Consider the following 102,434-nt stretch of genomic DNA (forward strand, 5'->3'; position numbering starts at 1 on the left):
AAATATTATGTGTTAGAGATAAGCTGATAAACAATAATTGTAACCACAAGTAAATTTATCTTTGCAGAAGAAACCATTTGTCATCTAAGAGGAAAATATGCCATTTGTTTTGCTGTCAATATTTTCCTCTGTCTTTTCTTCTTTAGAAGTTTAGAAAAATCACTACAATTTTTTTTTGCTTAACTATTTTTGGCTTTGAGTTAAACACAGATCTCTTTTCGCAAGGTTACATCACTCAAGTTGTCAAAATAAGAAAAAAAAATCAGAAACGACAATGTCTGATTTTTGACAGGACATAATAAAAATTACGGTGTGAAAACAATAAATTTTTTACACATTTTTACTTTAAAATTTAGTGTGAATGGTCTTACTATATTACATTAGTGATTTAAACAGTATCGGTAAGTTTTAGATCCCTTACGTTTCATCAGTAGCGTAAATAAAATTGTTTTAATCCGGTCCAATACCAAAACATAATAAACAATAATATCTCTACGATGGATGATTTATATCACATACAAAATCGTGTCACCGCTATGGATACAAAAAGTACTTACATTATGGTTCATAGAGTAACTCGTTCCAGTAAATTCTGAGTACAATGAATACCGTACCGATAGTATTAAACAAGGCAGCTATGAGGAAGTATGACGACCTGACGATACCGTGTGAGGCCGTGCTCGCCGGGTACGTGTGGATCGACGGCACTGGCATCAACCTGCGATCCAAGGATCGAACCTTGGACTTCTTCCCTGAATCATACAAAGGTTAGTCTATAGTAATAAGACATGCGAAGTTTATAATACTTCGCATGTCTTCGTGCGCCTGGCTACGCTCCGCTTACTGCTAACCCGGCTCCATCTTTAAATGGGTTAAAAGCCAAAGTTAACACTGTCCCATACCATTACTGCCGAGCAATCCTAATTAAGTGTGTGGCGTATATTAAATGTTGTTATTTGCGGGTTAAAACTATTCTATGACCTTTTCTGAAAGTCAAATTAAAATTGATTCATCAACAATGTGTAAACAAATGACACAGAGATTATCCACGTTGGTCAATATAAATTATAAGCAATAACGAATACCCATTTGGTTGCCCCATAATCGCCGTCGTATACACCTTCGCAATCATATCTCCAAGATGATCTTTAGATATATCAAACTTCCAGACCTCCCGATCTGGTACTTCGACGGCAGCAACACTCAGCAGGCGGAGCGCGACAACTCTGACACCTTCATCTTCCCCCAAGTGATCTACCACGACCCCTTCCGACGGGGTAACCATATCCTGGTGCTGGCTGATACCTACAAACATAATTACCAACCTACAGGTAAAGCTGGTACTATAAGGCTGGCCGTATACACACGTTTTCCCTATTCGATTTCCTGATGGAATTACGATTTGGAATTCCGTGAGACCAGCGATTCGTTCGTTTATTTCACGCGCGAACGCTCCGGTTTGCACTTGAAACGTACGTGCGGACTTGATTCCGCTGGGAAAATAAGTAACGTGTGCGACAGTTAATGTATTTTCTACTGATTCTATTTGGACTTTCGAATACGTAAAATGAATTCGGAAATCGAGTATGGAAAAGGTGTATATGCGGCCAGCCTTAGTAGAAGTTGATTCATAGGCTGATGGTGGACCTACTTAAATTGTTCGCGTTATGTCAAATCCAGCCAACAGTTCACGGCTGACATTGACTTAAGATAACGCGATCGAATTAAGTAGGCCTTCTATCTGCTTATCAATAAATTTATTTGATGGTACTTCTTGTAGAGCTCGTCCAACTTAAAATGATGTGCCCTACTCTCATATTTACGAGATATGGTAGGATGAGCTATACAAAATAGAATGTACTACATTCTATTTTGTATAGCTCATCCTACCATATCTCGTTCATAGTACATTCAATGTACTATATACCTACGTACAGTTTGTATAAACTTCAAACCGCATCGCGATCGGATATTTCAGCGTAGAGATTAGCGAAAAGCTCGATAGAGACTTTAAAAGCTTCTCGATATTCTACTATGTAGGACCAAACATTAAAAACTTTCGTTAAAGACTAAAAATATCTCTCGTGATCTATAATAATTAAGGAATAGTAAAACTTCGTACTCAAATACTAGTTAGTAGTAGTCATAGTAATAGTATTGAACATATTTATAAATTCATCATCAAACAAGGCGACCACTAATTTCTAGTCCATCGTTTTGATCTGTATTTGCTGTCTAATGCTAAGTACTCACATACGGTTTTACTCGATCGAGCAATCACGTAGAGTAAAAACCACGACACGGGCTTTCGTCCACACATTCCGTATTGCTCGATAGTTTTACTCTAAATCGATATATTTAATTCCATCGAGCCGGCTCAATGCGAGCCTTCGAGCTGGGTCGATGCGAGCCTTCGACCTGTGAGTTTTGCGGTCCGGACAGTAATTAATAATTATTACTCGATTTTGAGTAAAACTATCGAGCAAGTATGTGAGTACTTAGCATAAGAAACCGATTTACATCACTTAATTAACGATGCATCGAGCGCCTTTAGCCTTATAGACTTACTAGACGACGCCCGCAACTCCGTTGCGCCAAAAATCGTTTATCGCGCGGAAAGCGTGCATTTTTCGGGATAAAAAGTATCCTATAACCTCGAGGGACTCAAAGTATTTCCATACCAAACAGCAAAATCGGTTCAGTGGTCTGGACGTGAAGAGATAACAGACAGATTTATAATATTAAGTATGGATAGTAAGGATTATGGATTTTCAGCGACAAACTATAGAAAGGACTGTCTCCTGTTGAGTGAGAAAGCCGAAGTAGAGGAGCCGTGGTTCGGATTCAATCAGGAGTTCTTCCTGATGTCGACGGATGGTAGACCTGTGGGCTGGCCCCCCGGGGGGTTCCCCTCACCCCCCGGGCCGTACTACTGTGCGGTGGGAGCGAATAGGATCGTCGCGAGAGACCTCATGGAAGCGTTTTATAGGTAACCTTTAACTTTTGTATTTTATCGTATTACTACGATCTAGATACGTGAGACTTTCACAGAACTTTCAGTGCCAATGTGTAGTGTTGAAGTATTAGGTATTACTGATATAATTATAATATAAATGCTATGTTAAATCAAGCGCACCTATTTAAATCTCAATTAAAGGTAAACTACTGTCTTGATACGCTGATTAGACGATGTCGTATATTGTGTAAAATTATAATATTTCATGTTTAATATGATATACAAAACTGTCTTAATTTACATAAAAAATATTATAATAACTGTAATTAATGCACTAATATTATAGACATTGAATTGGAACCACTTTAGCCTCAGATACCAGTCCCTGCCTCAAATTTGTCGATAGCCAAAGTCGAAGCCTGTGATAAGTCTGTCCTTACTCAAAGTCAGACTTATTCAAGACAGACTTATCACAGGCTATTGTTATACAAAACACATGAATGGGACGACACACGAAACAAATATTTTGTATTGCAACAGTCTTTCTGAAGACTGGCGTGTCTCAAGTAAGTATTCACCCTTTACCTACATAACTGAATGTCTTTATTTAGATTAAAACCTAAAAAACCTTTCTTTTATTTTTATACAACATAATATAGCTTATTATATTCATAACGATAGCAGTTTCTGTTAATTTTCCGGAACATTGCTGTTGGTTACCCCTTTTGTTAATCAATGCCGATTAAACGGCTCTATAAAATTTTAGATAGGGTCTGGACTCTGGGGCAAAATTGCTTCGAATTCAATTTCTACAATGTGACTGCATTTACAGTTTTCATAATAAATGGTGTGATCCAATAATGTACCAATTTGTTACTATCAACTAAACTTATTTATTAAAACCTCACACGAAATCTTTGACAACACCACATGTACCATCAAATAAATTGATTCCTACTTCCTAGGCAGTTGACGAACCTACGTGTCGTCGGCTCGTGTCGTCATGTGGTCGGCTTATGTCAACTCAATATTAGATCACGGATGGGTTTGACTTTAACGCGACCATATTTACTTTCTTCCGCCATATTCTGCCTAGGAATCAACTTCACTGATAGTACATTTTTAAGTGTAGGTCACGTCACTGTTGAAATTTAAGTAGCATCTACAACTACGTTAAAACTTTTAAATCGACGTACTAAAACACACCAAAACTTTTCGTAGGACTTGCTACGCTACATCACATGTTTAGTGTTTACGTAGGAGCTGCTACGAAAAGCTACAATTTCGTAGAACGTGCTACACCATGTCATAATATTGAGTAGGTCGCTCTTTTAATATTTTTATAGCATCAACTATGATTAGCATGTATTAAAATGGGATATAATATGCTAGACTAAACTGTAGGAGTTGCTACGCCATGTCAAAGCATTTCGTAGACCTGCCCCCTTAGACAAAGAATCTTTCGTTAACCCTCGGTTGGTCGCGCTTTTAAAATAACGCCGTTGGTCACCTGGGGTCTTTGGAAGCCCGAAAATTAAATGACATAAAAATGGCATAAATTTATATATTTCTTAAATATTTTCTGTAAATTATTGTTATTTAATTCAATGTTAATCAGATTTTATCAAAAGATTAATTATATTTTTAATACTTATAACCAAAACTTACAAATTAAAACTAGAAGTCAAAAAATTTCAAGTGGAAACCGTGAGTTGGGAATATTTAAAAAAAATCAACATTATTTTTAAATTGTGGTAAAAAGCGTAAGTAACTAAAATAACAGTTAAATTTCCTATAACTTAGATCGAAATTTAAAAATCTAAGTCCAAATAACATATAAACTATTGAATGTTAAACATTCACAAATTTTCAGCAACAAAACCTTATACATTTTATACATTTTCCTGTTCTAATACTTAAAACGTATGGTAAATATACCAACAATTAGTTTCTAATCATCACCAAAAAATAATCATCATCATTTTGGTCTACATAGCAAAATATGCATTTCTGGAAAAGTGCGTCTACAACTTCTTGTATGCAATATAAAACAATAAGAATTAACACACGAACATTTTAATTGGTTTATTATTAAAATACAAGGAAAATCACAAAAGAAACCCATTTCGGTGTGAAAACTGTATGAAAATATCAAATCGAATTTAGTTACGCGGTTGCTCACCTGGGGTCTTTAAAGACCCCAGCGTGAATAAACACATCTGTAACACATAATACATGCACGCTAGCTCAGATTAATGGCAATTATATCGAAATATAATTCCTTTTAGGAAGCTACCTAAAGAGCGGAGTTGCTACGATCAATTTAAATATAGTTTTTTCTCGATTTCGCAAACTCCGGGCTTTTAAAGACCCCACGCGACCAACCGAGGGTTAAAAACGATGACGAAATTCGTTATCAAAATGTATGCGGTTTGACATAAGACATCGCTAAATGACATTTCGCTTGCGAAGACTAATGTCGAATCCCATACATTTTGATAACGAATTTCGTCATCGTTTTTTTACGAAAGAGACTTTGGCTACGGCCTCTGCCACGCCATGTCAAGTTATTTAAAATATTATGCTTAGCGCCTGTTTCACCACCTCCTGGTAAGTGTCGGATATCCCAACTTATCTGGTAGATACTCCATATTCTATTTGTCAGATAGCATATCCGGAACTTATCAGGAAGTGGTGAAACAAGCCCTTAGTCTATATCACTTTAAATTACAATATTACGCAACGACTAAGATTTCATAAGTACAAACTACAAAATATATAGCCGATAATATTGTAGTTAAATTATTAAATTTTATTTTATTTTTTAAATATCTTTCGAAAAATTAGGACGATTTCAAAGATGTAATATTCTTCATACTTAATTATTTATGTTTGTTTTATAAAATTACTGTGTTTTGCTTTATTTATTTGATGGGGTAAGTTAAGAACTTAAGACTAATAAAAATAAATCTTAATAATTATTTTCTTATGAAAATTTACAGAGCTGTAACAATCTATGTTTTCAAGCGTTATTGCCAGTAAATTATAAAAGTTTATTTTATTTATTTATTTATTTTAAAAGGTTTGTCAACAATTGCTAACACTTATAATAAAGTACAGGATACACTTAATTAATTACCATTCAGTGTTACAACTTTTTACAGACAAACACTACATGCACCAATAAAAATTAACAACAAAATTCTATAATAGAGTAATAATTATGACTTTAAAAATAACATTACATTGGAAGAATCAAACAATACAATACAACAAAATAGAATAGTTAGAATTTCAAGGTAAATAGACATAGCAGAAAAATATTTTAGATTTTAAATTTTAAATACACTATTTATCTGTTTTTTATACTGAACTAATTTTAGACCAATATCCAAGTTTTCACTTTTGGAGAGACAGTTGTAAGCCTTACAGATCCTTGGCAGAACAGCTGAGAGTCCAAGGTTTGAATTTGAGGCTGGTATATTAAATAAATTGAAAGCATTGATTCTAGGTAGTCTCGAGGGGGCGTTTATTTCCAGCATGTGTAATAACTCAGGGCAATCTATTTCAGAGTTAATTATTTTATGCAAAAAGATTAGATCCATCTTTTTCCTACGACTATTCAGAGTCATCATCTTGAAGTGATTCAACCGGTTATCGTACCCGTGAAGTGTTCTTGTCGATAGATTGTAGAGGAAACGTTTTTGGACGCTTTCTAGGCACTTAACGTATATTTCGTAGTAAGGATTCCAAATAATGCTGTTAAATTCTAAGATGCTTCTAACAAGTGCGTTGAACAATTTAATTTTAGAAGAAGATTGCTTTAGTTCTTTTGAGTTCCTAATTACAAAACCTAGCATTTGGAAACTCCTCTTGACGATGTTATTAATGTTTATCGAATTTGAGTTGGCTATCATTAATGACTCCTAGATCGCGGACTTCATCTACTGACTTTAGTTCCTGCTTATTTATGTTATATTCATACGAGAGAAGGTTTTTTCGATTGCGCGAAAAACATATTTGATAACATTTGCTTATATTTAAAAACATTTTATTTCGTACACACCAATCGTATAATCTGTCTATGTCCTCTTGAAGTAATTTTGAGTCTATATATGTTTTTATAGGTTTCATAACCTTTAAATCATCAGCAAATAAGTAAAAATCAGAATGAACAAAACAATTCCAAATGTCATTTATAAATATATTGAAGAGAATTGGCCCCAAGTGTGATCCTTGTGGAACTCCACTGGTAGCAGAAAAGATGTCAGACTTGAAACCGTTTGCCACTACCATGTATAATCGTTCTAACAAATAAGACCAGAACCAGTGAAGCAAACTACCACCGATACCAGCATTAGAAAGTTTTTGCAGAAGTATTTCATGGTCTACTTTATCAAACGCTTTACTGAAGTCCGTATAAATTGCATCAACGGGAACTCTTTTATCTACGTATTTATAAATTTTAGAAGTAAATGACGCTAAGTTGGTTGCAGTAGATCTTTTGCTGACAAAACCATTTTGGTTTGGAATTATTACTTGTCTAATATGCCAGACTTTGTTACTAATTTTTCTAAAACTTTTCCGAAAATATTGAGGATAGATGTAGGTCTATAATGAGAAATCAGGTGACGGGATCCAGACTTATGTAGTGGAACTATTAGTGCCTCCTTCCACCGTTTAGGAAATATTGCGTCGGCTAGTAATTTATTGTATATTATTTTTAATGGATAAGATAATGTTTTAATAAATACTGGGGGAATACCGTAAGTTGTCAGTTTCCACATTCATTACAAACTGCTCCGTATAAAAAATGTAAATTATTAGTAATTTTTATAAAATTAAATGTTTCATTTCATTTATACTCCACTCGGGCTAACTTGTCGCCAGCGGTCAAAAACCTGCCACTTTCCATATAAACCGCGATTGATAATAAAATGTCAGATATTGTCAATCGTGGTTTTATATGGAAAATGACAAGTTTTTGACAGGGAGTCAATGACCGCTAGCGACAAGTTAGCCCGAGTGGAGTATAATTTCATAGAAAATCATAACATTTTATACAAAATATTTTATTAAAAATAACATCATACGTAATTAAAATTTACCAAAATATAATTAATATTGTAGTCGGTGTGATGGTGAAAAATATTAACGTTTTTTAGTAATTAATTAATTACAAAAAAAACGTTAATATTTTTCATTTAATTAGAGCCTTGGAAAATTCGTAAAACCTAAAATTACAATATTTTGTAATTTTAGGTTTTACGAATTTTCCATGAACAATCAACAAATTATTGTATGTTGATTGTTCAAATTTGTAAAAGAAACAAAATTAGAACAGATAGAAACTATATAATACAAAATTATTGCTTTTATAAACACTTTATAAAGTTCTACATTTTACATTTCTTATTATACTGGTTCAGCTAAAAAATTGACAGACATAATTTTTAACTTGCAACATTTTAGTGTTTAAAATATTATCTTATACCGTAGAGACTGCCTCAAGCGCACGATTTAAAAAACGTTTGAGTGGCATTCGGTGTTGTGACATCTTTTTTCCGCTAGACAGTCCTGTTGGGAGCTTGGGGAGTAGAAAATGTAGAGAAAAATAGATTAACTGCAATAGTTCCTGCAAATAGTTTTTTTTAAATAATACAATAGTTTTAGTAACTGGAAAACATTTTGTAATCATGTGATAATTACATAATGTTTTCCATATCATAGTGGCGTAACGTCACATTGAGACAAAATAGATAATTTTGTTGGAAGAAGAAAAAGTAATTGTGACGACTGACGAGATAAAAAGTGGTGTACCTTAAACCAGTTCGGTTAAAATTGCAAATATTTTTCCTTTATTATTAGCATAAGGGGTTTCACACACAGAGCAGGTAATGTAACTGTGTATTAATATAAATTACATCCCGGGATGTATAATAAAATTATTTAAATTATCTTAATGTATCACATGCTTTAAATTATCTTAATGCTTTAAATTATCTTAATGTATCACACACACAACGGGTAATGTAATGTATCTTTCCCTACATTTCAATGGTATATGCCCCGCTTGACGCACATTTCAGCTGCTAAGGTGTTATACAGGCTGTTCTTATTTTTAATGTCGTAATACTATGGACCCTTCGAGTAACTTGCTTTAGATTTACTGGATAGTTCATCAGAAAATGATTCGGATTGTGATTTTGATGATCGCAATTGTTACAATAATAATATGTGCTTAAAACAGAACGATGTGGATTGAAGATATTTTATTGAAAATTTAGGCTCTGGGGAACTGACTACCTGCTGTGAAGTGCCGTGTGAGGTGGTAGCACTGTTTGTCTCTGTCTATTATACATAATATAATCACAGACATTTTAGAACATCCTATGAAGAGAAGAGATGTATATTTTACACTTAAATATATTGAGATGTATTTAGATGTATCAAAATATAAATGTATATTTTCATATAGCTCTGTATCTAAAGATACGAAGATGTAAAAATATACATTATAGCTGTTGTGTGTGGCCTCCTGACGATTTCTATAGAAAGATGTATCGAGATGTATCGTACTGTTACGGTACATGGTATACGGACACGTGGTGCCATCTAGCGACAAACCAGCGAAACTTACCGAGGGAGCACAGGCAACATAAGTCCCCTACTCAATACTAGATGGCATGAGGTGTGCAAGTACATACTCGAACCTTCTAGAAAGGTCCAATGTTTGTTTACGTGTTTACCTTTTTACCTTATGACTGAGTTCATAAGGTCTAAATTAAATTTGCCAAAAACTTCAACTTACTGCACTTATCGTAAGGACGGCAGTTTTATTGTGGTACATGCTCGAGCCTCCTAGAAAGTTCCCACGGTTGTTTAATTGTTTACGTGAATCGGGAACTTTCTGGAATTCGTCTCGCCATATAAAAAGCCGCAGGCAGGCCCGGCGAGTTCAGTTCGGTTCGAGCGATCATCAAGGCGATTTCGGAGTGAACACAAGTGGTCAATAGTGAGTGAACCAGTGAAACCTACGACTTGGCTACGACCTAGGACAGTGATAGTGCTTAGTGATTGGACCTAGTGATTAGTGTTTGGACTTAGTGCTAAGTGTTGTGACCTAGTGTGTGCTTGTGTGACTTGGACTTTGTGAATAAAGTCTTTAAGAGAGTCAGCAGGTCTTTCTCTCCAAATCCTTCGAACCCTAGAACGTAACAGTACTATAATATACATCTTTACATTACCTGCTCTGCGTGTGACACCCTTAAGATAATAGACAGATTTTTTGTTTAATAATAAAGATACATGGATTCACGTGGACAACATTTATCTGTGTAGTCAACTTTACACCTGAGTCAAATGTCTGCTTTTTAACCAAAACAAAGACTTAAATTTTCTTTGTATATTGTAATTGTTTTACTAGGTGTTCCCCACAACTTTGTGCGCTCAGAAATTAGTTTATTCCAAATACTTACTTTTTTGCGTGATAAAAAGTGTCCCAAAGTGTTCCTGGTACTTAAAGTATTAAGAAACCTGCAAATCTTATTTTGATCGGTTAAGCAGTTTAAGGGTGAAGACGATACAACCAGACACTTTTCTATTTAGAATATTCAGTATACAAGCAGGAATAGGTATAGATAGTTGTTTCTTATTAATGAAACTTTTGCAGATGTTGTCTGTTCGCCGGAGTTCAAATAAACGGAATAAATCCAGGCACGACGCCGTCGCAGTGGAACTTCCAGGGAAGTTGTATTCGATATTGCCTAGTAGTTTTATTGAAGCGATTGCATATTAATTAGTAACTGTTTAATCGGTGCAGTTGCGTGTGCGTGTGGTTAGAGTTTGTGCGTTACGAAAATAGAATGAGTACATCACACGCACAACTGTCCTTTCGTGAATATTTTTTTGCTCAATTGACTAAAAACATAATATTTTATTGGGTTAATATAGCTAAGTGTTTATTACCATATTCTTCCAAGTATTATGTAATCCATACTTTATACTTAATAATATTATAAATGCGAAGATGTGTCTGTCTGTCTGTCTGTTACCTCTTCACGCTTAAATCGCTGATCCGATTTTCCTAAAATTTGGCACCTTGAGTCCTGGGAAAGGACATAGGATAGTTTTTGTAAAATGTAGGGTTCTGTGGTTCTGGCGCGATAAACAAATTTTGGCGCAACGGAGTTGCGGGCGTCATCTAGTATATTATAATTATTTTATGTTTAACTTTTCTTAGGCAAAATAGAATTCAGTGGCCCTTTGCACAACAATCAGAAACATGTTCAGGGTAATAGCCAGAAGATTAATTGCTTGTTACATGTTTTCCTGTTCTAGGAAAATTCACAGACAAAAGAACCGGACGTTGTCAACAAAGTTTGTCCTCGACGCAATACACAGAGAAAATGTGCGCCTTATTTAGAACAAAAGTTATTTATAGAAATATGTAAAGCAAGCTAATATTTTTAGAATTCAGTAACAAGCGATCTTTGTTGACTCTAGTAGTAGGGGAGGTAGTGCTAGCGTTTGCTAAGTCATTTCATACCGACCAAATTTCTGTCCAGCGGTAGCTTAATATTTATCAATCAATATAATCAGCGTCAGTCGCCGCACCCGTGGTGGGATGTTAACTGAGAGTATTTCAAAGTTGTAAAAAAAAAAAAAATAGTTGCGAAAAGTGATTTTATACCGAATGAAACTTTGATGGGTGATTATTGAAGTCATGATTAACCAAAAAATTACCGTCAGCCGTATTGCAGACGGGGGATTCAACGTCAGTCGCGTTACTGAAAATGTAAAAAATTTTTGAATATAAAGTCATTTTAAACCGTACAAAATTTATACAGGTGAATGTTTCTACTTTGTAAATAATAAAGAAAACCGTCAGTCGCTAATACGATGGTGGAAAACCCGTCAGCCACCGATAAAAGTTATGACCAATATAGCCCTACTTCGCGCTCAATGTATCCTAGGGCGTCGCGTAGACGACATTTCCACCTGCAAACATTCAGCGGATAGCGATTTTAGTTTGAATTAACCATAAAATTATCTCACATAGCAATTTTAAGTAATTAATTCAGTAGTCAATATTTGTGAAGAAGACTATATAGAAAGATTATATACATATTACTTTAAAAGCGCCATCTGTTGTTATATACTAAAACTAAGATAACACCTACCGAAACTAAACGTATATAATCTAGATATGAACCTTTATTGGGTGCGAATTGCGATTTTTTTAATGTCAATTCAATACGATTCCCAACAACAACTTTGAGATGCTCTCAATTTTTATTCCACCCATTATGTAGTGGCTGACGATCATAGCTGTTATGTATTAGTGGATTACTATTTTTGTAACGATTTTCGCTCGGTATGAAATGACTTTTTAAACTGAGCGCGACCTCCCCTACTATAGGCTAAGGGAGCGAACTCACGGCGCGGTTTTTTTCCGCGCCCGCTGCGTTTGCGGGCCCGCGCAAATGAGCGGTTTTATTTCAGAACTCACGAGACCGCTGATTTGTGCGGGCCCGCAGCCGCGGCGGGCGCGGGAAAAAACCGCGCCGTGAGTTCGCTCCCTAACTCCGTGTCAGATTGTTGAAAATTCATCGCGTAGAGTGTAGAGTGATATTTTAAAAGAAAAATATTCAAATTTTAAATTTCGAACGCGCAATGGAATTTCAATCTTTAAGTTTGTTCTTCTGATAGCTTATGTTAGGACAATAAGAAAATGTTGGCCAAAAAATAATTCGGATTATTTTGGGGATACTTTTAGGGTCGGGTACCCTACGGCACAGAATATATATTAGTAGTACCAAGTTACGGTTAACAAGAAATTTACGATACATCTGTCGTTTTATTCTGCCTGCCACCAGGCATATCTCTCCTTATCTCGTAAACTATGACAGACTGTTAAAAATCACACATCATGACGGAATTTAGTAGGACTCCCAAAACAAAAGTTTTTTTTTTAAATTGTCAGTTCTTATTATGCAGTTCACAAAGTATATGGAACCCAATTCTTACCATGTCATGTGCTTGATCTCTTTTTCATTTTAGATCGGTCCAAGCCCCGGGATCAAAGCGGCTGACGACCTGTGGATCTCGCGCTATATCCTCTGTCGTCTGGCAGAGGAATACGGTGCGGTCGCCTCCTTCGAGCCCCAGCCCGTAGAGTACTGGCCAGGAAATGGATGCTTCGCCTACTTCTCTACGAAGGAGATGAGAGAGGAGGATGGTATTATGTGAGTAATAGTCATTGGCGTTCATCTACTTACGGCCGTTCCCAATATTTGATCTATCTCTGGTTTTGCCCTACTAGAGATAGGAATAGCTCACATTAGACATTAGAGACATATATTTTATGTCAATTCAATGTTAGCTGCGATCGGTTGTATGTCAAACCAGAGATAGATTGAATATTGGGAACGGCCGATAGTCGTATGGTCTATACACATTGTAGGTAGATAGTTATTTTGTTATACTTCACTAACATAATAATATTACTAGCTATTTGACCGACGAGGTATTCGATAAAACACGGATTAAATTACATTTTCTAAAAATGATTCCTAGATATATCGATTCATCGCCCCCGAAACCCCCTATATACTAAATTTTATGAAAATCGTTGGAGCCGATTCCGAGATTCCAATTATATAATATACTTATATATATACAAGAATTGCTCGTTTAAAGATATAAGGTTATCTTCATTTGAATGTTTATTTAGGTAGCACAGCGCGACGTTTTTGGGTGTCATCGTATTTATTTGATAAGATGATTACATGTAAGAGAAAGTATACTGAGCATCATCACTACCATATTATAAAACAAAGTCGCTTTTTTTTCCTCATGTCCCTTTGTTCCCTTTAATCTTTAAAACAACGCAACGGATTTTGATGCAGTTTTCTTAGAGTGATTAAAGAGGAAGGTTTATAAGTATAATAACATTCATTAAATAGTGGAGAAATACTGTTATTGGTTTCTAATGTGATGTCGTAAATAATTACATTTTTTCCGCTTACATTCGCAAACGCAGGCTGAACCCTACAAGATTTATCAAAATAATGCACTAAGTATTGTACACAATGAAAAGGTCAACAGAAAACTCCGCGATGGTATAATTATGTCTATCTCTTATGGATATCCCACAATAACTGTTTTTTGTCATTTAATTTTAACGACAAATAGTTTGTAAAAAAGAGTGGCAACTTCTTCACATAAATTCTCAAGAAACTCGATTGATCTCACGCATATCAATTTATACTTGCTTATTCAAAATATTCTCTTGAACATATTGAAACCTTGCGTACGTCATAGCAATATTGCAGACGAATTGTATTGATATCGTGGAAACCCCGCAGGCTAATAGAGAAGGCGATAGATAAACTGGCGCGTCGGCACGGGGCGCACATGACTGAGTACGATGCTAGCAGCGGTGCCGACAACGCTAGGAGACTTACAGGGAAGACTAGTATGCCAAACTTCAAGGACTTCACTGCAGGTGACTATTGATGGCTCCCTTGTTATAGTATTTTGCAAATAGGTTTCAAGGACTTTACTGCAGGTAATGTATTGAATATTGATGGGTTATTTGTTAATTGTTATAGTGCTTTGCAAACATGTATTAACAGTTGCGATGACATAGGGCTTGTTATTATTATATAGTTGCGATGATATAGATCGTCAGAGGCGCATATAATAGGTATGCGGACATCACGTTGTATTGACTTTTATTTTCCTTGTCTGAGCTTCGACTCTAAAGAAGCTTAAATAAATGAGGTGAATGACAAAAAATACATTTTCTGGTCTTAGTTTTGATTTTTAGGGTTCCGTACCCAAAGGGTAAAAACGGAACCCTTCGTGCGCGAGTCCGACATGCACTTGGCCGATTTTTTATTTTCTATCACCCACTTCATTTGCTTACGCTTCTTTTGAATGAACAAACGTTGATAGCAAGTTTGTAGTCGTCAAACTAAACGTTTGGAGTTTTCAAATTGTAATTTAAGATAAGCTGACTAAACTGAGATTTACAATTTAGCCGAAGCGAAAAACCCAATAAATAAGTCACATCACTTATCTAATACTGTCACTCACAGAACACTGCAAGTATAGAATTCAAATGTGATTCTCAACGAGTCGATATAGCTCTAACGTTTGTATTATGCATGCCGTATGCGAGAAGTGATATTGGCCTTTCGGAATCTACCTAGATATTGTGCAATAGCGGGATCGGCGGTAATAAATAGAGGGAGATATATTCGAAGCTCGCTGGATATAGACGCTAATACTACATAAACAATGTCGGTGTATCTTACACGGGATGTACATTTGGCGAATTAATGCCGAATGCCAAGACATCCAGGCTTGTTAGCGGTGCAATGCTCGAATACTCAGGTTTACTGTTTACATTTGTTTGTTATATAAATATAATAGCTCCCGCACCGGTTTCGGTGGCGGTGGCCGGTTACATTGAAACCAGGCCAGCTACGCAGGAGTAATTTTATAGTGCCCAAGTGTGTGCGCAGTACACAAGAGCACTCTCTATTCCTTCACTCTCATAACCCAGTGGGATGGAAGACCGACACGACCGGCGAGAGATCAGGCTCAGGACCGACTTTTTACATGCCCATCCGACGCATGGATCATCTTACTTGTCAGACAATAAGGTGATCAACCTGAATTGTCCTAACCAAACTTGGAATTTACACGTTTCCAACGCGGGAATCGAACCCACGACCTCCGAGTCAAGAGCCACACTCTATACCACTAGAAATATAAATAAACTCCTTTGGTAATAATAGATTCTCACTTTGTATACAAACGTTATAGTTACACAATGTTTCGTCCTAGCCTTGAGGGCACTTTCTAAGATTTCTCTGATAAAACCAACACATAGTATAACTATAACTAGATTAGATTTACTGCTTAAATTTATAACTTATACCATCGAAGGTACCGAAGGGGTTTTCTAGACAATAAATTATGTCGAAAGTATCATATATTAAATTGTGTTACGGGATGTCATTTTGAGTGAAACACAAAATTCCTCGTCACGAAGTTAATTCGTGCGCTACCGGAACAATATTCCAGATGGAAAATAACATAAAATTCATTTTTAGAAAGTTAATTACGGTTGATTATATGTTTTAGCCTGTTGACTCGAGGATTTATAATCTGAGCGCGAATTTAAATTAATGCAAACATTACAAAATATGTTGATTAAATTTCAAATTCTAATGTTACGCGAAGTAATTTGTTACTGTGGCTGCGGTACAAAATTTTGTGATTGCTGTTTCGCTAAGTTTGTGAAACCGCACTAGCTGTTTTCTTCAACTACAGAATATTTTAGGCAAAATATATTTACAAAACTACTATACAAACTTGTATATATTATATAGTTTAAGGGCCTGTTTCACCACTTTTTGGTACCAACTAACTTGACAGATCAAGTATGGAAGATCTGTCAAAAAAGTTGTGAATATGCCTATTCGACACTTTATCAGATAGTGGTGAAACAGGCCCTAAGTCTACCTATTATTTTAATAATTGGTGGTATTATAATAATGGAGGCGCCGGTGTCGCGTAGTGTCCATTAATTGTGGTGTTTTTTAGGAAAACTTTCGGAAGCTATTTCTCAACATTTTAGTACTGAGTGATTATAAAAGAAAAAATACGTGTATTTTTATTTTTAACACGGATTAATATATTATCGAAAGGACTATGCCCAAAAAAAAACCCACAGTCGATTAAAATAATTTATGTACAGCAAAGTAGAGCATGAATAGTAGATTGAAAATATGCAATAAATTTTTTTCTAAACCATAACCGAAACCGATAATTTGAAAAAATAAATCTGAGATACACAGTGTGGTATCTACTTCGAAGTTCGAGTTAACTAGTTATTTCGTTTGTTTTTGTGATCTTTCTCGTGAAAGCGATGTTGATAGACAATAATGTGCAATTAAATAAATAAAAAATCGGCCAAGTGCGAGTTGGATTCGCGCACGAAGGGTTCCGTACCGTTTTAGAGCGAAAGTAGGGAAAAAATTGTTTTTTGTATGGGAGCTCCCCTTAATTATTTATTTTATTTTAATTTTGCGATTAAATATTAAAGTACACACATAATTGAGAATTTCGTAAAAAATCATGTGTCTACATAATAGATTAGGAGCCAAAAAGGGCAAAAAAATCTCGTTTGTTGTATGGGAGCCTCCCTTGAATCTTAATTTTATTTAGTTTTTAGTATCTGTTGTTATAGCGGCATCAGGTATACACAATCTGTGAAGATTTCAGAAGTCTAGCTATAGCGGTTCTTGATTAAGAGCCTGGAGACAGACAGACGGACATAGACGTCTCAGTAATAGTGTCCCGTTTTTACCCTTTGGGTACGGAACCCTAAAAAAATATGAAATTTAATATACTTTAAGAATAAACCACCCTTGGCTTCATTCTACATTCTCTATCGGTTGTATCACGGGGAGTGCTCTAAGAAATTGTTCACAATCATACTCCTGCAACTTTTCGCCATCACTCCACGCAAAAAATCCGTACCGTCATTTTGATGAGTGGCAGTCTTCCACCATGCGTTTTTTGCGTAACTTTCTGCTGCGCACTGTAAAACTCTGAAATAAACTGTCACTATATTTTCAATAAGACCTGCAAACCTTCAAAGGCCGGCAATGTACTTGCAGCTCTTCTAATGTTGCGAGTGTCCATGGGCGACAGTATAGTTGCTTTCCATCAGGTGACCCGTTTGCTCGTTTGCCCCCTTATTTTATAAAAAAAAACCGATATCGTGTTCTTAATAATCCTAAAAAAAAGTACATATTGTATACATATTATTTTCTATACCAAACTAACATTCATACTGTCAGATATAAAAGTGATAAATATTTAAACATTTAATTCATAAATACATAATTAAAACACTGTCCATCTGTATTAAAAATGTTTTTACTACGTACTTATCGCCACACTATCGTTTGTAGCATCGCGTCGTCCTGAATATCATAGATTCCTATAAGAAAAGTCAATTAGTTGCGATCGTTTTTAAAGTACTCGGTGATTGTTTAATCCAAAAAGGACATTGTATTTGGGATACCGTATATGTAGTCTACTATGCCACATGTAAATGGTTTCAATCGATTACGGGTTTTTGGTCAATACATTTTTGGGCATTCGCCTTTGGCCGGAATGTTTAATTGCATCCTGTACTTAATCCTTTCTACCTGTGCCTCGTTAAGGCATCAGAGATATAATAAGGATTCATTGGCAGACGGTAGATTTTCATTATTTGGTTACAATGAGTCAAACTGATAGACAACGATTAACATTGTCTTGACATAGTCCGTCAATAAAACGAACATCCGCCATTTGCTTTTAAAATATTTAGCTGATGGTACTTGCCTCTACTTGTCCATACTATCAGAGAAGTTGATTCATAAATCATAGGCAGACGGCAGTCTTATGTAATTTAGCCGGGCCACTTCAAACTGACAGATAACGAATTACTTTGGCTCGAGAAACAAATAACGTGCCATCTGCCTATGTATCAATTTCTCTGTTGGTACATATCTGTCACTATTTCAGTGTTAAATGCACTTTGTTTCTTTAATTGTATATTAATTGTATACTATTACCACTCGTTCCTTTCGCCAGGGGTCGCAAACCGCGGATGCTGATTGTATAACTGTATATCTTTATATACTCTGATCAGTTGTTCCTTCTCGCCAGGGGTGACAAACCGCGGATGCTGATTGTATAACTGTATATCTGTATACTTACTCTGACCACCGTGTTCCTTGTCGTCAGGTGTTGCGAACCGCGGGTGCTCTGTGCGGATCCCGCGGCAGGTGTCTGAGGACAAGCGCGGCTATCTGGAGGACCGCCGGCCCGCCGCCAACGCGGACCCCTACCGCGTCATCTCCGTCATGCTCAAGACCTGTGTGTTCGACGAATAGACATAGCACTGCAGGCTTAGCATGATCAACATAGACACGGAAGAATAGACAAAGTGTCAAATTTAAAAGGAAATCCGCTATTTTGTCACTACAATGTGTCAGAATGTCTATTCTTTCCCGTTTCTAATGTTGTTATGCTTAGCCTGCTGGGGGAGGAATTCCCGTTCCTCGAAACTCGACTTTCACCACATTAAAGAAATGTATTCACGAAATGACTATAAAAGGTCTTCTTTTCGTTGTATATGCACATACGATAGGTTAAAGACAGACAGAGAGGGCAAGCTTTAAATAGTTTTGTGTAAGCTGAATTAAGATTTCTTAATCTTCCATCCCCGTTCACCATAATTACGAAACTTTGTGGACCTATCAGTTGTGGCGTAGCGAGTAGTTTTAAATCTGTATGTCATTTTAAGTACCTACCTATGTTCAAATATGCGTGCTTGACAAATTATATTTTTGTAAAATTTATAAAATCTTTTATTCATTTATTTACTTATTATTATTGTGAGATACTTACTAAAGTTTACCTGGATTAATATAGTGTTATTGCATTTAGAAATGAACACTAAACCACATAATATGTACTACTAAATACTACGTAACTAAACTCTTATTATCATGAAAAACACGTTTCTATATATAAATATTAAACGGAAAACATGTTGTTTAAACAATTAGAGCATTGACCTATTTTAAATTGTTTCAACTTTTTAATTTAAAACTTTTAGGAGAATTTCGACAACGATTATAATATGAGCCTTATTTTTACCACAACCTTATAATGAATTCCAAACACCAAAACTTTTACCTTCATATTTTTAATAAAATTTGGAGTGTTATTAAAGAAATAAAACTTTTTTCGGAAGTCGATTATTATCAGAACAGTTGTGTAATTAAATGCAGAATAGTTGTAACAGGTGGAAAAGAGTTAAGATTCTACACAGACGTAACATAACTTGAGATGATTGCTCGCATATCGAATGTCATTGGATAATCAGGAACATGAAATCAGGGTACCTAGCAAATTGTACTCAATGATTTGCATAGCGAAATTAGACGAGATAAAGAGATTATTATAATATGTAATATTAAGTGTATGAGTTTTGACTGGACATAGGTAAATAATCACTTAGCCATACATTATGGCAAGTCCATTAATTTTTGCCTACCTTCGCCATTTTTAATTACATACCGAATGCAAATGATCCAAGTATCTACCCTTTTATTATTTGACGATAGGTCTGATGATAATGATGGCGGGTGGATCAGAGTATCCACAATTAATCAGGGCTGGCTAATGTGGTCGAGGGACGTAAAAGCCCGCCCTTTGATTGAATCAGGGAGACAAGTGGGTCAAATTACACCTTTTAAGGACGCACGATGTTTCTTTTTAAGACCTACACAGATCTACTCATGGATCTTTAATTGTATTCCCTTCGTCAATCTTAATGTTATAGGCTTCATTTATTTTAAAATATAAAATTTTAAAGCTTATTTTAATATTCGTATAGTCTGTCATGCTTCGGTCTAAATGGAACAAAGCTTTTGTGTGTCTCTGGACGTGTAAAATATCCAGAGGTCAAAGGGATTACGATTAAAAATCAAGAAGAGCAATTCGCAAATCTAGGAATATAACAAAGCTGGTGCACTAGTATTGTCAGCAAAAATAATAGGTTACTACCCTGAAAATATTTTAGTACGTAATGAAACTGTTCGACGAATCCCTAAGCAAATTTTAGGAGACATTGGTAAAATAAAAATAATAAATAATATAATAATAGAACCTATACAGGGTGTAATAAACAAATAAGTGATAATACTTTAGGGCGTGTACGTGTTCCTTGTAGAGAGGTCACTGTGAAAGTAGCAGCGCTGAAAGACCAAAATTTTTTTTCACTTTTGTATGGGGAAACTCGTGACGCTCGGTCCCGTGCCCATACAAAAGTGAAAAAAAAAATCGTCTTTCAGAGCTGCTACTTTCACAGTGAACTCTCTACAGGGAACACGTACACACCCTAAAGTATTATCACTTAATTTTGTTACACCCTGTAGAACCAAAAGAAAGCTATAGAACCAAATTGCTACTCTCAATATTGCTTTATTTTAAGCAATTTTATATTAAGCAAATTAATAAGAATCGCAGTGCTTGCAAAATATTGAATCCTGTATCGCTTTAACCTCCACCTTGAAAACTTGCCAACGTCCGTGAAAACTACGCATAATTTTTCGCTTGTTCAGTTAACAGCGGGTTATCAAAATGGCAAAGTTAGCGACTACTTAACAATTCATCTAACTATATCAAGTCATACAAATAATTGTTTATTTGGTATCTACATATTTTGAAATATAAAACATAAATCCTTATAATATTTTACGCCGTTATTATTATTCTAAATTGTATTTTATATTATAACCATAACTACAAATGAAAAAAATTAATTTTCCGAAAAATCACATAATAATATAAATTATGTCCTATGGTTCAATCAATACATCTTTTTACTAAAATTAATATAATATAGCAAATAAGTATTAAATTATTCTTCGTACGTGTTGAATATATTTCTCAGAAAACGTGTGCCACCGTAACAAATACCAATTAAGAGCAAATTTTCCCTTACAGGCCGGCTTGCAAGTTTTACAAGCATCCAATTTGTATAAATTTGTATCCGAGGCATTCTCCTAATATATTCAATGGAATCAATTTAAATTCGTGTCACTATATTTTCTCATTTTTTATATTTAACAGTCGGCGAGGACGTGACTTAATAAAAAAATGGCAATTAAAATGCTGTAGAGTTGCTGTAGAGACGCTGATGAGGCTTTAATAAATTCTGTCTAGATAAAATATTGTACTCTAGACGCAAGAATCTTGTAAAAAATGAATATTTTAGGTCCCTGGAGTGAGCGTATTCAGCATTGTTCAAATAATTTATGTTTTTTCCTTTCGTCGGCTATATTTATGACGTAGCTTCTTTTTGCCTTCTAATACGCAAGAAATCTTAGTAATACTCAAAAATACTTAGTGAACAGAGGACATTCTGCATTTTGATTTGTTTTGTGGGGACCTATCAGACAGAGAGTGATGCGGTCAATAAGCAAAAAGAGTAGGTTACTACTAAAAATTTATATATAAATATAATGTTTTGTCCTTGTCTGCTGCATTGGAAATGACGATAGACAAGGATCTATAGCTGTCACAGTTATTCTGACCAGTTTTATCTGACTCCCAGTTACGACCAGGTGTTGGCTGTTAAAATGAACTTACTTTTATGAGGGCAAAGTTAATATAAAATAATATGTAATAAAGTTGGATTATATTATGTTTGTTTGAAAATTTGATACTACTTGTATCAAATGTACTCACCTTTATTCATTACTTAACATATAAGTACCATTAAAAGAACTTTGACTGTAAAAAGCTGTACTTGAGTTTAGATATTTATGAAACAATCTTGTACAAAAATTTTAAGGAGTAAATGTTGCTACGCTTTTAATAAGATATCAATTAAATAAGATCTCAGGCATAGTTCCCGAACTGGTGGTAGGCGTCATTATTTAGTTCCGACGTTCAGAAAAAATTTAAAAAACCGGCCAAGTGCGAGTTGGACTCGCCCATGAAGGGTCCTGCAGCAGCAATAAGGTTTATTTTTATGAATTTAAAAGGCTTTGGATTTACTTTTGTATATATTTAGGTTGATTAAATGAACGTTAAATTAAGGTTTACCATTTATGACGTATAAAAAGCTACTTGCTAGATCTCAAATCAATCGTTCAAACCAATTTTCGTTAGTAGTTTTCATGGTTGTGCATCATATATTTTTTAGACCTATCATGCCCGTACTTTAGAAGTTAGAGGGGGGGGGGACACATTTTACCACTTTGGAAGAGTCTAAACTATTCAGGTTAGAAAAAAAATATATTAGAAACCTTAATATGATTTTTAAATACCTATCCATAAATACCCCACACGCATAGGTTAGATGAAAAAATTTTTTTTCGTTTCAGTTGTACCTATGGGAACCCCTTACATTTTAAATAATTTTTCCATTTTTGTATCAAAATCTTAATGCGGTTCACAGACTACATCTACTCGTACTTACCAAACATAAGGACATCTCTTATAGTTTCGGAGAAAAGTGTCTGTGACATACGGACGGACAGACAGACAGACAGACAGACAGACAGACAGACAGACAGAAAGACAGACAGACAGACATACATGACGACAGACAGACAGACAGACAGACAGACAGACAGACAGACAGACAGACAGACAGACAGACAGACAGACAGACAGACAGACAGACAGACATACAGACAGACAGACAGACAGACAGACAGACAGACAGACAGACAGACAGACAGACAGACAGACAGACAGACAGACAGACAGACAGACAGACAGACAGACAGACAGACAGACAGACAGACAGACAGACAGACAGACAGACAGACAGACAGACAGACAGACAGACAGACAGACAGACAGACAGACAGACAGACAGACAGACAGACAGACAGACAGACAGACAGACAGACAGACAGACAGACAGACAGACAGACAGACAGACAGACAGACAGACAGACAGACAGACAGACAGACAGACAGACAGACAGACAGACAGACAGACAGACAGACAGACAGACAGACAGACAGACAGACAGACAGACAGACAGACAGACAGACAGACAGACAGACAGACATCTATAAGGATTCCGTTTTTTGCCATTTGGCTACGGAACTTTAAAAATGAACTTTGAATAAAAAAAAATATGATTTGATTTGATAAATACAAAGTGGGGAAGTTAACGATATAATATACTGGTATAACTACTATAAAAGGAGTTGATTCATACGCATAACATAATACAGGGTTTCTCAAACTTTCGGCTCCACGAACCACTATTAAATTTCCAGGTGACAGCGAACCGTCCCCTTACTTATATTGAAATCCCCCCTCCCCTTTAGGAAGGGGAATTCACCGCTTTGCGTGAGAGTTCGAAATACTCTGCCTGTCTAGCTGCCCAAAAATTTATCATACATCCTTTTGAATTCAGCTTGAAGACATTTTTGGACATAATATCTAAAAATGACACCTGTTGCCACCATTACGTAAATCTTGCCGCGAACCTCCTGCCTTCGAATGGCGAACCCCACTTTGAGAACCCCTGATATAATAATATAATGCTACAAATGTCCCAGCCTCATAATTGTTGAAAATCTTTGTTCTGTTTGAAATGACTCTACGATATTTTCTTTGTATAATCGTATGACGATTCCGGAAAAATGACTAAAAACCACAAATGACGATTCCCGAAAACCATCAACATTTTTTGTGTATCAATATGGTAGCGTGACAGCAGCGGTTAATAAAAACCACATGAGTTGCTCATTTGTTTACGGGCTCACATCCTGCGTCGACGTAGGTGCGGCTCGATGTTTATTGTTTACTCAATCTTTTCTACGATTGCACATAAAATCTTTACGACTGTTATCATTTTTACGGACTGTTTATTTCTCTAGTTTTCATGCACCACAATACTTTATAGTAAGTAGAAACGTATTGGCGCGGACCCAAACTTTTTAAGAATTAAACAATTTTCCTTTGTTAATTGTTATAGTGTGAAATGGTTTGTCATTTCAATTATTCTTTTAGCTGGAATTGCAAAAGCAAACTGTTTTACTGATATTTTTAACTTGCATACGATAAGCATTGTTTATCTATGTAGATTGTAGGTGTATTGCATGTTTACAGAGCTGTTTATTATAGAATTGAGTCAAAACAAAAAATCCCTGATAATGTTATAAAATAATATAATACTCCCCACACCGATTTCGGTGAGGGTGGCCAGTTTCATTGAAACTAGGCCAGGTACACAGGAGTAATTTTATAGTGCTCAAGTGTGTGCGCACAAGAGCATTCTCTATTCCTTCACTCTCATAACCCATTGGGACGGAAGACCGACACGACTGGCGAGAGATCAGGCGCAGGACCTACTTTTTACATGTCCATCCGACCCATGGATCATCTTACTTGTCAGAAAATCAGGTGAACAGCCTGCATTGTCCTAACCAAACTTGGAAATAACATGTTTCCAACGCGGTAATCGAACCCACGACCTCCAAGTCGAGAGACACTTAAGAGGATACACCAGGGGCTAGTGAAAAAAAAGTACGTGTAATATCTATAGCTGTCTCCCTTACCTCAAGCCTATACCGAAGAACGCGATAGAGACAAATGCAGAAAATCCAGAAAATCAACGATTCGTTGTCCCCTGATTCCTTCTCCAAAACTTAACCGATTTAAGTACTTTTTTCATTAAAGATTAAAAAAGGGCTTGAGCTGTGTTCCTATGTTTTGCTTTTTTTTTGTATAATCTATCTAAATCTGTTTTCTGGACGTTTGAACACAGCGGAAAATCTGGCCATTTTTTTGGGTTTTTGAATGTTCATATCTTATTTAATAATTAAATTATGAAAAAAAAGAAAACATAGGGACATTGTAATAGTGGTCGTAGATATTCAGGAAAAAAATTATAACTCTACTAGTATTATCCAGGGAGGAAACAGGGGACAACGTTTGTATGGAAAAAAGGGCGGTGTGGAATCCTCTTAACCACTAGACCACGGAGGCGTTATATAATCAAATGTGGAAACACTATAAAATGTAGATGATATCGCTTGTCTGTGTCCGCATTGTAACTTGGCTGGCTTCGTATAGATAAAGCCCAACAGACAGGCGTAATAAACAAAGCTTAACTGCTGATTTAATTTTCAGTAACCGTGTATTGGGGTTATGGATGTAATATGCCCATGACGTTCCTCGGATTTTCTTCAGAATTAAGTCTAAGGCGGTCGTTAAAACTCATGTCATGTATTCGAGTTGGTTATGAACTAGGCTGTCTTATTCCTCAAGGTTTATTTGGGTATACTAACCATTACAGTAAGTCAGATTGTCTCTATGACGTAGTACCTATTATTACGTTTTATATCTTTGGTTTATTAGTATCAGTAAAATATATTAGGTAAATAACTTAAATCTTGCGGTAAAGAAGTAGGTACTTGTTGGTTTTAGTTGTTAGCTAATTGATAACTAATTAATTATTTTGAATATTGGCTTGTCTGACTCATGGCGAAAATACCACGTGTTTATGAAACGTTTCGAAATGTAATTATTAAATAATTTATGTTCGTATTAAACGGAACGTCGACGCCAATCGTAAATTTATAATTGTATCAGATCGACCTATTTTGGTATTCACAAACAGAGTATGATGTTTGAAAATCTTGATCGAAACATTTTTTTTTAAATTCGTAAGTTCCATACTGCCAATAGTGCCAATTGAATGCACTATATTATTTTAAGCAGGCTTATTCTTACGAAGCAGATTATTCACTCAGATCTACATTGTTTTTTAATAGCCTATGGTATCCCAGTGCTGGGCAAATGCCTCCTCTAGCTTGCCTTCCACATGCATCTGTTGTTGTAGATTGTGTTAATGAAAAAAACAGATCACCACTAAAATAATTTATTATCTTACAATTTGATATTCATACTCTATTATCACATAGAATGTCTGTAAATTCAACAACCTCACTATTAGGAAATATGTACAGTTCTCCGACTCTCTCGTCGCCTATCGGCATCTCGTTCTCGCAGAGTCCTTCTAGGAATTTCTTTCTTTTGGTCGCTCTGTCATCGTTGATTTCGTCGCTTTTGTAGGAGCCGTATTCGTAGGTCTTGTATCTACATAAGTTCTCGTTTAACGAACTCCTCGTGTTGCCGTTTCTTGTGAATTGACACGAACTCCGGGAAACCCGCAAGGAGTCGATAGGAGTCATGTTCATTGATTTCCTAGTCGTGTAAGTGTTTCGGTCGTGCGTCGACCGTATTGATAAAATCCTTGTTCTATACGACTGCCCATCCTGAAAAAGGTTTACATTTGAGAATACGTAATAAAATAATAAAATAGTTCCCGAACCGGTGGTAGGCACCTTAGTAACGACGTTCGGAATTTTTTTGTAAAAAAATTACTCTGAATAAAAAATATTTTGATTTGATTTGATACGGACAAGGAAATGTTTTTATTAGGCTGGATTTATATGCGCCTGAGGTCGCGCTGTTACATACATTTGCTTGTCATCTAGCGTAGTAGCCGCCCAGTCGCGCGTTTGCGCCGCCGCATATAAATCCATTATCCAGCCAAAGAGGCAATGTAAGTCCTTAAAATCAAAAATGTATGTCCTTATATTATATTTAAAAGTTTAGAAAAAAATACATTTATAGCATGGGTTTTTTTGCGATTTTACTGAACACATAAACACAAAGGGAAGCAAAAGAACGACGTGTAAAGTACAATTTATAATAGACCGTATTATAACAAAGTTTTTGTCCCTTCCTTGGATTAAGGTTTCGCGAAAATAATGAGGGTAGGGCAAAAATGGGCAAAGGCCGCCTTATGAATTACAGATGTGATGTCATTATGTTGATTTTAATGAAATCATAAAATTTATTCAATCTTTTGTGAATCAATTTGCCAATAATGACATTATTTGCTTTAATAAGAAGTTGCTAGTGTTAAAGGTGGCCCAAAACTTTGAGATAATTTAGCAAAACTGAAACATACAACTGACGCATATATTATGCAAACAATATCTACCAACAACTGGCAGCCAAAAACTACTAATATTACGTCTTCTTATCCTTTTAAAAATACCTAAAAATTAAAATTAAGCACTGCACATTTTTCTCCCATTTTTGCTAAGCAATCCTAAAGTTTTGCGTGCCCTAGAGCTACTTTAGTAACATGGTTGAATTATTTAACTTTTTCTCGAAAGATATCTTTACAATATTAGAAGTGAATAGAAATTCTTAAATTCTCGCTTTAATTAAATTAAAAAACAGTCAACGGCAGAGCTCTGGTTGAATGTAAGAAACAACATATTTGCTGACAGTAATGTGTATTGTAAACTCTAGTTTATACCTAATTGGCTAAGAAAAACACCTGAAACCTCTAGGTGTTTTTCTTAACCAGTTCGGTAAATACTTATATAATTGTAATATTAAATGAAAGGTGTATTTTAATAAAAATATGGGTAAATAGTTATAATATGATTTTGACCCAAGCTTAAGATAAATGAAGACGTAAGTAGATGAAGTGGATAACTTAACATTTAATGACATAAATGCGGTTATTATTTCCCATATAATTTGGACAAATCTTGTAACTTACTTCACTGTCAAGCTAATTTTAAGTCCTACTGCCTCCAATTATACAAAAAAGGAAAATTTTCAAACTGTTAGTTTCCCGCTTTATTTACGTGATACGTCTTGTCTTCAAAAGAATTTTCAGTTTTTCTGAACAAGGTACTCAACGCTAAATTTCGTCAGCAAGAGTTAAAAAAAATTCGAAGATGAGATTTGAAATAACCTATCGTTACAATATGAAATAGCGCTTGCGATATGATAGCTTGCTATGCGATCCCATGTCAGATCTCATACATTTAGGGCCAACCCACACGTACCACAACCACACGACAATCACAACCACATCACGTGGTCGGGCGTACTTATATTTCGTATTGTAAATGAACTGGACCATTCACACGTACCACATTTTGCAGTCGTTGTCGACCACTTGTGACTTGTGTGATACACCACCACATCGCAACCACATCTTTGCGTCGATGTAATGACAGTGCGTGCACACTGCCCGCGCTCTTCCCCCCCTCCGTTTCATTGACTTTCGTACGTAACCATATCGCAACCACTGGCGATAACGCAACCACGTCGGCATTTTGTCGGTACTACAACGCAAGTACAAAAAGCTGCAGCGACAGCGTTCACATTTAACCACTGCTCGACGACATTTTGTCGTTGCGATGTGGTGTGGTTGTGGTACGTGTGGGTTGGCCCATAGGGCCGGGCCACAACAATGCGTTGCGGCGCCGCATCGTAAAAATCTACGACGTCGCAGAACGCATCGTGGAAATTTGCCATGCGTCAGCGACATTTCCGATGAAGTTTTTGCGTTGTAACTACGCATCGTATTTCTGTGCGATGTTGTTTTTGCGATACGACACCGCAACGCAGTGTTGTGACCTGGCCCTTAGTACGGCGCGCGCCGGCCGATATGATATACTACGTCAAACGTATTTAACATATTATTTTCGAGATCTCGTCTGATTGGGCCTACTCGTTAGTTCTATTTACTCTGCTTATATTAAATTTGCTGTCGAAATTATCGAGTGGAAGTTGACTAAGAACCTTGCTCTTCTAATATGATAGCAAACAATGAACACTTACCTCGTAGCTGTCGTTTAGAAATCTGTTTCGTTTCTGCCGAAACGTAAAACGTTGCTTAAATTCTTTTTTAAACTTTTCCTGAAAAAAAAAGTTTTAGTAGGTATTATATTATTGACGTAATCTATTTCACATAATATACAGTACAACAACTGTTGGATGGCCTACGTTCACCTTTTCTAAAGGAGTGCCGAATCAACAAGGTATATTCAAGGAATTACACAAAAAATGTGATTCTAAAAATAAAACATGATCATGAAATTATTGTGCCAAATAAGATTTCATTAAAGTACCAATAGACCTCTGTGTTGAATGCGCTGACATTTGAAATTTCCAAGGACTGAGTCAGCTAATTGAAAGCGCACTGGTTACGTTAATTGAAAGCCTTCGAAAATATTGACAGTATTGAAACCTTTTCAATACTGTCAATATTTTCGAAGGCTTTCAATTTTGGGTGACATTATTAAAAATGCCTTTAAAATATTCAAGTTGCCAAGGGAACCGTAGGTTTTTAGTGATAAAGCAGGCTTTGCCGTCCTTCGTGAGTTCAATATTTATTTGGTTTTTTTGGAGCATATTTGATATCAACAATCGACTTTTTTCAGTACTTATAACCGTTCAAATTGATTTTTTATGTTTTTTCTATAATAAGTTAATTGTTATCCACTCATAATTAATAACCACAGCTTAAGGTCAGTACTCTTACTGCCGCATCCAGAGATGAATATTATTTACCTACTGACCTTTTGATGACATAAATCAAAATTAAGACATGTTGTTAAATTCTTCGTTTAATTAATATTGTAAGTAATTAATGTTCGTCTCAGTCAAACAGTTTGTCACAAAGCCTGCAGTGTTTTTTCAAGGAATATAAAGTTTGGCCCAAATACTTCATGTAAATATAAGAATTATGAAGGCTCTGAATATGTAAATGGGCATGTTAATAAACGACAAGTTTCATTACTACACTTCATAACATATTTTCTGAAGGGGAATAATGATGTATTTCGGAGTAACACAATAATATCCAAGGGACTGATGTGGGTCGGAAGTGGGACCTTCATGTGAACCAATATCATTTTTATTAAAATGTAAGACGTAATAATAGTTTCGTATACGTTTAATGTGTATAACAAAAACAATGTTAAGTTGTTCAGTATAAAACCACATATTATTATTATTGAGCGCGGGAAGACCAAAAAGAAAAAAAACTTTCTCGCGACTACCCCAAAAGGAGAATAACTAGTCTAAGAAAATTAGTTTCAAAATCGACGATCAGACCGAATAATTCGTGTAGCTTTGAAAGTTGGTACAGTTGTTCCTAAAAGTGCCCAGATGAATATTTACTAAAAAGTCGCCGAGGGTGGAAGTGGTGGGACACGAGCCGGCGCGGTGGTGGGGGAGGAAGGGAAAGGTCTCTTTTTCAAGGTTTTTGCTTGTGACTCGAAAAGTATTTATTATATCTCTTTAGTGACTTCTACATTAATTATTTACATTTAATTTTCTAAAAATTACGTCTACACATTTTTACTGTACGATCATTAATTTAGGAAATACAGAGTATTATTGGGGTACGCTAGCACTATTTTGCCATAAAAACGTATTCCCCAATTTACTCCCTGGACAATGCGTCTAGACAAATAATTTTTTCATACAATATTGAGATCTGTTAAAGCATGCCTCTACATTAGATTTTGTTCTAAAATTAAAAATTTGACCCTAAAAAAATTGCAAAAAATGAATGCCCCGTACTCCTGCCAATCGACCGACCATAAAACAAATTTGAAAGATCTTTAAGATAAAATAATCATTATTTTTAACAAAAAATTAAAACCGACTTCCAAGGTAAAAACAATAATAATATGATCTAAAAAGTATTAAATAACTATTACTCTATAATAGTGCCTTTTTCAGAATTCGTCTAAATCTCAACTATTTCTGTACATACATACCGTCTTCATTATTTGAAGTCCGTACCAGCTAATTTTATCGTGAGTTTGGTCAATGTCAGAATATCTGAAGCTTTTGGGACTGGTACCGACTAATGTTAACTATTCACATTACACTGTAAGCAAAATTGTGGTAAATGCTTGCAGTTATCTAAGCGATGCTGCAATTAAAAAACTTTTATCTTTAAAGGTTCAGGAGTTCTGTTTAGTGCCTTTGGACCAAGAGACACCTTCGTATGAACTTTCTCTTATTCGTAACATATGTTTAAGTTACTAGAAACAACATTTTAAACCACTATGAGTCTTTTGATAAATTTCAAGGATTTCCCTCGATTGCTCATAGATCCCATCATCATCTTACCATTTTCGTAATTATTATACAAAATCAAGATTATACCCTATACAACAACACAACAACAATAGAAGCATTTACCTCGAATGATTCAGAAAAAGTTGAAACCACTATATGTTTCCATACAAATTTCGATTCCTCCAAGATTCCATCATCAGATCACCACTTTTGTAAACATGGTACCAAATTCGAGTTAAACCCTATACAATACAAAAATAATTTTGAAAATCGGATTACAAACGGCTGAGTTGTCGTTGAACATACAAAAAAAAAAAAGATACATACAGCCGAACGTATAACCTCCTCCTTTTTGGAAGTCGGTAAAAACATAGAGACTTACTCTTCCTGAAGATATTTAAAAATAAATAAAATTAGATGGACTCTATTTTGAAGGAGGAATCAGGGGACTGCGTTACGCCGATTTACTGTAACTGTCTCTAAATATCTACGTACGACAGTAAATCGAGGTAACGTATTCCCATGATTCCTCCTTCAAAGTTGATCGTATCTTAATTTATTCTTTTTAAATATCTTCAGGAAGAGTAAGTCTATTGCCTCTACCTACGAAGCATTCATTTTTTGCAATTTTTTTGGGTCATATTTTTAATTTTAGAACAAAATCTAATGTAATAATAAAAAAATAATTAATACTCTGTGTTTTCTAAAGTAATGATTGTACAGTAAAAATGTGTAGACGTAATTTATAGGGAATTTAATGTAGAAGTCACTAAAGAGATATCCATACTAATATTATAAATGCGAAAGTGTGCCTGTCTGTCTGTTACCTCTTCACGCCCAAACCGCTCAACCGATTTTGCTGAAATTTGGCATGGAGATACCTTGAGTCCCGGGAAAGGACATAGGATACTTTTTGTCCCGAAAAAATGTACGGTTCCCGCGCGATAAATGAGTTTTGGCGCAAAGGAGTTGCGAGCGTCATCTAGTAATAAATACTTTTCGAGTCAAAAGCAAAAACCTTGAAAAAGAGACCTTTCCCTTCCTTTCCTTTCCCCCACCGCCGGCTCTTGTCCCACCCTCGGGGACTTTTAGTATATTCATCTGGACACCTTTAGGAATAACTATACCAACTTTCAAAACTACATGAATTATTTGGTCTGAATTCCTTAATTTTCTCAGGCTAAACATTATTCGAACGCATTTCGTCTAAAAGTTTATATTTTGTACTTAGTACCATCTTGGTCTTGATACACGTCTATATGTTGTAGTCGTGATTGGTACATGTTTTGTTTTTTCATAAAATGATTTCGTTACAGCAAATATTATCATTTTAATCCATATAGAAAGAGACTCTACATCCATGAGACGGTACTGAGAACCTAAGGTTTGTTCTATTTAAAAATAAGTTAAGTCCACCACCATAAGTTATGGGACCACAAAAACAATAGAAGTGGTTTTGCTATACTTACATTATAAATAGCGTAGATAAAAGGGTTGTAGCAGGAGTTGCTCATAGCTAACCAGTCGAAACAGAAGAATAGCACGTTGATATACCTGTACCTGGAATAGAATCAGCTGTTACTAAAATGTACCTTTACATAGCATTTGTATTATACAATTGCATACATTTCCTGATTGGCTGAACCGCCGAAATTTGATTACACCAAAGCTTATTACGGTAGATAGTCAATTTGGCTTTAATAATACAAGGATGAATTACATAATAGCTTGCAATTAAACTGCCTGTGCTTCCAAATGAGAAAATAACAACGAGAGAATTTATATAAAACGAGAGCAATAGCATTTTTGTAAAGTATGAGATTACCACAAAAAATAGCTACTGTATGAGTTTGTTAGGCTCGATTCATATGCATCCACTCGAACGCACCGCACGCACAAGCTTGGCAGCTACACCACCAGATCACAAGCATATTTTGTATGCAAATAACAGCGCGACCGCGCCGGTATTTAAGGGGACGACTAACCCTAAATTGTCGATTTTATAATTCATTTTTATACTTGAAAATAAGCCCCAATTCTTTTCATTTTATAAACATAGATACTATATAATATTTCCAAGAATTTGATTCAAGCGAAAACACGATATCTTAAAATTTTCTCGATAGAAAAAAATCAGAGAGATGCATTACGAATTTTTCATATATTGCCATACCCGGGCATTAAACTAAGTTAATATTTTAACACATTATATAAAATTCTATCATTGAGACATTGACCTGGCGGATTTTCAAATGTTTTATATTTATCGAGTTAAGAAAAATCAAAAAACTAACTTGGCGATGATTCCGCGGCCTCCTTTTTCACCTAGCGGGGGTGAGTGTGAAGAGAGAAGGACGACGTTTGATTTTTTGGGTTAGTCACCCCCTTAAACAAATTGTTGCATACTATTGTGACCTCGCGGTGTAGCGGCATAATCGCTCGTTCGCCCGGACGCAGCCTAACGTCCACTAACATAAACCATAACATTATACTCACTCATTGATTGAAGGAAAAAATGATTGTAGCAACATGTAACTTTGTAAAGGAAGCCAACATAATGCGAATAACGCCACAACCAACACCAACATTTTTATTACCTGAAAAGAAAGTTCAAGTCAAAATTTTATATACACAACACATTTTTTAATCATTAACACGATCATTAATTAATTATTATAAAAACAAATATTTTTTAATAATTTTTTACTGTAATTTTATACTCCGTTTCGACCTGAATCCTACTAATATTATAAAGGAGAAAGTTTGTTTGGATGTATGGATGTATGGATGTGTGGATGTGTGGATGTATGGATGTTTGTTACTCTTTCACGCAAAAACTACTGAACGGATTTTAATGAAACTTTACAATAATATAGCTTATACATCAGAATAACACATAGGCTACAATTTTAACCGACTTTCAAAATGGGGGAGGTGTTATGTTTGTTTTCTTATATTCAACGATTACTCCGCCGTTTGTTAACCGATTTTCAAAATTTTTCTTTTGGTATATAGGGTATCATCCCAATTTGGTCTTATATTCACAAAAGTGTTGATCTGATGTATAAGTAATCGAGGGAACTCCTCAAAACTTATAGGGAAACATGTGGTGACTTAGGTTTCGTGAGAAGTATTCTAAGCATATGCTACCAACAAGTAAGATTTTGCACCGAGATATACCTGGTATACCGTAGTTCGGAAGGTGCTGAGAGAACTCCTGATTCTTTATAGATACAAGTTTGGGAGTTTCGGCGTTGTTTTAAGAACAGAAAGTATATGCTACTATGCAAATTACATTCATCATCATCATCATCATCATCACCACCATATTATACCATTTCATAGTCTTTTAGATCGAGACTCGAGTTTGTCAAGCAATAATTTTAAAAATCTATACCTACCTAATATTATAAACCTGAAGAGTATGTTTGCTTGAACGCGTCAATCTCAGGAACTACAGGTCCGATTTAAAAACTTATCTCTAGATAGATCGAGTAAGGCTATAGGCTATATTATATTATCACGCTAAGACTAAGGCTGCGTCCCCATCAGACACGGCACGGCGCCGCCACCGTGTTACGGCACGACGCCGCCACCGTGTTACGGCACGACGCCGCCACCGTGATACGGTACGGCGCCGCACCGTGACACGGTGCCGTGTACGGTGCACCGCGCGGGGCGCGCGGTGCACCGTACAATACCGTACGGCGTATTCTGGTGAAACTTACGAACAAAATTTGTGTCCAAACTTAAACGAGGCATAATATGAAAATACATATCAAAGTCGCGCAATGCAAATATTGTCATGTATACCGAGGAAATTTTATGTATAATAAATAATAGATAAAATTTCCTCGGTTTCTTTTTAACCGACTTCAAAAAATATTTAATGATTCTTTTTAAATCTTCGTCTTAGTAACAACAAGAGAATAATTTTTTCGCGATCCATATCCATTATCCAGACAAGCACTCTCGTTCGAGCGCAAATATCGACTGAATAGGGACGCACCGTACGCGGCACCGTGACACGGTGCGGCGCCGTACCGTATCACGGTGGCGGCGTCGTGCCGTAACACGGTGCCGGCGCCGCGCCGTGTTTGATGGGGACAGAGCCTAATACGACCGAAGAAACTCAGGAAAATGTGGGAAAAACGGGGGAAATATTTTTTATGGGAAAATGTACGGTTTCTGTAAAATTCCTAATTTACGCGAGCGAAGCCGCGTGGGACATCTAGTTAAAAATATAATTATTATTGTCAGATCTGATAATCTTGTAAAAACTGATTTTGTAATAAAATATATTCATATTATAGTCAGGGTTTCTTTTCAGGGTTCTAAACTATAGATAGTTCCATTTGTAGGACAATGTTACTCTTAAATTATATTATAACTAATAATTTATCAACAAAACTTGCTTGACTACGGAACAGTTGATTTTTTGTATATTGATAGGTTAATAGTTATACATATAATTTAATAGTAACATTGTCATACAAATAGAACAATCCACATCTTAGGACCATCAAATCAAAGTATAAAATCCTTTCTATCTGCCAGCTATCTGTTAGCTACCTGTTAGCTATCTGTTAGCTACCTCTTTCGAGATTTTTCGCAGATAAAAATGTTGTTCGTCTTATCAAAATAAAGCTACTCACAAAAAATTTACTTGATAGTAATAAAAAAGACTTTGTTCTAGGGAACCCGGGCTAATATTATTATCTTAGATTGTAAGCAATTAACTTCGGAAGTGTCAACAGATGCGAAAACGACGTGCAGGCAAGCCTCATGCATGCTGTGCGTGAAGCACCCGCCTCTCGCTACGGGCGCTTTTCCTGTCATGCGTGGCATCATCCCTCGCGCGTGGCTTTGAGCCCCTAGCCAAGACGTTTCTTTATCGCTAGTCCGTAGTCTAAAATTCAAGTTTCCCGCATCCTATGATTTCATAGTTTTTACTGTCACGCGTGCGTTGGCAAAAATGTCACGAGTTGGTATTTTTCTGCCTTAAAATATAGTAAGTATACTCCCCAACCACCGCGCGTCGTTACAATGTGTCTTCAAAATATAAGTGCAAACCTTAACAAAAAATGAAACTTAAACTTAACAAAAAAATGAAATGCTTATATAATTCTATATGCATTTCATATAATTCTTTATAATAATAATAATAATTAATAATATAATTATAATATCTATGGACGCTTCACATCACGTCAGTCTGGCCCCGTGCTAAGTACCTGAAGGACTTGTGTTACGGGTACCAGACAACAGAAATATATTTATTAAGTACGTTTATACTACACATATAAAATATATTAATAATATATAAATATAATAATTAAGATTTTTAGTTTATGATACTTACACATATTTAATACACATCCATGACCCAGGAACTTTAAAAGCTTTTTGTTCCCTCGGCGGGATTCGAACCCGCGGCTTGAGCTACCAACAGCCCACCAACTGAGCCACAGAGGTCGTCAATTTATGCGTCATAACTCATAGTATTTTAATAATGATAATCATAAAGCTAAGCTTGAAAGACTCTGTAATTTGCAAGACTCTGTAATTTGCAAGTAAGCTAGCCATACCGTAAATAGCCCGCGAATTTTATTTATTAACAAAATGACGCCTGCAAGTGTGTTGCGCCTGAATTTATAATTTTTTCGTGGATAAAAAGGAGTTGTCCTATCGCGGGACTCAAAGTATCTCCATAGTCCATACGGCCATACTCCATTTCAGAACAATCGGTTCAGTGCTTTGGGCGTGACGAGGTAACAGACAGGCAGACAGACAAACATACTTTTACATTAATAATATTAGTATGGATAATATTATTATGATATGCCTCCTAAATTGTGAAAATAGGCTAGCGTGTTGTGGTTGAGCACTATTTCAAAAATACGTAACATAAGTATTTGTGACACATTTGGAACCTTGGAGCAACAATAAAACATTAATATCGCGCTTTCAGTATATTGTCGTCACGTAAAAGAACGTAATATTTCGAATGAAATTCAGGCGAGCTAAAAAAAGTAAAGTAAGTAAAGATTTGATCGCTGAGACGAGTTGTCTGCGACGTAAGCGATATATCCAATATGTTAAACTGAATGTGAAATAAAATACGATCTGAGATATTTATTCAGGAGGAAAATATAAAACGTATTTTAGGGAGTAGCCTATGTGTTAATCCAGAACTATCATACATAAATGTTATTAGTATTACTCCATTTATTTGATTTTTCGTGGAGACTAGACTTTAACTCACACACACACACACACGCGCGCGCGTTTAATTTTCAAGTTTTAATTCTTTGCTCCTTTGAGCCTGAATCAAACTTGGGATTTAAATAAAAAAGTTGAAAAGAAAACTACTTTTTTATCGAAAGATCTATAAATATGTCTCTCATTCGTATGCCGCGGGAGACTGTCGGGGAAGGTTTTTGGTAAGTTTGAAGGGCTTTATTGGAGAGTTCCGTGAGAGTTGCTACAACAACAGCAACACTTTATACGTGGGAGAGCCATGCTTCCGCACGAATGGGCCGGCTCGACCGAAGAAATACCACGTTCTCACAGAAAACCGGCTTTCCTTTCCTTCCCTATCCTCCCCTATTCCCTTCCTTCCCTCTTAAAAGGCCGGCAACGCACTTGCAGCTCTTCTGATGCTGCGAGTGTCCATGGGCGACGGAAGTTGCTTTTCATCAGGGGACCCGTTTGCTCGTTTGCCCCCTTATTTCATAAAAAAAAACTGTCACGGAACTCTTCCAATAAAGCTCTTCAAACTTACCACTTACTGTGTCTAGTGATACATCACTAGACACATTATACCACGGCACTCGGGAAAAATATATATCGTTGATAGTGACACCCTCAATATACTTTGACATATTTGAGGAAATAAAGACGTGAGTGGAAGAATTCAATAAAAAAATTGCCGTTTTTCGCATAAATGGAAGCATTAGGGCCGGCAAAATGATTTGAAATATTAAAAAAATGCATATTATGTGTAGCCAGATGATGATGATGTGAACTCTCTACAAGGAACACGTACACACCCTATAGTATTATCACTTAGTTTTGTCACTGAGTTTTGTTACACCTTGTATACAGATAAAAAATAAGGTATGCATGAACAAGATGAAGTCCACTGTCAATTTAGTTGTCAGCTGCTGCCTGCTGAAATGAGTCGATTGCGAGATTCAGTATTGTAGCGCTAATTAGTCCCCTATTCCTATATTAGACAGTTCTATGGCGTCACTATGACGTAAGCTCTTAAAGATATGATCAAGCAACGTGCGTAACGAAGGTGCTTTGAACTGGTGATGACGCTAATTCGAAACTGTACTCCACAATTTACTTAATTTATGCTACCACCTCTAATTTCTGTACTTTTGTCTTGTACAACAAACTGCTGAAAAAATTACAAATTAAAAACATGCACTAACTTGCCATGTGCTGCTATTTATATCTTTACACTTCTTTGCCTACTTTACAATAACTCAACTTACCCTCTTCTTATTCTTCATCTGGTTGGCATCGCGTATCTCCTGCGCGTTGCCCGGCGCACGCGCTCCCCATAGCTTCTTGGCCATGTGCGCGTACGCGAACGTTATCACAAACAGTGGAATTACATACTGAAACAAAAAAAGAGAAGTTATTGTTTAAGATTGATAAAAAATAAAACATGGTAACATTCACTAAGAGCTATGTTAGCTTATTCTACTCCTACAGTACTAGTGCATATATTATTTCTTTAGGTTTAATTTAAAAACTTAGGTTAAAAAGAACATGTATGAATTTTATATTAATTTAAACGGCAACAAAAGGTTATTTGCCGTAATATACTGCGTTTAAATTAAACAACGCTTTGTGATAAACTTAATTAAAAGAGTAATGAATTCAGAAAAAAAAAGCCTTTGAACAATCACATCGGATTGAACGGAGATTTTGAATTCTTATTTTGAAAGCCACAACGTTAAATGCTTTCAAAGTAAATAATGAAAAGGGTTTTCAATAAAACGTTTGACCAAGTTTCGTCAAAGTCCATATTTGTAGACCCCGGGTGTATTTGTTTACGTCTTCATTGAATGGATTTCTTAGATCTCTAATGTTTTTTGACCTCAAATAGACTCAATGTAGATTTGGTTTTCCTACATTTGCTTACTAAATATCACTGTGAATATTGTGTTAATGGGTCACGGTATCAATAATTAGCAGCAACAACCTACCATAACAATAATATTATGTCAAGTTGTTGACTTTACGAAAAAACTTTCCTTTTCTTTTATTAAATATTTTCTTGTGTTGTCATGCCCCCAATATTATTTCACAAGGGACAATGGCCTCATCAAAAGACAATCGCCGCAGGCTCGGGGCAAACAAAATATTTTAATAAAATCGACTAACAAGAACTGATCGCAATATATTATGTACAGTTTAGTGTATTATGCTTTATATTTCGCGTAAGTTATTTATAAAATAACTAGCTGACCCGCCAAACTCAATATAAAATTTAATAAAAACCTATTCGCAGGCCCAACGAATGTACCATCGAGGAAGTTGATTGTTATGCAAATGACAGACCAACGTTATTTGGTCGAATATGTCAATTCAATGTTAATTGTGATCTGTCAGCTGGGTGACGTAACGCAACCAAACTACTTAGGTCCCCGATTTGCATGGGAATCATCTTCTCTGATAGTACATACAAAATTTTATTAAAATCGGTTGAGCCGTTTGGAGGAGTTCGCGCACTGTAAACACTGTGACTCGAGGGTTTTATACAATTAGATAAAGAAGATAAACATTAAACATTGCATAACACATTATTATTTCAATTATCCTTGGTGCGAAAAATCTAAATAATAAAATAACAAAAAAAGGATATGGACGAACAGTCCATAGACGGCCACAATTTTATAATTAAAAAAAAAAAAACATTGCATAACATTTTAACTTATCCTATTCGTATTAAATATTAATCTACAATCTACGTAATAAGCTAAAGCTAAAATATATTTACTTGAAATATATACAAGAGCAGTCTGTAGATTGCAAGGGAATTCGATCCAAATTCAGAGGGAGCGCAGAATGGCTTCTCGTAGTATAGTTTTGAATCTGTAACAAAAGACAAAAAAAATATTGTATAAATTAGAAAAGTTTGTTTGAATGTTGTATCCTTATGAATAACTGGTCTGATTCATATGTAATTAGATGACGACCGCAACGTTGTTTAACGAGCGGGAACCGTACATTTTTCTGGGATAAAAAGTATCCTATATGTCCTTTTCCGGGACTCGAAGTACCAAATTTTTGAAAAATCAGTTAAGCGGTTTGAGCGTAAAAAGGTAACAGACAGATAGACACACTTATAAATAATAACATTGGATTTGTTACAGATATAGAAGAAACCTCGAGAAAGGATATATTATTAGTAGTTTCGCAGGAAAATGTACGGTTCCTTCGAAATCCGAGGTGACGTGGGAACGTCTGGTTTGGTATACCTGGATCCTGTTCAGCGGGCACCATGATGACCTCCCAGGACATGGCCATGGGCGCCGCCAGTGATAGCGCCAGCACCCAAATCACCACGATCACCACCTTCGCTATCCGCTTAGATGTGTGCGCACTGAAACAAACACAGTGCCTGAATGGTATAAATACCATAGTAACTAAGCCTGAGGAAGTATTATAACGTTTTTATTTTATGAAATTTAGGGGGCAAACGAGCAAACGGGTCACCTGATGGAAAGCAACTACCGTCGCCCATGGACACTCGCAGCATCAGAAGAGCTGCAGGTGCGTTGCCGGGCTTTTAAGAGGGAATAGGGTAAAAGGGGAGGGAAAAGGGTAGGGGATGGCGCCTTCGGTAAACTTGCTCACTCGGCGAAACATAGCGCAAGCGCTGTTTCACGCCGGTTTTGTGTGAGCCCGTGGTATTTCGTGACAGCGCTAGCACCCAAATCACCACGATCACCACCTTCGCTATCCGCTTAGATGTGTGCGCACTGAAACAAACACAGTGCCTGAATGGTATAAATACCATAGTAACTAAGCCTGAGGAAGTATTATAACGTTTTTATTTTATGAAATTTAGGGGGCAAACGAGCAAACGGGTCACCTGATGGAAAGCAACTACCGTCGCCCATGGACACTCGCAGCATCAGAAGAGCTGCAGGTGCGTTGCCGGGCTTTTAAGAGGGAATAGGGTAATAGGGGAGGGAAAAGGGTAGGGGATGGCGCCTTCGGTAAACTTGCTCACTCGGCGAAACATAGCGCAAGCGCTGTTTCACGCCGGTTTTGTGTGAGCCCGTGGTATTTCTCCGGTCGAGCCGGCCCATTCGAGCTGAAGCATGGCTATCCCACGTTTTCGGCATCTAGAGCTGCCCCGGGGCAGTGTAGGCAGGGCAGGCCGAATGGATACGAAAATAGCCGAACAAAACCGGTGATCCACGAAGAACTTAGGCTTAGCATGTATGATGTACTATAGTATTTATGTAGTTTATATGTAGCAATTTAGCAACCCCTCCGTAGTCTAGTGGTTAAGAGCGTGGCTCTTGACTCGGAGGTCGTGGGTTCGATTACCGCGTTGGAAACATGTTATTTCCTTAAGTTTAGTTAAGACAATGCAGGGTGATCACCTGATTGTCTGACAAGTAAGATGATCCATGCGTCGGATGGGTATGTAAAAAGTCAGTCCTGCGCCTGTTCTCTCGCCAGTCGTGTTGGTCTTCCATCCCACTGGGTTATGAGAGTGAAGGAATAGAGAGTGCTCTTGTGTACTGCGCACACACTTGAGCACTATAAAATTACTCCTGCGTACTGGCCTGGTTACAATGAAACTGGCCACCATCACCGAAATCGGTGTGGGGAGTGTTATTATAATGTAGCAACTTAAACTTCGGCTATTTTCGTATCCATTCGGACCACCCTGCCCCGGGGCAGTTCTAGATGCCGAAAACGCTATAGATATAAGAATTAAGAACTCTTTTTCGATGTAAATGTCTTTGAACTGAAATTATGCATATTTGACGCGCCATGATATTTTTGAGATTCCAATTCAAAATATACATATTTTCACAATCACTTACCTGGAACAAAGTAATAAACAACTAAATATAATTACACACAATATATAATGTAAGCGTATACAACATACTAGTTTAAATCAATAATAACACTTCCTGATTCTATTAGAAAGCAAGTAAAACAATTTCCGATTTGAGAGAGTTAATTTGTATGACTCTCAAGCAGAGCCAAGGATGTGTCATAATCAGGCATTCGATGATATTCCTTTAATACGGATATAATAGGAAAATTAATCCTAATCCTCAAAAATAAAATTATATTTGTTTCAATCTATCTAATATCTATACAATTAAAGTTATGCCCGAGAACGGCTGAACCGATTTGGCTGATATTATGTCTAAATATTCGCAGAAGTCCAGGGAAGTTTACATGAGGAGGGAAGTGATACAAAGTTCACCGTTTCTTTTTTTCTTTTTCTTATGAAAGAAGGGGGCAAACGAGCAAACGGGTCACCTGATGGAAAGCAACTTCCATCGCCCATGGACACTCGCAGCATCAGAAGAGCTGCAGGTGCGTTGCCGGCCTTTTAAGCGGGAATAGGGTAATACGGGAGGGTAAGGATGAGGAGGGAAGGAGGGGAGGATAGGGAAGGGGATTGGCCTCCGGTAAATTCACTCACTCGGCGAAACACAGCGCAAGCGCTATTTCACGCCGGTTTTCTGTGAGACCGAGGTATTTCTCCGGTCGAGCCGACCCATTCGTGCCGAAGCATGGCTCTCCCACGTAAAAAGGAATAAAAAATCTTTCATCTAGTCAAGGATAGAATTGTATGAACTATGAAGTAAAATGTTATGTATGTAATAATGTTTAATATATACGTCATAACATTTTATGTACGTAGATGCTCTACGACGTAGGCTCTACGGCGTAGCCCTGCTACGAAAAACTAATCTTTTTGGATGGCATTAGGTAAACTCCGCGAAAGCTTATTCCAATATATTAAGCTTAGTATGACGCTAAATAGATACCGTAAACGAGCGTAAACGTTAAAGAACATTTCCTTGGAAACGGTTGGGCTTACGTTTACGCGATTATCGCACCTTGTTGAAAAAATTGTTACGTAGCTATTTATAGATTTGATGTGACATAAAAACGGCCTCTTTTCGTGACTAAACTTAAGCGAGGAGTTCTAATACTTTTCATTTAAGTTTAGTTACGAAAAGCTTAGGTATCGGCAATCATCATATTATGAAGCTAAATGAAACTTGTATAGTAATACAAGTTTCATTTAGCTAAAAATCGCTTTTTTAAACTAAAATTTAGGTCACGTTTTATTTAGTTAACATTCAGGTAGGTGATTTTTATTACGGCATGTTTATTAAAAATTAAAACTTGATCTTTAAGGCGCTCCCCCTACGGAGATGCCCTAATTTACCGTTTTTAGAGTCTTATTAACTCATAATTTGAAAGCTACAAAATTATAATTAAAAAAAATACAGCAATAATCTTCAGCATATGAACATTCCTTTCTCCGTTATTAATTTCCTATTTAATTGTTTATTAAACTCATTATAATATCAGCTTCCAAAGTAATACCAATTTATTTAAATTCAAGCATACAGTCAGTATCTCCCTAGTATTTACAAATTACGTTTATTTGAAACATACGCCAATAGATCGACGATTTCATTAACTACATATAGAATTTATTTTGGTCACTTTTGAACCAAAATAAATTCTATATGTAGTTAATGAGTAAGTTGATAAGTAAAAAAATAGGAGTATGGTCAAAGCTGTTTGCTCAGGGGATGGCTTTAAGTCAAAGTAAAAGTATTTAAATATACAATATCCATCAGCTGTGGTTGATAGGACGATAAAATATTTAAACACGAAAACACGAAGAAATAACAAAGTTCTAAGTAATTAATGGTTTTTTGGTTAAAATCACAACTCTGTGTTTTCACTTTGGTTGTTTTAATTTGTGACAGAAAACAATATGAAAATGCTGCAACTGTGATTATAGGCTTCTATTTTCAATATAAACAGGATTCATACGTGGTAGAGCCATGCTTCGGCACGAATGGGCCGGCTCGACCGGATAAATACCACGTTCTCACAGAAAACCGGCGTAAAACAGCGCTTGCGCTGTGTCTCGCCGAGTGAGTGAGTTTACCGGAGGCCCAATCCCCTAACCCCTACCCTATTCCCTTCCCTACCGTCATCTATTCCCTTCCCTTCCCTTCCCTTCCCTACCCTCCCCTATTACCCTATTCCCTCTTAAAAGGCCGGCAACGTACTTGCAGCTCTTCTGATGCTGCGAGTGTCCATGGGCGACGGAAGTTGCTTTCCATCAGGTGACCCGTTTGTTCGTTTGCCCCCTTATTTCATAAAAAAAGAACTATTTTTGTAGGCAATAGGAATTAATAAGTTTAGTTTTTCCGGCCAATGAGTTTACTAGATCACTCGAACAACAAACAGCTAGTACGTGTCCAAGGTAGCCATTTTGAGAGTGGCTAATAAAAATTTAGGGCCCCAGGTGTGCATTGTTCGTCGCTACCCGAACTCCATTTTAATGTAAATGAAAGTCTCCGGTTATTTATGAAGCGGAGGGAACTTACAAGGATTTGTCGCCAGGATTTTTGGAATGTCTTTAATGCCTTAGCGGAAAACTATACATAGCTGAGTTTTTTGTGCTGTTAAAGTTTTTGAAAAAAAAAAACTTAACATAAAAAAAAATATTTTACTCAGTTAGTTTCTAGCCAATTGAGATACAATTTTGTTGTATTGCAATTGGCCTGTTCCCACGTGGTGGAAAGCCGAAGCCAAACAGGATGTAACAAAACTAAGTGATAATACTTTAGCGTTTGTATGAGTCCCGTGTATAGAGTTCACTGTTTACAGTGCAGTACAGCGCTGCTACTTTTAAGTAGCAGCGCTGAAAGAACAAAAAATTCACCTTTGTATGGAAAACACTCGTGACGCCGCACTGGGGCGCTTGCCCATATAAATCACAAAAAAAAAATTGGTTTTTCAGCGCTGCTACTTTCACAGTGAACTCTTTACAAGGAACACATACAAACCCTAAAGTATTATTGCTTAGTTTTTGGGGTTCCGTAGTCAACAAGGAACCCTAATAGTTTCGGTCTGTCCGTCCGTCTGTCCGTCTGTCTGTCTGTCTGTCCGCGGTTTTGCTCAGAGACTCTAGGACCTACAAAGCAGTAATTTTTCAAATCGGACCAGTAGTTCCTGAGATTAGCGCGTTCAAGTTAGCCCTTTCAAGTAATTTTTCCCGTTTTTTCACATTTTCCTCTATTTCTACGCTCTTATTAGTTTTAGCGTGATAAAATATAGCTTATAGCCTTCCTCGATAAATGGGCTATCTAACACTGAAAGAATCATCAAAATCGGTTGCGTGGTTTTAAAGATTAAAGGGAACATGGGGGAAAAAAAGTGACTTTGTTTTATAATATGTATAGAAGTAATGTTAATAAAATTTTCATGCACTGAAGTATGTAAATTGTATATAACTGTTGTTATTTCTTGTAAATTACTATAGGCTTTTTCGGTTTCCTTCCTAAACTTCACTGGCACTTCAGAAACTGTCTGCAAATGGCAAGTGAGTGGATAAGGGTTAAGTTTTTCTTCGCTTTTCTACCGCAATAAAAAAATAATTATTCAATGCCCAATGGCCTTGGTGTTTGTTTGATATCGGGAACAATATTTTGGTGAAGTAAATAAATCCTGATAAAGTTGTCACTCATTAGCGCTATTAACTAACTAGCATGAACATTAAGATGATCTCAAAAATAATGAAAAATCTTCCTCTTGCATCACTCTATGTATTAAAAACCGCATGAAAATTCAATCAGAAGTCTTAAAGAAATTAAATATATATGGACGCTGTTATGCATTCGTGTAGTTTTGTTGATTACAGAACCCTAAAACGGAATCCTAACCAGCTGTTTTTTTGTATATTGTAGGTTAATAGTTATTTAATTTAAGAGTAACCTTGTCCTACAAATAAAACTCCACATTTTAGGACCATCAAGTCAAAGTATGAAATCCTTTCTATCCCTATTAGGTACGACTTTCGAGATTTTTCGAAAATAAAAATGTTGTTCGTATTATCAAAATGTAGGCTCTACTCACAAAAAATAGCTTGTTCTAGGGCTCCCTGACTATAGTTTTTCCGTAGCAAAGCTATGCCGTAGTCTACGATGCATTGTTATTTTAAAAAACTATAATATCATGTAATTTAATATTATTTTTCCTGAAAAAGCACGTTTCTAGATTACATAATATGTAAATTACTATGTCGCTTTCACGGACGTAAAAAAAGTACGGACGTAACCTTCTCTAATCACGAGTGAAGCCTAGTTATGGCCGCCCGTGTAGGACGTGTGCGTGATATGAGGGTTGCCATATAAATCATAAATTTCCCTACTTTTTAAATTTTGTAAACTCAGACAAGTAAAATGTATTTTTTATACTTAAACATATTTTTATGTTTTTTTCGCTTCAGAAATGTAAGCGGTTGTTAAAGATGTCATAATGAAATATTATTTTTATGACACTATAGATAGAAAAAAAAAACACATATTACGTACAGAGAAGTATATTATTTACATAACATTATTAGTAATAATGATTATGTACAAACATGTACAATAATAAAATTATTACTAGCTATTTGACCGAGCTTTGCTCGGTATTCGATAAAACACGAATAAAATGACATTGTCTAAAAATAATTCCTAGCTAGACAGATTTATCGCCCCCGAAACCTATATAAGAAACCTGTATACGAAAAGATATAAGATACTTAAGTCCCGTAACCCGTTTCATCAAACAATCAAGTAATGTTAAATAAATAATGGCTTGTTAAATCAGTTAACGGCCTGTTAGAGCTATCGAGAGTTCTACCATTCGCTAACGTCAAATCAAATCACCTAACATGGTGTTAAATTTATTCCTGGTCTAGAGGTCTATTCAATATTTTCATTCCTACTAGGTCTCAATAACGCTCGGGTGACTACACCAATAGCACCTTCCCTCCCCTACTACTGAAGGAAATCTAAGACAATTTTATCTATGGACGCTTCACACCACGTCAGTCTGACCCCGTGCTAAGTACCTGAAGGACTTGTGTTACGGGTACCAGACAACGGAAATATACCTATTTAATACTGTCATACTATACATATATTTAAGATTTTTATTATATGATACACATATTTAATACACACCCATGACCTTTTGAAAACTTTTTGTTCCGTCGGCAGGATTCGAACCCGCGACCCCCAGCTTGAGCTACCGACAGCCCACCCACTGAGCCACAGAGGTCATCAAACAACAATTATATCCACTTTTGTAAATTAAGAAATTAATAGGGATGTAGACTATTTTTAGGAAATATATTTATTTTACAGATGTACCATCAAGGAAGTTGATTCCTATGCAATTGACAGACCAACGTTATTTGGTCGAATACTTATGTCAATTCAATGTTAATTGTGATCTGTCGGCTGGGTTTGACGTAACGCAACCAAACTACTTAGGTCCCCGATTTGCATAGGAATCAACTTCTCTGATAGTACCTACATAAGTATTTTGTTACACCTAAAAATATGTATAAAAAATAAATACACTCTTATTTCAATTAAAAAAATCACTTATTAAATATAAAAAATATTATAAAGTTATTAAGTAAAATATGTCCATTTTCGGTAATTCTATAATACAAACTCTCAAAAAAACAATAATTTGTATTAGATTTCGTTTACTGTCTACACCCCTATTATTGTATTCCTGCCTAATTACTGGTCAATAGTATGCTAAATACTTACATGACACTAATAAAAGACAATAAAATTAATTATTTGATTATTTAAAAATAATTTAAAATTTTCCCCGGTTTGGGGAAAATTTCCCCACTTTGTTATGGACATTACTGACCTGTTGAAGTTGAATTAATATTTACATTATTTTATCAAAATACTTTAAAAATATGTTATCTTACATATGAAATATTATTCCTTGATGTTTTTTGTGTAAGGTTGTATTGTTCTTGCACCATTTTACAACACAAGATGGCATATTTATTTTTATTTATGAATGACAAAGACGTGTCACCGCGATGCAGTCTAATTGCGTAATGGCGGTACGATCAGCTTATTACAGTGCGAGTGTTTGTGCAAGATGTGTACATATGATCGCCTGGGCTTATTAAGGGTGCTTCACTCATTTCTTAATGGCGATCCGTCCGTATTTTTTTTAGGTCCGTGGTCGCTTTACGCAAATTTTAATTAGCTTCCTTTATAACCTGCTACAAAGCTTCCTTCAGGCTTTACCATAGTCGTGTTAAAATTTATTACTTTAAGGGCCTGTTTCACCACTTTCTGATAAAGTGCCTAATAGGCTATTCACAACTTTTTTGATAGATTCTCCATACTTGATCTGTCAAGTTAATTGGTAGATAGCCTTATCAGTAAGTGGTGAAACAGGCCCTTATACTAAAGTGATATCAAATGAAAGTCGACATGTTTGCAAACCAAGCCGAACATGTTTTATAATGATGCTCGGAGGAAATAAAAATGTAATGATGTTGATATAATGTATATTTAGCTCAAATGTTCTGCCTCAATTTATTTACATTCGCCAGACATTTAGTAGAGAAATATATTTTATGTTAGTAAATAAGTAACGTTTTTACAATGATTCTAAGTTATTTTTAAATCTACGACTAATTTTACCTGGAATTTGGCTTAAACTTTTATTTTGTCTGCGTTTGAAGATAATATATAATATTATATTACTTATACGTAAGCGTTGGTCGTAACAATAAAGTTAATATACCTAGCGGTATAGAGAAACAAAGGCCTGAGCAAGAGACATGTCACTATCAGTAACACTGCGTGGTAAAAAGAGACGTGTGATACATGACAGCAGCACTCTTTTTTTGACGTCCAGTCGGCACGTGCCGCACGTTGACAATTTAATCTCATAGAAATCATGTTCAATCATGCTTGTGTAAGTGTATACGTACACATATTTTTACATTACCGAAATTACCGAAATTGGTTCATCAACCAATTTCGGTTTCGTTTGACAGCTCGAGATTGTTGCTCTATTCCGCTAGTGTAGATTAACTTTATGGTCGTAACACGAGGGGTGTTACAAGGCATATGACTTCATTTTAGATGTCAAAAATATATAATAGACCGAAAATGATCTTTTGTCCCCTCGTCGGCGTGAACACAAAACAGCTGTCAATCATAATGAGGCCAGCGTAAGTTTTTTATATCGGCAAAAATACGTGGAGGGCATTGACAGCAGTGTCACTGAAGACAGTGTTCCGCAACTTTTTGTGTTCAAGGTACAGCTAGAAAAATGAAAATTTTTGGAGGTGCACCACAAATTAATCAGGATATGTACGTCATGTACGGAGGTGCTCTGTTCCCAATTCTTATTCTTTTCGTTGATCGTATTTTTTTGGTTCTTATAAACTAGGAATATGTAGGTAAAATGAAAAATTTGTGGCATGCCATCAACTGGCCATACCTTTTGCGGAATACTGACTTAAGGGGGCGACTATCCCAAAATTTACGATTTAATAATTCATTTTTATACTTGAAAATTGCCACCGAATCGTTTTATTTCCTAAAATTAGACATTACATTATATTTCCAAGAATTTGATTTGAGCAACAACACGATATCTTAAAATTTTCTCGATAGAAAAAAATCACAAAGATGCATCTAATTTTCACGAATTTTTCATCTATTGCCATAACTGTGCACTGAACTAAGTTAATATTTGAACAAATTGTATAAAATTTTATCATTGAGAAACCGACATAGCGGATTTTTAAAATCTTGTATATTTATCGAGTTATTGAGAAAAAACCAATTTGGCGATGAATCCGCGTCGTCCTGGCATATGATAGACGGGCGTGAGTGTGAAGAGAGAAGGACGATGTTTGTAATGTAAATATATAAAGGTCGGAGCAGACTAAATAATCCGACCTGACATGTTGCACTCGTCATTGCTGAATACCCTATTAGCAGAAACGTTGCCAGACGTCGAACAAATATTTTTGTTACTGTCTATGTTGGTGCTGTCTCTAGTTTGGAAAAATTGCGGTAGCATATTCTATTGTGTTTCTTAAGAGGCTTGTCACTAGTGATATTGTAAAATTTGGAAGCGTCTGACCACGCTCCAAAACAACCTTGCAAAACTTAAGTCTGTATAATTCTCACCTGGCGCCTTGAACTCTATTTTTTTATTTTGTCTGCAGCCTTTCTTATATCTAATGCTTATACAAGGGAGTCCCATCCTAATAGCAATAATAAGACAAGAAAAAGGCACTGGCAAATAATCCTGAAGCAAATTATGAGAGGGTTTGCTTGTATTGAGCCGTTTTCTTACTACCCTCTTTCTTTAATTAAGTCTGGGCGATTAAGTACACGCAATTTTCATGATTATAAGGACTTAAGACTGTGGACCAGTCTTCTTTCTCGGTACTTTTATTAATTGATGTATTGCTTAAATACGAATTTCTTTTCAATTATTTCACTCTATATAATATTTAAATGAGCCTTTATTTTAATTTTATTGTAAACTTCATATCACTTTCCTCCTAATATGAACATTCCCTGAGCTACCACGAGTATTTCAAGACTAAGATTGTCCAAATCGTTTCAGGCGGGAGTGGAGAGTTTATACGTGGGAGAGCCATGCTTCGGCACGAATGGGCCGGCTCGACCGGATAAATACCACGTTCTCACAGAAAACCGGTGTGAAACAGCGCTTGCGCTGTGTTTCGCCGAGTGAGTGAGTTTACCGGAGGCCCAATCCTCTAACCCCTACCCTATTCCCTTCCCTACCCTCAACTAGTCCCTTCCCTTCCCTTCCCTACCCTCCCCTATTACCCTATTCCCTCTTAAAAGGCCGGCAACGCACTTGCAGTTCTTCTGATGCTGCGAGTGTCCATGGGCGACGGCAGTTGCTTTCCATCAGGTGACCCGTTTGCTCGTTTGCCCCCTTATTTCATAAAAAAAAAAGGTGGGCTCAAGATTTAGCAAGACTAACAAATTTATTTTTATTAGGAAAATTTCAAATGAACAAATAAACCAAAAATAAAATTTTTGGGGTTAATTATTACTGTAATTTATAGCCTAGGGATTAATTTTGTTTTTTTTATTGCTATTTTTATATCATTATCCAAGCAAAGCTCTACATTGTAGGTACTCTAGTTTATAATGCAAATGACAATCTTCATTGTGATTCATTGTGATTAATCAAACATTATCACTAGTATAGTTTAGGTGTAGCTTGACACTTCTGTAACTGTCCGTGATATAAATAATAATTATATAGCATACAAAAGCAAAACGTAGTACACCTTTATTATTCGTAGTGGTACACACATTAATGATCGATAGTAATGATGATAGATATCAAGTTCTTTTACAGTCAGAAACTGATATCATTCCATGGATATATTGTACCCGGTGGAAAATTTCACACACACTCGCCCCAATCATTATTCATCCCAATCATTTTTTTTTATTGTTCGGAAGAGGATTCCTATTATGTGAAGCGCCGCGCCGTTGTGGCAAATAATAAAATATTATGGTTAAGAGGAGTCCACACCGCCCTTTTTTCCATACAAACGTTGTCCTCTGTTTCCTCCCTGGATAATGCTAGTAAAGTTATAATTTTTTTCCTGAATATCTACGGCCACCAATACAATGTCCCTATGTTTTCTTTTTTTTCATAATTTAATTATTAAATAAGATATGAACGTTCAAAAACCCAAAAAAATGGCCAGATTTTCCGCTGTGTTCAAACGTCCAGAAAACAGATTTGGCTAGATTATACAAAAAAAGCAAAACATAGCTCAAGCCTTTCTTTAATCTTTAGTGAAAAAAGTACTTAAATTTTGGAGAAGGAATCAGGGGGAAACGAATCGTTGATTTTCTGGATTTTCTGCAGTTGTCTCACAGCTATAGATATTACATGTACTTTTTATTCATTTCTCTAGCCCCTGGTGTATCCTCTTAAACGTAAAACGATATGTGAACATTCTGTTATTTTTATCTTAATTAACGTTCGGAATTTGTTTGTTTTGCCGAAAATGTGTAAGCAACATTTTACAAATTGCGTTAATTAAACGAGATCAATGATGACCTTTTTATTATTTAAATTAAATAATTTTGTTTGCCCTCAATCGATTTACTAATTTACGCCATTTCGGTATTTGCTTGTTATTTTTGTTTGCCTTGAAACTATATATTACTAGCTGTCCCGGCAAATGTTGTTTAGCCATTTATAGTATTTCGCCCATATAATTTTATTGAAGTGACTAAATAAGTATGGCACCATGGCAACGTCCATCGCTATCCCGTCGCATAATTAACAATGGTCGCCGTCAGTATGATTTATTCAACAAATGCACATATCAATATAAAAAGTAGCTAGTAACCGATTCTCATACCTACTGAATATGCATATAAAATTTGATAAAAGTCAGTAAAGTCATTTTGGAAGTATATTTACTTATTATTATTATTTTAATAAGTGATATATAACCTTAAAAATATTTTCCTTGTTGCTTTGACCATAAATGTTTATTATGTTAGTGTTAAGGCTGGATTTATATGCGTCCGCGCGAATGAGCGGCTTGGCCGCTACACCGCAGGATCCCAAGTGAATGTATGTAAATAGCACCGCTATATAAATAAATACTTGCTTACAATTGCTTGTAATCTCGCAGTGTAGCAGCCATACCTTATGCGGGCTCAACACTCGCGGCGCGAAAGCCCGTGAAGGCCGCGAACCGCGAGTGGTTTCGCAGCTTAGTGTTTGCGCTTCGCGGCTTCGTATCTGTACGCATCGTGTTCACGGCGCATAGCATCCGCGAATGTAGAGCCCGCAGCTCGCGCAAGCGCATATAAATCGAAACTAATAATACCATGATTATTAAAGTCAAAATAAAACCCTTAATTTAATTAAGGATAAAAATAACTGGCACAGTAAATTACTTTTGTTTAGTGTTTTCACTAATTGGATATCAGATCTGTGTTTGTACGCCACGGATCTTCAGAGCGAGATATCATATTTCTTTGTGTGTTGTTAAATGGCTTATGAGTATTTCCTTGAAGTTTGGACGCCGAAAATTAGAAACCTCTAACTTAAGCTGTAGTAACACTAGTATGACTTTGATAGCAAGTGGTGTCGCTACCAGATTTAGTGTAATATAAGATTGACGTGGGAGAGCCATGATTCGGCACGAATGGGCCGGCTCGACCGGAGAAATACCACGGGCTCACAGAAAACAGGCGTGAAACATCGCTTGCGCTGTGTTTCGCCGAGTGAGTGAGTTTACCGGAGGCCCAATCCCCTACTCCTTTCCCTTCCCTGCCCTCTCCTATTTTTTCCCTACCCTCCCCTATTCCCTTCCCTAAGCCAAGCCACCGATTTTGACTAATGTGGTTCCCCTATTACCCTATTCCCTCTTAAAAGGCCATCAACGCACCTGCAGCTCTTCTGATGCTGCGAGTGTCCATGGGCGACGGAAGTTGCTTTCCACCAGGTGACCCTTTTGCTCGTTTGCATATTTCATAAAAAAGCCATATTTGTTGGTAACATAAATTTTAATTTATCATTAATTAGTTTCGAAAAATTAATACTTCTAATTATTAAGTGGCTAATTATAACAATAAGCTGAATATATTTTCATTAGCCAGTAAATTGTAAGTTCTTTTGAAACAAACAAATTAGTATAAGCATGAAAATAATATATACCCTTGAAAGAGCTCGAATAATCCTAATTCGAAAGTTAGTGAGTACCACAGACAGATCAAGATAGATACCGCATGTGTATGTACTTCGCGTGCCATATTGCGTTCTCAAACGACGAGCAATGCTCGTATTTCGAAAGTCTGTTCTTTAACCTGCTAACGGAAACGGACATCAATCGGAATTTTTAATATGACTAAATGCCTGATTGTGCCATATTGAGCTATAGAAATTCAAATAGAAACATTGGTATAGGTAATGGACACGTTTCTTATCATCGGTAAGTCACAGTAGGTAATAAAAAAGTGGCACGCTCGTTTTCATACAAATGGAGAGACATGTGGTATCTATCTTGATCTATGTCTGTGGTGTGTACTATATTATGCCGTTATGTAATACAAATTAACTTACGTGAAAACGAGCCAAAACAAACAATGGTGGGCTCGGTCTCCTTTGTTTCCCAATCAATATATTCACGCCACTTAATGATTCATGCGGTTGATGTTCCCGGAAATGTTTTGGAAGAAATTCGAATCATTAAAGAATAAGGTCTTGATTGCCACGTCCAGAACTTTGTCTCAAAACATCTTCTTTGCAAAGGTAAGAAGAGGCACTTTCTTATCTTTGAAAGTATGTTCCAACTATCAAAGAAATTGGTTTATAGGCAGATTTTTTTTATTAACTAAGGTGGCAAACGAGCAAACGGGTCACCTGATGGAAAGCAACTTCCGTCGCCTATGGACACTCGCAGCATTAGAAGAGCTGCAGGTGCGTTGCCGGCCTTTTAAGAGGGAATAGGGTAATAGGGGAGGGTAGGGAAGGGAATAGGGTAGGGGATTGGGCTTCCGGTAAACTCACTCACTTGGCGAAACACAGTGCAAGCGCTGTTTCACGCCGGTTTTCTGTGAGAACGTGGTATTTCTCCGGTCGAGCCGGCCCATTCGTGCCGAAGCAGGGCTCTCCCACGCGTGATGCAGATGGGGGACTTAGTTATATAATCTATATGCCAAGGCCTGTGCCAAGTCAATGTTAGTCGAAAACGTTGGCTTGACTTGAAATAGTTCAATCAAATATAACTTACGTCCATCTGAGTATGAATAAATTTTATAGGTAGTACATCCGCTTGGTTAAAACTAGACTCTCCAAACTGCTTCTCATCAATCATGATTTTGATACTTCTATACAGGAGTAGCTTAATCAAATAGAAAATATTTCAGTCAAGTGTAGAATGGTATCATTGGAAAATAACCAATAAATCTTACCTCAAAGGGGTGATAATCGCTCGATGTCTATCCACGGCGATGGCGGTGAGTGTGAACACGGAGACGTTGACGCTGAGCGCCTGCACGAAGGGGCAGAACGCGCACATGAAGTACGGCAACAGCCACCGCTGGAGGAGCGCCGCTTGAAACTAAAAGAGAGAGATATATGAGGACCAAGTCTTAGTTAAAAACACGAATTGAAATAAAGTTATTTCACAGAAAAAAAATATAATTTACAAATTAGGCATTTTCGTATCACAATTGCACATATTCTATTGTAACAATATGTAATGTTATGTAATTATGTATGTTGTAGAGAGTCACTCAAATAAGCCGCCACAGATTTAATTAAGGAGCAAGCCGTAGCCGTATTATACGTGGGAGAGCCATGCTTCGGCACGAATGGGCCGGCTCTACCGGAGAAATACCACGTTCTCACAGAAAACCGGCGTGAAACAGCGCTTGTGAGTTTACCGGAGGCCCAATTCCCTTCCCTATCCTCCCCTATTCCCTTCCCTTCCCATCCCTACCCTCCCCTATTACCCTATCCCCTTATAAAAGGCCGGCAACGCACCTGCAGCTCTTCTGATGCTGTGAGTGCTTGCCATCAGGTGACCCGTTTGCTCGTTTGACCCCTTATTCCATTAAAAAAAAGCCTTAGTGTGAGTTTTGTAAAATATTTTTGTGGCATAAATAGTATTTAATTTAATAATCACAGAGAGCCAATTATTTGTATCTAATTGGATAATGGGTTTGATCACTTATAACTATCGAAACGATAGATCGCAAGTGCGTGATCATTTTTAGGGTTCCGTACCCAAAGGGTAAAAACGGGAACGGCACTTGAAATTTTGACAAAGGCCTTAAATGTATAATATAAATAATTAAGGGGGCCATGCAAAAAACACAATGTTTCGCCTATTTTTTCGTACGTACGGAACCCTTCATGCGCGAGTCCGACTCGCACTTGGCCGATTTTTGGACCACTGGTGCTCTCTGTTAATTACTTAATAATTATTTTTGTAACCATGTAGCTTTTAAAAAGAAACTATTATAATATTAGGTTTTATTGACATTTATTAGAAAGTTACTAATCTACTAATAATACAGAATGAACATACGATTTATATAGAATGTGTTACTACAAACGACAACGTAATTAATTTCCCGCCTGACTTTATCTACCTATACAAGCTTGTAACATTGAGGAACATAATATTAGCATTTACATCGTGTATGAAGCCGTGTATGAGGCTGAGTTGATGAATTGTTATTAAGGCTCAGGACAATGTTAGGTCTTAATAACATTCTTGATTGATGCGCTAAGTTTTCGGCTACGCAATTACTCAGAGCAGGTGTTAGGCAAAGTTAAATATGCAAAATATGAGGATGAGGAAATGGGACTGAACTCAGAAAAGCATGCAGATTATGATTCTGAAGGTTGTCAATATTGATAAGTACATGTTTTTTACAAAAAAAAAAATGGGAAAAATTGTAACGTTACTCCTCGCGACATACAGAATAATATTCTGCATGCTTTTCTGAGTTCAACCCCATTCACATAATGTAGTCCTCACATTTCGCATAGGTACCCAACTCCACCTAGCGCCTGCTTTATTATATTCGCAGATCTAGGATAATATTCTTACATTGTTACAGATTTACCTAAATACGCAATGTCTTTTCTGTGCTAAACTATTAATCTTATTGAAAAATGTTAGTGACTAAAGTTTTTGAATGTTACTCCAAATGGTGACATCAACGACTAGACAGAGTTTCAAACTTTCAATGTTGGTGAGAGACTACGAAAAACAATGAATATTTTCCGTCAAGTTGACCTTTGAAGATTTTATAACTCATAATTAGGAAACTTGCCACTCTCCCAAATAAAATGAATCTAATTACATGATTATAATAGTTTAAACTTTAAAGCTTTAGATACTAGAGCAATGGAAGGATAAATAGGTCCAAAGTACATACAGCTACAATCTATAATACATAAACGGATAATATAATCGAAAAACATCCCTTTTTAGAGATGTTAAAAATATATATTTATCTCGATTACATTTATTTTTAGGCTCAAACAAATTTCACATGGAGCAACAAGATGTAAATAAATTATGATGTTGTGACTCTGTGGTTGTAACCAAAACTTTATCTTCTATTTTCATACAAAGTGTTTCCATTAGGCGAACGAAGTCAACGTAAACTCTAAAGTGTACCTTTACTTGAGAGGATAAACAAACTTAATAAATCTCTTCGAACTCAATATACGAGTATTGCAAATATGGTATATTGGTTACTAACGAGCTTGAGTGCTATAAGTATTTAAGCTGGATACATCTAATAATATTATAAGCATCATCATCTGTGATTGATTACAAGAATTAAAAAGGAATGAGTAAATGAATGAATGAATGAAGATAACTAGTTGATGCCCGCTAGTACTTATTTATGCGCGGAAACCGTTTGGTCTTCAAGTATGTCCATTGTCCATATCAAAATTCATCAAAATAAGTTCAGCTGTGAAGACAGACCGACACACTTTCGTATTTATATTATTATTATATACATTTTACTTAGCCCGGCCGCACATTGTCCGAAATTTCTGATACGAAACAGTTGAACGTCCGCGCTGTCTCTTACATTTTGTACTGAGTCGAGTGAGCTCGAACTCGCCGGAAGGATATTTCGGATAGTGTGCGGGGTGGCGGTCCGGCGAAATTCAACTGTTTCTGATCAGAATTCGGACAATGTGCGGCCGGGCTTAATATTATGTAGATCGATATTAATTAGTATTCAAAAAGTATACTCACTTGGAATGGTACAGCAAACAGTCCTATTACGATATCTGCTAACGCGAGATTAGCGATGTAGCAGTTGGTGACGCTCTGCATCCGCCGGGAGGTGGCCACCACCCACATCACGAGGAAGTTCCCCACCACCGCCAGCACTGATATGGTGCCGTATAACACGGAGAGCAGTACTATCATGCCCGTCGGCACGTCGTACAGCGAATCTGGAATAAGGCTTGCCTTTAGTTTTTTTAAGTGATAAAGATAGTTTAAGAATGAGATAAAAAGAAAAATACGCGTGGCACCCGGAACTGCCGCGGTAAAGCTATTGCATATCATACTTTTATCAACTTATGCGGTAATAATAATTCCCATACGAGTCGCACGCACACAAATACCGTGCCGAAGTCTGCCAAACTACAATGCACGGCAACGCCGCACGCTGTTCGGTCTGAGTATTTTGGTTTATTTTTGTTATGGAATTTCATGATTTGGTCGCCGGCATCAAAGCCCGCGATTAAGCTATGCAATAGCTTAAAATCTTTATTCATACAAACTTACAACAAAACTGTACAAATAGGGCATAGGCCTTACTGCTAAAAGCGTTTTCTATTCCTACTGCTAGTAGCGATGATGTGCACTTTTTGGGAGCTAAAAAATGTGTCAGGATACTTAACAGTCCATATACGAAATATTGAATTAAACGACAGAAATAATCTATATAGATAAAATTCTATCCAATTCGAGAAAATAGAAAAAATAAAAACAAAGTGTGCCAAAAAACACGATTCAAAACAACCTAAATCTCACATTATATTACTCGCCGCAAGGCTAATGTGAGATTTAGGTTGTTTTGAATCGTGTTTTTTTGGCACAATTTGCTTTGCTTTTTTATTTCTTTTTTCTCGAATTAGATAGAATTTTATCAATAGATTATTTCTGTCGTTTTTTTTACGAATTACAGCTCCAAGTTTATTTATTTATTTATTTATTTATTAAAGATATACCAACAACACATTGCGGCAACATTCATAATTAAAATCTACTACAGCTATGATAAGATCTAACGCAATAGTCTATTACAGGTATATACAGCTTGAGCAAAGATTCTCCGTATTTAAGATAAAAGAAAATTAAAAACTTAAGAGTAAATTCATGCTTAAAAAATTAACCCTATTAATACGATTAGTTTACAATCAGTTTATATAAAGATAATAACAATTGGTCAATGATAAAAGTTAATAATTCTAATAAAAAGTCATAGGATAAAAATGAGTTTTAACATAATAGCAAATAATTTAAATCAAATCAAATTAAATTAAATTAAAATTAAATTAAGTCAATGAAATCAAATTAAATTAAATCAAATTAAGTTAAATACATAATTGGGATAGTCAAGCGTTACAATTATTAGAGGACAACGTACGTTTAACATTATTACTAAACTTTACAACTAGAGTAAGTTGCCGAAATTAACAGCAATTCTTTGCCCATTTTCTCTAAAATTTTGCCGAGTTACATATTTTTTACTCAACTAATTCATATTAAAGTTGTAAAAAGTAATTCCAACATTGTATAGACGACTTTCTCAACAGTACCACAGAATATATATTAGTAGTACCAAACAGTACATTGTATTTTTTTCATACCGTTAAGACGTCAATACAATCCATAAACAGGTGATATTCTAAACCTTTTACAGCAAAAATCACAAAACTGTCGAGGGTTTGAGTTGGATTATTTAAAAATACTTAAAAAAGAAACAAAAATCTAGCTCCAACATTAGATTATAATTGAAATGATCATACATGTTGTGCATTGAAACTTATAGAAATACTGTATTTTAACTGTTAAATGACGTCTGAACATCAGCGAAATCGGCAAAATTTCGTATACGGACTCTTAATTCCTCGATCGTGGAAAAATCAGACACAATAGCTTATCTATTGTTATCGCGGCAGCATATTGTGGCTGAATACATTATTCTGCGTGGCAAAGTTGAGGGAGTATAACACTTTTTATTTTACTTCAAGACTATAAAAAGTAGACTGGTATGGCGTTTATAATTGCTTCTTATAAAATAACTACACAGACCAAGCAGCATAAAACTGTCTAGGTTCAGTTGTTACTTGTTAGTAATCAAAAGTTGCAGTTCAAACAGTTTTTTTTTAATTTTTTAAAATTCAATTATGATTGATTTTTGAATTAAACATACTAATACCTGTATATAATACCTAAACATAACCTATTATAAATGCGAAAGTGTGGCTGTCTGTCTGTTACCTCTTCACGCCCAAACTGCTGAACCGATTTTGCTGAAATTTTGCATGGAGATAATTTGAGTCCCGGGAAAGGACATATGATACTTTATATCCTGGAAAAATTTACGGTTCCCACACGATCAACGAGTTGAGGCGCAACGGAGTTGCGGGCGTTATCTTGTTGTTTATAATTTAGTATTTACAAACAGAATTCATCTGCTCTGGATTTGAAGATGAATGGAATTCTAAAATTGGATATTAAGTTTCAGAAAGGAATGATGGTGGCGGTTAGACAAAGCATTCTTTTAACTTTGTTACAAACCAGACGCCATAACGACCACATTAAATCTTTCTTTAGAACTGAACTTCCGACGCGTTTATCACTTTTTAACTGGATAACTATAAACCATTGCAAACTGTATAGGCCGAGTGCTGTGAAACTTACAGAGCATTAATGCTGCTTTGTTTCTTGATCGATCTGGTCTTCCTATAATTATGATATTCTCATGAAAAAATTAATGACAAAGTAACGTACACGAAATAACGTGTCATACATACGTTTCAACACGTATGTTACTATATACTTTATTATATTTTGACAACATGACGCCCGAAAATTCGTTGCCCCAAAATAAAACCGTACATTTTCCGGGATAAAGTATCTATATGTCACAGACATTGGTCGCCACGAATACTCGTCCACAGAGGAAATTCGTGGCACAAACCCCAACCATTATGAGCAGTATTGGGTTGGGGATGATTCACTAGTGCGAAGGAGTCACAATAGATCCTCATGGGTTGCAGTGACGTCAGAGCTACAGCGACCTGCCTTCTTTAAAAAAAATCTATAATTATATTATCTATATCTATATACCCAGCAATATATCGGTTCAGTGTGTAATTGGGCGTGAAGAGGTAACAGACAGACCGACAGAGAGACAAAATTTCGCATTTATAATATTAGTATCATGGGATAAGAAACGGACAGGATTTATAAAATAATCGGCCAAGTGTGAGTCGGACTAGCGCACGAAGGGTTCCGTACCATTATAGAGCAAAAATAGGCCAAAAATTGTGTTTTTTGTATGTTAAATTTTTATTTTATTTGAATATTATTATAAATTATTAAAGTACACAATATAATTAAGGCTTTTGGGAAAATTTCAAGTGCCTACCTGTTGTCATCATTGATACCGAGCAAAAAATGTTTAATAATCACGTTTGTTGTATGGGAGCCCCCCTTAAATATTAAATTTATTTTGTTTTTAGTATTTGTTGTTATAGCGCCAACAAATATACACAATATGTGAAAATTTCAGAACTCTAGTTCTGCTATAGCGGTTCTTGAGATACAGCCTGAAGACAGACAAACGGACAGACATCGAAGTCTCAGTAATAGGGTCCCGTTTTTACCCTTTGGGTACGGAACCCTAAAAAGGAAGCTAAATTACCATCAAAATAGTACAATCAGGGGTGACTCGTTCGTTTCACAATAGTTCGACAACTTTTGGGTTATCTATCATTATTCATTACGAGCGAGAGTCAAAATTCCGCACTGGCCACAGTTCCACTACTGGCGGAACAAAATGCGAACCACGGGAATGAAAATTCCTCGTAGTTCGACTGAAAATTCTTCGTGGTTTTCAAACTTCGAGGAAATTTGTCGTCATCAATAATCTTATTTACGTGTACCATCGAGGAAGTTGATTCCTATGCAATTGACAGACCAACGTTATTTGGTCGAATATGTCAATTCAATGTTAATAATTGTGATCTGTCAGCTGGGTCGCGAGTCGCGACCAAACTACTTAGGTCCCCGATTTGCATAGGAATCGACTTCTCTGATAGTACAAATTACGTTGTGCAATTTATGAAAGTTCTTCTAAAGACTTAATATACTTTAGACTAACAGGCTTATTTTGGGTTACGGACGAATTGACTAACTAGCACAGAATCTTGTAAAGTGTTACTTTAGAACTGCGTCACAAATTACTCTTGATATTACTAAGAGTGGGTTGCACCAACTTACTTTAGCTATAACTGTAACTTTAAATACAATGCAAAATGTCAAATCTTTGGTTAAAGTAAAAAATGGACGCCATTTTTAACCACAAATTTTATGTACAAACTTAAAATGTCACAAATGCTGTTCTGTAATTGGTGAGTCTATAAAATAAATATATAACCTTGAGCTCGACAAGGCTTTGAATGCTCGTGGCGAAAAAAGGAACTAACGCTGTCATCATACAAAAACGCCATTTTTAAAATTCTGTGGTCAAAGTTAAGGTTAAACTTAAAGTTAGCCTCAACTATAACCATAACTTTGACCATAACCTTAACTTTAACCACGCCTCTGGTGCAACCCACCCTGAATTATTATGGTTTAAGCCCGGCCGCACATTGTCCGAATTCTGATCAGAAACAGTTGAATTTCGCCGGACCGCCACCCCGCACACTATCCGAAATATCCTTCCGGCGAGTTCGAGCTCACTCGGCTCAGTACAAAATGTAAGAGACAGCGCGGACGTTCAACTGTTTCTGATCAGAAATTTCGGACAATGTGCGGCTGGGCTAAAGAATTACTCTGGTTATTTTGCCTTCGCACGAATATACTATTCACGTACCAAAGCATCAATTGCCGGTTTGAACTCAAAGGGATTTACTGTTTTCGTTGATACGAACATTTCATTCAATTAGATCCATAGATATAGGGGAGGGCACGTGGAGGAGTCTTGTGGTACATTAAACGATTGTAAATTCATGAGCTTTGAACTTCACGGCTTTAGTCGAAAATCCGACGATTACAAATTCTATGAACGCTAAAGGTACTATTCCGATCTTTGCCGCGGCTTAGCGCGACCGAGGAAGATTCAAATAAATTGCCACTTTATGACGTAGGTTTCATATTATTCTACGCCACTAGCTTTTATGCCACAAGCGGCGGCAGCATGGCAGCACTCGCTTCACAAAATATGTCAGTAGAAAATGAAAAAAATAGCCTATGTCATAAAGTGTCATTTCATCAACATTTTTGTAGGTCGCGGCCATAAAGTTAATATACCTAGCGGAATAGAGAAACAAAGGCCTGAGCAAGAGAGATGTCACTATCAGTAACACTGCGTGGTAAAAAGAGACGTCTGATACATAACAGCAGCACTCTTTTTTTGACGTCCAGTCGGCACGTGCCGCACGTTGACAATTTAATCTCATAGAAATCATGTTCAATCATGCTTGTGTAAGTGTATACGTACACATATTTTTACACACAGATGAAACCAATTTTGGTTTCGTTTGACAGCTCGAGATTGTTGCTCTATTTCGCTAGGTATATCGCTTTATGGTCGCGGCTAACCGCGGCAAAGACCGATAAGTCACTTTAGGACACTGGGGCACTCCCAAAACTACGATACGATTCCGATTTAAGAATTTATCTCAGAAGATTGAGTGAATGTGTTTTAATAGTTTTTTCTTGTTCTAATCTTAAAAATATGACTTGAACATTTTTCGATTTTTGATTGAATGTATTGACATTGCTGGCGGATTTAGATTCAGCCTGGATCGTGATCCATAGGCAGCCATTACACAGTCAATCCAGATCGCGATCCGACCGAGGTCACTCACACAGGACGATCTTGGAGCGACTGAAGCGGCAACCGACGTTCAATCTAGATCATATCAGTCCTCTGAACAAACTCGAATCAAGATCGACATCGCTTTGAGCAAACGTCTTTACGATCCTGTTTAGTTACAAACATGGTGTAGATTTCTACTAAATCGAGTTAATTCGATTCTCGATTGAGTCGGGAGTAAGAGGACTGCTTTGTCTCACATAAAGACTTAAAGGTTTGAATAAGCAAGACGAGACTGTCAGTGACAGCTTAAAGCGTCTCCCAGAGAGATGCGGCCTGCGGTGGCGGTGGCGGTGGCGGTCAGTTGGATGACTTGGCCGCGTGGCCACGTGTGTCTGTGTCGTTCCTAGAACTCTCAAGTCATCCAACTGACTGCCACCGCCACCGCCACCGCAGGCAGTGGTGGCGGTGGCACTGTCTGGGAGACGCTTAATACCGTAAACAGTAATGAGAACTGCTAAATGTCAACTTACTTAGTGCTTATATGGCAAATATAAGCACTTTCGATCCATCGCGAATGAACTGGTTTTTTCATGAGGGTATGAACTGGTTTGCTAAAAAAACTTTTATATATTTTCTTTTAAAAAAGTTCGTACTCGAATATTACGTATACACTATACATGTTCGAAGCGATCTACAAATGAGTAGTCGACCCATCCGATAGCTTCGTCTATTGTAGCTTCAATCTTTATTTATTTAAAGGTCTAAAAAAGATAATCGTATTGTCTACGACCTACTTTAAAAGCATGTTATTATACCTACTCAATATTATACTTTTTACTCGACCTCCGATCGTCAAAATAATATATGCGTTCGCACGCGTGCGTCAGGGCTTATATCGTGAGAAAAGCGATAGATTTTCGCATCAATTTCTAAATTGTAATACGCTCTTGTAAATGTCACCCGCTTATTATTGTATTTGAGAGAAATTGGGTCTATTTTTCGATGATAAAATATTATGTTCTTAATTTTTCTTATGTTGTAAAGCGATTTTCTTCGTCTCGTATAGCATGTCTATTTTATTTGAATGCGAAGATATTGCTATTATAGTCATATTAGCACGTATTACTGTATAAATGCGATAGACGATAGTTAAATCATCATTATTAGCGATGCCATATTCTACGAGTTTCGCGACCACACTATAGTAACCCATACTAATATAAAAATGCGAATGTGTGTCTATCTGTCTACCTGTCTTTCTGTATGTTAGCTCTTCACGCCCAAATCTCTGAACCGATATTGCTGAAATTTGGTCCGGAGATACTTTGAGTCCCTTTTAAGGATAATGGATATTTTTTTATCCCGGTGAAATGTACGGTTCTCGCTCGATAAACTAATTTTGGCGCAGCAGAGTTGCGGGCATCATCTAGTTTCACAATAAAACTTATAATATCAGTAGCCCTAGAATGGCCACCAGTAGAAATGCGAAAGTATAGACAAACTGCGGACATAAACTTAAGGTGCCGTTCCAATCTTTACCGCGGCAAATGGCGACCGACAAAAATTCTATTAAAATGCCACTTTATGATAGGTATATATAATAACTAATATATGTAATAACTAATAAAGTAGGATACCTAGGTATTATTTTAATTTTTAAGGACTATAGTCTGTCATAAAGTGGCATTTTAATTAAATTTTTCGGAACGAAAAAAGATCGGAACGGCACCTTAAGTTTATTTCCACAGACTGTCTATACTTTCGCATTTCTACTGATGGCCATGCTAGGGCTACTAAATACGCACCAAGGGTTTCATTTACGGCTGTGTGTCCCAAGTAGTCATCTATTGTGGTGTTCTTTGCCCAGTCCGCGTCGTCATCTGTGGTACTTGTTGTGCTGAAACAAAATCATTAACGTCATCGTCTAAAAAAATTGCAATCTATGGAGGAAATGATAAGCCTCTAGAAGTAAGTCAAAGATTTTAAAGGTATGGCCTGAAACGTAGTGAGACTTTTTTACTCAGAAAATTACTTTAGAAATATTGAAATCCACAAAACAATTGTTATTGATTTCAATATAAAAAATATCTTGTTACAATTTATAACACTACAACACTATATTAATAAAAATAACGTATGTACATTGTACAGAGTACATACGTTTTTTTAAAAGTATAGTGTTATCTATACATCTATACATCTATACTCTATACATATAAATAAAATTGGAGTGTCTGTTTGTAATATTGAAAGAACCGTTTTTTACTAGATGCATATGAATGTATATAGGGTACATACACCAAAACAACATTTTTTACAATTTTTGTCTGTATGTCTGTCTGTCTGTTTGTTCCGGCTAATCTCTGAAATGGCTGGAGCGATTTTGACGGGACTTTTTTTGGCACATAGATGATGTAGTAAGGCATAACTTAGGCTACTTTTTAACCAACTTCCGAAAATGAGGAGGATATTATATTTCACTTTTTTATATTGGTTCACGGACAACTCCGTCGTTTGTATACCGATTTCCAAAATTCTTTTGTTGTTGTATGAGATTTAGCCCGAATTTGGTAACATGATCACAAAAGTGGTGATCTGATGATGTAATCCATGAGAAATCGACGGGACTCCTTAAAATTTATATGGAAACATAATATAGTGATTTTACATTTTTCTAAAGGATTTTAAGCTTAAACTACCAAAAAATAAGAATTTGCGCCGAAGTACACCCTGGTTCCGAAGGTGCTGTACAGAACTCTTGAATCCGTATAGATAAATGTTCGGCAATTTTGGCGTTGTTTCAAACTTGTTGTTTTTTTTAACAATCAAAAGCATATCATTGTGTCAATGTGTCAATAATACTAATCAAACAATCATCATCATCATCTACTATGAATTATTAATTAATACTTTTTACTTAGTTCATTTAAGAAAATTACTATCCTTTTTTATATATTTATTTTATATATAATAAATATCTATTATTATATAATATTTACCTTGAAAGTCGGTTTCAATTTTTGTTTAAAAATTGAAACCGAAATAATTTTACACTTATTCGTTATCCTTAAGATTTTCTATACAGTCTTGGCGTTTTTATCTACAACTTTAGGTTCATGAAAAGTGACCAGCTGGCCGATTCTGTATCGTACATGTGTGAGTTAATAACTGAGTTAGTAACGAAACGGAGGAGTGAGTAACGGAAAGTGCCAGTTTTTGTATTCACTTGCCTACAAAAGTGAGACTTTCCATTGCTCACTCCTCCGTTTCGTTACTAACTCGGTGATTAACTCACAAATGTACGATACAGAATCGGCCAGCAGATCAACTACTTAACAAGATCCCATTTTCACTATTTGGGTAAGGAAGGGGAAAATTTCTCTCCTTTTCATTTTCTTTTTTTATCACATTTTGCTGACGCGGACGAAGTCGCGGGCAACAGCTTGTTATATAGGTATATACTTTCTAGCTCTACATAATAGTATTCTACATATTTGTGTTAGCAGTGAAACTTCTGTCCACAATCGTGACGTGACGCAATATTATTATTTTTCATGACGCGACCTTTTTCACCAATGAGTTTCTAAAATACTAGAGTAGCAATGTCTTACAAAAGATTCTCAGAAATGCGTAACCACTTTTTTGTTCAAAAGACAATGTCAAGTCATATATTCGTTATGTCATTATGTATGTGAGATATGCCTGCAGGCATCTTCGAAGTGGCAACGCGTTGCTACCGTAAACTTCCAATCTAGTTACGTTAGTAACATAGAATATCATTGTTTTTCACTCTCAACACGCCTGAAGTTTCACTTTGAAATTTCAAACGACTGAAATAACAAAATCAAATACTAAATTTTCTGGAACATCAAAATATGGCAAGCAGAACTTTCGCTTACTGACAAAACAATTTATTGTTACAATAATAAAAATGTCCAACCAATTTCCCAACCGAAACTTTTGGCATCATAAATTAGTATTTAAATTTGCATATTTCGGGTCACTTCTGAAATTTATTTTGTAATGAAATTTATAAATCAATTTGTTACTCCCATGGACAGGCAATTTTTCCTACTTACTAAATCGAGTGTCCGATCTCAAATATTATAATATTACCTAATAATGTAAGTCGCAACTGAAGAAAACGTGGATCTTTTCATCATTAGTGTTTTCAGCTTCTTTAGACAATAAAACAATTTGAAAGACTTTCAAAGTGATATAGATTGTACCTACGTAAGTGCTGTAAGAACTTTCATTAAAATGTCTAAACTTTGGAAATGCTTATAGAATTTCTTCGTGAAAAATATTTTCACCCTAAGTAGGTATTACGTGGTCTTTTACAATACACTTTACCCAAAAACAGTTAAAGACTTAATTTTTTAGGTATTTAGAAAAAATAAATAATAAATATAAAACAAAAAAGCTTTAATAAGTATAATTAATTTTGAATCGAAAAAGGAAAGACATTCTCAGAAAAAAATAAATAGAAAATACTACAGAACATACATTAATTATTTTAAGCCGCAAATCTATCTCATAAAGTACACTAAGAACGAAAATTACACCACAAGTTCCCTGGCTGACATGTTCACGAAGTGTAATCTTTTATGACAACAAGTTCGCAAGGACAAGTCCCTACTTTGGTTACATTACTTGTGAGTCGTTACTAAGCCCGTCTTTACATTTTGATACAAACATATAAACATTCGTCTTGAATAAGAATACCAAAGAATGTAATATTTAATGTTCTTTCCACACTTTTATGTATAAAAATCTTTGTCTGAGTTACCAAAGCTTATGTTATTTTATTACTTTGGATAATTTTTAAATAAATAAGTATAGGAATACATTTATTTTGTCAAAAGACCATACACAAAACAGAAATAATAATAATAATATAACAAGCTACATTTGTATATAATATTATGTTACGCTCAAAGACCGAAAACGCTCAGTGAGCGAAAAAATAGCTCACAACGCGTTGTGGTCATAGTGAAACGGCCACGACGCGTTCTGGTAATCACAGCGTGGCTGACGTGCTACTCGACCACAACGCGTTGTGGTAATCGAGAAAAGACATGACGCGTTGAGCATTTAAAAACAGCCACGACGCGAATTCGTGTTGTGGCCCTAATGAAAACGGGCAACAACGCGTTCTGAAACCAGGCCAGTTACGCAGGAGTAATTTTATAGCGCCCAAGTGTGTGCGCAATACACAAGAGCACTCTGGTTTCAATGAAACCAGGCCAATTACGCAGGAGTAATTTCAAGTAAACAATTGTATTTTAAATAAAAAACTAACACAATGTAAACAATAGAAGTACTTATCAGTAGAAATTGTCCTGTATACTGTAAGCACGGGGGAACTTAAAAAAAAGTTTTACAAGAATAGTTAAAAGCGAGCTTGCTGTTATTATGTTTTTGCATTTTCATCGGTTTTTAATATGCGCTTTTGAATAACAAAATGTGGGTCAAACTTCACTCGCAAGACCGAACTGATCCACAATAAGTTTTAAGTCATACAAAGCTTGAAGGTATTATTAACTTTCGTTTTGAAACAAAAATATTGATACTCGTATTCAGTAATAATGTAACAAACATTCGAATTTATTTATTTATTAGTAACTATTAGGACCAATTAACGGCTAATTAAATTAGATACTACATGAAGTGATAGTAAAGATTGTAACGACAGAAAAACATAATAAAAATGACCGGACATTAAACATTTTCGGGTTAGATTACTGTTCATGTAGAGCGATTCGGCCCAATGATGTCACCACGAGCCCCTAGCCAACACATTTTCTTTATCGCTTCTTTATGGAATCGCCGATTAAAAATGTATGCAATTGACATAAGCATTCGATAATAATATATTTTTTTTTATGAAATAAGGGGCAAACGAGCAAACGGGTCACCTGATGGAAAGCAACTTCCGTCGCCCATGGACACTCGCAGCATCAGAAGAGCTGCAGGTGCGTTGCCGGCCTTTTAATAGGGAATAGGGTAATAGGGGAAGGTAGGGATGGAAAGTAAACGGAATAAGGGAGGGTAGGCAAAGGGTAGGGGATTGGGCCTCCGGTAAACTCACTCACTCGGCGAAACACAGCGCAAGCGCTGTTTCACGCCGGTTTTCTGTGAGGACGTGGTATTTCTCCGGTCGAGCCGGCCCATTCGTGCCGAAGCATGGCTCTCCCACGTCACTAACGTCCACGTCGTAATATGTCGAAGTCGTCATAATATGACTCATAATAATAATTATCATGTCAATTCCACGATCCATCACACTTTCATCGGCGATTCTATAAAGAAGCGATAAAGAAAATATTGTGTTGGCTAAGGAGCTCCTGGTGACATCATTGGGCCGAATCGCTCTACCTGAACAGTATCCATTTAATCCATTTGTGTTCCATCGTCGAAAAGGTGTAACCCAGTAGTTCATAATATTGTCTTCAGATTACATTTTTTAAATAATATTATGTTGTGCTTAAAGAAATTTAAGCTTATTGTCGCTGCTGTACTGTACCTAGTTGGAAGAATAGTTATCAAAACATAATGACTGTGTTTTGTTAACTTTTGATCAAAGAAATTTAAATACTGTCAAAATTAAAATACCTTATAAAATTTATATTAATTTTCTTTAATACTATCGTCTTTTGTGAAACAACATAGAGCTTAATAATGTTTGATAAAGTCTTCTTGAAAGAGCTTGCTTTGGAGCAAACTTAATTAATGTGATGCACTATCTGCTGCCGCCTTAATCCCCGCTGATAAAAGTCTAGGACTCCAGGACGTCTAGGAGAATCTTTCTTATCTATTGTATAACATGTGCTAATCTAAGTAAAATGTACACGTGCTTACAGTTAATTATTATTATTATGTAATTAAATGTAAGCATAAATGTACAATGTATAAATCTATGAATAGCAGATTCAAAGTTTTTCATAGGTTCACTGTACGGTGTAAGTACACATTGGGCCAACGTGTGGACTGAAAAGGTACAGTTAGAAATGCTCAAAAATAGCATGCTTATTAGCATGCTGTTAGAACTCGATAGATTTGCTGCAGCGAAAAACTGATCGATACGTCTACTAGCATGGTGCTTAAGGTTCGCGCTCACTTTGTCGGCGCGTGCCGGGGTGTGCCGGGGCGGGTCGGGGCGCAGCGCAGCGCAAAATGCGCTATAGCACACTATTGCCGGGTCGGGTCCCATCACATTGACGGATTTTAACGCTCACTGTGCCGGGGCGTGCCGAGGCGGGTCGGCGCGCAACGCATTGACGGATTTTGAGCCGAGGCTTGCCGGGCCACATCGCATCACATCCGCGCGCCGCTTGCTATAGCACACTGTTGCCGGGGCGCAGCGGGTCGTGTCGGGCCGTGTCGCATTGACGGAAATCCGCCTAGCAAAAATCCGCGCCGATGCGCCCCGACACAGTGTGCGATACGCGCATCCGCTTCCATACAAATTGTATGGAGGCGGATTTTTGCGATGCGCCCCGGCACCCTGAGCCCCGTCTCAGTGTGCTCACTCCTTAAAACCACGCCCGTGCCGCCACCCGTGCCGCCACCCGTGCCGCCACCCGTGCCGCCACCCGTGCCGCCACCCGTGCCGCCACCCGTGCCGCCACCCTTGCCGCCACCCGTGCCGCCACCCGTGCCGCAGGTAGCATGCTCGAAAATCGCAAGCCTGTCGATTTTTGAGCATGCCCGAAATAATCATGCTTATTTTGAGCATTGCATGTCGACATACATGCTCGTAATCAGCAAATAATAAAAATTATAAAAAATATAATATATATAATATACAATGTGTCCCGACACTCGTGTCCGATCCTTTAATGTCGTGATCTATGGCATATTTTATCGACAAATTGGCCCTCAAATTTTTTTTCTCTCTCAAGGTTGTAAAATGGCAGCCATTTTAGTTTTTCTCGGGCTTTCACACTAATCTGACCAGAACTGCTCTTGTAAATATCCTATGAAGATAAAAAAGGTCTCATTTGATAGCTGAATTTATGGACTACGCTTACATAGGCAATATGTTATAAATTTCGTAGAATTAAACATAGAAAAACCCAAGTTTAGAAAAAAAAAAAGTGTATTTTTTATGAATGGCTTTTTGTGGAAAATCTAGCAGATTAAACTGGTTCTTTTTTATTTTAAATAGAAGAAGTTTTCATCTTCTAAAATTCTTTTACTTCAATGCTCTAAGTCAGATAGTTTAGAAGTTACAACGATTTTCTTATGATGAGGTGGTCAGATTAGTATGAAGCCAGAGAATTTTTTTTTCAAAAGTTGGAGAAAAATTTTTTTAACTCATGATGTATGGCTTATATTAGTGACAAATTGGCTCCCAAATTATTTTTTTCTCCAACTTTTGAAAAAAATTTTTTTTCTCTGGCTTCATACTAATCTGACCTGATCTGCCACTTTACAACCTTGAGAGAGAAAAAAAATTTGAGGGCCAATTTGTCGATAAAATATGCCATAGATCACGACATTAAAGGATCGGACACCGGTGTCGGGACACATTGTATAATAATAATTAATAATAATAAAAAAATAATAAAACCTACAATGTAAAATAGGAGTAATAAAATAAAATACTGCTATTTACCTACAAACTGTAATTCGAAATATTATCTAAAGATTTCTTCGACATATATATTTTTAGGAGTGTACGAGTATATTTTATAAGTGTACGAGTATATTTTATTTGTCCCAATTTTCCTACGAAGCGTTCCGAGAGAAATGTGAAACCTTTTCTAGGTAAACAGTTTTGCACAAAGATTTGCACAGCTGCTAAGTGCCATAAATGTATTTTATATTCGTCTTATTGTTACATTTCTTCACGTACCCTTTAGGAACATAATATTTCATCTTGTTTTGCATCTGATCGAAATAAAATAACATTTTTATGTTGTTGAAATACTCTTGTAGTACTCATAATAGTTCATTTTTTAAAGTTTTCTTTGTGTAAAATTAAATTATTTTTGAAAAGCTTGTTTTAGTATATTGCTATTTCTTTCTGTAGTTTCGGGTTTAACGTAAACATTCATGATAATTAAAACAGAAATGTTGAAATTTTAATCGGTCACGCCTAGCAAGCCTAGAGCAATGTCAAATAATGTCACAGATAAGCAACATTTGGTTCGTGCGGTTGTAACTTTATTATTGCTTCGATCACTAATAGCTAAATATATATTAGTAATCGAAGTATTATTGTGATATATTAGAATCATTATCATAATACGGAATCTAATTTTCCGTCGTATGTCGATAGACACTTCTGAATTAAGATCGATGTCACTTCGAATATAACATGAGTTATGTACTGTGAGGAACGCAATACATAATAAGTAAGGTTTATGTTGATAAAATAAAATACTATACATATATTATATGATAATAAGACTAGACAGTAGACACTAAACACTGTTGAGATAACATGTGGTCACAAATCATTTTCTTTTGATTGGTGTGCCTTCCCGAAATTTCGTAACGAAAAAACCTAACCGAACCAAGAACATAATATAATTTTAAATGAAAAAAAAAAATGTTTTCCTCATTATATTATTATGGAAATACTCTCAACAAAAAACATGTCTGTCCCTACAATTTCATACAAAAACAATTAATAATTCTGTCGTTCATGCGAGACGATATCTATCGTACTGAAATACATTAAATTCATCTCAAATGGACATATTTTTCATCTATGGACATATTTTTATTGCGTCGTAAACGATAATTACAATAATATGCCGTTATATTTTACAACGAAATTATATAGGGTGTAAAAAACAAAGTGGTAACTGATAATACTATAGGATGTGTACATACACCCTAAAAAATTTTAGTCTGGAACATTCCCTTATAATAATTATATAGTACACTATGTAAGTTGCAGCGCTTAAAGACCTAATTTTTTTTTAATTTGTATGGAGAAGCGCCCTCGGAGTGTCATGAATATGTACCCATACGAAAGTAAAAAAAAGTTATTTTCAGTGCTGCTACTTTCACAGTCAACTCTTTACCCCGACTTATCATGTTTTAATACACCATGTCTATACAGCGTTTTAAAGTGTCATAAAGCGGGTTAGCTGATAATATAAGGGTCCGGTTAGAATAGTATAATTTATAAACTAATATGACTAAAATCAGACATGTTTTTCCTTCTTTCGGCATCTTTTACAACACATAGACACAATGTGACAATGATATTCTATGTTACTAACGTAACTAGATTGGAAGTTTACGGTAGCAACGCGTTGCCACTTCGAAGATGCCTGCAGGCATATCTCACATACATAATGACATAACGAATATATGACTTGACATTGTCTTTTGGACAAAAAAGTGGTTACGCATTTCTGAGAATCTTTTGTAAGACATTGCTACTCTAGTATTTTAGAAACTCATTGCAATGTGACATAGACGTCACGTCAAACTTATGATATAAAAAAGAAGGGCTGTTTCGTCGCGGGTAAAAAATGGAGCTGTCTTTCGAATGAACAAAATATACCTACACAGTTTACACTGTACCCTCTTTGACTTTTTTATTATGTAATAGACAAAATGTGTGGGATTTCGTGAATTGAATCTATGAAATCAATGCGAAGAGAGTGGGCGGTAATAGCCACACACGCATAAAATTTATGCGTGGAGTTAAATTTAGCCTTTTCTTAATTAATAAGAAAAGGCTAAATTTAACTTCATAATATGGATATTATATTTTATCATTTGTTATGAATTGATCCAGGAAAATTAAATAAAACGGCGGTTCCTTTTTTTGGCCAAAAATAAGAGAAACTTATTTTTTTTAATATGTAGTAATCTATATAATATATAAAAATGGATTTTCAATTGCGTTTATAACGCTAAAACTCTAAAACTCTAAAACGCTAAAATGGCTGAACGGATTGGGCTGATTTTAGTCTGAAAATATTCGTAGAAGCCCAGGGAAGGTTTTAAAGTGACACGAAGTTCACCGGGACAGAGTGGTGAATAAAAATATTCTCATCAAAGTTCAGGTTTTTTAAATTGTAAGTATCCATTATTATGCAAACATTTTGTTGAAAAGTTAAATTATATTTTTCTGAGGTATTTTTAGCAACATTAAAAGAAGACAAATCGTTTTATTCTTTTCATGAGAAGCCTCCGCAAAAAGATGTTGTGCAATCGCAATCGTCGACTGAATAAGATTTTCACAAAGAGACCGACAATTCGTTGCAATGAAATTGGACAGGAAAAGAGCGGATCGTAAAAAATAATTACATTTAACTGCGAGAATTTTCCGACATTTCTATGTTGAATATTAAGAGTCCGTATACGAATTTTTGCCGAAATTTTGAAGAAAACGACAGAAATAATCTATAGTTGAGTAAAAAAATATGTAACTCGCCAAAATTTTAGAGAAAATGGGCAAATAATTGCTGTTAATTTCGGCAACTTGGAGCTGTAATTCATAAAAAGAAAACGACAGAAATAATTAGAAAAAAGATAAAATTCTATTCAATTCGAGAAAAAAGAAAAAAAACAAATTGTGCCAAAAAACACGAATCAAAACAACCTAAATCTCACATTATATTACTCGCCACAAGGCTAATGTGAGACTTAGGTTGTTTTGAATCGTGTTTTTTGGCACAATTTGCTTTTCTTTTTTTTTTCTTTTTTCTCGAATTGAATAGAATTTTATCTTTAGATTATTTCTGTCGTTTTCTTTTTATGAATTACAGCTCCAAGTTGCCGAAATTAACAGCAATTATTCGCCCATTTTCTCTAAAATTTTGGCGAGTTACATATTTTTTTACTCAACTATTTCATATTAAAGTGGTAAAAAGTAATTCCAACATTGTATAGACGACTTTCTCAACAGTACATTGTATTTTTTTCATACCGTTAAGACGTCAATACAATCCATAAACAGGTGATATTCTAAACCTTTTACAGCAAAAATCACAAAACTGTCGCGGGTTTGAGTTGGATTATTTAAAAATACTTAAAAAAAAACAAAAATCTAGCTCCAACATTAGATTATAATTGAAATGATCTTACATATTGTGCATTAAAACTTATAGAAATACTGTATTTTAACTATTAAATCACGTTTGTTAATCAGCGAAATCGGCAAAATTTCGTATACGGACTTTTAAAAAAAAAAACACTAATTGAACTTTAAAAACCTTAGCCATTAACCAACCTTGGTTAATTAAATTCTTAAAATGTATTTTAATTATTATTGCAATGTTTTGTAATTGTAAAGTATAACGCATATACGAGTATATTACTTATTATCCTTATATTTTAACGATTACATTTTCAGCTTACTTCCAAAAAATTATTATAGAATGAAAAATCGAGCATATTTTTATGAAACAACTAAAATTATTTAAAGATGTTTTTTTAAAGAGTCAAATAAATAGAGATATTATAAAACTTATGAGAATTAATCGCATCAGCTCTTGAAAGCAAACAACAATATCTCTTTAACTTCAACAATTAGACATTTTCTCTTAGCGCCAATGTTTGCTACACTACGATAATATTTACATTGATAATACGGCCAGCGTTAGACACCAATTTGTTTTACACTTATCTCTCAAGGAGAAATCGTATGTTAATTAAAGGGATAACAGTCATATTACTTAAACCAAAATAAAAATGTTTTGGCTGTTTAGTCGGTTACCTTAAAACATTAACTTTGACATGATTATTATTAGATTAGTCTCTGCATTAAATGTTTCTTTCACCCTAAAAAGTAGTGTTTCCGTAGGACCCCAATAACTAGGTTCACAGAAAAAGCTAGAACATTGTAATAAGTACCAATAAAAAAATATTAGGGGGTACCCAAGAGGAGAAAATAACTAAATTAATACAAAGTCAATAATCGAGTCTCTCTTGAAAATGTTATACAAGAAACAAGCAGAACATAATATTACCTGCAAAACAGTTTATGTATATAATGGATATTATACATATATACAAATAATGGATAGGTTGTTTTGCGAAAAGCGGCTGCCAACGGATATTAGGTAGTACGCGTCAAAGGGGCAGGATTTCAATATCGCCTTTACATGTAACCTCACCTACTGCATCTCATTTACTGCTTTAAAATTAATGGATTCTTATATTAGAGAACTAAAGCCAAACCACGTGATAGGTTACTGACGTTTATAATTCCTATTTTAAAAAAAATCAGGCTATACAAACAGGCCAAGTCAAATTCGAAGAACATCAGCGTGGGATATGAGCGTTTCGTATGGATATCGGGCAATCTGACTCATGAATTAGAGATTCGTGTGCAATGCACGATTTCCCGATTAAAGAATAAAAAAACCGGCAAGTGCGAGTTGGACTCCCCATGAAGGGTTCCGCAGCAGCAATAAGGTTTATTTTTATGAAATTAAAAGGTTTTTGATTTATTTTTATATTTCAGTTGATTTAATGAAAGTTAAATTAAGGTTTACCATTTATGACGTATAAAAAAACTACATGCTAGATCTAGTTCAAACCAATTTTCGTTGGTAGTTTTTATAGTAATGTGCATCATATATTTTTTTTAGAATCATCATGCCCCTACTTTAGAAGTTAGAGGGGGGAGGACATTTTACCACTTTGGAAGAGTCTCCCTCGCAAACTATTGAGGTTAGAAAAAATGATATTAGAAATCTCAATATGATTTTTGAAGACGTATCCATAAATACCCCACACGCATCGGTTACATGAAAAAAATTTTTTTTTGTTTCAGTTGTTCCTATGGGGACCCCTAATATTTTTGATAATTTTTCCATTTTTGTATCAAAATCTTAATGCGGTTCACAGACTACATCTACTTACTAAGTTTCAATAGTATAGCTCTTATAGTTTCGGAGAAAAGTGGCTGTGACATACGGACGGACAGACAGACAGACAGACAGACATGACGAATCTATAAGGGTTCCGTTTTTGCCATTTAGCTACGGAACCCTAAAAATGGCTTTAAAGCTATCTTTTAACCTTTGATAGTTATTATTGTTCGTAATTTCGGCTTTTATATTCATGATGAATATTTGACCTTCATAAATGTGGGGCCAGGTTTATAATATTATACGAGTAGGCTATAATAATTATACATTATTATCTATATTCTATACTTAATATTATAAAGCGGAAGAGTTTGTTTGTTTGTTTGAACGCACTAATCTCAGGATCTACTGGTCCGATTTGAAAAATTCTTTCAGTGTTAGATAGCCCATTTATTGAGAAAAGGTATAAGCTATATTTTATCACGCTAAGACTAATATTAGCGAAGAAATAGAGGATAATGTAGAAAAATGGGGGAAATTATTTGCAAGGGCTTATTTGAACGTGCTAATCTCAGGAACTACTGGTTCGATTTGGAAAATTCTTTCAGTGTTAGATAGTACATATATCAAGGAAGGATATAGGTTATATTTTTTACGTTAAGACTGAAGTGAAGAAATGGAGGAAAATGTGGAAAAAACGGAGGAAATTATTTGAAAGGGCTTATCTCACGAACTACTGGAGCAATTTTTCTGTTATTTGGCACAAATAAGAAGTAGACCACGAAAGATCATAGGCTATTTTTTGTGAACTAATTTGTCTGTGAAATATCTAATTTGCGCGGGCGAAGCCGCGCGGAACGTCTAGTATAAATTGTTTAACAAGGTGAATATTTTCATAAAAAGAAATACAATAATTTATATTTTATACATTACATATTATATTGTGTACGAAAAACATTGTGTCCAAAACTAAATAAGTGCATGCAAATATTTTTAGTTTTATCAGCTGACTGATATCGCTCAGTGACTGACGCGCGCGTTCCTCTGTTATCCTGTTATCTAAACGCGTGTCAGGCTCTGATTTTCATTAACCTACAATTTTATAATGTTCTAAAATATAAACATATCAATATGTCACAGTGTTTGTGCGTGAACTCCTCCAAAACGGTTCACAGTTTAACCGATTTTATTGAAATTTTGAATGTACATTCGTTAGACCTGAGAATAGGTCTACTTTTTATATTGATACCAGAAAATATAATTTATATGGCAAAACAACGTATGCCGGGACTACATTTTGTGCTTGTCCACTTGGGTTCATGACATTTTTAAGGAAATAAAAGACTGATGAGGCTGTCAACTTACCAAATGTTCAACCTCATGCTGTGATTGATGGCAAATAATAAAAAAGAAATTCAATATTTACGCCCGAATATATTCTACTACAACTAAAATTCGCGTAAGTATTCTATTTAGGTTATTTTTTAATATTTATTTTAATAGATTTTAGATTTTAGCACTTAAGTCTTTTTCGGGTCTAACAGTATCCCTATACCAACTTTCATTAAAATCAGTTTATTTGTTTAAGCGTCAAGAGTTTACATACTTTTAATAATTTTAAGGGTAAAGGCTTACAAACCTATCCCAATTTTTTTGGTTCAATAATTAAAGTCGACGGAGCCGCTTTGGTTCACAAAAAATAACCACAATGGCTAAGGCGGCTATCTAATGGAGGCACTTCACATGGCTATTTGTATTTGCTATTAGCTATTTGTTGTATTTGGCAAAATTATTGACGAATACACAAACAAGCAAATAAAGGCAAATACGGCCTTCCACACATGGGCGTCAAATACCAAACTTTTACTTGATTTTCTTTACTTGCCTATTTGACTCCTTTGATGTGCGTCAAAAACCGACAAAGGTACGGATACGTGTTTTTGGTATTGGTCATATTTGTCAAATAGGCAATAAGGAGAATATTTGTCAAACATACCGTCCACACATGGTGATTGTTTGGCGAATACATCAAATACGCAAATACAAATAGTCATATTGTGAAGTGCCTCCATAACCTAACCCAATCAAGTCATATTGGGCCAACATTGCTATTAATTACCTTATAAGAATTATATTATACTGTTCTTATTCAATACTTTTGGAATGATAAATTATCGTCCCCACGTACCCCTAGATTAATTATACACATACCTATACAATACCATAATCTATACTTTTTAATATTATAATTCTGCAGAGTTTGTAAGTTTGTTTGTTTGTTTGTTTGAACGCGCTAATCTCAGGAACTACTGGTCCGATTTGAAAAATTCTTTCAGTGTTAGATAGCCCATTTATCGAGGAAGGCTATAGGCTAAATTTTATCACGCTAAGACTAATAGAAGCGAAGAAATAGAGAAAAATGTGGAAAAAACGGGGGGAAATTATTTGATAGGTCTTATTTGAACGCGCTAATCTCAGGAACCACTGGTCTGATTTGAAAAATTCTTTCAGTGTTAGATAACCCATTGATTGAGGAAGGTTATAGGCTATATTTTATCACGCTAAAACTAATAATAGCGAAGAAATAGAGGAAAGTGTGGAAAAAACGGGGGGAAATTATTTGAAAGGGCTTATTTGAACGCGCTAATCTCAGGAACTACAGGTCCGATTTAAAAATTCTTTCAGTGTTTGATAGCCTATTTATCGATGAAGGCTATAAGCTATATTTTATTATTCTAAGACTAATATTTTTGTTATTTGGCAAACATGAAGAAAGACCACGTTAAGGGACATAGGCTTTTTTTTTTGCGGAAAAATGTAGGGTCACGTGAAATTCCTAAATTACGCAAGCAAAGCTGCGCGGAACATCTATATATTATAATAAAATCGTAGGAAAGTCAATTCTGTACATTGAATATTTTTGTACAATAAATAATACTTGGGACCTGACCTACTATACTAACGCGGACGAAGGCGCTGGCAACAGCTAGTATTATCTATTCTGTGACAATACGGTGAAATCCCTAATACAATGAATTATTAGGTCGGTCCAACATATTATAGTCATATATGTCTATTGTCTACTTATTAACAGTAAATCAGGATGACATTGACCGATGCGAAAAGAGACCGAGAAAGGCTTTGATAAAATAATATATCGTTTCCTTCTTTGTTAACCTTCAAGCGGTCGCGCGACGTCGAATCGACTCCCCTCAATACATTTTCGTTGATATTATGGATATTTCTCGTTGAATCCGTATCATTCTCTCAGTAGCTTTTCATAATTTATCTATCTACCAAATAAATAGCTTACACTCACTCTTCGCACCCCTTTTGCAGCAAGGAGCTCAATTATTTTGGTCTCGGCGCCGGCGTCGAAAAGACTCCGCGCGCCTCTCTTATAATTTTATATGCGCTTTTCATAATATTATAATTGTAACAAATTTTATGTTTATTTATAAAACTAAGTCATCGTTGACCGATAACATAGAGTTTTATTGCTAGATGAAGAAAAAATTGAACTAGGATAAGAAAATTCTGATCACTTTTTCTGCCCCCTGTTCACACAAGATAAGCTACTTTGGGTCACAGGATTTTATAACTAAGTTTTACTAAAAATACATTTTATTTTCTGGGTGAACTGATTACTTTTAAAAAGAGTAATGATTAAATTTATGAAATAATAAATAATGATTTATCATTATTTATTATTTCAACAAAACAAAACACTTTTCATTCATGAAAAGTGTTTTGTTTTCGAAATTCACCTACGACGTCTTTTAGGTTACGCGCGACTACTGCCGTTACAAAATAGCGCGCGCCCGCTTGAAGGTTAACATTTAATACGAACCCACTTCCTATTTCCTAATGTGTTGCTACTTGCTTGTGTTTGAATGTCTGTCAGCCTGTGTGATAAATAAATAAGAAAAAATAGAAAAGTGTAAACGGCGATTCTAAAAAAACAAGTAAGTATGTAATTGCTTTATTATTGTAGCTCAAACTAGGTGTTATCTAATTTATGTAACTAGCTTCGGGAATGGGACCATAGTATTATTATAAGCTAAAAGGAAAGGCTCGGCGTTTTATAGGTTACGACTAGTTACGGGCTAGTGGGTGCGGTAAAATCGTATAGTGAAACATAACTTCATACTCTCATAAGACGCTCCCCGTGACGGAGATGCCGTAATCTACCGATTTAAGAGTCTTATTAACTCATAATTTGAAAGCTACAAAATTATAATAAAAATACAGCAATAATCTTCAGCATATGAACATTCCTTTCTCCGTTTTTAATTTCCTATTTTTGTTCATTATACTCATGAGTCAGCTTCCAAAGTAATACCAATTTATTCAAATTCAAGCATACATTCAGTATCTCCCTAGTATTTACAAAATTACGTTTATTTGAAAAACACGCCAATAGATCGACAATTTCATTAACTACATATTATTTGCCTTTTGAATTTTTTAGGTCAATTTTGAACTAAGATAATTAAAAAAAATAGGATTCTCGGTAACGCGACAAACGGTCAAGGTCGTTTGCAGAGGGGATGGCCTTAATAGGGAATATGACGCAAAGGTCAGAGAGTCAGAGGCGCTACTAGCACTCTCTAACTCCGACCAAAATCTGACATGTTGCACACGCCATATCAGAATATTGAACAAAACGTTGTCAAAGGTCGAACAAAACTTTTTGTTTACTGTATAATGCGGGCTCTACACTCGCGGCGCGAATTGCAGCCGCGTTTCGCGGACGCTACGCGCCGTGAACACGATGCGTACAAATACGAAGCCGCGAAGCGCAAGCACGAACTGCGAAACCCTCCACACTCGCGGTTCGCGGCGTTTGCGGGCTTTCGCGCCGCGAGTGTAGAGCCCGCATTGTAATATGCTGGTGCTACATCTAGCGCGAGCGTGAAAACTTTTATACTTATCCTATTGACAATGAGCTGATCTGCTGAAACATGATATAAGTAAAATGATAATGTTATACAGAATGTAACAAAACTAAGTGATAATACTTTAGGGTGTGTATACCCTTCCCTGTATACAGTTCACTGTGATAGTAGCAGTGCTGAATGAGCAAAAAATTGTTTCACTTTTGTATGTAGAAACTCGTGACGCTGGAGCGCTTGCACATACAAATCGCAAAAAAATGGCTCTATCAGTGCAGCTACTATCACAATGAATTATATAATATTTAAAGGGACCCATACACACCCTAAAGTGTTATCACTTAATTTTGTTATACCTTGTAAAGTCAAATGCGTTTTAAAATTGATACAACTAATTAAGTTCGATAGTACTAAAGTCCAAACGGTGAGTCGAGGTACATTTTTGGAATGAAAATTTTGTGCCTGCTTTTTTATTATATTATTAACTATTATATTATATAGATACATTATAATGTATGGCGAATCTTGGTATTATAAAAAATAAATATTTTGGTCCCAAGTCTCACTACTCATAAGTCATAACAGTAAAATATTTTTTCTTCTAAAAAATACTCATAATATTTCTTCATAATTGCTTGGCCTTCAACAAACTTTCTTCCCAAAAATAATATTTCCGTATTTCCTTTACTGTTTCATGAATTCATAATAGCGTTTAATATTGGCAAAAGGCTGCCCTTAATGTTATCTATTATAGTGAGTACACACAATATCTACCACCCGAGTCGCCCTTAAAATTCCCTTAAGTCTTGGCTTGACGATTTTTATATTATATGGGTCCGTTAACAATAATATGGAAGCTAATTTTTTCTTTAAAAAGAAATAATATTTCTTTTTCTAACAGATTACGTAAGTCTTTCATTCAAAGTATATTTACTTGCTACGTACAGAAACATTTGAAATACTATGAACCTAATTCGTAAAGTCATTATATTATAGGTATTTTAACTCTAAATAGGTGATTAAAGTTAGTTTTCATTCGATTAACGGTCTACGGAACGGTGAGAAATCAGAAGCAACAGAGCGCCTGCAAGTTCATAATCTAGATTTACGTCAACAAAAGTAATAACAGTGGAAAGAACACTTCGCATTAATGTTTCACAGTTTATGTCGAACAGGCCAAGACAAATAAGAGGCCATGTTGCCCCGTCGCGTTGCGTTTGTCGCAATGTTAAAGCATTGCGAATTTGCGACGAGGCACCGCAAAACGATGCGTTGCGCGTCATTCGCTCCTCCACTTCATCTACCGTCTTTCGTTAAAGCATTGTGTTACCGTTCCGTTTAAGCAACATACTATATTACATACGCGTATGTTAAGAGGAGTCCACACCGCCCTTTTTTCCATACAAACGTTGTCCCCTGTTTCCTCCCTGGATAATGCTAGTAGAGTCATAATTTTTTTCCTGAATATCTACGGCCACTAATACAATGTCCCTATGTTTTCTTTTTTTTCATTATTTAATTATTAAATAAGATATGAACATTCAAAAACCCAAAAAAAAATGGCCACCTTTTCCGCTGTGGTCAAACATCCAGAAAACAGATTTGGCTAGATTATACAAAAAAAAAAAAAAAACATAGGAACACAGCTCAAGCCTTTCTGTAATCTTTAATGTAAAAAGTACTTAAATCGGTTAAGTTTTGGAGAAGGAATCAGGGGACAACGAATCGTTGATTTTCTGCAGTTGTCTCTATCGCGTTCTGCGCTATAAACTTGAGGTAAGGGAGACAGCTATAGATATTACATGTACTTTTTTTCATTTCTCTAGCCCCTGGTGTATCCTCTTAAACGTCGGAGCATCAACGCTGCGGCGACGCAACGTAATGCAACGTAGCAATGTGGCCTCACTCTAACGTCAGCGCCATAAGACATTCCTCGGTGAGTTTATAAATTTTTTATGGTTTTCAGAAGTTTTCCCACTCAACATAAACATTTGTAACATTCAAATACTTCAAACTGGCCATGACAGTCTACTATTCTTGTTTGGATCGATGTATCATGTAAACAATGTGTAGGCGTTCTAGGATATTTTGGCGCGTAGATGAAATTGTTATGGGGCGTGGATGCGAAACAGTTGTCGCTCAAAATGACAAGAGCGATAATAATTCATAATTCTGCCACACGTTAAATTAAACTTGGATGACAATATGGCGACGATAGTTTTGTTTTTCTTTTCATAAAAAATGTGTACCATTTTGTTACTATTTTGTATTATTGTGTATAAAATAATAATATAAATTGTATGTCTGTTAGAATGGAAATAATTTCAAACCTTCCTCAACCAACGGGCGGGGTTGACTCTACAAGCTGTCGGCATGGACTCCGTGTAATTTATCACCGCTATCATAGTGTAGCTTTTATCGTCGTAGAAAATGGAGCCGTTTTATTAAATTAATATTGTAAACATTCAACTATATAGTCATCGTTTCGTGTGGGTAATACAATATTCTTGCCTAGTCATCTGCGAGCATAGCTTATTCAGTAACCGAGTCCGTACCAATATTATGTTATCAGTGTAACCCAGTCAATATTACAGTGTAATAGCTATGCTCTTTTATTTATAAATAAAATTATACACATATTCAATGGTCCAGGAACTTTGAAAACTTTTTGTTTGGTCAGCGGGATTCAAACCCGCGACCAACGCATTCGTCCATTGAGCCACAGAGGTCGTCAAATTGATCCAAAAGCACTGATCTAAGAGATCAATGTAAAAGTTTGTCCGTCTGTCTAGTTGCCGCAAGTAAAAGCTAATTATGAATTTTAATTAGGAATCAGCTGACAATGGAGAAAAGTAAGAATAAAAGCCTAATCATTTCACCCAAAAGCTTTTGTGTTCGGATGGTTTTCGTTATCTATACCGGAAAACCAATCATGAAATGCGGAATTCACATTGTTGGAGGAAAGGAAGTAGCTTATCCTTAAATCTGTTCTTTGTCTCACAGAACGAGTGTCGAATATATAGGGAAATATAAAATAATATGGATTATACGTTAACTTATAAGTTAAAACTGGAATATCACTACAGTATAAGTATTACTATTGACAGGAGGGATGTTAAACAGCTGCCCTTCAAATGATGGCGGTATACATAGTATATGGATGGTAGGTTCCGATTTCAGCCACGCGCCAAAATATTCTTGTATTGTTTCCTACATATTTTTTTACTTATTTTGAATAAGCAGAACTTATAATACACCAATTACACCAATACCCTAACTGTAACTGCAACTTATTACAGTCAGCAGTAATATTCTTTCAGCCACCCAGATTTTCCTGTCAGATTGTATCGTCAATCCTGCTTGACATTTTTTCGACTTTGTCAGACCTTTATCGCTTCAAATTCTTTGGAAAAGTAGAGATAGCTTGTCAATTAGATAATTTAATGGCGAAAACATTGTTATGTAAGACTTGACTCAAGGGCGTCCTTGCGAAAAACGTTTGATTAACTTCCACTTAGTGACCACTTACGGCCACAAAGACTTTTGTGGAAAGATAGAATTTGATGTAACGACAAAATTGATCATTGTTGATTGCACATTGTACATCGCGTGACTAATATTGTTAAGAATAAAGTACATAAAGGCAATTTCCACAAATAAGAAACCTTACTAAATTCTGGTCAAGTCCTTCCAGTGGTTATTGCGTAAAGAAGACGTAACGAACACACAAACTAAGCACCTTTTTAATATTATTGTGATGAGATTCTTCATATTCAAAAACTATAGAACATAATATACATCTTATTATCAATATTAAAGTAAAAATAGTTTTACTAGTGTTATCAGTGTCTATTTCTGTAACTTAATTTCAGCATTTAAAGCTAAGTATACACAACGCCTATCTAGCCCCTAGGTGAGAGTACGTACATAATTGTAGGTGAGATGCGGGCACTCTAGTGACACACAACACATCTAATAAGATAATTTAAATTTAAATTTAAATATGAAGATATCAGAAATTATATCAGTGTGTGGTCATTAACATAATATCCACATTTGGGCATTCTTACAACAAAAACGCGTTTCTTACAAAAATATGTCGTTGGTTTGATATTAACTTCATAATCCTTCACACATATTTTAGCTCTCTCCTGGGAAAAACTAAGGGAGGGAGAGAGTACAGTAGATAATAATGCTGTTAAGAAGCAATTTGCGGTACCAAAATAGCGAAATGTCGGCGAGAATAAAATATACGCATTATAAGTTAATTATAACAGAATCGACAGTTTGTTGTTTGGACAGCGATATTTCATTTCGTTTCGAAACACAACCCCAGTGGGATGCCACTGGGGTTGTGTTTCACGAATATTATTTAGTCGAGTTATTCTCGATGTGAAATCAATTATGAGAATCGTTTATTGTCACTTAGTTCGGCCGCGTGCAAGTGATAATTGTACTGGACAAATACAGTTTCAGCGAATATGATAAATAGTAAATACCAAATATGTCATGGAATTTTAAGTCTTGATATTTATAACTCGCAGTTGTCAGCGATTTCGTACGCGCAAAATAGGAAACGTGCATTTTGGTGCTATAAAATGTCCTTTCTCGTAGTCTACTCTATAACTTCTCTGATTTAATTTCATAAATTGCACCTAATCTTATATATAAAAATGGATTTCCAAATGTGTTAGTCGCGCTAAAACTCGAAAACGGCTGAACGGATTGGGCTAATTTTAGTCTTAAAATAATCGTAGAAGTTCAGGGAAGGTTTTAAAGTGACACGAAGTTCACCGGGACAGCTAGTCTTATATATAAAAATGGATTTTCAAATGTGTTAGTCGCGCTAAAACTCGAAAACGGCAGAACGGATTGGGCTGATTTTAGTCTTAAAATAATCGTAAAAGTCCAGGGAAGGTTTTAAAGTGACACGAAGTTCACCGGGACAGCTAGTATATCATAAAAATCGGTCCAATCATTCATGATCTATGTCGTGACCAACGGAATGAGGGATTCAATTATATTTACCGACTTATTAAGATAATATAATTTACGAACATTTTTATCTAGATATGGATGAAATGTGTGTGTGTGGGTGGTTAGCAGTCAGAACTCAGTTCCTAAAATAACCGAACAAAGAAAAATATTTTGTAAGTCTTCTTTTTATACAATTTATTTTTTTCAGACAGGATTCAATAAGAAATTGTTTTGTCTCAAAGTGTTGTAGGTTAGGACAATTTATTAAATTTAGTGTTCGTCGTGGCTGCTATGGCGTGGATGGAATAAATTAGAAATACTATATTTTGTATTATCGCCGACCGCCACAGCGGTGCAGCGTTGCCAGACTTCAGCTTGGTACTACTAATATATATTCTGTGCTTCAGCATGCTTTTCGTGTGCGTGTGTCTAATATCTTTACCGCGGCAGTCCCCGAGTGCCACACGTATGTTATACAAATTGAATACTAGTATTAATTGTAATTTGAATAAAGCTAAATATGAATTGTAAAGAAGCAATGATCAACGCCTTTTTGGTTTAGTTGTTTACGAGCAAGGCGATTTCATTGTGTAAAAATATTACGTAAAACTCTGTGTAACAATACAAGCTCTGCTTCTCTTTGTCGTGCATATTGGAAACGTCACATACCAGACAAGGACAGCGGACCTTGAATAGTTTTACACTGCGTAAATATTTCTATTAGAAAGTCGGTTAGAGGTAAGAGTGATTACTGTTATTATCATCCTCCTGATTATATTATCATCCTGATTAGGATGGGACATTTTTTTTTCACGAGTCATTCTATCGGGAAAAGATCTCGGTGCATTTTATCAGTGCCATTCAAAATAAGTATCAAATGTAAAATCTTCAGACAAAGATTAGGCACAAAACCATTTGCCAACATAGAATTGTGTCGGTAATCCGTCCAACTAAAGTAAAGCAAGAGAAATACATTTTAACACAGAACAGAGATGTTCAATATATTATGTTACTTATTTTTTTCAAACACTGCATTTTTTATGAAATTTTACTTATTGTGGACTGTATGATTTTTGTTGATATTATTTATATATCTATATTTGAGCTTTGATGACTTTATATTAAATCACTTTTAACTCTTCACTTCGATTTATTATATTAAAATTAAACTTTGTGCACTGTACCAAGGCAAAGGGCGGACTACTCAATATTTATACTCGTTACACCCGTAATCTGACCTATCGGAGCAATTTATATCCGTCCGATAAGAATGGTGTTCTCTGACCAAGTTCCGTCAGAGTTTCTGGAGTCGTAGTTGCCGTATGAGTCCTATGCCCAATTACTATTCTATCACAACGCCACGTCGCAACGTCGACCGGCCTATTTATACGTCTAAGCTTCACTCCCGCCATGCGCTAGCGCAGAGGGAGAAGACCCCGCCCACTTATCCCGGTGCGGGGATATACGCAGAAGCCCCCGCCTTATTTCTATCTCGCGGAGATACCATTTCAGCGTATACCTATCTCTTTCCTACCCATTACTATGGCACTGTGCACTACACAATACAAATTGCAGACACAATAATTATTCAATACATAATATGCAATACAACAATTTCAATACCATGATATTATGTTCTTAATCTACGTAACATAATATCATGACTCACAGATCAGAGTCTTAGATTAATATACATTATACAAATTAAATCTAATTCAGATGTGTACTAATTAATCATCTACTAATACACATTATTCGTATTTCTTGCCCTCTGATTCCAAACGTACGAATTACACAATACGTGGCAAGAAATACTCATAGCAACAATTACTATCGCGGCAATTAATACACAAGAATACATAACGTTTTATTATACTCAAAACCTATAGCTAGATACTACAACACATTTAATAATTAATCACATTCGTATCTAACCCCAAAGGTGTTCCATATTACATACGATATCCTAGTCTTTATTTATTTGTAGTTTACACATATTCCAATAATCAAATAAATAAATCTACCATAGTCAATAGACTAAGCATCTGCTAGCTTTCTAAAATTCTATTCTCACGCTAGTTTCTCAGATATTGCCGAACGTCTGTTCCTAAATATCCTTTATATTTTATTGTTATGACAAAGACAATGCTTTATTACTTTTTAAGAGAAACAGCTTTACTCGTTACTAATTTTTAAGGAACACAATAACGTATTTTAACTAACGAACCTAATACAGTCAAAGGGACCGAACATGTGGCGATTTCACTTTAACAATATCTTAGAAATACACTACTTAACATTCTAAAATATGTTCGCCACCCTTGCCATCGTTGTGTCCACAACATTTCTCCCCCCGGCGCAGCTTGCGTAGCCTCTCCTCCCCGTAGCACCAGCTTCCTTCCAGGCCCCCGGAACATCCTCGTCCGTGTTTGGACGACAGCAGGCCGTACTTCTCCATCTGGTCCCGGTGCGGTGTTCTCGGTGATATCCTTCGGACCGGGTGTTGCGTGGCGGTGACGTGCTAACTTTTCTGACGTCACCACGCTGGATTGGTCGCTCGTTCTTTCGCGCCTCGCGTCGGGGTACCAACTTAGCCGTAAACCTTTTCAACTTGCGCCGCTTGAAATAATATCCGGCGAACGCAGGATCGGCACTTATCTTCCTCTTTGTGATTTTCTGTTGGAGAGTCGCTTTATAGCGCTGAGGGAGTTTCTTTTCATCTTGACGCCATGGGAGTCCAGCTTCCGATCGCTCCTGGGTCGGTCTAATAGTCCTTGTGACTATCTCCAGGGCTCGCTGGTCTTCTTTCTTCACCCGTGGTCGGTCGCTAACGTCCGATGCCTTCATCTCAGAATTTTTCTCTTGTAGTAATTCTTCGTCTTCGATTGGGCTCGTTCTTTCGATAACGTGCAGGACCTTGTCATTTTCAGGTGCATCTTGGGATTCCTGTACCCTCTGTTGCAGCTCAGCATGCTGAGAGCTGTGATGCGGACGGACACACACTTCGAGTCCGCAAGGTTCTGCTTTACGCCTTAGCCTTTGTATGTTTCCAGCCTGTAACACATTATACGTCTGTGTTGTGTCACCATACGAGGCCTGAGGGGCTAGCCAATCGGTTATCGAACTGGTAAACGTTGGCGGGTCGCTATGAAGAGACTGCGCTCGCGCCGTTCTTCCGATAACATCGTCCAGTTGCTCGATATCTGATTCATTTCGAGCAGCGACTGGCTCTGCTAACTGCTGCACTTGCTGATTTTCTAGGCTTGCTTTCTCCCCCCGTGAGGCGACCGAGTTTGTTTCGGCGACCCGTGGTCGATCTTCTTTTGTGGCCGCGTCCTCAAGCATTTTTTTCTGCTTACGTAGAATGCCTGCCATTTCTTTTTCCAAACGCATCTTTACACGTTCTTCTTCAATATCCAACTGTTCCATTTCAATTTTCAATTGTTCCATTTCAATGGCCAGCTCCTTTTTCCTGATAGCTGCCATTTCTTCAGCGGCTTTCAGTCTTGCTAGCTGTATTCTCGTTCTGACGCTAGCCGCTGAACTGTATGAGGCCACTGACTGCGTCGGTGACCGTAGACGGCGCTCCGCCTCACTCCTGCTCACTGTCGCAGGTACTGGGCTTTTTTCTATGCCGGGGCGTAGACGCTCGTATTCTGCTCTACTTACACCCGGCTGCAGGTACTCATATTCCGACCTGCTCGTCCTTGTGTCTTGACACTCCTCTTCACCCGCTGCATTTCCCTGGCTGCGTGTAACCACCATCCTGCTACGTGAGTCGATAATCGGCACGCTTTTTCGTTGCGATTCACCGACGCGTCGTTCACGCACTCGACGTCACGTAGTGCAACCGTTCGTTGTTGCGATGACTATTCCATTACACGCCTCCTCGCTTGTTCGCGACGCGGATGAAGTTTTGCGGAGTCAGCACACAGACGTTGCGTGGACTCAACGGCAAAACGAATAGACGTTGTCGTTCGACGGATTCAACGTTACAACGCTAGACGTCCATTTCTTCAAACCTCTTCGACTTGGTAAACTGGCACTGGCAAGTACTTCGTTCTTCTTATTCTTCCGACGACAACTTGCTTACTATTCTTCGGCTTTGAAGGGCTGATTTTCTTCCTGGTTAACCAGCAGCTCGTTCTTCTTCATCCGGCTCGAAGGACCAGACAATATTGTGGACTGTATGATTTTTGTTGATATTATTTATATATCTATATTTGAGCTTTGATGACTTTATATTAAATCACTTTTAACTCTTCACTTCGATTTATTATATTAAAATTAAACTTTGTGCACTGTACCAAGGCAAAGGGCGGACTACTCAATATTTATACTCGTTACACCCGTAATCTGACCTATCGGAGCAATTTATATCCGTCCGATAAGAATGGTGTTCTCTGACCAAGTTCCGTCAGAGTTTCTGGAGTCGTAGTTGCCGTATGAGTCCTATGCCCAATTACTATTCTATCACAACGCCACGTCGCAACGTCGACCGGCCTATTTATACGTCTAAGCTTCACTCCCGCCATGCGCTAGCGCAGAGGGAGAAGACCCCGCCCACTTATCCCGGTGCGGGGATATACGCAGAAGCCCCCGCCTTATTTCTATCTCGCGGAGATACCATTTCAGCGTATACCTATCTCTTTCCTACCCATTACTATGGCACTGTGCACTACACAATACAAATTGCAGACACAATAATTATTCAATACATAATATGCAATACAACAATTTCAATACCATGATATTATGTTCTTAATCTACGTAACATAATATCATGACTCACAGATCAGAGTCTTAGATTAATATACATTATACAAATTAAATCTAATTCAGATGTGTACTAATTAATCATCTACTAATACACATTATTCGTATTTCTTGCCCTCTGATTCCAAACGTACGAATTACACAATACGTGGCAAGAAATACTCATAGCAACAATTACTATCGCGGCAATTAATACACAAGAATACATAACGTTTTATTATACTCAAAACCTATAGCTAGATACTACAACACATTTAATAATTAATCACATTCGTATCTAACCCCAAAGGTGTTCCATATTACATACGATATCCTAGTCTTTATTTATTTGTAGTTTACACATATTCCAATAATCAAATAAATAAATCTACCATAGTCAATAGACTAAGCATCTGCTAGCTTTCTAAAATTCTATTCTCACGCTAGTTTCTCAGATATTGCCGAACGTCTGTTCCTAAATATCCTTTATATTTTATTGTTATGACAAAGACAATGCTTTATTACTTTTTAAGAGAAACAGCTTTACTCGTTACTAATTTTTAAGGAACACAATAACGTATTTTAACTAACGAACCTAATACAGTCAAAGGGACCGAACATGTGGCGATTTCACTTTAACAATATCTTAGAAATACACTACTTAACATTCTAAAATATGTTCGCCACCCTTGCCATCGTTGTGTCCACAACATTACTGTTTTGGTTAATTATTTGATCAATTTACAGGTTTTCTTGATATTTTATGTCATGACTAAGGAACTTGAAAATAACGTAATTAATTCACTGAATTTCGCTAATTAATGGTTGTTTAGTTAACGCACTTCCGCAACATGATATTCTAACACAATAGTTACTCCTATATATTCACTAGCTGTCCCGGCAAACGTTTCTTTGCCATCTAAATTATTTCGCACATATTATTTTATTGAAGTGACTAAATAAGTATGTCACCATGGCAACGTCCATCGCTATCCCGTCGCACAAACAATGGTCGCCGTCAGTCTCGAGTTTTAATAATTTACTATTATTTATTCAACAAATGCACTTATCAAAAAAAAAGTACCCAGTAGTCGATTCTCAGACCCACTGAATATGCATACAAAATTTGGTTAAAATAAGTGAAGCCGTTTCGGAGGAGTACGCGGCCTAACATTGTGACACGAGAATTTTATATATAAAGATTTTGTGTCAAATATGACTTAATTAATAACAGTTTCAATTTAAGAATAATTCTTTAACTTTATCAATTAGTAAATGGAGGAAACTTCGGGATTAATGATATCACACAATTGTATCTAACGTCCGGCGGGACGCAGTTTAGTATGCAGTGACTTACCCGGTCTCCATTATGAAAATTGTTTGTTCCCGGTGGCAACCAGTAGCGGATCAAATCTTTGTTCTCTACGCGAGACCTTCTCGCCTCACTGTGCTAATAAAAACGGCATATATAAAGGCACACAGCACGAAAACCTCTATATACATTGTTTGCAAAGCGATTATCACAATCGTCCCCATACCTAATGCCGACATTGCGCATTTAGGAAATATACCACAATACGAGTTCAAATTTTTCCATTCACAATTCACTGGCACATATCACTAGAGAACACCTGAGAGAGTTTTCAGGGAAAGTTTGGTTTCGCGGCAATCGGGGAAAAGTTTCAGGCGGCTCAGACGTAGCGCCGCGCCGGCCGGTGGGAGCCAAATGCACGCGCCGCGACGCCCACAGACATCGCGAAAGGTTTAGTGCCACACTCGCTTAATTACCTCATTATAAGTATCGAGAACTCAAACTCAAACTTTTTTTATTCAGAATAAATTTTTGCAAATGTTCTCTGAACGTGACAGAACATCGTATTAAAAGCTTTCGGATTCACGATAAATGTTGACAGATGATTTCAACAATGTGGTAAAATAAAAGTGTTTATGCGTTTTATACACTTGAGATATTGTATAAATAATTCCGCTCCAGCTTTCTTAGAAATTTTGCAAACCAAATACTCAGTATATCACTAGTCTCTACTTACCTCCGTGTTAGTGTATCAGTAGCCCTAGCACGGCCACCAGTAGAAATGCGAAAGTATAGACAAACTGTGGACATAAAGGTGCCGTTCCGAACTTTACCGCGGCCAAATCGGTAAAAAAAATCAATTAAAATGCTACTTTATGTCATAGAGTAGGATATTATTTGAATTTTTAGGACTATATAGTCTGTCATAAAGTGGCATTTTAATTGAATTTTTGGGAAAGAAAAAAGATCGGAACGCTACCTTAAGTTTATCTCCACAGTTTGTCCATACTTTCGCATTTCTACTGGTGGCCATGCTAGGGCTACAGGTCAGATTATAATCTGACCGAATAAAAAGTATGAAGACAGAGCTTATTTTAAACAAAGGCCTGATACACTAACAAGGTGGTGAGTATAGAGACTAGAGACTACTAAGTATGTGGTTTGCAAAATTCCTAAGACAGCTGGAGCGGATCTCTCTATTGGAGAAAACTTCCTGTAAATACTTTACCTACAACTTGTAAATTGTAGTGTAGTCAAGAATAATTATAATGATCTTAACTACACTATAGTTGCAATCTATACTTCGAAGTTTATTATATTTTGAACTAATAAATATTAAACAAATATATTATAGTATATTAAACGTTATCCCAATATTTCAGGGCAGAGGCCAGTTATATTATTCAAATTCAAGTTTCGCTACCTACGTGACCAAAATATAAGTTACAGACGTATAAATAATATCAGCCGAACCTGGCCTTGTACCATGAAACTGTTTTGAGACTCAAACAATCGTACGAGAATGTTGCGTCCTTCTCTAACAAACGTGAAATGACGTTATTAGAGCAGGACGCGGTATTCTCGTCCGAATGTTTGAGTCTCAAAACGGTTTCGTGGTACGGCCCCTGTATCGGTTCAAATATAATATCTACATTGTACAGGTATTATTAATACTTATTAAGGCAATTGTGATAAAATAGCTAAGTATAATATTATTTAGGAGCTTAAAACCAATTTTGATACTTTTTTAAGATAAAATTTAAAAAAAGCTACGGTATTGAAAATATAACTGGAGAGCCAATTATAAAAATTTATAACACTCCCAAGTTAGCTGATTTTATTTATGCTATATTACACAATAATCAATATAACTAAACCAAAATTTGTTTTGTAACTTAAAGTAGTTTTAAATTTCTTCAATGCAAGTAGCCAAAAAATCGGGAAAAACTTTTGTCACTTATTTAGCCATCCCAAAACAAAACCACTAAATTCAGACTTTCCTGTTTTTACCCGAACTGCGTAAGACCTTATTTTTCCAACTTTTGCACGCAGTTCATTTATCATAAAACCCGAGTTCAAATGTTTACGTCGTCATCACTTTATTAAAACGTCACTCAAGGTACACACGATATCTGGTCACCAATCGTTTACTCTCTATATTTAGTACAAGGATTTTGAACCTACATCGAACCTCTTTTATATTCAAATTGGAATATTTTCGTATATGAGCACAAGAAATAAAAAGCCATCCATATAATATGCAAAAACTCAAAGGATATTCTCTTATACGAAAAAAAAAATAATAAAATAGATACCACACTGATGGTTTCAGAGGCCAATTTGAAATCAAGCCAACTACGTAAGGTTCATTCTTATAGCCTTTTTGCGTTATTGCGCACACACTTAGGCGTTGCATCAGGCAGACGAGGGCATTGTCTCTTATATTTTACTCTGATAACGAAAGCAAAGATCAGCGAGAGATTATGCTCAGGACCGACATTTTACATTCCCATTTGACGCATGAATCGGCCTGTTTTGTCCTAACAAAACTTAAAATCAAAATTGTTAACTGTTCCATTCCGGGAATCAAACTCACGATGATTCAAAAGACATACTCTAAACCACTAGGCAATATACTCGTAAGTGTTTTGACTATGATTAAACCTCTAAGTTAAAGCTACAAAGAAGACCTCAAATACAATAGACGGCTTTCGATCCTCAACTTTAATCAAACTTTTTTCTTTAGCATCTTATAATTAGCAAAGATTGCTTGACGTCTCTGGTATTGATAAAAAATACGAAGCCCGGAATGATAAACTTTTAATAAAATAATAATTTATGCAGTTTATAAAGTTTTAGAATGACAACAAATCAAATCAATCAAATAAAGTAATTTTTATTCAGGGATGAATGAATGAAAACATTTATTTCAGACAAGCAATGTGCCCATAAGCTCAAGCTTATAGGAATAAATTTGAGAGTAGAGAGGTGTTACTACACCTCTCAAGTTTATTCACACCGTATTATAATATTATGGCAAAGCAACGTTTTCCGGATCAGCTAATTTTAACAGCTGTCTTAGCCCAATTTGTGCTACGTTGTTTTGCAATATTACGCTACGTTTCTCTGTTACGTCTACGTTGTACATCGTCGTTATACTCGTGTCTCGTACATAACTTTACATTTTATGCGCTAGCTACGGCGCGGTATCAAGTGCTACGCGACGCCGTAGATACTATCGTTTATTTTACACGTCTATAATAATATGTTTTAGATTACATTTATTAACACATTAATCCTACATAATAATCGTATATAAGTAAATACTTTTCTTAATATTTTATTTGTTTTATATTATGAACAAAATTATATAATATAATATACCTACAATCTATTTATCTCCAATATAATTTTAATATCTAGTAGGACTAAAAACCTACAAAAATAGCCTTATGTTAAAAATACATTCGACAAATTAGCTGACTTCCCGGGTAAATGAGTAAAGAGGGTCTAATGCTAGATACGAAGAAAACTATTAAAAGTAAAATTTATTCAGCGTTCGGCATTGATTCGCCTTCTATAATTTGTTTTCTTTAGGGGTGTAGTCGAAGAAAATATTTGAATGAAACTTCTTCAAGATTTTCGTAGGCTTTGGCGTTAAGTAATACAGAACCGCAACTCTTGAGTTCAAGTAGACTTTCGAATTATTGTTTTGTAAACAAATCATCTAAATATCGTCTTGATTTATTTAACGGGCTTGTGAAAAATTTATGTACTTGACATAATACGCATCGACGCTTGCGATGCGTTATGTCAAATCCCATTCATTTATTAGGGTTCCGTACCCAAAGGGTAAAAACAGGACCCTATTACTAAGACTTCGTTGTCAGTCCGTCTGCCTGTCTGTCTCCAGGCTGTGTCTGAAGAACCACTATATCTGAAATTTTCACAAATTATGTCGTAATATCAGCTGTTGCCGCTATAACAACAAATACTAAAAATAAAATAAAATGAATATTTTCCCATACAACAAACGTCATTTTTAGGGTTACGTACCCAAAGGGTAAAAACGGGACCCTATTACTAAGAGTTCGATGTCTGTCCGTTTGTCCATCCGTCCGTCCGACCGCCCGTCTGTCTGTCTCCAGGCTGTATCTCCATTGCTTTTTTTGCTCGATCTCAATAATGGTAACAGGTAGGTGTTTTTGCTCTATAATGGTACGGAACCCTTCGTGCGCGAGTCCGACTTGCACTTGGCCGATTATTTAAATTATCTAGCTTTTCCATCTATTGAATGCAATTTGACCAATTAGAACGCTTCTCAAACGTTACATTTTTAGTATAGCATAATATTATTATAATACTAGACGTTCCGCGCGGGTTTGCCCGCGTGAATTAGATATTTCACAGACAAATTAGATTAGTCCACAAAAAATAGCCTATGATTTGGCACAAATAAAAAGTAGACCACGTGAAGGACGTGGTCTACTTTTTATTTATGCCAAATAACAGAAAAAATGCTCCAGTAGTTCGTGAGATAACCCTTTCAAATAATTTCCCCCGTTTTTTCCACATTTTCCTCAATAAATGGGCTATCTAACACTGAAAGAATTTTTCAAATCAATTTCGGCTAAATGGTCAGGAGTTCCTGAGATAAGCGCGTTCAAATAAGCCCTTTCAAATAATTTCCCCCCGTTTTTCCACATTTTCCTCTATTTCTTCGCTCCTATTAGTTAAGACTAATAGGAGCGAAGAAATATAGCCTAAAGCCTTCCTCAATAAATGGGCTATCTAATACTGAAAGAATTTTTCTAATCGGACCAGTAGTTCCTGAGATTAGCGCGTTCAAACAAACAAACAAACTCTTCCGCTTTATAATATTAGTATAAGTAATATAGATTGAGACTGATCCGATATGTTAAAACTGAACTGTATTATTGGAAGATTACCATGCAGAATTGATCGACCACCTTAATGTCATGTAGGGACAAATCAAAATATATATTAATTCTTCACTTCACGCCTAGGTAAAATTTTAGTTGTACGTTATAATTTTCAAATATTTTCAATTTTGTGTTATATGAAGAAATTATTTCAAAACAAGTTCCTTTTTCGTTTGTCTAGGTTAGATTATCTTTATCTCATTATACGCGTGGTAGTATTCTCAGAAGTTAACATTTGGCGCTAAGTAACCTTTCCCTCATATTGTGTAGGCTGGAGGTAGGATAATTTCAGACGCCAACAACAAACACTCAAGTCTAATGAAGTTTCGTCTTGCGCTTAACTATTGTGTGGGGGAACCAAATTTTATTACACTACTTGATGAAACTCCCTGGAGTTCCAAGATCATTTTAAGACGAAAATTAGCAAAATCGGTTCAGCCGTTCTCGAGTTATAGCGAGTCTAACAAAATTTAAAATCCATTTTTATGATACAGATTTAAAAATTTCAAACGTATTAATTCAATTTATCTAAAATTTCATGGATATTGAAAGATACTGAAAAATGTTTTCAAAGTTTTCCGTTCCTCAGTGAAAAACTTTGGTGTTAATCGTGCTTTTAGGTAGGTAAAAATAAAAAGTAGTGTTTTATTATTAACCGATTATTATTTATACTGTTTTCATTAGTTTTATTATATATTTTGCTGAGTATAATGCTTAATTAATAATTATTTAACTTTTAAGTTATTGAGTGTTCAGGCTGAAAAAAACATAAACTTTACATCACAAATGGAACCCTAAAAAGAGTTTTCAATTAATATTATTACCGATATCTGAATTTCAGCGCGTCTTTGTTTTTAGTTAAAATAATATATTCTGTAGATGGATTATACACGAATCATTTTTCATTTTGAGGTTGAAAAATAAATAATACCAAAATGATGATTTTCAATTTAGATATTTTTAATAATATCAAATATAGTTAATGTTATAAAAGATAATTTATAACCATGATTGCAAAGCTTTCTACATAATGCACAATCAAAGTCGACATGGTCAATCGAGGACATAATATATTATGCCCCTACATTATGGCTCAACGCGTAGGATGCAGTCAACAGCTACTAGTCAACGTAGTTTTTATTATTTGTAGAGTCAACGACATGCATTCGGCGCAAGTACTTGTGATGCATTTTTAAATGATCCATTCTTATTAAGAACACCAACACCGTGACCAGCAAGCCAGTCAATTCAAAGTGTTATTTAAAAAAAATACATGTGGCGGTTTTGAATTAGTGCCCAACTTGGGTAGGAACCAATTAAGAATCCTTACCAAAAGCCTAACCGGGCACTGCAAGCTCAACAAACACCTAAACAGAATGGGTATTTGTAGCATAACGACTTGCAGATTCTGTGAGGAGCAGGATGAGACACCTATTCACCTTCTCCTCGACTGTCCTGCTCTACTACACAGCAGGAACAGGCATCTTGGTCGCCACGAATACTCATCCACAGAGGAAATTCGTGGCACCAACCCCAACCATATCGTTCAATTTATGAGCAGTATAGGGTTGGGGATGATACTCTAGTGCGAAGGAGTCACAATAGATCCTTATGGGTCGCAGTGACGTCAGGGCTACAGCGACCTGCCTTCTTTAACACAAAAAAAAAAAAAACGTGTGGCACTCCGGGCTGCCGCGGTAAAGCTATTGCATAGCTTTTTCTATATTGGGCATTGTCCAAAAAAAATCACATGTACTTTTTATATTTTTTTTCGTTAAAATAGGGTATTTTAAGAAAATAAATTAAATAATTTTGAAATTCATTGGCTAGTTTTTTCTCAATAAATTTTTAAAGTTTCGCTCTGACGTCATCACCGGCGGCCAATTGACCTCTGTAGTGTTTTAAATTTCCTTTCAATCTTATTTATAATGGCTGGTTCGTCAAATGCAAGTTCTCATTATGTGAAAGCTGATACGAGAAGCTTACCAAAAGTTCGAAATGTAATGTTGCTCGAATTTATTGCTTATTTAACGCCATTGAAGGTCAAACTAAGATGAAAAATTATTTGTTTAAAAAATATAGGTAACTAATGGGTATTTTTTTCTTTTATATACAGAAAAACGATCACTGACCTTATTCATCGAAATATTTTTGTAATGAGCAAAATTAAAAAAAATGGACAATCCCCATTATAATTGGCATACTCTAGTCGCACGCACACAAACATCGTGCTGAAGTCTGCCGAATAAGACGAGGCACGGCTTTTAACGTCGCACCGGCGCGGTGTGCCGGTCGGATTGGGGGGTGCTAGGCTTATTTTCGATACGGAATTTCTTGATTCGGTCACCGCTCTCAAAGCCCACGATAAAAGCTGTGCAATAGCCTAAAAAGTTCAGTTTTGAATTGCTCATTTAAAAATTAATCACTGTGCTTGTGTTGCAATGTGAACTGACCATTTTCACTAAAATTCAAAGCGACTTTCACGGAAATTTGCTTGGACGTAGACGAGCGCCTCAAAGAGCAATATGGACGGAATTTATTTGTACCGCATGAAAATAAATTTCAATATTTCAGTTTGGTGCCGAGCCAAGCAAAGGCTAAGGGTACAAAACGTCACAACAAGATTGAAGCTAGATTTGTTTTGTACTCGAACGTGATTAGATTGCTTTTTTTTTTTAAATGAAATAAGGGGATGGGCAAACGAGCAAACGGGTCACCTAATGGAAAGCAACTTCCGTCGCCCGTGGACACTCGCAGCATCAGAAGAGCTGCAGGTGCGTTGCCGGCCTTTTAAGAGGGAGTAGGGTAGGGATGGGAAGGGAAGGGAATAGGGGAGGGTAGGGTAGGGAATAGGGTAGGGGATTGGGCCTCCGGTAAACTTACTCACTCGGCGAAACACAGCGCTAGCGCTGTTTCACGCCGGTTTTCTGTGAGAACGTGGTATTTCTTCGGTCGAGCCGGCACATTCGTACCCAAGCATGGCTCTCCCACGTATTTCTGCTGGTGCTGGTATTCTATTTATGTTGTATTGGCATAATATATCAACCTTTACTTTAAGAAAATTTAAAATTAAATAACTATTTTCATCATTGATCCGTTAATCCGTCCTCTTTTAAGGAGCCCATTGAGACGGGCCGTGCCTCCATACAATTTGTATAGAAGCGGAAATCCGCTGCGCCCCGACACAGTGTGCGATACGCGCATCCGCTTCCATACAAATTGTATGGAGGCGGATTTTTGCGATGAGCCCCGGCACGCTGAGCCCCAGCACGGCCAATCTCAGTGTGCTCACTCCTTTAAAGTGCTAAAAATTAAGATGTTGTGAACTATGCGTCGTGTCGTGGCACGGTGACGACGCCGCGCCGTATTTGATGGGATGGGACGCGACGCCTCCTCGTCTCCTTTTTAGGGTTCCGTACGCAAAGGGTAAAAACGGGACACTATTACTGAGACTTCGATGTCTGCCCGTCTGTCTGTCCGTCTGTCTGTCCGTCTGTCTGTCCGTCTGTCTGTCCGTCTGTCTGTCCGTCTGTCTGTCCGTCTGTCTGTCCG

The 102,434-nt window shown here is 36.1% G+C and overlaps 2 protein-coding genes across 3 annotated transcripts; one reads left to right on the plus strand and one right to left on the minus strand.

The window, feature by feature from the left end:
• The first annotated feature begins 318 nt into the window (after positions 1-318).
• On the plus strand, positions 319-18,958 carry LOC121731291 (glutamine synthetase 2 cytoplasmic-like). Of its 2 annotated transcripts, none has more exons than XM_042120662.1 (8): positions 319-401; positions 572-767; positions 1,170-1,331; positions 2,776-2,989; positions 10,629-10,701; positions 13,019-13,203; positions 14,326-14,465; positions 18,776-18,958. In XM_042120662.1, exons 2-8 carry the CDS (start codon positions 602-604, stop codon positions 18,922-18,924), a joined length of 1,089 nt encoding a protein of 362 aa, XP_041976596.1. In that variant the 5' UTR covers positions 319-401; positions 572-601; the 3' UTR covers positions 18,925-18,958. The 2 variants fall into 2 exon arrangements, with proteins under 2 accessions (XP_041976596.1, XP_041976595.1); XM_042120661.1 differs by having other exon boundaries at positions 587-767.
• Positions 18,959-26,444: 7,486 nt separating this feature from the next.
• Positions 26,445-94,341, minus strand: LOC121731267 (probable G-protein coupled receptor 83). Its single transcript, XM_042120630.1, has 11 exons — positions 93,985-94,341; positions 66,016-66,107; positions 58,399-58,601; positions 55,580-55,728; positions 40,991-41,115; positions 40,510-40,604; positions 38,996-39,121; positions 33,987-34,087; positions 32,960-33,050; positions 29,235-29,312; positions 26,445-26,854 (listed from the first exon to the last, which is right to left on the minus strand). Exons 1-11 carry the CDS (start codon positions 93,993-93,995, stop codon positions 26,480-26,482), a joined length of 1,446 nt encoding a protein of 481 aa, XP_041976564.1. The 5' UTR covers positions 93,996-94,341; the 3' UTR covers positions 26,445-26,479.
• Between the last annotated feature and the right edge of the window lie 8,093 nt (positions 94,342-102,434).

The sequence above is a fragment of the Aricia agestis genome, chromosome 10, assembly GCF_905147365.1.
Source record: "Aricia agestis chromosome 10, ilAriAges1.1, whole genome shotgun sequence".
Classification (NCBI taxonomy): Eukaryota; Metazoa; Arthropoda; class Insecta; order Lepidoptera; family Lycaenidae; genus Aricia; species Aricia agestis.

Coding starts and splice junctions, on each gene's coding strand:
- LOC121731291 (XM_042120662.1), top strand. CDS start 602: ATGAATACCGTACCGATAGTATTAAACAAGGCAGCTATGAGGAAGTAT. Junction 768..1,169: donor CTTCCCTGAATCATACAAAG/GTTAGTCTATAG, acceptor TCAAACTTCCAG/ACCTCCCGATCTGGTACTTC. Junction 10,702..13,018: donor CGTCGCAGTGGAACTTCCAG/GGAAGTTGTATT, acceptor TTTTCATTTTAG/ATCGGTCCAAGCCCCGGGAT.
- LOC121731267 (XM_042120630.1), bottom strand. Junction 55,729..58,398: donor TGTTTGCTGTACCATTCCAA/GTGAGTATACTT, acceptor TCTCTCTTTTAG/TTTCAAGCGGCGCTCCTCCA. Junction 33,051..33,986: donor TTTTTTCCTTCAATCAATGA/GTGAGTATAATG, acceptor ATTCTATTCCAG/GTACAGGTATATCAACGTGC.